Source organism: Cygnus atratus, chromosome 4 (assembly GCF_013377495.2).
Source record: "Cygnus atratus isolate AKBS03 ecotype Queensland, Australia chromosome 4, CAtr_DNAZoo_HiC_assembly, whole genome shotgun sequence".
NCBI classification, from domain to species: Eukaryota; Metazoa; Chordata; class Aves; order Anseriformes; family Anatidae; genus Cygnus; species Cygnus atratus.
Window position 1 is genome coordinate 25,182,006 of NC_066365.1, and position 131,930 is coordinate 25,313,935.

At 40.9% G+C, this 131,930-nt stretch overlaps 4 protein-coding genes and 1 long non-coding RNA gene across 17 annotated transcripts; 2 read left to right on the top strand and 3 right to left on the bottom strand.

Annotated features, from left to right (window-relative positions):
• Positions 1-14,939: 14,939 nt before the first annotated feature.
• Positions 14,940-16,752, top strand: SCRG1 (stimulator of chondrogenesis 1). The gene is made up of 2 exons (XM_035557949.1): positions 14,940-15,175; positions 16,698-16,752. The coding sequence occupies exons 1-2, from the start codon at positions 14,940-14,942 to the stop codon at positions 16,750-16,752; spliced, it is 291 nt and encodes a 96-aa protein (XP_035413842.1).
• Positions 16,753-20,186: 3,434 nt separating this feature from the next.
• On the bottom strand, positions 20,187-26,690 carry SAP30 (Sin3A associated protein 30). The gene is made up of 4 exons (XM_035557941.2): positions 26,158-26,690; positions 25,162-25,284; positions 22,574-22,672; positions 20,187-20,522 (listed from the first exon to the last, which is right to left on the bottom strand). The coding sequence occupies exons 1-4, from the start codon at positions 26,503-26,505 to the stop codon at positions 20,400-20,402; spliced, it is 693 nt and encodes a 230-aa protein (XP_035413834.1). The 5' UTR covers positions 26,506-26,690; the 3' UTR covers positions 20,187-20,399.
• A 761-nt stretch (positions 26,691-27,451) lies between these two features.
• On the bottom strand, positions 27,452-39,080 carry LOC118253517 (uncharacterized). 8 transcript variants are annotated; one of them, XR_004780453.2, is made up of 7 exons: positions 38,829-39,080; positions 37,488-37,581; positions 35,834-35,900; positions 33,673-33,805; positions 33,534-33,572; positions 32,125-32,301; positions 27,452-27,736 (listed from the first exon to the last, which is right to left on the bottom strand). It is a non-coding gene; the product is annotated as an uncharacterized LOC118253517 (long non-coding RNA). The 8 variants fall into 8 exon arrangements; XR_004780452.2 differs by lacking the exon at positions 27,452-27,736 and adding an exon at positions 30,675-31,720; XR_007708245.1 differs by lacking the exon at positions 27,452-27,736 and having other exon boundaries at positions 30,675-32,301; positions 33,677-33,805.
• A 350-nt stretch (positions 39,081-39,430) lies between these two features.
• Positions 39,431-41,727, top strand: HMGB2 (high mobility group box 2). 2 transcript variants are annotated; one of them, XM_035557942.2, is made up of 5 exons: positions 39,431-39,587; positions 40,012-40,182; positions 40,302-40,447; positions 40,541-40,715; positions 41,188-41,727. In XM_035557942.2, exons 2-5 carry the CDS (start codon positions 40,033-40,035, stop codon positions 41,338-41,340), a joined length of 624 nt encoding a protein of 207 aa, XP_035413835.1. In that variant the 5' UTR covers positions 39,431-39,587; positions 40,012-40,032; the 3' UTR covers positions 41,341-41,727. The 2 variants fall into 2 exon arrangements, with proteins under 2 accessions (XP_035413835.1, XP_035413836.1); XM_035557943.2 differs by having other exon boundaries at positions 39,465-39,622.
• Positions 41,728-48,750: 7,023 nt separating this feature from the next.
• GALNT7 (polypeptide N-acetylgalactosaminyltransferase 7) lies at positions 48,751-120,824 on the bottom strand. Of its 5 annotated transcripts, none has more exons than XM_035557895.1 (12): positions 120,664-120,824; positions 89,017-89,474; positions 72,683-72,849; positions 66,248-66,378; positions 65,981-66,060; positions 64,047-64,229; positions 61,212-61,329; positions 59,258-59,380; positions 57,456-57,674; positions 55,083-55,181; positions 53,653-53,781; positions 48,751-51,128 (listed from the first exon to the last, which is right to left on the bottom strand). In XM_035557895.1, exons 1-12 carry the CDS (start codon positions 120,781-120,783, stop codon positions 50,991-50,993), a joined length of 1,965 nt encoding a protein of 654 aa, XP_035413788.1. In that variant the 5' UTR covers positions 120,784-120,824; the 3' UTR covers positions 48,751-50,990. The 5 variants fall into 5 exon arrangements, with proteins under 5 accessions (XP_035413788.1, XP_035413787.1, XP_050566357.1 ...); XM_035557894.1 differs by lacking the exon at positions 64,047-64,229 and adding an exon at positions 64,394-64,576; XM_050710400.1 differs by lacking the exons at positions 55,083-55,181; positions 64,047-64,229 and adding an exon at positions 64,394-64,576 and having other exon boundaries at positions 120,664-120,800.
• Between the last annotated feature and the right edge of the window lie 11,106 nt (positions 120,825-131,930).

Here is a 131,930-nt window from a genome sequence, read left to right on the forward strand (position 1 = left end):
CAGCTTCAGTAAATTATAACTTTCAGTTTTTCTTCTGTGGCAGTTGTGTCATCCTCCTCTGACTGGTAATACCTAAAGCAAGTCATGGTTAGGTAATATTTTTAATTTTCACACACACAAAAAAAATAAAAATAAAAGTTTAAAGGTTACTTTTAAAATAATTTTCTTAAGAATCTCCTTTTTATTTGCCCCAAAAAAGACGAATTTAAATCAACAAGTGCTTCTTATGTGAGTAAAAATCTGCAAGATAGGGCCCCAGTTCAATTATACGGGAAACTGGGAAGCAGATGCCTCCAGTGAAAGGTCAAGGGCTTATTCCCACAAAGCATTTCTCATTTAAGCAAGTCACATAAAACACTCTTCGCAGAGAGTTACTCACATGAACGAGGTGACACGACCAAGTTCTTGCGTGCTCTGTAACCACTGATACTCTCAGGTTATAGGAAAACTCCTATCACAATGATAGCGTTTGTCTGCTAGGATTAAAGTTGATTTAAAAAATACTTTATATATGTAGAATTTTGTCAGAACTTCTCATTTTTCATTTTAACCTAAAACCCTACTTTTCAAAAGACACGATTGCTTAGGGATGCATTGTTCAATGTATGCATTAAACTAACAGACTGGACACCTAAAAAATCCATGCTTTTGTGCACCATTACATCAGTGGAATTTAAACAGCAAATTTCAGTGGTAATGGGCCAGAATTAAAAAAGGGCTTAACTTCTTTAATTTAAAACTGAAATCCAAATCTCTCCTTATCTGAAGCCCTCAAAATGCTTCAGTTTTCATCACTGAAGCTTCCCAGGCACCCAAAAGTGGAAGATCAGCAGTGCCTGCATAGGGGCAGCCAAATGTCTAATTCCCTTTGGGACTATGGGAAACATCCCGCCAAATGCTCACCCCATGGGTCCAGTCTGGTCAGTGCCCTCCATAGAGCCAACAAAGCACAGGCAGTGGCAGTGGGAATGCCACATTTCATGCAATATATCATCTGTGATAACTGCAAAGATCAACCTGGGTGAAATTAATCATGCTTCAGTTTAACCATCAAGGACTCGCAAGTCCAATCTGTAATCGCCAGCTCATTTTACCTGTAATGGAGACAATTTATTCTCTCCTCTTTTCCTTCCATGAACATAAAAGTAATTACACAAAATAAAACAGCTGCCAATTACTCTAAATAAACTATAGCCTACTACCTAGAGCACTGTCTTAAATTGCAGAGAGAAGGAATTACCTCCCTTATCTTGGTAAAGCTGACTGACTACCCAACTACTGCATGGTTCCCTTCCTCCCTCAGAAAAGATAAGAGCAGATTCCTGCTTTGTTTCCAAGGGAGAGAATTTAGGCATCTGCCTCCCAGAAAAATGTGGGGCTATGAGGGCTTTTAAAACCCTCAGACTGTTTAACCCATAGGATCACATGTGACTGGTACAGCCACGGACTTTAGGAAATTTTCCTTAATCGCACAGTCCTTCTCCGCTAATTTTCTTTCTCTACCATCTCGTACAGGAGAGCCTTCTCCATCCAGCTGGCAACAACACTGCCTTTTATTGGTCAATCTTTCTGCACAGGAAATTTGTGTTAAAAATCTTATTCCTTCGGGAAAGTCATCAAGGAAAGAAGCGCCTCACCGTTCCTGCTTTCCCCTCCCAAACACATCTTGCATACTTTTAATGATGATAATAGTCCAAGGGGAGATTTTCCTGGAATCTGGTGCTGGGAACCTTTATCCTCCTCCTCCATTAGCCACCCAGAACAAGACCAAGCCTTGGGGTTTAAATTTGAAAAGTACTCCCAGGCACCAAACAGCCAGTGCCAAAACAACCTGTGAATGACATGTACCCTCTTCAAGGCACAAACTGGGAAAATAAAAGCCTAAAACAATATGTGATGCCTACAAAAGTGACCTTTTTTTTTTTTAATAAGAAAAATTGTTACCTACTTAATGATTAAATTTGACCAATCAGGGATATATTGTGGTCATCACAGGACATATTTATTTCACTTCTCATTCCACCTTCAGGAAGCCGCTATTGTGTGTTGTCAACAGCACTCATAGTTTTGTAACCTGAATGCATTCTTTTTAGGTGGATGCCTGAGCTTTATGTGTGGTATGACACGGTGATAGAAATGGAAGAGAAAAGAAAAAAGAAAAAGGAGCAAGTCAGCTACACTTAGGTTTATTTTTCACATTAAATTAGGCTCATCATCAAGTAATATTAGAGCAGGAATGAATCCTTAGCCCAAAGAACTTACCGAGCCATTAATTATGTAAGCTGTACGATGGAGAAGGCAAGCAAAGAAAATGGCATTACAGTAAACACTGCAGGAGTATTCGAAACAACAGAATCTTCACACTTTTCAGCAAATCCAACTTTAGAGTATACAATTAACAATGAATTGCATTCCTATTGGATAACTAAAAGCCCTCGAAACTTGGCAGAATGAGGACTAGGATTTAAGTAAGCCTTCCTATGTTTATTCAGTTGGTGAGAAAGCAAACCCATGATATTTAATGCAAACAGCTTTCAAGCATGAACTCTTCGTGATGAATTTGTAAATGGTGAATACTCACCATCTAGAAGTCAATGCGCTGCTTTGCGTGCCATTTACTTTCAAGCACAGATTTGTCAAATTGAACAAATCCTTCCAGTGACAGTGCTCAGGCAGCTTACCATGTTCCAGGGTGTAATAACGGTGGCTGAACTGTGCACGCTAATACACTGGTATTGACAAAAGGAAGCTGGGAAAATTGACTCAGAATTAATGAAGCAGTTCAACAGCAAGGAACAGTATTGGCAAGAGGAGTTAAACACAATTACAACTTAAATAATGATGATTACTTGAGTTGTGAATCCCAGGGAGACAATCCCATTATAGAACAACAGAACAGAGAGAAGCAGGTAGGAAGCAGGAACGTGGTTAACCTTTTGGACTGGTTAACCAGCTCTTTCCTTAAAGAGCATGCCCCAAGAAACGTGAAAGTTCTTGCAGTTATCTGCTGGAATTTTGTCATCACCCTACCAGACAGAAAAGTTTGTCTGCAATTGCTTCTGAACTACTTAAAAAAAAAAAAAAAAAAAAAAAAAAGAAAAGAAACCATAAACCAAAACCCCACAAAATATTAATCATTTAGTGAGAACTCTGCTGCAAATATATGTCATACGGGCAATTAAACTTTTATGCTGTGATATATAAACAAAAGACCAGATGGAAGGGTTTCTGCAGTTTATTCCCATAGAGCTGAGTATCTTGCAAATATGGTGATGAATTTTTTTTAAGGAGAAATACAGGTCCTGATTAATGTGGTGGTGACAGGCTTAGGACAATGTATAGAAAATATTAAATTTTATATAAACATTTACGTAAACATATAAAAATAATTTGACCTGGGAATGCTGTGTATTTTCCATGTGTTGGGTATATCTTAAGCTTAATGTGTGCCAAGGCTGCTGAAGACAGCAGTAAATTGCTTCATAGTTTTCGCTTTATGCAAAATTGTCCTTTTTCTTGGGCTACTTACTGTCAAAACACGTTGAACTCTACTAGATCCAAACTGAAGAGCTGCATAATGTTTACCTAACACTCAACTGTCAGCTCTTACTAATACAATCAAGGGCCTGTGCAAAGATTATAAAGTAATAATTCAGTTCTGGTTACTGTGAGCGTGAAGCTTTTAGTCTCAGTTAAAGCAGCAGCAGTCTGGAAAGACTTGTTGGCTATTCTTTGGATGAATTTCTCAGTCATTCCAGTGAGCCAGGGAAGATTTGATAGGCTCTCAAAAAGGTGAGGACCCCCATATGCATATGTACATATACATTACACAGTATATTTTACAAGATATGTATATCCTTAGCAAGCCTTGGAAATCAGAGATACACAGCAAGAACTGACCTATTCTGTTTAATTTTAAAGGTAAAAACTCTGGAAACTGTTTACTGCAATGGCAGTAAACATGCAACAGTGCAGTGGTTACCTAAGTTTCTTTGAAGGAATGGCTGAAACAGCTCCTCAAGGAAAGCAGAAGCACTCTTTATTGACATAAGGGTCACCAAAAGGCATTAATATATGTTTCTGGTTTCATGTTTTTTCAGATGAACTGGAAACTACAGACATTGAGAAAATGAACTAGCATCAGAAAATTAACTCTTTTGATCAGAGTGACCTGCTAGAGCAATATGAAAGGTACTTATTCTAAATTGTGCATAAGAATATTTATTGTTCCTGCTCAGCTTCTATTCAGCAATGAAGATTGATAAGCTGGATTTCATATTTCCACAAACAACATTCCTTTGTGGATTTTCCTGGGTTACAATGATAGTAAACTACAACAGTAAACAGTTGTCTTTTGTAGTTAAAGCTGATTAAAAATGAGCTGCATTGACATATGTTACAGATGAGACCAAATTATTTGTCTCTGGTAAGTGTCTGGTATAATATTCTTCAAAAAAAGGTTTCAGCTATGATTTGTAGTTTTGCTACCCCAAAGTCTAGGGAGTAGTCCTTCTACATGTCAGTTATATGACTACGATCTATAGCCTGTATGCATAAGACACTGATGTTTTGACTTCAAATATAATTCAGGACTCAAAAATTATTTTAGTAAAATTCCTCTTTATTTCCAACAGTAAAGAAGCTCAGACAACATTTTGCTCAGGGCCCCAACATACAGGACAGCCCTTTCAGCAGGGAAGCATGCTGTTTTGCTTTACACATAGAAGTCTCCAAGTGGAAATGTGGAGATGTTCCCCTCTCCATCTCCCGTCATCTGATAAAATTATGTCTGCCCTTAGAGGCAAGGACCTGTCATGATAAAATGCTTTTCAGAGGGGTCTCAATTTTTTTTTTTCCACTAGTAATCAATATACAACTTAAGGTCATATATCCTAACCTTTCTGTACTCAGGGGAGCCAGAAGAATTGCTTCAAACTGAAATGTCTACAACTCTTACTAAAAGTCAAACAAAAGCCAAAATAAAACATCAGCAGGACCAGAGAGTATGGCAGTAGTCAAATATGACACTGCAAATATGACATCTGGTGTGTAGCATGTTACATAAACAGAGACTATACAAATACAATAGAAGATGAGGATGGCAAAAGATATGACAAATTTCATGAAGGGCTCCCAAGGGGACGTGAGAAATTGAGGCCAAGGTGGGAAAAAAAAGAAAAAAGTCAGTATATACACAACATGATTTGTATGAAATGCTGAAAAAGACTCAACAAGATATATATATATATTTTTTTTTTTTTTCCCAGGGAGAACTTACACTTCCAAAATCTAGATGAGCTCTTTGAAGGACTAGATGACTAAGTCGGTAAGGGTGATTCAGCTTCTATCACAGCACTTGAGTCTCCAGAAAGCTTTTGGCAAAAATCCCTTGTCAGAGGCTCTTAAGGAAGGTGAGTTGTCTATTCATACTTTAAGTACAGAAACAAACAGTAGCACACATGGTCACATGCCACAATGCAGGGAGGTTGCTGTTCTCACAGGGAATCTGTGCTGTGACTTGAGAAAGCACAAGATTAACCAATAAGGGGTACACAAACAGAAATTTGCTTTGCCAAACCACAAATTACATGAGCTCATTCAAGATGGTGCTCTCAATACAGACAAATACAGTTCTGCAGCATGTGCTGAAATACAAACTCACTTTTGTTAGAACATGGTGGTGAAATCACAGAATGGCTGAAGCTGGAAGGCAGCTCTGGAAACCACCTAGCCCACCCTGTTGCTCAGGCAGACTCAGCTATAGCAGGTTGCTCAGGATTGCATTCAGATGGGTTTTTAATGTCTCCAAGGATGGAGACTCAACAGCATCTGTTGGCTACCTGTGCCAGTGCTTGACCTGCCTCCCAGGAAAGCTCCTTCAGATGTTGAAATGGAAATTCCCATCTCCCAGCCAGTGTTCATTGCCTCTGCTCCTGTCACCGGGTGCTGCTGAGAAGAGCCTGGCTACATGTTCTTTCCCCTCCCCCATGCATTTACCCACATTGATAAGATAACCCCCTAGTTACAGTATATATAATATACATATCATGCTGAACAGTCCAAGATCTCTCAGCCTCTCCTCGTACAACAGACGCTTCAGTATCTTTGTGGCCCATTACTGCACTCACATCTGTCTTACGCTAGGTCACCTGGACATGGATCCAGCACTCACCAGCGCTGAGTAAAGGGGTAGGGTTACCTCCCCTGACCTGCTATCAATACTCCTCCTAACGCAGCCCACGATCTCATTAGCCTTCTTTGCTGCCAGGAACTGCTGCTGGCTCATGTTCAACTCAGCACCCAACAGGACCACACGTGTCCTTCCCACAAAAGCTGCTTTCTGGCCAGTCGGTCCCCAGCCTGTCCTACTGCGCGGGGTTTTCCTCCCCAGGTACAGCGCTTTGCACTGACTTCTGCTGAGCTTTATGGTGTTCCTGCCAGCTTATTTCTGAGTAGCAGAGTAACCATCAGGCATACGGCCTCCTCCCTCCAGTCTTGCTTTATTTACAAGCTTCATGAGACAGCCACCACTTCCTCACTCAGCTGTGTGGTGCCATCTCCATCTTGTTATTCCTTGCTTATAGCCCTCCTCACCAAGCTGGCCAGCCTGTTAACAAAGGAGCTTTTGTCCCATGCGGTCACTCTTCACACTTTCCCGCTCTCTCCTGGCTGCATGGCTGGTGACCACAATGAAGAGCAGCAGGGGTAGAGGTCTGAGGGCTGGACAAGCCTTCACGGTCTCTCTGCAGCACCCCAGACCTGAGCCCCCAGCAAGCAGCCTTGCTCAAAGCTATTCTGCAACACGCAAAAGGCAGGGGGATGGTCAAAGGCTTCAAAAGCCAGTGTGGTGATCTATAATATCTTTAGTAGTGATTAAGGAAAATTAGGTCAGATCTTATAAGTAAATTCTTCTGTGTGTGAGTTTTTTTTTTTCCTTTAACTACAGAAATATTAGCATAGGTGATAGAGGCAAAGGTATCTCTCCCTGTTTTCTTTCAGACTCCTGGCACCAGCCCACTCCAGCAGCTGCAGAATGCTCCACACCCTCAAGGCCAGGCACCTTGAAGTATCAACAACTAATTCCTAGCGAAGCAGTAAGAAACCAACAACACCACCACACACAGCAACATTTCGAATCAGCAAAGAATCAGACCAGGCATGTACTTCTGTGTATCAGACAACCAGTGCATCTGTGATAGCTGTTTACTGGGAATACTTTCCCAATTTACAGTAATTTAGAGAATATAATATATTCAGATTCATTTGCCTCTCTGAAACACCAAGCCGTAGACACACACACATCCAATATTAACTTACTTGGCATGTCTGGAATCGACAGTTCATATCATCAGCAGATTCTGACTGTATTGCATCCTCTCTGCATTAATAGAAAAGCAGCAACAGCCTGAGCATGTCAATAGAGAATTGATCTGAGGAAATACACTAAAAGATGCCTTTGATTAGACCAGTGCTTTGTCTCATATTTTAACCAAGCACAGATTGCAGCCTGCAGAAGAAGTTGAGAAAACCAATAGCAATAACAGGAAGTCAAAAATTACTGAGAGAGAAAACAGAGAGGCTCTGGGACTTCACAGAGAACAGCCACTGGAAATAAAGCGACATCTGATGATAAAGGCAAGAGACAAAACAATCGCATGATCAACAACTATTGTGCCCTGATTTCTTCGGAACAAGCAACAAACTGTTGTCTAGAAAACTCAAAGGCTAATGCAGGTACCAGGTATAAAGTAAATTGCCAGATGTGGGAATTGTGAAGGCAATAGTAGAATATCTAATAGCACAGATGTTTTCTGAACACAATCAACAACAGAACAAAGGATAAAAAAAGCATCCTTGGTTAAAGCTACACTAAGCAAAAGCTTTGTAAAGTTACACTAAGTAAAAGCACAGAAAATGCATTTGCAAATACTGTTTGTTTGACATTATAGATGCTGAGACATGGGAAGGGTGACACGAAAGGCACAACGCAAGTTATGATGTTTGTGTTACGTGTATTTGTGAAATGAGCATGTAAGACTTATTGTTGCTTAAAAATCCAGCACGCTGAAAACTGACTATAAGGCACCCTACCTACTGTCATTCTGTAGCAAATGATGACAGCACTTAATGTCTTAGTTGTACTGGCACTGTCTTTACCACCAGCATGAAGTCTCCAAGGTCTTTATACATCCCCACAACATCTACAGTCATTTACAATCCTCAGGTATAGGCTTTAGATTGCATCATCCAGCAAAATCAGGCTCAGAGGTTCCTCATATGAACTGTATGTATTAAATGACCTGTCTGACTCATAGCTTAAGTGGCAACTTTTAAGAGGATTTAATGTAAGAGGAGAAACATTGGTATTCTTCTCTGTCAGACTGCAAAAAGCTGGATGTTGACATCGAGAATGCAACAAAATGCAAATTGATTTTTGTTCACAGAAAAAAAGTTAAACCTGTGTGGCTTGCATTAAAAATGCAAAGCACATATAAAATGCTGAGTACTTAAATTCAAAAAGCAAAGATTATTTTTCCAGGGCACATTACGTAAGTTTATTCTAGAGTGATGCTGTATACTGGAGGCAGTCACCCTTTTGCAGCTGAATTTCATTGCTACCTTTTCTGTCTCCTCATGCTGCCAGGGGCCTTTCTCCCTTAAGAACTACTTCTTCCCTATGGATTATTGTTATGACCTTGTCACTGCCCCCTCTGAACAGTTCTATTTTGCACCTTACTTTGACATACATCTTTGGACAGGAGCAGGGATGATGTAGGCATCTGAAAAAAGGCTCTCTAGACAAATTGAACATAATTGATAATTACCATGTCCATTGTGTGCACGCACACAGATCAAGGAGGGTGAAAAAGCAGGATTTCCTAACAGTGCTCTTGCATCTTGAGAAAGAATTTAGATTTGGTAACATTGCTTTGCACTTTGCTCTCTCCCAAGCCAACAGCATCACAGGCTGCCCTACCCTTCAATGCATTGTCCTGTAACATACCCTACTTCTCATACCTCAGAGAGCTGCTCCTACAGCAGCCAATGTAGTCTTTGGTTGCACCTCACCCCGCAGATTCCCTAAAACCTTTGCTCCCTCCCAATCTCAATTTACTTCCCAGTTTCTGTGCTGAAGGAACATCAGGAGAGAGAAAGTTTCCTCCTTCCACAGAGGCATTAGGATAATTTCATTTAGAGCACGGGCTGCCAGGGCAAAGATCCATGCTGGAAAGGAATTACTGCAAAGAAGCGGAGCCAGCACGAGGAGTTTTGTCACCCTGATGTCCTGTACAGGTACAAGCATATGTCCTGCTCCCTGCTGACCCAGCTGCCCTTCTCCAGCAAAAAGAGGGAATGCCCTGCTGGCTGTGACCACCACCAGAAGGCACATGCAGGTTTAAGCGGTTTTCAACACAAGCACCAAGACCTCAATTTGTATATTGAAGCTGCTGAGCAGAGGTATGTTTCTGTACTTGTAACAAACCTCTGTATTAAAAGCAGCCCAACAGAGAAAAACTCTAGCTACAAGAGAATAAAAATAATGCAGACTAGAAGCGTAAAAAATTGCTAGTTGACATCTAAGGTGTAACCTTACTTGTCTATTCATATGACAAAACAGAGCCAGCATGACCACAACAAAAGGAGGGCCTAAATTGCAACAGAAATGTAAGGACACTGACAACACCCCAGACTTCATCCCCGAGACTTTTTCTCATTAATACATAATACTTCAGCTCCATTCAAGGACTTCAAGTTGTGTTCTTGTGATAGCCAATGATTTGATTTGCATTTTTAGTCTGAAATATCTTCCTCTGAAATACTGTTCACTTTACCTCTTAATTAAAAGTTTGGCCAGTATTGAACTCAATGCACAGTGTCACATAGTGTGCTGTACAAAAAGCCTGGTTAAAATAATTACAGTTCTTGATTATTTCATTTTCGAAAAACAGATTCCTGAAGTCAGGAATTGCATAAGACTGCTGGCTAGGTGCACGGGTCTTGCTCAATGCAAACAGCACATCAGCTCCGTGCCCTACTCTACTCCCCCCACCAGCCCCACGCCTGTTCTGGCTGCACAGCAGGACGCACGTATTCTGCAGGGCGTTTTCCCTCTCCCTGTGCTGGATGTTATGCTTTGCTCTCTGAGGAGACACCTTGCCATCAGGTCCTGGATGAACTAATAGTTTCCTGCTGGAAAGGATACATTCGCTTTTTTTTTTTCTTGTCTAGGTTGGCAGTGACTGAATGAGGCAGTTCTTGAAGCCCATCCTCTGGCCCCTCGCTGGAGAAGGGAGTGTGTCACTCACAGGCAGAAGTCAGGACAGACAAAGGGCTGTTTGTCCCACATCTCCCGTCAGCCCTCCCTCTTCTCACCCCTGCTAGCTCTAGCTCTCTGTGTCTATCTGAAAAGACACAGCTGCCAAGAAAGTGAAAGAGTGAAGCAGAAGAAAAAGGTATGTCGTGCTCCTGAAATTATCCTTGTGCACTTGTTCTTCTGGTGCTAGTTACAGACTACAGAATTAGAAATATATATGGGAACATGCAGAAGATTTGGGAAAAATCAGATACGTTGTAGGCAAAAGATGTTATTCAAGAGAGATGTATCGATATGATCCAGCTAAAGATAACTCTTTCCCTATCTTGCTCTTTAAAGCTGGATGTTATATATTAACATCTGAAATCATTAAACATACTATATTGCCTGCCTGTACTCAATATTGTTGCAAAGTTGGTGAATGTGGAGAGAGGTGTGTTCACAATGAATTGCTGTCTTTAAGAAAACTAAATGGGTTTTAATGAGAACTCAATTTCTTGAAAGAATCATAGTATTGATGGGAATTACAAAGCAGTAATTCACTGAATTCATCCTTAGTGGAATAGCTGCTGTCCTCACAATGCGCCAACTGTTCAAGCAAAACAGATTTGAAGACTTCTTTAATGGAAGAAAGTTCTTAATATCAGTTATGAAGTTCTTGTGTAATGATTTCTTATGAATGCATTAATAAACCTAACTATAATGCACTAACACCTAAATATTAAATGTTAAGTTTGGCTCTTTACAGGTGTTTCTGACTTAGAAACCTGACAAATGAAAAAAAAAGATAAAAGACATTTTATTCTGAATAAGTACTTTTAGCTCTTGACCTCAATGCACATCGAGACTGCAACGTATAAGTTATATGTCAAAAAATAAAAAGCTTCACCTTTTAAAGCACAATTTGCCAACTTGTTAACCCAGCACCTGCCACTGGACTGACTGAAACAGATCACACACCAAGACAGTACCAGTTAGATTAGAGTATTTGCTGTTTTCAGAATTAGGCAACTGGAGAGCCATAGACAAGAATATCAACTCTGAAAGGTATATATAATAGCTGACAGACAAAAGTGTAAATATTTATCTTTTTGCAAACTGGAAGGATCTCTAGATGTGCTGAAATATGCATCTCTGTGCCATTTCTCAGTGTTCCCTATGTCTGTCTCTATTGCTAGCACCTGAGCTCCTACTAATATCATGGGGCATTGAAAGTGCATCTCTATTCTCATGAAATACTACCCTGTAGTTCTCAGCCATGGATGCTGAAACCTGGGTTATTCTGTTTGGTCTTCTTGTGACTACCTCTGCTCCTTGCAGATCCATAAGCTAGATGGTGCCAAATCACTTGGCAGGACAATTCAAACACTCTCGCGTGAACGAACAGGGATAGTGGTGGTTCCTGACTCACAGCTCTCAGTCCCAAACAAAACATTTTCTTCTACATAAAATTCTAATTTTTTTCAAAGCACTTGTTTTCACAGCTGAACTTCTCTGAACTTCACTTACACCATGTCAAAGCAATCAGAGAAGTAATTTCTTAAAACAGACCTTAGCAAATGCACGGAGATCATTTTAAATATTTGTAGATGGTTTTACTTCTCCGTTAGAATTTGAAAAGATATAATCTGGATAGAGAACCTGGTCAGGCTGAGCATAACTGGCATTACTACTTTTTCAGAAGGTTTTACATAAATGTAAGACTGTTTGCTGGCAGTGATTTTTGAGTCCCTTTTGCAGTTGGATTTATTCAAATTTCCCAGATTTATTTTATGAGAAAAAACTGCTTCTATAGTATGCAAAAGCAGATAAGGTCTTTGACATGCATTTTCAAATGAATATGTACTTACTAGCTCTGCTATTTAACTAAGCAATCAGTAACATTCAATCATTTGTGAAACCATAGTCAGAAAAAGAGGTTGCAGCAGTTTGTCAGGGGAAAAAACAATTCTGCTTCTGAAAGATCTGCTGAGTTCATCGCCACTGATCCTGTGCAGGGAATTGATGAAATACTCCAGTTCCTTGGCAATCTTTCATCTGCGAATAGGCACCATTCTCTCACTGTAAAGGAATAACCTTTTGAAGAAAGGTCTTTTGACTGAAAGTTTCCTTTCACTTACTAACTGGAAAAAAAAAGTAAATATTTAAGAAAAGATTTTTCTGAAAAACAGCAATGCTGAGCAGATAAGATGCATAACTGACCTGTTAGTGAAGTTGTCTGTCCATAGCTCAATGGCACATGACTCTGCTAATACCAATTTTGACAGCTATCCATATCAGCCGTCTCAACAATGCACCATAGCACTATCTTGTTATACTCCAAAGTGGGTACTGAGGTATCCTAAATTGTAGATCATGATTTCTGAATCCAGTAATTTGACAGTCTACAGAAAATCTGTCCATTTTCAGGACAGAATATGTTCCTATGAATTTTGAGCTGATCAGCAGCTGGCAACAGAATCAAATGAGCATTCCAGCTAAACTCCATGTAGAGAAAGCTCATCCAAATTATTAAGAACAAAAAATGTGCACAAGAGCAAGATATAAATGCTTCATCCTCAGGGGAAGAACTGATAGAATAATCCAATCACAGAAAACAGGCACAGAAACCTCTGCTTCCTGAATTTATCTTTCATGGAACATTTCTTCCATTAAATACTTTCATAATGAAGTTCAATTACTTGAACAGAAAAATGTTAAATTGTATTCCTGACGTCGGCATTTATCAAGGTATAGTACAAACAAACTTCCTCTGAGTATTAGACGTCCCTTAGTAGAACCCTCAAACTGCAGTGTTTGTAATCCTACAAAATAAAACCATTATTATAATGATTCTTTACCTGATTCTGAAAAAAAACATAAAGCAAAGTTAGAGCAATGTTTACTTTGAGAAGTAGTTTTGAGGCCTAAAACTACTAAAGACAGTACGTTATTTAATACCGCACTCCAAGGCAATTTAAAAATAGATCCCTACGGCTCCATTACTAGTAGTTTATGGAGTCTTCTCCTCAAAAGTTCACATACGAGTTCACAGGAAGTAAAAGGAATCATTGAATGAATTTTGTTTCTATGACAGAAGTTAAAAAATACACAAGAGCTTAGTCATATTCCTTAATACTTTGGCCACTTATTAATAAATTTGAATTCCCATATTTTCTTAACTATCTCTAACATATCATGTAAAGTCAGCAAGAAATCTAAAGTAGTTATGTAACTATGCAGGAAAAAAGATAAATACCACCAATACAGTAAATTTACTATGTTTAAAAGCTTATTGTTTGTTTTTCAAGGGTTACCTCAACCATTCTACAAAATATCACAAGCAGGACTCAATTATCTTAGCGACCTCTGTACGTGACACTTTTATCTAGATAAAAGCTCTGCCACCTTAACCTGAGACTTGAAAGTCTTTGCTCAGATGTTGTTTTATTCCTGGTTTTGGATTAGTTTAGAGTGCTCTGTTCTGCAGCCACACAAGACAGACCTGAACTAGCCCATAGTGTTGTAGCAAAGGGCAACCAACTCTGAAGTGCCAATGCGATGAAACAAAATCTTTTTTGCTGCTACCACAAATAGAGTTAGGAACGCTCACAGGGAGAGCTAGCTACACAGACCTGACCATTGTTTTAGGTGAGGTTTCAGAGCAAAATTCATTTTTAAATTCAGAGATATCAGGTCTCTTTAATTCAAGCATGAGGCAAAAGCAGTAAAAAAAGTCAAGCCAACCAACCTCTCAATCCTAATACCAGTAAAAGGACTTAGAAAAGCAAATGCAAGTTCAAGGGTCTTACCCAAAGCTTTGTGACACAGCCTCTGTGCAAAGCAGCCCAGAAAAGCACAGCTGACATTAAGTAAGCTCACACAGATGATGGGAAACCTCATCACCAACAGCAGATCTGCAAGGAATAGTTTATCCTATCATTTAAAAAGCAATGTCAATTAAACTATAATGACCTCTTGTAGCAAGACTCAGCTAAGTAGTTTTCAGTACCAAGATAGATTAAAAAAAACTTCTCAGTAATGCTGCACCCCACCAGAGCCTGCAGTGCAGTCCTTGCCAAGGGTGCAGCACCTGACAGCCCTGCAGGGCTCTGGCTGCCTGGGCCATATAGCACTTCAGTTTCTCAGGCAGTCTGGGACAGCAGTCTGGCTCAGACAGTTTTTCCACAACTTTTGTGGGGGAAAGATAGTATTAATTTCATGCGAATTACTCATTTCAACAGTCTCAAACAGCTGAAATCACCAGGAAGGCAATGATAGCCACGAACATTTCCCCCGCGCTGGTAGCCACCAATACATGCATTTACACTGCTGAGAGAACACGAACAGCTCAAAGCAATTTTCTCAAGGTGAGAGGCCAAAGCAACAACAAAATTGCCAGCAACAGAAGCCTCAATTCCCAGAGAAAGGATTCCCACAGTTGTATAGAAAGTAATGAATATCAATTCCATGGCAATATTATTTACATCCTAGGAGAAAGAGGCTCAAACCTCCAGAAGTTCACAGGAAAGACAGAAAAATGTGAGCCAGAAAACAGACTGGGGAAAAGACCTGTTCAACACCTATACCTGTGTCACGTACCTCATTTCTCTTTAGCACTCCTGCCGTGGGAAGATTTGCAAAAATGAAAATGCTCTGGGCTCTGCTCCTGCTGAGCACTCTCCTGGGTGCCCACACGGCCCCCTCCCGGCGTCCCTCCTGTTACAAAAGGGCTCTGAAGGACCACAACTGCCACAGCATCCCCAAAGGCATGGAGAACCTTCGACAAATCGGTGGAAGCCTGCAGGATCACTTTTGGGAAGGGAAGGGCTGTGAGACTGTCTGTTACTGCAACTTCAAGGAACTGCTCTGCTGTCCAAAGTAAGGTTACGCTCAGTTCATAGAAACTTGCCGAGTTCTGTACAGCCACCCATTATATTTCCACCGCTTTACAGTGTCCACTGGAGGAACAAGCTGCCGTGTTAAAGAAACACATCACTTGAGGTGGTTTGAAACTATATCAAGATATAGCCAATTACCTAGCACACTGGCAGTTTTCAATTCTTGTTTTTCAGGGCCTCACCTGGGACATGCTTAGCATACTTTGTAAGCCTGCAAATGCCATTGGGAAGGGATTTAGCATTGCAATCACCCAGCTTTTGACTCTTCTGCCAATAACTGTTTAAACTAACAACATGAACTACAAATCCTTATTCACAGCAGTTTGCAATGAAGATGTTTTCAGGACCATAAACAAAGCCATTTGATTTCTGTTAGCCAATAAAGAGTTATGCTACTATTCCAAGGCATGTGCATATATGTCGGCTGAATAAATGATTCTGTAAAGACAGCTGTTTAAAGTAGGAAAGCAAACAGGGGGAGAATAGGTTTGCAAATGCCTGCAAGGGTGGAAAAAGATTTGGAGATTTAGCCAACGCTTTGCACGCTGGCTGACAGTGTTGACAAAGCAAAACAGAAAATCTCATGGAATGTGTTTTCGTTGTTGTTGTTTTACAGAAAGAATGTGCATCTCAATAAAATTAATATTTAGTCAATAAACACCACCAGCCTGTACTAGTTTGAAGACATAAAATATATTAAGAGATTATTTCCATTCAGCTTTCCAGCAATGTCTTTTCTTCAAGAAATTTAGATTAAAACATCAACGCTTCACAACTTCTTAATACTCCAGGGACATTATAATGTGATGGCTTTATATAGGCAAGCAAAAATAACTTTTTATACGAGCTCCTCTTGTCACCCAAGTTTCTCAAGTCCCTTAAGTCCAATAAAAGATAACTTGTCCATACTCCTGTAGCGGACTAGATTTGAAATGAGTGAGAATGACTCCTAAAGCTAGAAATCTAAACATTTAAACTAAGAGCACGGTTTAAGTAAATTTTTCATATTTCACTCTACATAAAACCAGATATAGTGCCCTCACCCTGAAGCACACTTCGGGTTTCCAGCTTTAACCTGAGCTTTGAAAGCCTCTTACTTTGATACAAATACACAAGGAGGTCTTCCTTCATCCATCTTAAGGTACAGAAGACCTACTTTGTGGGTCCGCTCTCAGGACACATTGCACTAAGCAGAATACACGCACGTGCCAAAGTTCTTTATAATATATAATATTTTGTAAGTTTAACTTCGCAAATCTAAAATACCATGCTAGGGTCCTGGCACACTGGTCAACCAAGGGAGTTTTTGCCATCACTTCTGAATCAGGCCAGCAGAGGTAGAAACAGTGTCTTCATACAGACCCACAGCTGCATTTGCATAGCTGGAAGGGCATCCCATATACACAGTAATCACACATACAACCCATCAAAAGCTAACAAACATAGAAATGCATGTCACGGTAAAGCTCTAACAATTATTAAAATATCTAAATCTCTTTCAGGGAGATTTTCTTTGGACCAAAGGTATCTTTTGTGATCCCCTGCAACAGTGAGTGATCAACATCAAGTCTGCCAGTGAGGACAACAGACATCATTCTGCAATCGCATAACAACACTTTCAAGGGGAAAAATAAAGCCGATGTCAAGCAAAAATAAATAATTTTTTTAAAAAAAACACCTCTCTCTCTAAACACATTGCAGCACCTCTTTTTACACTGGAGAAAAATTTCCTTTCTTTACCTTTTTGGAATATGTAAGAAGTTCTTCTTTTGAATTTGGTAGCTGTTAATTAGCTCCATATATCATGTGAAAGACTGTACAAGTGCATAATAGTCTTAATATTCAGGTCCCAGCAAAAAGCCTACCTTTTTAATAAGCGCAACATTCTCAAATAGTTTTTATGAAGGAGCTTCAAAATTAAGCCTTCACATGGTTAAGAACAACTCTTGCAGGAATCTACTGCATTGCAGCTTCCTATCGCTTTATTGCTGCTATGCAGTTAATGTTGGTTTAAGCTGACACTATTCAGTACCTAGCACTTCCATATGTAGGTTCCCACCTTCTCCCTGGCCATCTTGGAAAAAAAATAAAAACATAACTCACAAACTCACACCATTCATCTTTGAAAATTCCACCGAAAAAAAGTTAAAATTCATATGTAGTAAAGTACATGTAGAGGATGATTATGTCTAATTTTTCAGCTGCATATGAAATCTTAAATTAGGATGAACATTGAACTCTTAGAATACTAAAACAGCAGTGATAGCACGTATATATACACACACATATATTCAGAAAGAAAGTCAGACTGACACAGGGTCAGTTAAGGCAACGTAAAAATACTCACTTAAGCAGCTTTTGGATCAAGCCTCATTTGAAATACAGTACCTGGGAATTAAAGTTAAAAACCCAGCTTTTTATTTTTAGGATAACTCTGTAGGGAAACAGTTGGGTAAATGAAAACAGAGGTAGCTACAAATATTGGAAGTAATCATCTTAATTTAAGAGTTATTGTGATCTAGCCTATAGATATACAGTTACTTCTCAATACCTGCTGGCACTGTTTACAGTATCAGAGAAAAGTAGCCAATAATTTATGGCCGCTTATAAGTTTAACAGTGGCCATCTGAACAAGCCAGGCTTAGAGGCAGTAAACTATCTTACTGCCTTACAAATGGTAACTCTTTAGCTATCAAGTCAGCCACATGAAAAGCATGTAGTACTGAGGTCACTATTTTTACCCCCTCAAATCAGTATATTGTTAACCTAATAATTTTACATTACACTGAAAACTGCTAGCATCAGAGTACCAAACTTATTTCACATACCATATGAAACATCAATGCCTTTTTCTGTTAGTAAACAAGGGTTGGATAGGGGTAGCAGTGGCTTGATTATACATAGCTAATAATAAATGTCTCAAGTAAATCTGCATGTACCATTTGCCAAGTAATTTTTAGGCTACTGGGTGTTAAACAAACAGTTTGTTTCACTAGGCTTTTTAAGCCTGGTTTGTGTAATTATTCCTGAGTCATTTGGGCTTCCTACCAAATAATCAATTAAGGAAAAAATAATCTGGCAACTCACAGTTGAAATATCCAAAGTCAGCGTTTTGCTAAGAAAACATATCGTATCCACTCTTGTGCAAAGTCCTCTATAAACTTCTAGTAGTAGTAAGTGCAAGCAGCTCCTGCTGGTCATGCCGTCTAGTTCCTGTGTAAATCATGTTGCATATGCCTATCATCCATAGCTTTCCAGAGCAGGAGCAACAAGAACTGAGGCAGATACACAGCTAGGTTGTAAAGTCAGTAAGTGGTTTTCAGTTACTTCCCCTTCCACCACTACTGACTTGGAAAAATCCACAATCTGCTGGAAAAAAAAAGTTTTGCCACTTTCCACATGCAGCAGGATAGGGTCACTTAGGCTACTACTTTAAGACAAATTCCCTATAGAAAATTGCTTTTGTTTCTCCCTGCTCTCCTTCCCTCCTGAAAAAGCTTCTACAGGTCCTGCCAGACCTACGTGCAAACATTCATCCCTGTCCTCCATACAGTAAGCTGTAAGAGAGAAAAAGCCTTTATCCTTCAGGTGTCCAATTCATGGCCAGATTTCCTGGCTGCTTCTCCAACTAACAGTTCAAAGATGACAAATTCAACTTGTGCAAAGAACATTTAGTAAACAATTTTGCAGACACTACTGTGAAAAGGGTACTGAAACATCTCCCAAGAAATACCAACTTTAGCCACAACTAGTTAGATATCACTAACCAGTTTGAACTTAGGCCATCACTGCACAACTTCAACATGGAAAGATCTAAGACACTGCAAGTGAAAGAAATTAGGCCACTTATAGCTCTTGGGAAGGCAGCCAGTTTGAGTTTAGGGTTTATCATCATTCAGTTAAGCAACAGAGTGCCACAGGTCAAAATAGCAGAACGGAGCATCTTGGTTGCAGTGATGCCAAGAAAGTAGTTTTCCCAAAAAAACTCACAAGATTAACATCCATCAGTTTAGACCAGAGATATACTCTCTCATTTTTCCCTAATTAAGAAATAGCCTTTAAACATCTGATAAGGTTAAAAGTTGCAACAAATGCTAACTGAACAAACTGAAGCCATGTCCTCCTCTGCTTTAAGCTTCTCCTTCTGCCTTTTCTTCAACCCACGCACTCAGTTTAACACAGAAAGAAATATTTCATGTACCGCACATTTAGAGTAGCACAATAACTAGCAATGAAATCGAAGAAGTCATACATAATCCTGTCTTCAACATCACAGACTTTACTAAGATAGCCAATTATATATATTTCTCATGGTACCTTATGTTTCAGTGTGTTATTCGTTTTTGTTTTTAAACAGGCCTGAGTTAATGCATGTAATGAACAAGAAACAGCATGCCTATTAGAAGATACCGTATGAACCCAGCATAAACTCAGTCTGCAGTTCTCCAATTAAGTTCTCAGCAGCAGTCTACATAGATGAATGGGAAAAAAATGTCAGCAGATACAGGATTTTTTTCCCAAGTGGAAGATTTCTCAGCACAGTAAGCTGCAGCAGTCTTTTCATCCATACTTATGGCTTTGAAATTCAAGAACCGCATTTTTTTTTTCCTTTTTAATATCGGAGCAGGAAGGCCTGAGTGCTTGGAAGCACATATCTGAGCAATGACAAGATGAATGAACAAATCAGAAAAGCTGCATCAATTCTTGTTTCCAAAGAGGAAAATGAAAATGTTATTCAGCAATTTCTGCCCTGCTAACAACTGGAACTGTCATTTAAACCCTTTTACTTTAGGAAAAAGAACCTATTGCCAAGTCTGCCACTTTTTTTTTTTTTTTTTTAAAAGACAGCATTGCATTATGAGAACTTGAAGTACATTCATAAATGTATTCTTGGTAGATTTTAATTGAAAAAAAATTTCAATCATTACATAAGGAATTAAAGCTTAATTATTAAGAATAAGTAACTCACCAAATAAGTTAGACACATCCACTTGAGCAACAGTATCAGTGATATTTATTTAAAATAGTTTGCTGAGGAAGTTTGTTTCATAAGAGATGGTTTTCAAACAAATCAGCAAGGTTATGAAAAATAAAACAGAGAAACTCTCTGGGGAGGAAAAAGTTACAAAGAAAGCTTTTGCATATCAACAAAAACCCTCAGTCTTTTGATTTGCAGCGTGAGTCTCAGTCCCAACCTTTTCTGCCTAGTGAACACCACTATCCATCTTTAGATCTGGTTTGTTCTTGTCATTCTTCACTGAGTAGATGAAATATGTTAAGGTGTCCTTTTCATTCACTGGAATTGTCCTAAAATGGCAGCCAATTATCTACAAAGGAAGAATGCAAGGAAATTAAATAACCACTTTTATATGCAGAAACGGAAGATTTAGATTTAAATAGACTACATTAAAGAAAGTTTAAGAGCTTGATCAAACAGCTTAAAATTAATAAAGGAAACCCCACCTCCCTTCAAAAGTCTTTACTAGTCATACAAAAGTTAGGATAGGAACCATTTTATTGAGAACTCTGAAACAAATACAGCAGATTGTACCCTAATTTCCAAAGTAAAATGCACAGAAAATTGTCAGAAAAAAATAATCAATTCTCACAACAAGCAAAGGAGTATCATTACATCTATGTAGTCAGTGCTTGAATCCTATAGAATGTGTAATGACTATTGAATATCAACAAAACTACAGCACAGAAATTAGGCTACTACTCATTACTCAGGCTGAAGGGGAGCCTGTATCATATAGAAAAATGCAAGATCCGATAAAAGAATTTTCAAGACTGATTATTGAACATTCAACTCTTCAAAACAGAGCTGTCAGTGATAAAAATTCACCATGGTATACATACAAAAATGTCAACTTCTACAGTTCGAGTCACTTCTGTAATTCCAGAAGTTTTTTTTTTCTCTTCATCAAAATGGACTGTCAGCTTTATAAGTACTCAAATTGACTGACTGCTCCAGTCTGTTCTCTGGCTTTTTGCAGAACACTTTTTTGGACTAAAATTAGCAAGAGGAAGGGAGGAGAATGGGACTGCTCTTTGAACTACCACAAGGTACAAGCGTTTAAAACAATTAGCAAGTTAGAAAGCTTTTCAAACCCCGCTTGAAAAAAAAAAGTCAGTTTGACAAAGCCCTTTAACATGGAGTTTTAAGTAACAGCATAACAGCTAGCAGATTGACCATTGTACATTAGGGTAGGTTACAAGAAATCATATGGACTATAAAGTAAGGAAGCTCTGTGGCTATATCTCACAAAGACCAGTAGGTCAGTCAAAGCACGTGACAGAAGCTTTGCCTATTCACATGAAGCAGCACAAGAAGAATACGCTATTGCAAACATCTCATGAGATGTACCTAAAGCAGACCCTTAGGAATGCCAGATTTACGGGGAAAAAAAAAATCACTTGTGCTTTTTCAAATCAGTCCTGCTAAATCAAGAACTAGCTGTACATCAAGAAAACACCAAACTGGTTTTAAATTCTTACTCATAGAAGCAGCAGCAGCATTGTTCTTTTACAGCTTGGCCTTGAGATCTCTCATACATTTAAGAACCTTGGCTTTAATCCACACTGCTTTGTAAAGAGATCAACAAAATGTCTGCACTGAAGTACAATTGAGCATTACTGCATAAAACTGAAAAGGTGGCAGCTGTACTTCCCTCCTGAGAGGGTCACCAGTGCTTCCACGTATTTATATCAGCAGTCTGTAACTGCATCTTAGCAGTGCAGAAGAGTTCCTTTAAAACTGCACTCCCATACAGTAAAGATACACATGGCTGTGGTCACTGCTTCATCACTTTTAGAAATATTAATGATAAAAAAATTCATAAAGTTCCATTCTGTGACAAAAGAATCCAGTTTTTAATTAATAGAAATTAATGATCAATAGAAGTCTGTTTTTCAGGTTTCTGTACTTTCTACATAGAAACGTATGTAGATATTAACTAGGGTTTTAAAGCTAAGCTTGAACCTTACTAGTATTTCATTGCTACCTCTCAGTTTCCAACTATTGTCAGCAGGACTCTTAAGCTGAAGGTGTGACTGATGCACAGGCTATAAATCCACGATTCTATGATATTCAGAGAGATGCAGATCACCTTACTGTTCAACTCAGCACTTTGTGTTTTTAAGCAGCATACATTCCTTCCTAAAGTTAACAGTCCCTCCTCTGGAAAGAACTTTTACTTTTGATTTACTTGGCTCAGGAGCCACAGCCAATGAAGGAAGCTAGATAAGCTGCTCCGTTTTGTTCTCATAAAATCCAGATTACACATGCACTTTATGCAAGGATCATATTGTAGAGAGAAGAAACACACATGCCATAGCAAGTTGCATTCTCTATTATGGAACAAACACTCATACGTACTTCAACAAGCTGTGCTTTGTTAAGTCCTGGTCTGGTCTGTAGCTTGAAGTGTCTTTTGTACCTTCGAAGTGTGTTTACTTGTAACTGATATAAATCAACCTAGAAGAAAATGAGGAAAGGGGAAGAAAGCAATCTAACGTTACTGATAAGGTTTCACTTATTAATAGCTTGCCTCTCAACATTTTAGGATCTCACGCATACAAAAGCATAGACTGTCAGCTCTGAAGATCTCATTTTGACAAAAAAAAAACACAGAACTCCACCCCACACCTTCGAGCAAAAAGAAAAAACACTCCAGTTCAGTTTAAGAGCAGTTTATTGTTACTGAACATGGCTCTTCCTCCCGTTATCAGCAGACAGTGTTTGTAACTCACTACTGTACTTTAATATTTTCTTTTTTTTTCCTGTTTGTTCCCAGTTTTGAGCATGATAGCACAAAGCCCAGTAACAAATTTTACATAACATCTGATTCAAAGAATGCCTCTGTACTGAGATTTCAGCCATCAAATTTTACACAGGTTACATGCAAGATATAGCACAGCTGTACCATGAGACAGCATGCATTATAACCGAGAAAAAGTCTAGAGTGCAAAGTTCTCTGGCTTGAGGTGAGAGAAGAAAACAGCTGCTCCTGGTCTCCAGACATATCCCTGCTACATAAGCACAACACAGGAGGTACGTGCACAGGCATCGTTGCGCAAAACTATTTTTCAGTGTGAGTTGACAGTTGAGAGAATTGCACAAGCTCCTTTCAGGGATATAAATACACAACCGCAACCCAGTACTCCCTTAGTTTTAAATCCCACAAACTCTGAACAACAGTCACTTCTCCCACCAACAGCTTACCCTCCTAGACAATGCAAAAGAAAGTGAAATCAAAAGACTGAGGAGGAAAGTAAGCTGACAAAACAGGCTGAATGAGAAGTTCTGTTAGGTCAGTTGCTATTGCAGCAGCATTCTCCAAACTTCCTGCATTAAAGATCGGTTAAGGCATTCACTTCTACTTTAAAGCCACTTAGCAGTCTCAACTATGGAATATTTCAGGCAACAACAGTGCTAGTGCCTACTTGGTAACCTTGCTAGATGTGACACAATGCTGCCTTACATGCAGGAGGATGGGCATCCTTTGGTACTCAAGCCAGCCGTACTGTGGAAACCTCTTCCTCCTGGTAGGAATCACTAACATCTAGTGATGGCCAAAACTCAGGCGGAAATTGGAAGGCCATGCAGGTGCTCAGAATATTTTTTCCCTTAGTAAACTGGATAGCAATTGAAAATAAAAGTGGTCAAGAGCCAACAAGCATGAAAGGTGTATAGTGACCACATGGGAAGTGCATACTACTGTTGCCCAAATGGCTAGCTGAAATGCCTCAAAAATACTACCCTGACAGCTTTCTTTCCTGCAGTAGTACTATTAAAAATACACTTGCTTTTTTGTTCTAGAGATATCCATCAGTTGCATCATACTTTATTATTCTTGTCTGGGAAAACAAAACAGGCTCGCTGAAGAGCTGCAATTACCACTCTGCCAGACAGCTACCTAAAGCCACACAGAATATTAGGTTTAAAGAGGACTTTCATAGAAGCGATCCAACACGTTTACCGACAAAAGACACAGTCCAGCATTGAACTACTTTCAATCCCCTAAAATCCTCTTAGTCAGAGCCTTCAAACTGGAGCCATGTGCCTTCAGGCAGGGATTCTTGTACTAAGTTTCATCACTTATATTGCTGATGTCTGCAGATGCTGACCATAAGGATGCCATTAAATTAACACTTACGGAGCAATTTCAAAAGAACGCTTTAAAAATCCCTCTTGGAGGAGACCAGGTAGGCTCTGCTCAAAATTAACACACAGGTCGTAGCAGAAATAATCCAGAGCACATGTAGGAAGAAGAGAGTCCTAGGTGCATTCTCTCCCGTTATATTATTGGAAAACATTTGAGAGCTATGGATCACTTTTGTAACGGGTGATGTTTCACTGGTCTGCAGCACAGAAAGCAAGCAGGAAAAGTGCCATCCTTCTCAGCTCATTTCAGGTACAGCTCCCTGAACATCACTTCCCCCAGCAAGGGCTAAACACAAAGAGCTACTATTACCAAACTTTCAGTTAGACTAAGGTAACAGGGTAACTGCAAGAACCATCTGCAACACATTTTGTATGACAGGCAAGGATTGGAGGGATGGGGCAGTGAAACATTTATATCCCAAGTATCATGTGCAATTCCCTTCAACCCCTGCAAAGACAGGTTTTGCTAATACGTAGCAAAGCACAACTTTTAGTAGGACTGTGGAGACAAATCACTTCAGAAGGAGGAAGCTGGAAACAGCAGTTACCTGAGAGAACTAGCACACACTTAAAAACATTCTAGAAAGTCTTGTTCATTCTGTTCTGCACAACTAACACAGAGAATACACTGCAAAACTCAGTCAGCTTTGGTTGTATTAGAAACGGAGTGAACCAGGAGTCAGCCCTTTCCCCGCTCCCCAAACTAAAGCTGTAAGAGTGGGAAAGCAGATCTGCGCAGACTCAGCAGTAGGTAAGAGCAAGCTTCGCGTAACTATTAGAAAGAGCAACTGTTTAACTACCTCTGGAGTGTCGATGTCTTGCACTGGTGAGTCACCATCATCATCACTGCCTTTCCTCTTTCTTCTATTCCTCACGCTCTGAATTAAGTTTTTGTGGAAGTCACAGATATAAAGATGTCTCGCCTAAAAGAGCAACACCGCAGCTTTCAATCAAATCCGCGTAAACACCTCCTGGGCGTCCGACAGAAACGCGCACACGGCGATATGCTCTCGGCAAGCCCCTTAACAGGGCTCAGGGAGCTTTTCCACCCGACCCCGCCGAGGGAAGGAGTTGCTGTGCTGCAGAGCCCTGCCGCCGGCTGGGCCGGGGAGCGGCGAGGCGCTGCAATGGGCTGGCTCGGTGCGAGGAGCGCAGCACAGACACGTACAGCCCGCCCTCCGGCTCGGGGATCGCGAAGCAAACAAGCAAAAAAAAAAAAAAAAAAAACAAAAAAAAAAAGGAGAGAGAGAGAAGCCAGCAGGAAAAGCCGCCTCACGCTGTTTGGAAGACAAAAATCCGGCTCTCGCCCCGCATATCCCCCCCCCGGGCTCCCACCGCCTCCAAGGTCAAGCAGCACGCAGCTTTACCCCCAGCTCCCCTCTGTAGGGCCGCGCTGGTTCCGCCGGGGCTCCCCACGTGTGGGGCCGGGGCCGGGGCCGCTGCCCAGCCCCGTGCCGAGCCGTGCCGCGCCCGATGGCTGCCAGGCGGCGGTGCCCGGAGGGAGCCGTGCGGGCGGCGGGACGAGGCGGGGCGGCCGCAGCCCCGAGCTAACGGGGCTGGGGCAGCACCGGGGACCCCGGCAAACTCCGGCACGAGGAAATAAGAAAAAAAAAAAAAAAGGAAAAAAAAAAAAGAGGAGGGTGAGACGAGGCTGCCACGCCGCTGGAGGAAAGAGAGAGAAAAAAAAGGAAAGAAAATCACTAATAAAAAAGGCAGAACTTTAAGGAGGGAAGCGAGCTGTTGGGGAGAGGCGAGAGGGGCCGGGCTCGCCCCGGTGCCGCCGGCCCGTGACTCACGCTCTTGTCCAGCTCGATCTTGACCTTCTTCTGCGAGATGCTCTTCTGGATCCGCTTGCTGAAGCTGGCGTTGCCGGCGGCGCGGCCGCAGCGCTCGCCCTCCTCCCGCAGGCAGCACAGCTGCCCGGCCCCGGGGCCGCCGGCACCGGCGGCGCCCGCCGAGCCCGCGGCGGCACCGGCACCAGCACCAGCACCGGCACCGGCGGCCGAGCCCGGAGCCAGCCCCGGCGGCGCTGGCGGCGGTGGCGGCGGAGGTACCTCGGCGGCGGATCCCGCGCTGCCCAGCGGGGCGGCGGCGGCGGGGTCGGCCCCCCGCGGGGTCACCTCCTCGGGGGCGAAGCCGTTCATGCCCGGCGCCAGCCCCGCGGCGGGGCGCTCCCGTTCCCCCGCTCCCGTTCCCGGCCGGTGCCGCCCGAGCGCCGAAGCCCCCCGCGGCTACCGGAGTGTCGGCGTCGCCCCGCGGGTCGCCCCACTTCCTCCTTCCCCCTCCGTCATGTGGGGACTCTTCAGCTGTTTCCTATGTAACAACAGCAACCTGCCCGCCGCCGCGCACCGCCCTCGGCCGCGCGGGGCGCCACGGGAAACGCAGTCCCGCCGCCCGCCGCCCCCGCCGCGTGGAGACGCCGGGGAAACTACAACTCCCGGCGTGCCCCGCGGCGGGATGGGGGCCGGCCATTTTGCGGAGGCGCCGAGCGCGCTGGCCGCGGCCCTCCCTCCCTCCGGGCGGCCCCCCCCCCCTCTGCCCGCCGCCGGGAGGCCGGGCCCGCCGTGCTGGGGCGGCGGCGGCGGCGGCGGCTCGGCCCCGCTCTTAAAAGGCCGCTCTCCCTTCCCCCGCTGCTGCGGGTCGCTCCTCCCCGGCCGTGCGGCCGTTGGGATTTGAAATGCGGGCGGCGGTTGCAGGCCGCGGGGGGCCAGAGGCGGGAAGGCGGGGGCTGAGGGATGAGGGATGAGGGATGGCGGCGCCTCCCGGCGCTTCTCCCGGCTCGGTTTCTCTCCCCCGGAGGCTCGCGTTGGGCCCCCGGGCAGCGCGGAGGCCTTTGTTAGGGCTGCCTTGGGGCACGCGCGGTCCCGGGGCTGCCTCCCGCAGCACGGGTCTGTGAGGACAAAGGCAGCGCGCGGGGCAAGTCTCGAGCCTGGGCGTTTAAGAGGTCCCTGTGTTAATAAAGGCGACTTGAACTACAAAAAGTCCAATAAAGGTGGCTCTGACAACCAAAAACACCTCAGATTTCTCTAGCGCTTTCACTAACTATGAACTAAGACCTCGCCGTGCACAACAGTAGCTAAACACTGAAGACATGACAAAAGTATTTTTATTTTCCAGACTTCACCAAACTGATCAAGGGACGCTGACGTGAGGCCATTTAACAGTTCAGCTGGCGGCAGCGCGGTGACAGAGGCAGCAAACTTTGACCTGTTTCCATTCAAAGCGCACGCACCGACCAGCGAGGCTCCGCTTCGCTTTCAAACCGTGGTGAATATTCCCTGAGATCCCCGAAGCGGCATCCGAGCTGGCTGTACGCGGAGCGTGGTGATTTAATCGTGGAAATATTCGGCCGTATCAATTACGGCGTGTTTTCAGCTTGCAGAAAGAAGCAGAAGAGTAGCGGGGAGGTCAGTGAATGATTTGAGAAGACACAGATCCGGTGTAAGCCAAAGTTCTGCGTGAGCCAGGGAACATGATTATACCGCAGTTTCAGTTTGTGCTGCAGATGGCTTTTTAATCTGATTACATAACCCGGTATTAGAGAGTAAGGGCAGGTCCCGCTGATGCTCCCAACAGTTGTAATTGAATGAAGGATACAGTAACTGAAGTTAGGCTGAGCTTAAAGTAACAGGCAACAGTTACACAAAAGGCATGTTTCAGTGATTATGGGGAGGAATTGGATAAGGGTTGGAAAAAATATCAAACCCTCTTTTGTTATCAACCAGGCTGAAGACTAAACGAAGCATCTGGGTTTAATTCCACATTCTGCCACTGTATAATCTCAGAGAACAGACGTTTAACTCACTTGTAAGGTTTCTCGTGATTTGACCATTTCAAACACCGTAATGATGTTAACATTAAAACAAAACAAAGGAAAAAAAAAACAGTGGGAGGACGTACCTAAAGAAGGACATAGGAAGCACATGCTGGGAAAACTGGGCCAAGGGTGAGTTCCAGGAATTTTTCAGAGGAAATCTGGGTCACGAATAGCAATTTCTAGAATCTGACACTGTGTCTTTTGAGATTCATTTAATTTCTTCAGATGGTTTTGACCTTACAGTAAGCATAAAATACATCAATCTACATATGCTATGATTTGATAAAACAGAAGGATCACACGCACATTTGTCTGATCCTGCTTGTACAGTTTGTGAGCGACTAAAAGCCTGATTGTTACTCAGCCATGCTCACCAATATGTTAATTTATAAGCTGAATTTCAGTAGAGTAGTATCATAGTTTCATGATTAGATCAAGATAAGACTGTAGTGGGGCTGAGAAACACAGTTCTGTTTCTGCTGTAAGCTGCTCATTTTCACACCTGTGCCCTGTCCTTCTTTGTGCCTGTAAAAGCATTTAGAAGGCTCCGCGGCAAACTAGATTGGGTTACAGCTAGACCAGCAAAAGAAAATCAGTTAAGTTTAACCCTGATCTGCTTTACTGCTCAGTTGCGTGATCGTGTCCCAGCACAGAGGAAGATCCAATGGAGGGGCAGGACTGTGTGACTGATGCTGGAACAGGGAAGGACCTTCTCCTTCCATATGAATGTCTGCTTAGAGGAATCACATCCCTTTTAATCTTGTATCATATGTGGGATCAAAAAATGCAAAAAGCTTGGGCATTGTTAAATAATAATAATCAATAAAGTTGTTGCAGAAGGATTCTGCTAGATTGTATATTGTCCAAAGTTATGATTTCTGAACATTAAGCTCTAGTAGTGTTTAGTAGAAGTATTCAGACATAACTAGAGCACATGTAGTGAGAGATTTTAAATAAATATCAAGACATGCAGTATTGCAACAATATACTGATTAGAGTAAAACCTCAAAAATTAAAACAGTTAAAAGAAAGTGGCAGTTCCAAAGCTGTAACTCTTGGTATGAGATTGAGATTCTACTAACATTTATGGGCTGAATCACATGGAGGGCCACAGTGATCTATGCCTGTCATGGATGCCAAAAGCAAAATACGGCTGACACGTAAGCAGTACAGAGAAGGAACAGGAGCTGCTGCATCTTGAGAAGGGTGCCCAAATTCATAGCTCACAGGCTCTGAACTCAGCAGGACTCAGGGACCGGTCCTGGCTCCGAGGAGGTCCAGGCGCAGGTGGGAGCTGAGCAGCTTATGCCTGTTTGAGATGCCACATGTCCCAGCTCCTGCCAGCTTCTGACTGATGTGTTTTGTAATTCGAGAGGGAAGAACGATAATTGGCCACATGACCTTGGATATATTACAAGCACACTGTAAACTTATTATTAGTAATCTTGGAAAGGAAATGTGTTTTGTAACTGTATATACACCTTCGCATGATAAGGTTCACTGGGGATGACTACTCCCTTCCCCATTAGGTACCATTCACCTCAAGTCTCAGTGTACTTTAGTACACTTGTGTGCTGCACCTCAAATTATCCTGATAGCAAATAGAGTAATAGGGAAAGTGATTAGTGTAAGTTTTTCACATCACGTATACGTTTTGTTGTGGACTGTTAACTGCTTCAATTCAAAATAGGTCCTTGTAAAGTGCTTTAAATATTCTGCAAATTCCACCACATCCCCCAATGATTTTAATGAAAGAGCAACCAACTCAACAGGAATTCACTGGCTGTACATCAGAGATCGTGGAAATAGTTGTAAGTTTGTATTTTAACCGTTTTATTAGAAATTAAATTCTATTTATTGCTGTAAATTTGGTATAGAACAGCAAGTAAATCTCTCATTCCTTAGCAGAAATGAGTTGCATCCTTTTTGTTGTGCTCTTCTTTCTCAGATTTTTCATTTTCTGATTTTTCCTCTCCCACTCCAGCACCCACTAACTGTGCTACTGCCTGTCACTCTGCCTCCCATTCATTGTTCAACTCCATTTAAGCACAGAGCCTAAAACACAGGAACACTGGATTTATCTACAAACTATTTCTTCACTTCATGTTTTACACTAGTTATGCTGTAACTTTGTTTGGATACTTAATTGTATAACAAAATCTGTATTAGCACACAGAGCTTATCGTATGAGAAACAAGTGAGATGGTAAGAGAGAAAATCATAGCTTTAGCCAAGAGAGCTAAATTGGTGCAAAACTGGTATTTCCAGGTCTTTGAATAATCCAGTTGATGCCAATGTTCCTTTTTAAGCGTTCTACTTTGTAAAATGGAAATTAAGGGTGTATAAGAGTTTATGTAACGTGTGCTTCTATTAGACTTAAAGTAGTAAATAGGGTCCAAAAATAAATGTTGTATTTTAAGAATAATCTAGGTGTTACGGGATTAAAACTGATAAGCCCATGTACTGTAAAAGCTTTAAAGATTTGTAATACATGCCCCTTAACTGTTTGTACCAACTCACATTTGCAATAGACATTAGTTAGGCGTCAAAGGACCTTCTATTAAAAGGCTTCGTTTTCACGTGCAAAAATACGTATAAATGCCAGCACAGAAAAATAAGATGTTCTTTGTTGAATATACATGCCAGGAATTATTTGCTGGGGGACTGAAATAATGAAGTATATCACATACTTGTTGTTTGTAAAGCATATGTAAATGCAGCTTAAGGAAGATACTTCAGAGGCACACAAGCAAACACAGAGCCTACCTTCAGCTTTGTGCTGAGGTATGTATTAGGTTTCAACAATCTTTCTTCTCACAAGCCCCCATTCAGTCAACTTAAAAGTGCACATTCATCTGCGTCAAACTCACAGTGTCACTGATCAGTTATCCATCCAGGCTACTTTGATTAACATTTTGTTTCATATTATGACTGTCAGTGATCACACAGTCAGAAACAAAAGCCCAACGAAAACAGCATTAGTGCTTTTCTGAAATGTAATGCAGCAATCAGGAATGTATAACAAAAAAAGTATCACCCCTAGAGATTTTGTCTAGTAATGCAACAAAAAATTCAGCTATGAATAATAGATCAACACTTGTGTATTGTAAGAGTTATTTTTAATCCCTTGAAAAGAAACTAAAAGCTGAGTCAGCTCTCTTGATACTACAAAAAAAGAGCACTGTGTACTCTTTGCTACCATCTTACATTCTGTGAAACAATTTCTCGGTTACATAAACTCAGATTGGACATGGTCTTCAATCGCGTTTTGTTTTGATTAACTCACATTACACGATTTTTGCAGTTTTGTCATAGGGTTCTAGAAACTACAATGCTCCTTTACACCATCACGTCCTCTTCTGATATGGGCTCTTTTTACAGAAAGGAAAATGGGAAACTTCCATGGCCCTGTAGCTTGGTGCAGTATCCTCCTCTCCGCAGTACAATTATAAGCATCTTTAGGTCTGACTTCACTCTTGCTGAAGTTAACAGCAACCGCAAAGTGCCCCTGGAGAGCAGGTGAACACTTCATCCACCTAAATCTACAATGCATGGTTTAGAAATTCTTTAGAGGATAATTATTTGGTCTCAAGTCAGTAAAAACTAGTCTGGTGCTAGTAATAGATACTTTTATGAAAATAAAATGAGCAAAATTACATGTGGCTTTGGGGTTTAATTGTTTCCCTGACTTCCTGCAGAGCTCACTCTGTGTCAGAGATACAGGCTGACACTCCAACAAACTGAAGTACAATGACTGTTTTGAACGAGACTTGTTTTTAGCTAACGTTGCTTGAAAACAAATCCTTAACTGGGAAATATTATGAGGAAAAGATCTGATGCAATGTTTTACAGAATTTTTCACAAAACACGACCAATGAGCAGAATTTATTATTGCAGTTGCAAAGTACACAGGGCACCACGTTTCCCACATTTCTATAGTACTTACTGTCATCGATCGTTCGACATATAGCAGTTGATCAAAAGCATCACTTCTTCCTTAGAAATCACCAGATTGTGCTTTTCCTGCTTCATCTTTAATGCTCTCCAAATCTCAGCTCTCTTGGAAGATAATGTTAGAGTCTCAGCTTCTCAGCTTTCGTACTGATAAAGCTTCCAGCCTTTACTGTTGTAAAGATAAGTTTGTAATCAGGTCAAGGACATATTCTAAAGCAAAGAACGCAAAGAAAAATAGACTCCCACCCGTTAGTTTCAACATTATCATGCTTAAACAGATATTATCGCTTTTTATCTAAATGTTTGGTTGTTAATGTTTATTAACATTATAAACACAAATGATGAGACCTGATTCTGCTATTACAGCTATCCACAGGCACTATAAGATCCTTACCTCTCTCCACAAGTGAGTGGGGCAGAATTTTAGATGTTCTCATCATAATTTATGTCAGAATTAGGAAAATAATAATACAGCTCTTTTACCTCTGAAACAACTTTAACTTCTTCATTCCATGATTATCTATATTTCTAGTTATAGCATGAAAGTCTATTCTAAAATGAGTTATAACTTTACAAAGTACTTTTTTTTTTTTTTTTTTTTTTACTGCTGGAAGAAGTGAATGGGGATTGTATGCTTTTAATATTTGTACACATTGCAATAATTTAAAAACATAAATGCTAATTATTAATATAAAACACAGCAACAAAAATTGCACAAAACAATCAAGCCAATGAACTGGAGCGTGTTTGATCCAGCAGTAATAAGTCTTGCATCAAAATAGATTATCTCAAACTCAACTTTGGTGTAAACCTTTACAGATTTTAAGGATTTTTTCTTTAATTAAAAAAAAAAAAAGGCATGGTTCGAGCTGCAATTTAGTTTCTCAATGGCCCTGAATAAGCTGTTCTTTGACATAGAACAACTTCATTTGAAATTTCCTTGTTTATTTTTTTCAAATGCACAACTGCCCTCTTCCCTCTTTCTTTTTTGTTTGTAGTAGGGGTTTAGTCCTGCCAGTAATTACAGAGGGCTTCTAATTAACCTCACACACTAAATAATGAGGATTAATCACAGAACCAAGGATATATTACTGAACATCCTTAACACTTTTTCCCCAGGAGCTGGTCTGTTGAGTAGAAGCTTTAGGTTTTGACTGGTATTCTAGGCAGATGCATTTTCTAGTAGCACAAAAGCTCTGAAATATCCTTTCCTGTTACTGTAAAACACTTAACATAATGGTACAGTGTAGGGTATGCAAAGGGGTCTTCTAGAGAAACGGTAATTTTATATCATCAGTTGATGGGAAATCACACACAATCCATGACTAAAAATGAGACTAATCATTGAATCAACAATTTCAAAATTTCCTAGGTATTTTATTTCTTTTTTCAACAAATTACCTGTGTATCCTGTGATCACTTCCATGACCCATGACAGCACTATTTGCCAGCGATAACAGAGAAGAGAAAATTATTTTACCATGGCAACGTCTACATTAGCAACAGCACAGTAAGAATATATCTGGAGAGTAAAACTCACATACACTTGGGAGGCTTTACTTCAGACTACTTTATTCCCCCAAGCCAGATGTCAACGACGTGTGTTCCTGCAACACATCTTTCACTGTGGTTTCATCCAAAAGTTATCTCCATTTGCATGTGCTCATACTGCTCTGAAATACGAAGGAAAAACATGGTAAGTAAAATCCCATTGGGAGACTCCCTTTAACAGAGTATTCTTGTCCTGAGCTAATAAATTAATTCATGGAGATGGACTCACAGCTGCACTCCCTGGGTCAAAAATGAAGCCTAGTGTGACTTTCATACCAGCACGTACTTTGTGTGACCAAAATGTGAGACACATTTAAGTTCATCTACTACATGGACACAACATCCATGCATATGAGTATTACAGTTCTTAGGAATCAAGCTGTTTCCAGCCAAATCCGCTTCACTTTTGGCCACGGGAGACATAAGGATACAGATTCCCCCTTTCTCTTGTGGCCTGTGGTACACAGCCCTGTCAACTTACCTTTTTCTTTCCTAAAAGATTTAAGAATAGCAGTTACATAGGAAATAGCATTTGCTGTCAGCTTCAGTTTGCTTTCAAGTTTCTAGCCCTCATGACTGCAGAAGAAAATAGTCCCCCAGAATGGAAAAGGTATAAACAAAACATTCTGATTCATTCTGTAGGATTTTCAACAATTGCAAATCATCATCAGTTGCCACACGTTTCATTTTGGCAGCAACAAGCACCAGTGGCTAGCCTCACACAAGTACTTAGAGTATTCAAGAGCTGGACTGTGATTACAGATTCTTTGAAACTGTTTCCCGGATGTCTCACCTTCAGGGCCAGGCACAATTCAACTCGTTGTCTTACTGTATAGAAGGAAAAATACCCTGGAACTATGTCCTCCAGTTTCTAAATGATGTAACATTTGCATTAGTAATTACATTTTACTTATTAAGAGTAAGTATCATATACGTTTCAGATAAAGTACCAATGTTTATGAAGGCTGGAAGAGTTTTGAGGGTGGAGGCAGAGGGAACTTTTTTTTCTTCAATTTTACCCATTTAAGCCAATTCAGTAGTGTAAGTTGCAACTAATCACATTTTAAAGTCCCTCTGCACTGCCTGTGAAACCATCTAATGGATGAACAAGGGCAAATTGCTATTTTCTTCTCATATCTGTAACAAGGGATTAACAATATAGCGAAACATAAGAAGGTCTATTACGATCTACAGGAGAAAAGTGTCATATGAGTATTAATTTGTAAATAAGAAAGTAAATGAGATTTAGAATAAAATTACAACTTAAAAAGTTCAGTTAAGTATAACAATTATTGTGACCAGGAACAGCTGGTGTTCCTAATATTATCTGCATTAGTACCAAGAGAGATTTGTTGTGTTTATTTCCTATCATATGACCACTTCAGTTTCACTCTCTGCTCTGCAGCTGTCCCTGGTAGTGTCTAATGTAGGCTGTCTTTGTTTTAAATATTTGGTACACAGCACAAAGTCAAAACAAGTTACTGAACTCAGACTAAAACAGCCTGGTGTAACAAGGCCTCTGTTTGCCTACTAGCTGCTTAACTGGTTATGCAGGCTGTACAATAGCATGTACAATAAAACTAATGTTTAGACAGTAAATAATTTCATTTTTATAAAATAGATATCATGTCCATGTTATACAACTTAAAAAAAAAAAAAAGAGAAAAGTTCTAACATATTACTTTAAAAATAAGTCTTTAAGATATGGACAGAAACTCCAGTTCTGAGAACTTTTGGGCAGCTGCACTGCTACATATGTTTTTGCCAAAGTACAAAGAAAGTAACTGCTGATAAGTGGAACACTACAGCAAGCTGAGCTTTCTTTTGAACTTAAGTAAGCAGTAGTTTAGGTAGTTCTAGATATTACTTTTAATCCTACAGCTGTTACCATCTATTTAGTATAAGAGACCCTCATACTGAATAGGCCCCAAACCAGAGCTGCTCTCTGTAGACTTTGTAACTCACGTTAAAAAGGGAGTTTTAAAGCAGTGGCCTATTTAAATGCTTTTCATGTCCTGGATTTAAACTTTTTTTTTTCCTATAGCAAAAAATGGTGATACTCTAAAGCTAAATACACTTTTTCTTTCAATATCTTTCATTGCTATTAGTGAAGTTAGGTGACATTAAAACCGAGAGTGGCTATAACTCACTTTCATTATTCATCCGGTAAACAGTGATTTCTCGAGTCCATAAGATGGGGACCATTTCAGCTGCAGACTGCAATTAATCAGGTACGATTACTTTTCAATTTCACTGCCATTAATGCTACATTATCGTATATTCAATACAGGCATTCAGGTAATAGCAGAGTCTCTGGGGAGCCACTTTATCCAACTGAACGAATTAAAACTAACTGATGTTGTCACCATATAATAGACTTGGATCAGAATAAAAGTTTGGTCTGAGTTAAGGTCCTGCAACTGGAGTTTGCAGCTCCCCCATCTGAATCATACCTGTTCCAAATGCAACGGATCTGTTGATTGAGGTTTTAATTAAGATTCAAATAGGAGGTCTTCGTTACTTTATTCACAATAAAAACCATATTCAGACAAGCTTTGCTGGCCACAGAAAACAAGAGATATGGTATGCTGTAAAGCATTAACACTAATTGCTCATTTTTGTTGTCCATAACACACTTTTCTTTAAACCAGTTTCTCAGCTCTGTAACCTGTTTCCAGTCACTACATTGCTTATCTTTCCTCACACACAGTTTACTGAAGATTAAGTGAAATCAACAATAGCACCCAAAATTGCAATTGTGGAGCAGATTAGAAACACAAAATGGCTTGAAACCAGGGAGCTATAAAACTTAAGTCATTTCATGAGCTGAATTATTCAACTAGAAGTAAGCCTGAAGTCCTGGAGTTTGTGCTTCTTCCCCACAACTGTCATCCACATGTGGTTAATAAATTAACCACACGGACTGACCAAAGTCAATACGGCATAGATCACTGCTTTAGAAAAGCAACAGTGACTGAATCTCTTGAGACAGAATTTGTGGTTTTGTCTGAAAAGGAACAGTGTGGTATAATGAAAAAAGAGTGACAGCTTATTGTGGAGCTAGACACACAGAGAAATACTTTTCCGAGTATGAGGATTCTGGTAGAAAGACACAGTTTTGGAACTGACAAGTTTTTTAAAATCAGCTTTCTTGTGTGTGGCTTTCGGCATCAGCACTGCTGTAGAAAGCTTCCAGTATCATATTCAAGCATGAAAAATTCTCAATACTGCCTTCCTTGTTGGAGGACAGACAGATGTTAAAGACTACAACTGTTTGGTTTCTTATGCTGCCCTATGCTGCATGACACAGCATGATGTAACCCTCCAAGTTTATATTTAGTTGTACAAAAGCTTTCTTTTTCAGAGAAGAGAACCTAGCAAAAGGCTGTTTTAAAAGAATGAAGAACGTAATTTTGAACAACTTCCTTAAAACATATGATTAAATCATTTGGAAGGCAGGCAGGTCTCATTTTTTCCCCCATAACAGTAATTACGCTTTCTTACTCTATCTGCTTTTCCACAATCGTTTTCTTAGGGTAGGTAAGACAAAAAGATGCAGTAGAGGAAATCTCCCTGCATTTATATCCCATAATTTCCAACGACTGCTCCAAAGTAATGTTTTTCCATGAACTTGCTACACTGACGTTAATAGAAAGAGTAATTTAAAAAAATATAGATTTTTTGCTTGAGAACTGAGATAGAACACCCAATTTAGAAGGGTAAAATTCACAATATTCTCCTCTGGTTTCAACCATTAAAAATCATTTCTAGTGCCTGTAACCATCGTGATTACTTTTTACTTACAAGCTCCCAGAGATCGTGACACACTATTTTAGAAGCACCGCTATTGAGAGACCTGCTTCCTGAAAGCTGGTGCAGCACTTTGTTTTTCTTTCACCTGCATTAGTGAGGAAACAAAAGTAAAACTGATTTTGATGGAGTTAATCTACATTTTTCTGTGGCTGTAAAATATGCAGGAGGTAGTACGACTGTTCTTATTTGAATGGTGTGATATAGAAAAGTCTGGTGGACAAAAATGTTTTTAAAATCTGACATGCTAATGGCTGTATTATGATTCATTCTGCACACATTAGCATTCTAAGATTCTACTATGTAACAAAAATGCTTTATTAACCAGAAAACACTCTGCAAGAAACTGTCACATACAGGTGGTTCACCACAAAGTAAATGAGTAACCATCTGGCAGCTTAATTCACTAAAAAAAAATAATAGCACTTTCCAAGTAATACACGAAGTAAAAACATTTCTAAAGCTACATAAAGAATTAAAAGCACTCCTTGTGAAGTGACTCGGCCTCCACAGAGTTCGGTACTACAGAACTGAGAACGTTAATTCACTACTGAGAGGTAGTGAGCTGGTTTACAGGAATAAAGAGCTGACGCTGGAACACAGAATATCCCCTGCATACATGTTTATTTTAGAAGATAAGTGTAAGTTTTGTTTGTAGGTAAAACACTATCAAAAGGAATAGCCACAGAAGTTAGCTGATATAAGAATTCTGATAACTGACTTCTGACAGGCTTTGACATCTGCAAAGGAAATACATACCTCTGCACAGCTCTGCCAACTCACCTCCCAACCTCCCTTTCTTTAAAGAAGATTTTAAGCAATTTTTTCCAGTTTACACTCTGCCTCTCAGGGCTGCAGTTTAAGCAAGCACATAAAGCTTAACGTGGAAAGGGGATGAAGGAGGCGTTTGTTACCACATTAACAAGCTGCTCTGTGCGAACATGCCTTTGTCAGAAGGAAGAAAAATGAGCTCGGAGGGCCGGGCCCGATAAATGCCTCTCATTCAATGAGATCTGAGCAGATCTGCAACGGAAGAGACTTTGGAGATCAAGTCAGATCCACTGAGCGATCCTATGCCTGCGACGAGTCCTCAGAGAGCTTAGGGCTTCTTGCCGCTCTCCCGTCGAGGCTATGAGCGCTGCCGCTGAACTAGGTTAACGCGATTAAAGCTCCACCGAGGACGTAACATCCTCGGCGAGCAAAGGCACAACCCGTGCTGTGGCTGCGCTTGAAGAGGCAGGGCCGTTAGAAACGGCGTGCGTGGGGTGTGTCTAAAGGGACGTTAAGGGGGGAACTGGGGGAGGACAGAGGAACATCACCGTCAGGAAAACCCACACAGTGCGTGTAGTCCTGGACCAAACCGCCGTACGGGCTCTGAGGCTTCACCCCCCGGCGCCCCTCCTGGCACCACGCACCGGGCGACGCCTTCTCTCGGCGGCCTGCGCGCTCCCGGCCGAACAGCGGGGCCGAGGCCCGAAGCCCGGCTCCCCATGGCCGGGCCGGGCCGGGCCGGGCCTAGCGAGGCGGGGAGGCCCCAGCCCAGCCCAGCCCAGCCCAGCCCGACCCGCGCGGTACCGCGCCCCGGCTCGCAGTGCGCCCCACCGCCGCCTTTGTATTTTTAAACCACGCTGCCGCATCCCGCTCCGCCCAATCACGAGGCGCGCAGCGCCCGGCGGCCAATGGCGGACGCCCCCGCGGTTTTTTAAACCGTCCATCTCGTCCAATCGCCGCCCGGCGCGCCTAGCCCCGCCCCCCCGCCGCTCTCCTCACCCCAACCGGTTCCAGCGAGTATGCGGGCCGCCGACCCCCTCGCGCGCCACCTACCCCGGCAGCCGCTCGGCCGCTGACGCCGGCGGCGCGGCGAGCCAATGGGGAGCGCGGCCGGCCCGAGTGGGCGGGGCCACAGGCAGTTTGAACCGGCGCGACGACCAATGGGCGGCGACGGGGGGCGGGCCCGGAGGGGCGGCGGGTCAAGTTGCTGTGGCGGGTAGGGCTGCGGAAAACAAGAGGCTCTAAGTGCGCCGCCGGGCAGGCAGTCCGCAGCGAGCCGCGCAGCCAGCAGCGCCCCGCAGCCGCCCCGCCCCGCCCAGCCAGGCAAGGCCCGAGCGGCCTCCGCCCGCGGAGCCTCCGTGAGGGCTGCGGGGAAGCAGGGAGGGAGGCGGGGAGGAAGGAAGGGAGGGACGAGGGCAGGAGGGAGCGGGCTCCTGCGGGCGGGCGGCCGCCGGGCGGGCGGCGGGGGCCGGCCCCGCGCGGAGGGCGGCGGGAGGCCGCGGGGGGAAGCGGGCGGCGGCGCGGGCCCGGCCGCCGCGCGGGGAGCCGAGGGCTGGCGGGAGGGCGGCTGACGGGCGGCGGGTGGTGCTGCGCATGCGCGGCCGCCGCGGGCGTGCTTGGGCGGGAAGGCGGCGGCGGCGCGCGAGGGGCGGAGGCGTGGCCACCACCATAACCACGCCCCCGCTTGGCCACGCCCCCGACCACGCCCCTCACTTCTCCCCCCTCCCCTTCCCCACCCCCCCCGCAGGGACCCGCCGCCGACCTCGCCATGGGCAAAGGCGACCCCAACAAGCCGCGGGGCAAGATGTCCTCGTACGCCTACTTCGTGCAGACGTGCCGCGAGGAGCACAAGAAGAAGCACCCGGACTCGTCCGTCAACTTCGCTGAGTTCTCGCGCAAGTGCTCCGAGCGGTGGAAGGTGAGCGCGGCCCCCGCGGCTGCTGCCTCTCCGGGCGGTACGGGGGCAGCGGGTGCCGGATCTGAGCCGGGTTCTCTCCCCTCTTCCCCCCACCCCCCCCCCACCCCGTGTGTCTGCAGACGATGTCCAGCAAGGAAAAAGGGAAGTTCGAGGAAATGGCCAAGGGAGACAAAGCTCGTTACGACAGGGAGATGAAGAACTACGTCCCTCCCAAAGGAGAGAAGAAGGGGAAGAAGAAGGACCCCAACGCTCCGAAGAGACCACCGTGAGTGCTTCTGTGCCAAAAAAACCCCACACAACCCTATACATTCCAATTGTCTCATAGTTACTTAACCCTTATTGCTGTCTCTCTTTTCAGATCTGCATTCTTCCTCTTCTGTTCTGAACACCGTCCAAAAATCAAAAATGAGCATCCCGGCTTGTCTATTGGAGATACAGCAAAGAAGTTAGGTGAAATGTGGTCTGAACAGTCGGCCAAAGATAAACAACCATACGAACAGAAGGCTGCAAAACTAAAGGAGAAATATGAAAAGGTACAGTGAGGATAATAAAGTAGTGGCTAAAATCATATAGGTCACTGTAAATGTGACACTTAAGTTTTGCACCTAAACAGTGTATGGTTTGTAATTCTAAGTGTTTATATGAAACTCTGTCAGGCTTCAGAATGCATGGAAAGGGTGTGGCATGGGAGATTTCTGGAATGCTTGCAGTGAGCCTAAATGTGATTTTTACATATCTAGAGATTTTAGCAATAAGGTGCGTTACTTCCAGAAAAACAGGTCACCTACTTGGGAAAGCATGCAGTCATCTTCCCAAGCACTGTAAATATAAAATTCTTAAAACTGCCTGTATGAATCTATGTTCTCTGGCCAAAAGGTGAAAGAATGAAAGTTCCAAGGTGGAAATCCCACTTTTCCACATACACGGTAGTATTAAATTATTGTAGCAGCGCATGATTGTCCTCAGAGTTACATTACCAGCAACTAACCAGCGTCTTTCTTGCAGGATATTGCAGCATATCGTGCCAAGAGCAAGAGTGATGCAGGAAAAAAGGGGCCAGGTAGGCCTGCAGGATCTAAGAAGAAAGCAGAGCCCGAAGAGGAGGAGGAGGAGGAAGAAGATGAGGAAGAGGAGGAGGAAGAGGAGGATGAGGAGTAAATGAATGTCCTGCTGTAAAGATTTACGCTCAAAATCCAATATTTTGCTAAGAATGTGAACTCAAGTGCAGCTCATTGTTAGCTTCAGTATAAAAATCTGTACAGAATTGTGTATAGGTAATGTGGTTCTTTGTAGGGAGACCTCTATTTTTAATGTAAGTAGTACGCCGAGGGGCTGCTACAGTTCGGTTAAAAAAAAGAAGAAAAAATTGTGGAATGTTTCTGCATATTTAATGGTTTTGTTGAAATTCAGTGACTGATAGCCAGGTGTTTCTTTTTTTTAGCTAAGTAAAATAAAGGAGGTAGCTTAATAGCTGATCTTATATTTTGTAGTATATTGCATTGTATTACTTTTTTTAACAATTTTGTAATAAAATGTTGTACATGACTATTGTTGTATTCTTAATGTTTGAGAGGCTGCCTTTTCCCAGAGTTCTTAAGCCCTGTGCCGGTATTGCAGTGTGCTTGGGCTATTACTGCTGCTGTTACCACAAAATTGACAAGACTCTTAAAGTCATAGCTCTTTGAAATTCTTCACTCTGAGGGTAGTGAGGCACTGGAACAGGTTGCCCAGAGTAGCTGTGGATGTCCCATCCCTGGAAGCGTTGAAGGCCAGGTTGGATGGGGCTTTGAGCAACCTGGTCTGGTGGAAGGGTTCGGAACCACATCCCTTAATGGTCCTTTCCAACCCCAACCATTCTAGGATTCTAAGAACTTGCACAGGATTCAAAATTTTCTTTTGCCTTTTAACCAGGGTTTTCTCTCCCATATACACTACCTTGAGTTGCAATTAAGTTTTTCCTTATGCTAGTATTTGCTTATATCATCTTCAGAGTGAATAATCTAGTTTTAATACTGAAGTTGATATTTATTTCTGGATTTTTTCCCCCCACTAACTACCAAAGCAGAGGTTTCAAAGTTTTGTCTTGCTTTATTAGCTGATAATAAATCAGGTACTTTCTAGAGCTCGGGTTCAGGGGCCTTTTCTGCTGTCCATGTAGGATAGGAAAGTTGACCGTAAGAGACATGGTTAGAGGCATATCTTCCCTGATGTCCCCCTACTCTCTCCCTTTCACCCTGGCCCTGGTATTGGTGACTTCTCATACAATACTTTCAGCGTGCAGAATAGCCTGAGAAAGTCTGGAATGTTACCACATACCAAAGAGGAAGGAAGCATTTTTAAAGAGCACCTTCTCCTGGTATGTTACTGTTTGTGATGGTAACAGTAACACCAGTTGCACTGTTTCATAGTGTTGTTTTTTGTTTTTTCTTTAATCCAAAAGTTGGTATAAAGATTTAAAAGTCTAGATCTAGACATCTAGCAGGATTTGCACATGGAAAAATGAAAGATTCCACAGCTAACCTAATACCTTCACTTTAATTTGTTGAGATAGATAAATAACTTACTAGCCTTTGAAAGCCCTGTGCTGAAAGTCATTTAATGCCTAGAGATTAAGTGCTATAAAGGGCATGCTTCCAACCTTTTTCTTCTTTTCTTTTTTTATTTTTTTTTTATTTTAAGTCTCTGTTGCCCATCAAGGTCTGAAATAAATTTGAGAAAAGTCATTTATATACAAGATAAAAAGAGATCTCAGCTGAATCACCACAGTAAATGTCACTTTGTTGTAGGTTAAAGATAATGTAGCACTCACTTTCTAAAAGAATCCAGTTCTGACAAAACCATTTAGTATATTTGCAAAAGCATGGGAATAAGGTAACTAAAGGCAATTCAAAACTATTTTATAATGAAGTAGGGTAACCTAACCAACCTTTGAAGACCTTCAAAACCCCAAGGCTGGTTTCCCCCCCAGGAAACGTAAAGTAGTGTCAGAAGGGCTAACTTCTGTCTTCCATGTTGGACCTACTGGAGATAATCTATATTTGAAGGGTCAATATCTCCATTTTACTACCTCAGATTTTGGGAAGCCACAGGTGTAAACTGGAAGTGAGAGTTCTGTGCACTATCCTCTAATACAGAATTTGCAGTTCTAGAGAACCTTTGTCCTTGTCTCCAAAATTCTTCCCTGTAGAGACAATTCCCTTTCAGAGTATGTAGCTGAGACTGCACTGCTCTCACTTTCATCCTGTTCTGCTCAGGTTTTCCTGTAGAAACGTCCCATCATCTCCCCTGAATTTTCAGACTCCCTTCTAGAGTGAAATGGTGACACTTCGAGAAGTCTTCCTGATTTGGTTTCTATAATCTTTCACAGTGGAACAGTAACATCAGAGTAAATTGACTAGTTTGATGATTTGAAATGTTTTTTAGTTCTGCTCTAGTGCTTTTAAATTGAACAAAATATAACACTTCAAGTGTCCTAAAAAGCTGTATGGGTTACAGAATTTTAAATACTGTGCCTGAGTAAGAGTGTATCTTGAGGTAATTCAGAATAAAGAGGCTCTTCTAATTTTTTCCTCAGTGAGGTAGACTTTTGGACTCAACTTTGTTTAGTATTAGTTGGCTAATTTAGCTTCCAACACAATTTCTGCACAAAACCGCGCAGAACTGTGTAACGTTGCCACTCTTGTCCCATATCCTAATGATGCTGTGTGAAAAGCCACCTGCGTTACTTTTGCTTATGATCTCATTTACAAATACATGCTGACTGATGGAGATCTTTGTTGCAAAAATAGTCTATTGTGCTGCTTTACCAGCCTGACCCACATCATTACCCAGATCATTTTGTGTGCACACGTCAGCATGAGCTGCAGCAACCCACAGCAAAGCTCCACATCACGTTGATCTATCAACTGAAAATGATATAGTGACTAAATACAATTAGTAGTTTTTCAAATAATATTTTGACCTTTTGATAAGAAGGATGTTGAATACAGATTAAAGACAAAAGGAAAAGAGCATGTGGAAATGACTACCTTCAAATTAAGCTTTAAAAAGTACAGTATGTCAGATCAGGAGTTTCAGATAATGCCCACCTGGGAATACTGAAAGAGCTAGTAAGTGATCAAAGTATAAAAGGAACATTCAGAAAAGACAAGGCTGTAGGAGAAAAGCTAAATTAGTTTTTCACATCCGTGTTCAATATGGACAATCATATGAAATTACTCACCAGAAACTTGTACCTGGAGGTGAACTGGGAAGTCTGTCTCAAATCAAAGGGACACCCAAAAAGGTCGTCAGCATCAGGAAGGCTGATAAATTGCATGAGAGGTCCAGCATAAATGCATACCACCCAGTAAAGTAGACCAAGACCACCAAAACCAAGACTGATGTGGATAAAGAGCAGGTGTAAAAGAATAACAAATGTAGGAGACCAATCTTTAAAAAGTGGAACTTACTTCTAAACCAGTAAAAGAGAAGAAAATTGCACCCCAACAGACCTGATACAGCAGTGTGTCGCAGGGAAAAATACCATTGGAACACGTTGAGAAAACACATGATTATTAACTTTCAAACATATCAGAACCAGGAGGCCTACCAAACAGTCCTTTGGGACAACACATGATCAAGATGCAAAAATCAATGATCAGAGAAGATTCAGGAAAAAAAAAACACATTTATTTTATTTTAATTTTTAACCTTGAAGAGGAGCTTCAGAAAGTCCTCATGACAGAACTTGTAATGGAGGAGGCATGGTGGAGCATCTGTCTCAAATCCAGCTATAAAAGGTTTTGAAACAGAATGACAGGACAGATGGTATTCATCCTAGAGTTCTAATGAAACCCAAGGTTGAAATGGCTGAACCATTAACTGTACTTTGTCTTTTTTCACTTAAAACTGCCTAGCACTAGAGGAATGGAAGGTCACAAATATGACACTAATTTTCAGAAAGCATTCCATGGGGATACAGGGCACTTCAGACCAGTCATGTCCATATGGCAAGTAGAGAAATTCTCAGTACAGATGAGAATTTCTGGACAAATGGCTAAATAAGACATGAGAGGAAGTCCTGTTCCATAGACCTGTAAGGATTCTTTGAAAAAAATCAATGAATGTGAAGATAGGGAGATCAGGTAGATTTCTGAAATTCCTGACAGACTCCTCATAAATAAAGCAAGCCGTCATTGAAGGTCTTGTGTTAATAAGTGATGGGATAAAAAATACAGGAACAAAATAGGAATTAATTACCAGTTTCACCAGTTGAGAAGAATCACCTGTGAAAACCCATAGGTTATTTTTGGAGGTCAGGTTAAGGGCTAGTGATGACTATTCTATATATATATATATGTATGTATATATATGTATATGTATATGTGTATATATATATGTGAATGACTTGTAGAAAAGTGGTGAATGGTGCCACAACAAGGATGAGAGCTAACAGTGAAGAACTGCAAATCTAGACTACATCCTGAAGTGAGAGCATAATAAAAATAGTAGGTGAAACACACCGTTTATACAAGATACATTACATGTTAATACATTTTCTCCCAACACAAGCAAAGGGGAAAAAGGAGGCCTACTGTTTATGTCTTTGGTGATGAGGATGAACAATACACTACATTACATGCTAGTCTGGAGGAGATGCTGGAACTGTAATAGATAATTCTGTGAAGATATAAGAGATGTTTGTTAGAAAAGCATATAGCAAGTCAGGCATTATTAGGTAAAGTAATTCAAAAAGTAATTCAAAAAATAAGAACTACTTATGAATGCTTTGCCTTATTCCTAAAGAAATATAAGGTTTAATATGTGATTTATTTATTTATTTATTTGTGGTGTTTTCAAAAGGAAAACCTTGATCAGAACAGCTACAAACCCAGGAGCTGAATGCAGTGTATACAGGCTTTAGAACTTAATCAACAATTACAATAACAATAGCAAAACTGCAAATCGACTTGGACAAAAAATAAAAAAGCATGGAACAGAAGTTTTATCTTTGATTAGCTAATGATCTGTCAAACTGTTTCATAACTGTGTATGACAAACACCTTGTATATAACACTAGTAAATAATCAGCTACTTACTGCTCAGCGATGGATTATTTGCTGTGGTGGTGACTGTCACTAAACCTGCTTCACTTGCATTACCATCCCAGGCATATATTTATCTCTGTTTTCTCATTTTGGTTTGTATTTCTTTCCACATCTTGAAGTACATAAATGTTTTGCCCACAATCCCTGCATTTCTGGAATTGCTGGGCCTCTCATATGAGCTCCATCACAGCCTGGTCTGCTTCTCCATGATTCCTTTTGAATCCAGTGTCAAGAATCCACTAACAGAGCCCAGATGTAGAGCTCATTGCTACATTCTCCAACACACACAGCCCTTGTGGGACTCATAACCCTTACAACTGTGGGATATGCATGACATTTAAATCCACCCAGTAAAAAAGTTGATTGTCTATACAAATTTTTCCTCATCAGTGCAATCAAGAGCTGTCACAGGCCAGCATCAATTAGTGAGTGAACCTGTAGGTAGCTCCAACTAGATATCATGAGATCAACTAGCCTTAGCCTCACTGTTGGAGAGGCTTTTGGATTTTCAGGACTGAATATGCTGTCAGCCACCAGAAAAATGTTTAGCTAGCAATCTGGTGCTACATCTACAAGCTCTATGGCTATTCTCAAAGTTTCTTGACCCGAACTTCTATTGGTAAAGTTGTGCACGTAAATCATTTCTTCAGCAGAGCCGAAGGGATATTTGAATGGACAAGCTTTAACAGCAGAGTCAGGTAGCTTCCAGTAGAAAAGACCACATTCTTCTAAAAAGATCTTTTGAAAAATGTGTTATGACATTATTGTCAGTGCTGCCACCTTAAAGCCCGCTCCTGGCTAGCTGAACCCATCACTGACCTAGCACTAAATCCTCCTTTGGGAATTAAGACCATTAATGAGCCTTCATAATTCTTCTGTATCTCACTGATTTGTCTCAGCAGGGGAACTAGCGGCAGAGCCAATGTGCCCCTTTAGAAACCTTCACACTTTTTGCATAATAAGATGTGATGGATGACCAAAGTCTGCCTAGATTCAAAAAGTGGTCAGACAAATTCTGGAATACTAAATAGAAAAACACTGTTCCTAGCTCAGACATCCCTCGAACTGTAAATTGCCAGAAGTAGGGAGAGTGTTACGGAAGTAACCTCACCCTGTCTTTTCGCTCTGCCTTGTGTTGCTTGACCACAGTGAGCCTTACTGAGGGAAGCAAGGCCACTGTGCTAACTAGACTTTTTGTCTGATCTTGTATGCACTTTTAAAGTTCTGTTAAGCTCAGTTCATGTCCTAAGTCAGAATATTCTTTGCTTTTGTCCAACAGAGACAAAGGATCCTGATATTTCAGAAGCATGGACCACGAACATCACACGGAAGGTAACGGGACACTGCAACAGGCAAAAAAACCAACCAAACAACAAACAAACAAACAAAAAAACACCAGAAGGGGCAGCTCCAGTTTCCAAGTGGGAATGGCTCAGTACAACATTATTTTATCCCTGATAACTTCAATATCACTAGCAACCAGACCCCCACTTGGGGTTACAGAGCTGTTTTCCTCCCATACCACCTTACCTTAGTTCTCAGGCTGCGGGACAGGCTGCTTTCCCTTCAGTCATCATTCCCGGCCTCCAGAGATCCCTCAGCAGCTTCAGGACAGTCAGGACTTCAGGGCATTCCTCAGTGCAATGGAAAACAGTATGACTGGAAGCACTTCCACAGCTGGGTGTACTCTTTGTTCTGGTCATCTCTTCCCAAATGTCTCTTCTTATGAACCCCCAAGAACCCAGCAGAGGCCTCTACCTTCATTCATCGCTACTTTCATTCGTTGTCTATGCTGCCTCACAAATGAAAATATGAAAATTGTAATTGCAGTTGTCTATCGGAGCACCGTGCTGGCCTTAGGGAAGCTGTCCTACAGGCTCAGGCTAGCAAGGCCTCCACTGCCAGGCACGATTTGCTGTACCCTAGGTATACCACAGAAGGACATCGTGCTTCCCCAGGGGGCTTTGGGAAAGGTATCCCTGCCTGTGGGAGCACAGCTTGCTGGGGGCATGTTTTCACCCAACACATGCCACCACCACCACCGGCTCTTTCAAGGAATTAAGAGAGTCTCCATCCACATGATTGTTCAGAACAGCCACAGAACAATGCAATATTGTGAAAAACTACAGGTTGTGTAGATTGCTTCCCCCCTCCCTCTCCCCCCCCTTTACCTGGACCTTTGGTTCTACTTTAGAAATCATTCCCAGGTTCATTTTCTGTGGGCATGGTAAATCTACCTAATTCGATCAGTGCAGGAGGCACAAAAATCCAAATGTGTCCACATGACAACTCACAGTGGGAACTTCATTTTTGACTTTGCTGGATAAAAAACTGAGCTCCCACAGATATGACAAAAGGTACCTAGATAAAAAAGGAAAATAAAACACTTAATATTTTTAAGTTTGTAACATAGAAGTTGTCCGGTTTTAGAGATACGGGGTTCCTATAAAGATAATAATCCATTTTTACTCTATAAAAGTATAGTAAACCCAACAATTCAAATATTTTATTTACTTCACCTAAAAAACAAGCAACCCATAAGATATACATGTTTCCCAGATTTCTCCCTAATACATTTTTTAAAGATTTATACAATTTCTACAGAAACATACAGTGTATCAAAATCTGCATAAATCAAATTTATAAAATATGTAGAAATGCATAGTGATATTATCATCAACTTACAAAGCAAGAATATGGGAATTATTTTTTCCAAGCAGGCTATAGTACGAAAAAGTCATTACAGCAACAGCTTCTTATGATCTCATGTTTTGTAAGGTTTCAGTCTCACATACAGAGATTCATGTTCACACACAGCATCAGCTTTTAATGAATTGCACAAAATACCCATTTAAAATGCACACCCGCACAATTTATGTGCCACCATTCTTTCTCTTATGCATAGTAATATGATTAAATTAATCTACCCAACACATAAAAATGGAGTAAGTTTTCATACACACAAGGAACAAGTACCAACACACACCCTTATTTTCCTTATTCCAGTTTCTCCCTCCTTTATTTTCTATTTTTCATACCTCTGAAAGAATAGGTGAGAAGTTTAAAGAAACTAGGAAAGATCCCAAACTAATATATCAGTGCAGACAGCCCTATAAAAATCAAACTCTGTCACCAAATATGATACATAATCCTTGTTAACATCAATGGAAGCTGCATGCAATGCTATTCTAGATTTCAGGGAAGTATTTAGTCATATTTAATAGTGTGACATGTTATAGACATAACTCTTATTAAGTCAGTACACTGATGTCAACGTTTAACAGTCACGAAATCTTGAATAAGGAAGTGAGGATAAGTCATTTCTCCTCCACCTGTCTGTTCACTCTGAGTAAATATTTATACTCCCAAGGGAGCTCTCACAAACTCCTATTCGGAACATTTTCAGAAACTTTTTCACGTTCTGTTCCGTACATTATAGCACCAAGCAGTTGTATTTTGTGTTCATAATCCCTCAAGAAAAGTTTCCAATAAAAAAATACGGAAAAAATTAACATGAATAAATGTGGTTTCAGGATTTCCATTTCTCTTTTCAAATCTAAGACCGGGCTCCAAACTAGTTGACAGATGTCCTTTCAAAGAAGTAAGCAAATGTGTTAGCAAGCTGGATTTTATTTTTCCTGATTGAAAGTTTTAGTTCACCTCTAGTGATTTTCATTTAAAATAATAATATAAATGAAGCATTAGATTATTATTATTATTTTTTTTTACATAATCACGCAGCTTTATTTTATCTCTCATTTTTCTTAATTCTTTTTTTACGTAAGGCATGGTTTAAACAAGCAGGTTAGTGCTTATAAATTCGTAACTGGAATTGAGAGGGTGCTTACTTCCCTCAGCACGTACCACACTGGTGCTAAACTCTACACTAAGCTCTTCCTTGCCCCACACAAAGCGCCCGATTGCTCCAGCACCGCCAGGCACAGCAGATGCAGGGAGCGGAACATGGGGCAACGACCCAGCATAATATTTTCAGAGCATCCCCAGCAAAGGGGCACGTCGGAGAGCCTGCAGCACGTCTGTGTGCAGCCTCTGCTCCCGCCCACCAACAAGTGGCCAAACTGGTGATAGAAATTGTCTTCAGCAACAGAATAATTACATGGGGTGGTACAGTTGATCCCTACCCGTGGTGACAGCTCAGAAAAATCCATTGTATAATTTCCGACAAATGCTTTTCTTGTGAAAGAGAGAAATGAAAGAGGCACTAAATATGTTGAAATTCACCTTCCAAAAAAGCAGCATGATTGTGAGAGAAGGCCACCCTGGCTAATAACCTGTGGCAGTGCTTAGTAAGATGTAAAATTAAATAAAAATATACAACAGGTTGATAATCACCAAGTTCTATGAAAATCTGGTTACTCCAACCTTTTCAAGTGTGTGTAAAAAAACTGCCTTCAGACCCCTGAGTGTAATCCCAAAGAAGACAACGCTTTTAGCTACGTTCCTATGAAACATAGCTAACAGCACATTAATTTACCAACATCTTAAAACAAAAAGATGTAAACATCTACAGAGTTTAAGGTAAAGCAGTTTTGTAAACATTAACTGCGGATGATAATGTTATTGTAATAATCACAGTTCGTCTATGTCCTTCATCCAAATCAGGAGGCTCGCAGCTGTACAAAGTTAATAATTGCAGCAGTTTTCAGGCTATTTTCAGTCCTGTACAAATTAACGTGTCAGTAGGTAGGTTTTGTTTGTCTACACACTAAGAATGTTGTTCATTTCCCACTTTTGCGTTGCTTTACTGGAGTCACACTCTGAAATGAAAACTTGATGTAGGACTTCTGAACGATCCAAGCACTTCCCTGATGGAATATGAGTAAATCTGTGCAGATTCTGGAAAACAAAACCACCAGGAACATGTTTTTTTGTTTGTCTTAAAACACTTTCTTTACAACTGTAATATAGCTATTTGCTGTTACAAAAATAGGTTTCAGGGGCCCTGAAAAAGATCGGTTCTATACGCATGCTACTTCTTTGTGAAAACTAGATTTTTACATCTTTTATATTATGAAATGTTGATGCACGTAAGTTAGCTTGAAATGCCTTGCATTTCTCTTCGGAAGCAAACTGCTAAGAATATAAGCAAAACCGTATCTAAAATGCTTCCAGCACTTTCATCCGTCCTGTAACTAAAACAGAAGATTAACTTTGGAGGACGGCTTTACGAGAACTGACTTTGCTGGGCAGACCTTCCCTTGGTTAGCCCTCACATACAGCAAATACACAACAGCAACATTAACTCCACTGGGGAAAAAAGCCATAACTGTGCTGCCTGTGTAACTAGTAGAAGGAAGAAAAGAGGGTATGAGAGCAAGCCTGGCCTCCAGAGCAACAGGAGACTGCCTAAGAAACTGCAGACCTATTGTGTGGAGCACAGTCAGGCTGAGACTCGCACTTTTGGCTCCTTCCACACCCCCTTGCTGCAGCGCCCGAATCTCACGCATTTGCAAAGCAGCCCTATGGCTTCTCTCCTGCTTGCTGACCCTGGGCACCAGAGGCAGCCCTGCCTTGCTGACAAGCTGCATTCAAACGACGGAGCAGCAGAAAAACCTGCAGCACCGTGGCTGGGGCTTCACAGCCCTGTCCCCTGCTCCCATGGCCTGTGGAAAACACGCTCTCCCCGGCACGCGGTCACCAAAAAGCTCTCCTGCTCCACGCTGCAGAAGCACAGATGTTATGCTCACCAAACTGCACACAAATGTTCATTCCAGAAACAACCAACCAACCAGATAACATCTCCTGGCAGCTTTCATTTACACCAGGCCACAACATTTTTCAGCAGTTCATAAGCATTTCATTCCTTACACCCTCCTCATTAAGAGAAACGGTCATACCCTCTGTACTGCTCAGCAAAGGGTGCCAAATTTCTAATATCTGCTTGGTTACACACCCTTGGTGGTCCTTTCGCTCTCACCCCCCAACTCTCCTTTTTCCTTTTTTTTTTTTTTTTCCCCCCTGGAAGCCAGTCAGTGTTTTGTTCTACAGCCCAGACTGTGCCTACTGGGCTTCCTTATAACTTGTGGTAATAAGCAAACAATTACATAACTTGGTACCACTGTGGAGGAAATGGATCTTCTTGCATAAAAGAAATGGTTACAGAAGAGCCAAGTAACATGCTGGGGCACACTAGAATGGCTGGAGAGTTAGCAAGTGCTATATATTTTTCTAATGCTACAGCAGAAGTCAGCAGGCACTGAAACACTACTTGTTGATTTTTAAATTTCAGATATAAAGAATTTTGTCTAAATGGCACAAGATAACCGAGTGGAAAGAGTATTAGGTTGCTTGAGATTTCACAGCCCTATGCAATTATCAGAAAGAGTGTGGTGGCTTAAAGGATAGCAAACAGATTTCACTGCAATCAATAGTACCTACATCTTTCAGACAAACACAATCCAGATAACCGGCTAATGAAACATGCAGTACGCTAGAAAGATTGAAGACAAAAAAATCAACACGTGAGATTTTCTTAGACACAGAACCAAGTTATGTGTAGCCATATCCAAGGATAACGTCACCCTTGGACTATTCATTCTCATTTTAAGAGAAACAGAAATATAACCTTAGATGTTTTAAAAAATAGCACTTTCAAAACTAGAATTAATGGAGGACTTGCAGATGTACTTATTAAATAGGCTGTAACAGCCCTCTCATGTATATCAGCCAACATTCCAAGTCTTTATTAAAAATGCATAGATTTTGCAATAGCTTTATAATAGCGCCACACCCTTAATTCACAACAGAGCATGTTCTTACGGAATGGTTAATGAACAGGAAAAATTCTGAAGAAAGCAAAGACAATGCAAAAAGACAAAAGAGTAACACTATGTTTACCTATTCCTCCATAGCCTTCTGTCTTTAAACACTTCAATTTAGCCTTCCCAAAATTAGATGTATTGTTCCTAGCTGCTAAATGCACCTCAGCACTTAAGTCATCTTCTCACAACACCCAATAAAGAGCCTTTCTTGACAGAAAGCACACAAGCAGAGAGCGTGGTGGCATAAAGAGCTTTTAGAAACACTGTCACTGGTAGGCGACATCCTCTTTGCTTCCTCTGAGACAAATGCTAACTCCTAACATACCTGTGGCAGCACATGTCCCCTCAGGAGATTTTATTTAAAGATTTTGCTACAGAAATCAGCGACTGGAAGTGCTAGCAAAACGCCTTTCCCTAGGGGAAGTCTTCCCAGCAAGCATGGATTTCCGAGAATGTGTGATTAACAATTTACTTTATCTGGTTCAGTTAATCTTGTCATAGATCTCTATTTTCCAATACATGTAGAATAATAATAAAAAAGGTGTAATAAAACAAGATGAGAATTATAATTTCTTTTTCCCTAGACATCTCTTGCATACCTTGAAGTATTGCCAATCCTTGTATTCGCTCAGATTACAGTGTGTAATCATAATTTTGGATCCATCCGGTCCTTTAGTTAAGCACTGATCATACTGTATGAGTTGATTCGCTTCATTGATTCGGAAAAGCTAGCAGAAAACAAGATGTCACCTTTTTAACAGCTGTCTTGAAATAACACTTTAGAAACAGTGAAATACCAATGAAATTCCATCATTTAAAATATTCTCTGGTGTTATTACACCTATCTTTACTTTACATGACGTAACACATTTTTACTATCAGGACACTATATTTTGATAGCTTTCCTTTAGAAGGCTAAGAAACTTACCTAGCAGGAGAAAAATGATAACAGTAAAGGGACACCTATTTGGGAGGTTTCTGAAAGTGTTTGTTAAAAGTCTTTGTATGATGTGATGTTTAAACAAGCCATTATCATTCTAAATGTTTGGTAGCAAGTCCTTGGTCTTGGACAATAATTTCAGGTGAAGGCAGTAACATTCTGGTATTTTAGCCATGGAAGAAATCAAACTAATCCATACAAAAGATTATCTTAGCTACTTCTTGTGAAATAATCACTAGAGGTTTTTGGAGGTAGCATAAACAGAAAAAGTAGTTTAGGGAACTTTTGCATTAAATATCAAAGTAAAAGATAAATTTCCAAGGCGTATTAAGAATTAACCAAATATGATTTTTCAAAGAATCTTCCTGCGTGTGATTTCAGGACTGCAGTGACACAACTTGCCTGGTTCAAGTCTACATCAATACAAACACGGGTTTTAAATGCTGCAAAGTTATCCAGCTGAAAAGGGAGATGCAAATATAGAACAGCATGTTTGCCTGATAGTTTGCATAGGTTTGTGAAGACGCAGGTCAAACACAATAGTAGCTTGGATTGCAATCATCTATTAGTAATTATGTTCTGTCACTTAATTTGTACATGAAGCAGAGAAATTTATATTCAGTATTGTATCTCCTGTGGTGGAAGGTGAGTTACTGCACAGAAGTATTTTATGCTTCCATTAGAGCAAAACAACTTTGTGAAATCACTAAGCTAGAGTAAGGGGGGGCTGTTTCCTGAAGGATTAATTATTAAGGGAGGATAAACGATGAATCAGCAGTGATGCTACCAGCTGCAGTTGTTCTATAATGCAGTGATAAGGTTACTTTAAAGCACAGTTCTCGCATCCACATATACCTGCTTCTGTGAAAACAAGATTACGAATTTGCCTTCAATTCTGTGCAGTCTGTGTTTGAAATGATACTTTCAGATTCCTGTATTTAATCAATGTCAGTATGCTTATGAAAAACCTCTAGCTCCCATTTTCATAGCCAGCACATAAGTGACTTTATGTGCAGACTTAAAAGAAAAATGACCTGTTATCACTCACTGAAAGCACTTCTCTTTCAACCTTGCCTCAGAATCACTTACCTGATTTCCTCCCATTCTATGGCACGGCCCCAGTTCGACAACACCACCGTTGGTGTGGCCCATGCTATCGATACAGTAAGAAGTTTCAAAGCCCCTAATCTAGAAAAAAAAGGTTGTGCACTTTCAGTTAGTCTCAAGGAAAAATAAGCGTGAAGGAGTTCAGATGATTCCCACTTCTCTTTCAGACCAGAAACAGATATCTGCCAGATGGATACAAAAGAAGCCTGCATATGAAATTTAAAAAATTTTGTTAACTGTTGGAGATGGAGCTTCTAGCTGCCCAGACTAATCTGTGGGCTCTTACAGGAGTTACACTAATGAAACTAGAGTTGCAAAGCTCAGTTCCAAACTAACGACACTAAAGTGTAGGACTTCCAAGTATTTTAATTTATTCAATCTCCTATCAAAGCACGTTTGGTCTCTCGGATCATCATAAATAAAGGCACAGCTTGATGAAGTTGCTCTCATCCTGTGGTACACGTGAGGAGATAAACCTGATGCCGAGGAGCTGCAGACAGCGGTCATTAACTGCAGGCAGGAGCAGCCCCGTGGCCCGGCTGCTCAGCAGTCCATTCTGCAGCAGCAATTACATGGGGAAAGGAAAGATGACACTGATGAGGGGCAGGCACAGGCAAAAGGATAAAGAACACAAATCCTGCCAGATAGCATGCCTTCCTTTGCTGCTGATTATCCTGTTCTCTTCTCAGAAGGATCAACAAACGGCTTTGAAAAGGCTTTATGGCAAAAAATAACTTTCTTGCCAAACCTATTTTCTTCACTGGAGCCTCTTTCTCCTTTGTGACTTCAGAAGGAAGCCTGAAGGACTAAGCTTAGCCCAGAGACCTGACTTCCAGACAGTGTTAGGGAAGATAAACCCCACGCTTTCATTCCTGACAGTTTGGAAATGCAATTAGTGCAATCTTACAAACATATGGGGAAAAAAAAAATATCTCAGATGTTGTAGGATAACTGTCAGCCAGCGAAGAGTTGAAGACAATTTCACAGAGGTCTCTGAACTTCAGTCTTTGCTGTTTCTGCTCTGGAGCTGTTCGCTTTTATCAGGGATGATTTCCCACAAGGTGACCATTATTATTTTATTCTCTTCAGATATTTTCACCCCAGTGAAGAGCAATACATAACAAGCATTTCTAACCCTTTATGTGAATTCAAAAGCAGGTCTAAAGCTAATGCACTAACCTGATGCTTTGTGTCGGCTTTCAGATAAGAAATAAAGGTGGCATTGTTCACCTGGTCCCCAGATACAAGACTATTTGTACCCTCTTTCCACCATGCACACACTATATATCAATAATTCCTCAGAGAAGTTAGAGATGACACATTCTTGGTCACATGAATATGCATAGATCTCTACTTTCTAATCCTCTTGAAGTTACAAAACCAGGTACATCAGAAAGAAGGTTGTTCAGCTTGGTGGGACACAGGACTCCTCCCCTGCCAGCAAGATGACTTTTTGGTTTTGCCCCTACTATCTTCAAAAGCGAAACTGATAGGAGAGACAGGGCAAGGCTGGACCATCTCAAAAAGGCCAAAAAATCGTTTGAAGCTGGGAAGGAGACCTGCAGTAAGGGCTCCTCTAGGTGTGGGCTTACAGCCAGAAGGAAAGGGCAGGGTTCAACGACATGTCCTTTATCCATCTGGTAACATAACTAAGTGAAATCACCACTTTTGCTGAATTTTCTCTAAGTGAAAATGCCAAGTTTATAACTACACCCTTGATTTAGCAAAGTTGTACTCATATACATTAATGCTGGAAACAACTCTTAAAGAATCACATCAAATTATTACATGCAGGCAAGGGATTTACTGAGGCTGTACCAGTATGAGTACATCTCAGGCTAGCAAACATAGGCAGAATGTACTCTCTCTGTATTTTGCAACCTATTCTCTAAGACTACACCAAAAAAAAAAAGGAGAGAGAGAAAAAAAGATTTTCACCTATTAATTTTTGCCAATACTCTAATACAAACCATTTTTTTTCTTTTAGAAATAAATAAATTCCAATTTTGGAGAAAAGAGCTTTAAACATAACTGAGGCCAGGGATAGATACAAAAATGAATCTTGAAAGAAACGTGGATCTAAAGAAATTAAAAAGTAGCCTTTAAAAAAAGCCTTTTAAAAGCCTTTTTACTTAAAAAGTACCTTTTAAAGTAGCATTCTTTTTTTTTTTCTTTTTTTTTTTTTTCTCTTTGGTTATTTCTCTGTAGCCCTCTGGCCAGTATCACTTACATCGGTATAGCAGGAAACAAAGAGCCTGTTCTCAGATTGATGTCAAGTAACAATCATTTCCTTTTGAATTCTGAACTTTAAAAAGAATGTTCCAAAAATAAACACAGGTTATGTGCTTTACATACCTCTCCCCATTCCACGTTTTTAGGTGGTAAGGGATAATGCGATGTTATATCATATGCTATTTCTTCCATGAACCACTTAAAGCTTTTGCAGTTGTGATCTTCACGGAATTTTTTCAGCTCAGATATATCTCCATAGGGCAGCGCTTTTGTCTCTGGCCGACTGGCATAAAAGTAATCTTTGTATTCATCCCACCACACTTCTACAACTCTGACATAGTTCTGTGAAGAACGACATTGCCATTATTTCAGTGCATGCACAACAGGTCAGACACAATAACGTGTCAATTTCACAGATTTAAAAGATTTCTTCTCTTAAAAACCATAATAGCGTGAAATTATTATATAGCAATAATATTTTGTCATCTTCAGCAGATTATGACACACAGGACTACTATTTTCAAATGAGAGTTTAGGTGTGAAACCAGTATAATAAACTGGCTTAATGAGAGTACAAAGTCTTCTCCTAAGTTTTTTTGTTTGCTTGTTTGTTTTAAATAAGGACTCTTCAGTAACTGGTGCAATAAATGTTGCAATCATTTGCTAAGTACCAGAACTGCAATTTAGAGTTTGCATTCAACTTCTACAATTTAAATATCCAGAATGATATGCTTTAGTCCACTAAGAGTGAAAAAAAAAGTCTTAAACAGGCCAGCTATGAAACACCAAGGAGATTTTATATTCCCATGCACCTCGAGTGAAGTATTTTATTGTTGCTTGTTAGGACAGAAGGGTGCCTGAAGAGGGAGAAAGATATTCCTCTCTACTACCTTGTACATAGAAGCTGCTTACTATGTAAGAACATTCAGCAGTGCTTCGTTTCATCCAGTAAGCAGACGAGCTGACTCATGTAAGGAGTTTGTACACAGATGTTTTTGATCAGATTTTTCAGATTAGTGGAAGGGTTTTATAACTTCATACAAGCTTGCCTGCACTGAAAAATGAGCTATCATTTACAAGCCCCCTTCCCATTGCCCTTTTTCTCTGTCACTATGCCCAGCTACCCTCCATAGTACTGTTCCTACTGTTAGCTTGATCAAAAGGTTAATCAATTGACCTTATTAATAAAGGATATATTTCTTTTGTGCGTGCTATGTTAGTTTTCTCCTGTGAAGCTTTGCTGGGACACTCACTTTTGAACAGAAACAATTGCTAGCTTGATTCAAGCCATAGTCTCTAAACCCGTAAATGTGTAGTTGTCATCACATGTAACTTTTAGGATGATGTCTGGGCGACTGGAATTTACAAAGATCTAGGTCTTTAGGAGTGGGATTTGGAAATACCAAAGCACTGCACAAGAGGAAGCTTAAACTTGGCGATAAGAAACCTTAGCAGGAGGGTCCTCTCCCTTCCTGCTTGTAGGTGTAGGCTTATACAAAAAAATTTTCTCTTGATTCAAGTTCTGTCTTTGGATACAGACAGTCAGCTGACTCTTTCCTAGAGGTGCTGTCTACTTTTAATACCATGGCTTGAACAAAACTTCTGAGCCTATGAGGTGCCTGAGGAGTTACCAATGTTTGCGACCAAGTGCAGAGCACAGCATTTTCCCAGGTGTCATCCTCTGCTTCTTAATTTACAGATGCAGTCACAAAATTCTGAGAGATGCTAGAGCATTCACTAACCCAGAGAGAACCTGGGACACCACCCTTTCAGGCCAGTGGGGGACTGCAAACCCATGATCACCATGTGGATGAACATCTTAGCTTTAGACGCTAAATACCTTTGGATGAAGTGGTCTTTAAATTGCTACTGATAATTTACATAGATTTATTTAAATCTGTTATCTCAAATCAGCAAAATAATACCTTCAGCGTAGGAGAAGACCCAACATAGACAGGGGGTGGATTTCCTTGCCAACCCTGGAGACGATAGATGTGTCCAACACGGGAACAGGGGACAAACAACAGTTTTCCCCCACACTGCCAGATCTACCAGTTCAAGCAAAGATGCAGATATTAATATACACGCACAGGAATTTAAGACAGATAAATACGTAGCAAATTTTGAAAGAGATGTCAGCTACTTCTGTTACTATACCAACATGTGATACATTTAAATATTTTTTTTATGTCAGACATAAGCATAGACATAATATGACTGAAATGAAAGGAAATTAAGACGTACTGAGTACGTCTTCAACTCCAACATGAAATTACTCAACTAAAGTAATTTTTCAAAAAGCTTTTAAAATAGTTTGCCACCTCATTCCATTGCTATTTTAAAAGAACAGTAATGAATGAGTGAACAAAATCTGGATAGGGTAATTTTTAAAATGACAGAATCAATATTTTGATTTTATTGGAGCAATTCACACAGCGTCACTAATACGGGTTTTGGTTAGATGCCCATCACATTTAAGATTTCCTTAATAAAGACCAGTAGGAGATAACAATGCATTTGGTGACCGTGTTCCAATCAAGTACAAACAGATTTTTTTTTCAATGGTAGTAGCTGAAAATAAAACTGGGGAAAGCTAACTACCGTTCTGAAACTCCTTCCCACCCACATGTCCTTAGATAATCCATCTATTTGTGGGAGAAAGAAAACACACCTAAATAATTTGAATTTAATCACTTATAGCTTTGACAAGTTTAAAATGTAGCATCAAATCCAAATTCAAGCTAACTTTGGGGACGTTCCAAAACAGACTGAATTCCAGGTTAAAAATTAGACTTAACATTATTAGGAAAGATGGGCAGAATACTTCCTTCACTGCATATGTTTTATCATCATATTAATTTTCATAAAAGCTTGATTAAAAAAATGATATGCAAAGCAATTTTATTCGCTATCTAGGAGTCAGCATGCAACACTGATAAATGTTATTTAGTTCTGAAGATTGGTTTTGATCTACATGAAACCAATTTGGAGGTCTCTACATAATCAGCAACAACTATCCACTTCAATTACAAAACTACTATATGCAATTTCAATCACGATTTAGATCTAAGCAAGACGGGGAATTAGAAGGATAAAGACCCTGTATATGTAATATCCTCAGTAACTGCCTTTTGCATATGGATTTACAGCTGAGCAAGTGCACTCAGAGCTTTCCTCAAAATCATCAACAGCAAGAGTAGCTGGGGAGCTCTGAATGTACTTTTAGTAAATTTCAGCTACGATTTCACAGATCACTGCTGAGGATATTAGATGTCTCCACTTTCGTTTCTTAATTGGGACAGATTCCTGCTGTCTGCCACTTGTGTCATTACGAATACTGAAGCTACCAGAAGCTAATGATCATCATCTTACATTTCCTGCTAACTGAAGAGCATGCATATGCCTGGGATTTAAAATAAAATCTTCTGCAATGATTATGAATTATGCAGTTAGTGCTTCAATTATGAAGACTTCTCTTGTAGAGAAGTTCTTGAAATTTTGAAAAGTACGTGAGACCATTCTTCATCCAGAAAAATGGCAAGGAGAAAGAAACCAGGACAGATTACTTCTGGTTGCATCCTTGTATACTTTACATGCATCTATGCACAAACCAAGTGCTTCTTTTTCTCTTCTGTTAGAAAAAACATTTTTCTATACACACATACACACCCTGAGAGCACTCGGGTTTCCCCCCTCCTCTATCAAATTTGCCAGTCTGGTTTCAGGCTGGATATTCAAGGGAGCATGTGTGATCCCAAACCATTACTGAAATGTAGATTGCTCAGCACTCGGGTCTCTTCACTAAGCCATCTCTCTGACAGCTCCTGACCGTAAGTCTGCAAGGACGTCAAGAGGAAAGTTTTTAGTATTTAGTGTTACCTTGTAAGAAATTTCAAAATTTTCACCACCCCAGATCTGAAGTCCTGGATCATAGAGACCAAGTTCAAAGAAGAAATCGCGCTCAATGGCAAACAATCCACCGGCCATTGCGGGGGACCTGAAAGAAGAATACAGTGTAATTCCTCCTGCCAAAAGGATTAGATAACATTCAGAGAAAGCACCAATCAAGGAAGCAATTTGCTGTTAACATGTAATAAAGATTAGATTAATGGCAACACACTGAAAAATCTTAAAGCTTTGTCATAAGCTTCCAGTGGTTTCCTGAAATGACGTGTGTATTTTTAGTGAGGTTGCAGATTTTATCTTTTTTTTTTTTTTTTTTTAATTATACAAAATTTTGTTCAGAGTTACCATTCAGCAAGCCACCATGCTTCTATTAGAAAAATGCTAGGAGTCATTGTGGCAAGACATTTCTCACTGAACAGACATTCAAGTTTCTGATACAAGGGATGAGACCATATAACATACTTAAGTTTACATTCTGCAGAGCTGCCACATTGAAACTGATGTTCACTTACTGTTAAACAAGCAACAGAGTTTTCCTGGCTAAATGATGCTTTTTACTTTTTCCCTCTGGCTCTTTTTCTACCCTCCATCACGTGAGACACTTTTCATTACCCTCTGTGAAATTTTTAAGAGGGGCTGGATTAAGGCATACAAGGTTTCCATTTTGGTTTAATTTTTTTTTTAAAAGGCTTTGTAAATCCCTCTACATATGCCAAAGTTCAATTAACAAGTTTTAATGTGTCAAAAAGATGCTGTGACTAGGACTGGAACATTTGTGCAGAGCGGCTCTAACCAAAACTCTCTGGCAGCTTGCTTACATGGAAATAGAGTAGAATACGTTAAGCCATTTCCTGCACACATACCAAACATTTTCCCCCTAAGGATCAATAAATATATGAAAAACCCTAGTGGATAAACCTGCAGGCCCCGCTAGGTTGGGGATTAAAAATGGTGGTAAGGAAAAGGTGACTTGGGATGGCCTGCAGCACGGCAAACTTAGCTGCACTCCAGACCGCCTGATCAGATGCTGAGTGCCTCCTGAATGCCCCCTTCCTTCCTCTCGTCTGCTTATGGGATTTTCCTCCAGCCCTGCTGCTGCCCCAGAGGGACTGGAGGGTCAGGAAGCCAGTAAGCACGGTGAGGAGAAGCACATGGCACCGCACAGCCGTGTGGCTCGCCTGCACTGCTGGCTTTCCTGAGCACTGTAAAGACCTGGCAAGCGCGGAGAGGCCTTGAATGCCAGGGTTTCGGTCTTGGCCTTTAACACACCGTCAAGTTTGTTAAAGAACACAGTAAAATCCACATAAGCTCAGTAGTTTATTTTACAAGATACAAAGGGGTAAGCACAGTATTTTTGAAAGTGGGATTTGGTCCTGGGGCGATTCTCCCCCATTACCAGAAGTAGTTTCTGCGCTTTAAGGTGCTGAGGATTTTTTTCATTATTGTTTTGTTTTCTTTTTAAACTAGGCAATCATGTCTACAATTTAAGCAAAGCCGTTACTTGGTCTTACACGCCTTGTTTTTTCTGCAACAAAACGCCTAGAGCCTGGCCATAACCGATGCAGGGAACATCTCTGTTTAGAAAAGGCACTGTAACTATCAAAGTATTATTAAAAATAAAGTCATCTTTTAAACCATTCTGAGAACATGTGTTGTGTGTTTCTGGGAACAGTTTAAAGGATTTTAAGACCTGTTTGGATGGTAAACACAGAGCACAACAGTGATGTTTGAAATAGTTTATCCTCCTCTGAGCGAGTATTAAAGTTCCAATGTGGACAGCCTTGTCAGAAAATGGTATTATTTAGATTGTACACAAAACAGATCAAAGCTTCATAACTTCCTTGCATGTGTTGCCATTTTAGCAAAGAACAACCATGGGTGAGGAGAGGGAATTACCATCATAAGTTCTTACAGTGCTTAAATCATATATACAAGCAATAGAAGACATTACATTCTGAAGATGTGAAGATTGCTTTCAAATGTAGTAACACGATTAGTTAAGTGTGAAGGGGAAAGTAATAAAAAACAGCAGAACCGCAGCCTCCCAGTCTTGAAAAGCAATCCAGAAATGTAAGCTAGGATTTCTAGCCAGTTTCTGTTTGCAGGGAAGAAAACATATACCCCCCTACAAAGCCAAAGAAAAAGGTGGGACTTGTGTGAAAATCATTGGAGTTTTCCCAGAAAACAAGTTTTGGTTTTCTTCAAGTTATATGTATTAAAGGAAAATCCCCAAGCAAATTCAGACCTTAGAAAATATCTAGCCAAAATTCTTAAATAGTATGCATCTTTGTCAGATGTGATCTGTTATGAAGCAAGTGGGAGAAACATGACAAAAGGCTTTTTTCTGATGGACATGCATAATCCATGAGCTGTATGCATGCATCAAGCCACGACAGCAACCTACAGATTTTATGCATTACCAGCTGTTACAAATACTCACAGCATGCTCATTATTTCAAATCAAATGATTAAATAAGAGCTTTTGTTTCCAACACTACTTTTCAAAAATATCATAGCTAAATAAAGTTTTCCCTGGAAACAAAGTCATACAATGCTTTCTCTCACTAAGCAAAACCATGTTATTCTGATGTACACCCTATTAACCACACAAGAGCAGGAGTGGAGAGGCAGCGGAAGGTAGCAAAGTTATTTTGGTCAAGTAATCAGTTGCAGCAAACAGGTCTGATTAAACAAAGCAGCTGTCGTGGTTAGCAATACAAAGATTTTCAGGCTTAAAAGTACATGCAAGTTTTAGTGGATCAATAGCTACTTAAGAAAAAAGAAACAGGTAAGTGATTTAGTGATTACCGATACGGTTCGGTTTTTGTCTTTCTTTTTTCCTTCTCTTGCTTGGTCAAGGGAACCCTCTTCCATAGCATACTCCAATCCCACGCTCCTCTAGCAAACCCATCTTTGTCACCACCCCCTTGCGGCACAATCTTATAAGTGTTGCCGTCTATGACATCTATCAGTGGCACAGTGCATGTGGTTCTGCGGGGCGGCGGATGGTGGCAGGGAGGATGCGGTTATGTGCAGGGACCCGCGTGGGACGCGTGCGCCAATCGTGGTTCATGGGAGAAGAGGGAGGAGGGAAGAAGGAAAGGCTTTAGACAGTTATTCATTACAATTCACGACACGTAAACAGCTTTCTTTACCGATAAGGCTCAGTTTTATGTTTTCGTTTGGATTTTTCCTTGTGGCTTAACGGAATTCGTTTCCATAGCAAACTCCAGTCCCAGGCCCCTCTGGCAAAACCATCTTCATCCCCACCTTGTTGTGGCTCGATGGAATAATCATTCCCATCTATGTAATCTATTAGAGGTACAGTACATGTAGTTCTGAAACGTTTATAGAAGGGAAAGAAAGAGCAAGATACAATTTAAGAAGAGTAAGAGTAATCTGTCTAATCTGAAATTTACACCATCAATTATTAATCTCATCGAGTATTTTATATGAAAAGTCACTCGTAAACATTATTTGCAAAAGGAGGCCTCATTAGAAAAGAGAGGCTTTTCTTTATGTTGTTTTAAGACATTCTGAAAGCAGAAAAGTTCAGTCCAAAATGCTAATACATCAATTCATTTATAGTTTTTCCTATATGTGTTCTTCTTGACATTGGTCTTCTAAGAAAGCATTGCTGGAGGCAACAGAGGAGCCTTTAGAGGGCTAAGACTCTCACAGTATTATTATTTTCTATAATTTCTATTCATACCAGATCTTAGCTGCCAATAAGTATGATAAACACTTTACTAGTGCAAATATGGACGTTCACTGTTCTGTCCAACAGTGCTGCAAATCCAGCCTTTAAGGATAAAAAATATGTTATTGGTGTTCTTTTAGCAACAGCCTAAAAGAATTTTTCTTTTTAAATTTGCAATGTGCTCCTCATTGTGATCTGTCATATACGGCATTTGACAAGGAAAAGACATCATCTTGTTATTCTCCCCGAATTCTCCCAGTGACCAAACTGTAATCTTATTTACTTCTTACAGCGCTTCCATCTTTTTAAGACAAATCCTGTATGAGATTGGAAAAACACATGGGGGAGGCAACAAGAAGCAATAACGCCATGCTCTTCCCTTGGGTGCTGAGGGACCAGCATGCTGTGCCCAGGGAGAGCGCTTGGATGGAGGCTGCAGAGCTGCCAGCGCCTCCTGCACCCGCATCCTCTGCAGGCAGTGCCGGAGGAGCCTCTGCAGCTGTCTCCTCCTCCCACCTCTATGGCATGTAAAACAGTAATGCACACTCAGTGGAAGCACGTGAGCATTTTTAACTTCTATCTAGTTATAAAACTCTTGAGATCACAGGAGCTTTAAGTCCCTGTTAAATCAGAACTCTTACTCCTCCTCTGACCCAAAATCACAATTTTGTTTAGTTATAATAAACACTTTGCTTAAATCAGGGTCCTTACTCGGCTACAACAGAACACTTTTGTAACTGTCCCTCAGATCACTGCAAAAGACAAGAATTGTTTTATATTTAATCTACAATAAGCACAATATTCAGTATACCTATTGAAATAAACTATCTGGAAATTTACTTGGCTATTTTCCTTCCTCCTTACATAGCTTTTTCGCTAGGAGTTGACAAAACCTTAATTCAGCAAATACTGACGTAGTTTGAAATAGATATATATTGATATAGATATACAACATATGGATTTGAATTTGAAAAGCGTGGATTGTTACTCTGACTTTTCCTTCCTAAGAGGCCAGGCATTGGAAATCATAGTAGAACATTACCTGTCCTTGGATATAGGAGCTATAAGTGGCGCATACCAATTAATTCCCACCTCACAATGGGCATCAAGGTAAACCAAAACCTTCAAAAGAGAAAAACAAGGAAGCAGATGTACAGTCACTTTTATCTCTATACAGGGTATCACAAAGATTTAATTAAGTTTATTTTACACTGCATTACTTTAATATTAGAGACAGAAAAATGAAGTTTAAAAGGAGTAGAATTAAAAATATGTATTATATAAGACTTGTTTGTGAGCTGGTTCCTACCTGTCCAAGTTTAGCCTTCTGGGCTCCAATGCTTCTAGCTTGGATTAAACCTTCTCTCCTCTCATTTCGAAATACCTTCACTAGGCCGTTCCACTGTTTAATGTAGTCATCTAGTCTCTCCTTTAAGTGAGCTACAAAATAACAAAGAAAAAAATATTTGAGTGAAGTTTAGTAATAATCAGTTTTGTATTCTTAGTGTAACTCAAATCCATCTCTATTTAACAATACGTACAGACATAGAGGATTTACATAATCTTTAATTCAACTACTTGTGCTGCTGTTCACAAACACTAAACCTGAAGGGATCAAGCCTTGGAGCTCCCTGGCTTTGTGGCACAAGTTTGTCCTTTTAAGTTACATTTAAAGAAAAATCAGGTGAAGTTGTCCACACCACAGGGGAGCTGGGTGAAAAATTATCAGTCACTTCAATATATCACAGAGTGACTTTCACGTATTCATGTGTATTTCGACCACACAGATCAACAGAGAAGTTTCTACACTTCAGTATATGACCTTTCCTCATCAGATGTCACGTATATAGTAGGAAGCATAACTTTTCAGTTTAACATTTTTCTTCACTAACTCTCTTTTTGACTTACAAAATTGTGTGTCAGTCTATGAAATCTGGAAACCTGAGACAAAAGCCCATCATACTCAAGTCATTCCCCTCCCTCATCTAGATCTGTCTCCACTTGTGGTGGTGGTGGTGGTGGTGCTTTCAATTAAAATAATAAAAGGAATAATTGGAGGGCCAAAACTGCAGTGGATGAGCTGTAGCTCTTCATACTGATGATCACGCTACAAACCTACAGAATGAAAAACGGACAGGAACACTTTAGCCAAAGGGACTTGGTCAGTAAAGGGATGAGTTAACACATAAGAATCAAATTTGGCTACACTTAAATGCTTACAGATCTGGATTTGCACATTGAGCTTTGCCAAACTAATCTGGAAACCACATTCCTACCACACAAATTGAAAAAAGGATGCAAGTGTTGCATAATATTTTTGCACAGCTGATTCTGTTGAGAAAATTCAGAAAGGCAGAAGGGCTGGCAGTCAGGCGCTTGCAGTTTGAGGCTACACTAATTTAACTACTGCTGTTCATTTGAAATCTATTTTTGTACTGAAAGGCTGGAAAGAATGGCCTCCAGCTCCAGGATCTTGCAGAGGGGACCCAAAAGGAGCCACCTAAGCTAGAGCAGAGGCACCCACAGCAGGTCTGTACCAGCTTGGAGGGGCAGGCAGGTGACGTGTCTGGGCTGACCTAAGAGCATGCTGCCATGAAGAATGGCAGGTCTTTCTCCTCCTCTACTGCTCCTGGCTCCTCCAGGAGCCTATTCTACACCCAGCACCAGCACTGAATCTTGGGGCCACACAAGCCATTCGTCTGGCAGAAATCAACCTGAAAAGTATTTTTTTGCTGGGTAAGGTGGCTCTGTTTCCTGTTTGGGCAAACACCAGACATGGGACAAGGTGGCATGGCCAGGAGAAGGGGAATGTATCCATCAAGGTGCTTCAGCTACAGCATTGTCTGCACCCTGAATTGAAATGACTGAAGTCTGGAGTTTGCTGCACCTTACATTTTAGTACATTTTCTATTCTTACCAAAAGTATTCAAAAACTGTCTAGTTTAAACAGAAGCTACATATAAATAATTGAAATGTGAATGTTTATTTCTTAAAAGTGAAGTTTCCAAACTTGAAAATTCAGCAGTTCTACCAAAGACCAGAAAATATTCCAAACCAGTAATCTTTTAATACTGGTATTATACCTCCTCTTCAACTTTATAAAAAAAAAAGTTTTCTCAAGCGAAAGTTTTGTGTAACCTCTTCTCCTTTCCCACACACATTTACAATGTCTTTTGTAAACCCTTGTGCATTAGAAAAACTTCGAGAGTATATAAATATCAAACTAGAGAAAGAAGAATTTTATCACTTACGCTCCATAGAATAACATGCCATGTATTATATATAGAATATGTGATATGATAGCTGTTATATACATTTTTAAAGGCTAAATTCAAGAGAGTTATGAGGTCATCCTGAAATGGTACTACGAGAATCTCTATATCACATCACACCATCATTTATTCTGCAAATTCCAAATACATGCTACAGAAGGACTGTCAGGAATGTTTCAGAGTTTTTAAACCCTGAAGTTATTTCCAGCTCTCCTGCCCGTGAAGCCAAATGTTTTAGTTATCAAATGTTCAACTATGTAAGGTTCACAGGGAGCTGTAAAAACCTGTAATATTGATTGTGTAAAGCTTTTCTACAGCATAAGTCTCAGGACTTTGCAGTCCATTATCTGAAACTGTGCCAGGGCTAGCAGCAAGTGCTATTTCCCACAGGAAAACTGAATTTCCCGCTTTCCCATACTATAAGGACTTGGCTTTGCGAGGCTGCGTGACAGTAGTGTATAAAAACCTGATCCCTTTACAGTTAGAAACACTGTTTGGCCAGTATTAAATGTCGCTCACCTAAAAGGTGTATTTATGATATCTGTCAACAGCCTCAAAGTATTTTATTTTCTGTTTGAAAATGTCTACTTTACCCCCCCCAAAGTACAACCACCACCAATCTGGTCTTCCCTTGTTTGGGTGGTTCTCCCATGTCTCAGTGCATGATTACAGCATGAATCAATGCTTTTAAAAAACACGTCCTTTCTCCAAAAAGCATTAGGCGCTGCAGATTACAACGTGGGGTGGGGAGGAGGAGAGCTCTGTTTTTCTTCCTTGGCTCATGGATGTCATTTCAAGAACTAGAGAAACGGTACCAGAAGCCCTCCCTCAAGCTCCCAGTGCCCTGTGCTCTAACGCTGCTGGTGCAGAGCTCTCAGTTTGAATACGGCTGCTCATTCACGCTTCAGTTCCCCCCCTGCCCCGTGAGCACTATTAAGCAAGCTAATAAAAACGCTGTTACCTGTCTATGCTCATTACTTCCCATTTTTGTTATCATAGGGGATGCTGCATCAGACAGCCATAAAGAAAAAAGCACCTAAATGCAAAACACAGACAAATCCTTTGAACACTACTGTGAACACTGCCATGTTCGTAGTCACTCTTCTTAGATGCATGGGCTACAAAACAGAGATGCACCACTGAGATTTTGACCTGCATTCTTCAGAAAGAAATACTGCTGGTAAGTAAATGTGTAACAACTAGTTGCTGCAGACATACCCACAATTGCACTTGCAGAGAGCTGCAGGAAACCCCACGTTAAGAGCCCTTGGTGCCCTGCCAGACCAGCTGCATTCTTTGCACAGCTAGTGCTTGCAGCAAAATAGTTTTGATCTGTACAAGAAACTCTGAAGCAGAGAATATATGGGCAGCAGTGTGGCCACGCCAACAGCGCGGTAGCTCTGCAACGCTTTTTCGATTCTAGTACACATTAGTGCAGGGTTTTCCACTGAAAATATCGGCACTAGCATAACTCAGTTAGCTTGGCATCATCTCCCTGTTACTGTTCTCTCTGTGTTTGGCAATGAAAAAAAATTCTGGATCTGAATTCAGCACATCTCTCAGTGCAGCTCAACTGTTTGCAGAAGAGATGACGGAAGGAAGGCAGTGTCAAACAGCAAACAGACTGCTCCCAGCTGACTTTATACAAAGAACTCAAACGAAAATAACATTTTCCAAGTGTTGCAACTGTTTCTCCCTGTAAGGTATGTAAGGAAAGGCAGACACAAAGCAAGTGGCCTGAAAGCAGGAGGGGAAGGAGAAAGTCCTGAACTTCAATCGGCACCACCTCTGTTCTGGCCGAAGAAGAAAAAGCCCTGAACAGCTCTGCTATGGGGAAGGGTGTTTGTGTTTCGCAGCTCTCCTAACAACTGGAGATCTCTTTAGGCAGCTTGGCACGCTGCGCAGGCTGTACTAGCTCGTGCTTTTCTCTGGGGAAGAAAGAAGTGGAGCGAGATTTTCCTCCCTCAGCCATTTTTTTCATCTAGAATGCAATTTGAATTATTGAAATTAAGTTAATTATGTTTACCAAGTAATAGCCTAAAGCACTTTAATGAATTTTTATAGGGAAATAGTGCAGTTGCAGCAAGGTGTTCAGAGTCATTCCAGTCCCTGCTTGTTTTCGAGTCACTCGCAGATGAGAACATTTCATCTTGTGCTTGCTTTACTCAATTTTCCAACCTAAAGTTATTTGGGAAAATGAAGTGTGGGAAAAATAAAGACAAGGGTCTGCTGGGTGTTAGTTCTAGGCTAGCTGTATCTGCTAGCCATGCTTATGTGAGCAAAGAGCATAAGTTCTGCGTTCCAAAACAAATTTCTTGAAAAATACTACCTTTATTTAATAATAATCAGGTACTGGAAAACTGTAGCACCAGTTATGCCAAACTCATTCTGTAAATTACATATATATAGCATGGAGTTAGCTATGACTCATGTGCAACCCAAACACTGAGCCCAATCATTAGTAAAAGCCTGGTAAAGTTTCTAGAGACCATCAGCATTGTAGTTACTTTATGCTGCTCACTCGGGCAGCCCTTGAACAGCTCTGAAGGAAAGCTGTGATCCCAGCCGAAAAGGAAACACACAGTACATGTCTGCTGACTGAATTATTAAAATTATATCCCTTAGGAGAGAAGACATGTTTGTTTTATAGAGTGTGTGTATATCTAAGCCAAATTCTCAAAGGCTGTAAAGGATACGGGAGACTATAATGTAACATTCAGTATCTTTATTAGACTAAGCCAGATGTAGTCAAGTTTACAATACAGGTAACTTTTCCTCTCCTGTAAAAACAAACAGGAAATGATACCTACCCACGGGTACGAAGTAAAAATTAGTACGCATTAGTTATCTTTAATAGCAACTTATACTCAAAAAAGTCAGTCCCAACTACATGATGATTTCAGACGTAGGGTTTATAGCGGGCAGAACAGCAGAAAACAAGTCCTGCTGTGAGGCTGGAGCTGGGACAAGCCCAGATCACTTGATAAAAGGGAGAGCCTCAGCACAAAAAGTCATCTGCTTTCCATGCCACTGCCCAATTCAGCTATTGCACAAACACAGAGGAGGGCAAAGGGAGTGTATCCTATGCTCCTGACCAGCTCAAACTTACTCGTACTCCTAAAAGCCTACCCTGCCTCATCACCATCATCTAAAAGAAATTGTCATCGTATACCCTCAAAGTTTTGACAAAATGATGGATTAGTCCTGCCGAGAAACTGCCCTGCAAAATCAGAGCCGTGTAGCATTATATGACATGTAAAGGGCAAAGATTTGAAACCATGATTTTTCACAGTGGTAGAGCTATTGAAGACATTCTCTTTTCATCTCAGATTTTCATTTGCTACAAATTTTTATCCTACCAAAAGTCTATGTATTTTTTTTTTTTTTTGGCTCACCATCATCTTGATCCCTGAATATTTTGCCGGTTTTATGGATTTATTCCCATAAACCTGTGGGCAAGGCAGATGTGCTATTATTGCTATGCTAATATAAGACAAGGGACAAAGAAATCAAATAATTTGTCTGAAAGGAGAAAGTCAGACGCAGTAACTGATGTCTAAACACTCTCAGTTACAAGAATACATGTCTTGTATGTCTAAAATGTTCTTATTTATGCCACTACTCTTTTTCTCTGTCTGCTCCTATTGAAGAACTATGTTAGAATAAAATCTTGCAAAATTTGACTGCATTTTTTTAAACAAATATCAAAATAGTACATTAAGTGTAAAAACAGAGTGATTTTGTCTATAACAATCACGTTATATTTGAATCTCTATCATACTGCTTCCAGTTCTCTGGATTCAGCCTTGACTTGTATTAGCCCTGAAGACACCACCATTAAAGGAAAAACGTCAACGTATGTTTATATTTGTAAGAATCACACAAATACATACTATAAACTAAGACCAGATATACATTGCAAAGGAAGAGAAACATTTCTGGACTTCTGAAAACATTGATATGCAGGTCTCAAATAAAGGGAGAAGTCAACATGCGCTTATAAAGAGGATGTTAAAAAATAAAAAGATAGTGAAAATGAATCAGAATAATTCAATAACCTTAGACACATTTTTATTACAGTTTAAAAAAAAAAAAAAAAAGGAATCTGGATTCCTCTACAGAATAAGGAAATAAATTATTCATAATAAGCTTAACTCAAACTCCTTCAATACACTTAAAACTATTTATTTTCACAAGAGCGGACAGAGGTACCAGTTCTCCCAACTTTCTCCTACATACACCTCCACAGCTGCAGAAGGGAACCTAACACAAAAAGGATCACCACCTTTATGAAAGCAGTTCACTGGAAAAGAGTTTTCCCTTCACTGAAAACTGAAATGACTGTGAAGAATTAACTTATTTTTCCTGCAGAGTCAACTCAGTCCATGTCAGGTAATAAATCAAAAGAAACCTATTTTTAAAGCAACGAATTTTCCTTTTCTGCAAGCAGTGTGTTAATATTGCCAACATACCTTTGTTGCTGAAATCATCAATCAGCACAATTTCTGCCAAGTATTTCCTTGGTGTTCTCTTAATCACACTGTGAACTGTCCTCATGAGCGTGGACCATCCTTCGTTATGGAAGACAATGACAACACTGGAGGTGAGCAGGTTTTCATCGTAATGCCAGAATTTGCATCTGTAAAAGGATTTCCTTGTATTAGCTTTAACATCGTGATTTACAGAACTGCTTGACCATCTTTCCACACATGAAACCTTCACTGAGGGCGATCTTTTAGATGAATCAGGACACAAAACATCATACAGCTCAAGCAGCACATTACAGAGGTACGATGCCCAAATAACAGCCTGCTTCCAGCCAGCGAGCTTTTTTTCCTCCTGAAAAAGGAGGAAAAAAGCCCTTTCTCTACCCTTTCACAACAAAATAGATTTAGACACAGTAGTTTTGTTAGACATACTATAGCAGCCTATGAAATGCTCATGTCAGCTGTTCTGAGTAAAACTATATCCATTTGTAAAAAGTGTCAGAAAAGCCTAATTCCTCATGCAAAAACTGTAATCCCATGGCAGACACAAAGCGATCTTTGCTATTTAAACTTTCAGATATAGCAAATATAGCTAAAAGAAAGGTCACCAAATCCAGGTAGCCCTCCATTCCTCTACTCAAAACTCAGTCACATGTCCTACCTGATGCAGCTTTGGCCAAATTTATGCAACAGTAAGTATTTTTTGAACAGATACAAAAATTGTGCCGAAAACTCAAAGGAGTAAAGTGATAAATTAAGCACTGAAATTAAACACTGTCCACATAACTTTAGATAAAGATCAAGAATTTATGGCTTATTCAAATGTTATGCCTATTTAAAATTTGCTAATACATGCTAGCACAATAATAAAATTCAAATATTGACCAAAATAAACAGTTTCTACCCCCACAAATGCATTGGGTAAACATTCAAGCAATGGGGTCAGTGAAACACATATCTGACTGTATGGTTCTTATTTATTTTCATTTTTCTTATGTCTTGACCAACATCAGAAAAGAGTGACATCAGAAATATGACTGGTTCCTATGTTCATTCCTACTAAGTTTTTCAACTGAAGCATCCGTACCAGTAAATTTCAACTCTGTGCCACAGAAAGCACTTCTGCATCCATTTAAAACATTCTGCATTTCAATTTCACTGTGCTGTCTAACTAAAAGGAAAAAGTGCAACCTGCCCTTGTCCCTCCCTTCAGCAAGATTGCCCATATCCACACAAGACAGCATCAAACTTTCTGACTGTGTATTCCCTAAACAATGTCACTGCCTTTGAATCCTGTTCCTGCTGTTGAAATTATACAGGCAGCAGCCTATATCACAAGAACTGAAGACAATACTCTGGGTAAAGGATATGCAAATGAATGAACATAATGGCATAATCATCCTTTTACTTTTTCCACTCATTACATTTTTCCCTCCACATACTGCAGAGCTTTCCCACACAAAGTGTCTGGAAGAACTCACGTCTTTTTTTCCTGAGGGATTACAGATGATTTAGTGGCAAGCAACACAAGTATTTCAGCCACACTTTTCAACATTCATTAAATCACATTTATCAACAATGCATTTATTTTGCAATTGTCGTGTTTGCTTCCCCAGCTGCAGCCCTAAATGAGACTATTCAGTCTCCCTAATAACAACCAGTCCAGGTATTTCTACACCTTGAAGTTTTCCTACCTGATCACTAGCCCCCTTTTCCAAATACCATATACCTCCTATCACGGAATCCAGAGATGTAGACTCAGATTTCAATGGGCAGAAGACAAGTAAAGCAAGTAAAGTCTCTATCAGAGAGAATCTGACTTTTTCAAAGATACCCATTTATTTATTAAGAAATTATTCTTTACAAATGGAAACTTTGAAACTTATGGATGCACAAACTTCCATAGTTATATTTCTCAATATACATTAAAAAGCTTATTAAATGCAAAGAAACATTCCTGTGTTTGGAAAGAAATTACCTTAATCACCAGAAATCACCAGGTTTTCTGAAACTAAATTAAGTTATACATGGAAAGAACTCATCTAACTGGTCTGTAGATATTTAAACAGCATTTCTTTGGTCAAGAAGGAATTTTTTCACTTATTGCCTGGTAACAGCATTGATGCATAGTCCTCTTCCACCAGAAGAAAGAAAAACTGAAGCTGATGGAAACAGACTATCCATTTTGTTCCTGAGGGAAATGAAAATTACTGAATCAAACCACTCTATAGCTAAGAGCTACCTGATCAGGCCCTTCCTCCCTCAGTCAGGCTTGATGTAAACAATCTCTACAGCAGCATGATCTCTAGAAGTATGGTTTACTGTCTAAAGGCCTCCCTGTCAATTGTTCTTATGCCTGAAGTACATGCAGCTCATCATATTTATAAGGTACCAATACACAGGTGCTAGACTTTTTTTTTTTTTCTTTTTATGGATCAGGCCACTAATGCATTTCTTCCACAAACTCCTCTCAGAGATTTCAGCTGATTACAAGTTGCAATACTTCAATCTCTAGCACAAGCATTTAAGCTGTCGACAACTTATTTAGCTGTTTGTAGAGATAAAACAGAGAGGCTGGCTAGGTGTGTTAAGTCAGCTGTTTGAAGAAAGATTTTCTGTTGTGCGTTTAACAGCAGGTTAATAACAGAACGTTTTGCCTTGAAGAAGAAGGCAGTATCTGGTGCTGCTGACTGGCATCTTTGGAAGTTTCGATTGGAAACTTTTCTGCTTTCCAATTAAAAAGACAGACAGCCACGACGTTTCAGACTGCCTTCAACAAACAAAAGAAACAAAGCAAATGCTGCAACAAACCAAATTCTTGTGTGTGCTTATTTTTCCCACTTCCTGTAGTGTAAGTAAATAATATTTAGGAACAAAATGGTTAAAAGCATAAGAATGAAAGACAGTAAGTAATTTAGCATATTTAAAAAACAAACCTATTACAAAAATTGAATTGAATACCACATCCGTGAGCAATTAAGCTTTTTTGATTTGTATTTAATATATTTTTAAAACATAAAAGCGGAGGTCTAGGGTTTTTTTTTCTAACAACCCAACTTAATCTCCCCAAATCTGTCAGCACATTTTACTTTTCAAACTTAAAAAATCACGTGTTGCTAAATATACCATTGTAAGCCATAAAAACACTACATTTATGCTTCTATACTTATGCTTCTATATATTCTATGCTTCTATACTTTTAGTTTTCTGCAGAGACTTGATTTCACTTACTGGACAGTCAACATACCAACTCATCAGGCCCCTGAATGAAACAGACTCCAGTAATTTGCACGCGCAATCTTGTCTCTTACATTGCTCTGGGAAGTAGAAGTTTGAAACATAGTAGTTGCTTTAGATATAAGCAGTTAACGTATATTTTAATCTGTCTGGCAATTTTCCCAAGATATGTGATTGTTGTTCGATTATTTGAGTGGCAAACCCGAAATCCTCTGCTCCCATTTGTCCAGTCCCACGGGGAAGGGAGCTGGAGAACCTTTTTGTGGAGCAGCAGTGACATCCAGTGGTTGGCAAACCAAACACCAACCAACTATATATGCACTTTCCTTGTGTTTGAAGCTGAGTTTTACAGTATTAGTTTACCTGTGAATTTTAGACACCAGGAAGGGGAAGTAAAAAGCCTACACTTCTGACCTCATACTTCTGTTTTAAAAGATAGGGGCAAGTAGGTACGGGCATCCAGGCAAAAGCTGCAACTTTTAAAATCTGGCACGGGGCAGATTCAAAGTACAAAAAGATCTGTGACAAAGAGGATCTAAGTAGTTTGAGCCCCTAGCTTCCTCCTCTGGGTGCTTTGTCCTGCCCACACACTGCTCGGAGCAGCCCCTGTCCTGCACGGTGCCTGTTCAGATGAGGCCTGCAGGACAACTGTGGCGATAAGCTGTGAACCAGGATAGCAAACATCAGCTCGCCTACAAAAAATATTTTGAATTCTTACTGGTAGAGCTGAGAGGACACCACACTGCAGCAGACATGCAGGAGTGAGACCAGAGCATCCTTAAGCTGGTGTTGCCACTAGACACTTCACACCACTTTGTCTGACCCCTGTGAAGAGCTCTGGCATAGAGCAAGATGAGGCAGAAGCACACACATCCGTGAAGGACTGGGAACACTGTTCCTCAGTAACGTTGCAGGGAGGAGCAGCTCTCTTTGCTTCCTTTCTTGAGGGAGCTCATAGGTGAAAGGAATCAACACCTTCAGACCAGCCCACAAGTCAAAGCTTTCTGTCCCCAGGCAAGCACCAGCAGTACTGAGCAGAACCACGGGCTGACTAATCGCTGGAAGGAGAAGAAACCTTTTGAAAGATACAGCCGTGACCTAATGGAGAAACAGAGTGAGTAATGTTTCTTCTGACTACCAGCCCATATACTTACCATACAAATCATTCCCACTTCCTTCTCCATGGCCGCAGGGGAACAGTACTACCCAGCATCCCTGCCCCTCTACCACAGGTGAGGTGGTGTACCAGCCTCAGCAGAGGAGGACACCTTTTCTGGGGAACTCCTCTGTACAAGAAGCTGGAGATCTGTGCTAGAGCACCCCTTGGCTTGAGGAAATTTAGTGCTTAGTGCTCTGTTTATTGGCTTGCTCTTGCTGATGTCCCTCGGCCCCACGGAAGTGACCACGGGTGGGTGCATGGCCCAAGGACTGGATGAATCCTACAGCCTCCCTGGCAGCAACCACCACAGTCACAGACATAGGCTCAAATTTCCCCAGTCTAAAAAAAAAAAGCCCAGGCTATTTGCTGCTTCTCCTGGAAGAGTACTCCAACCATCAAGCAAAAAATATAAGCAGCAAATGATGACAGCACCCTGACAGCAATTTAAGAGCTAGTCTCAATCAGATAGCTACTTAAAGGATAATTTGAGATCTTGAGCTAACTGAATTTCCTTTTATCCTGAATTCCTCAGTTTCATTCCTAGCACTCAAGCCTCTCAACTCCAGAGAAAAGCAAGCGTGTGGCCACAGCCAGCTCTCCTCCCTGTTACTGTCATGCTCGGGTCAGCTGCTTAAAGTGCACCTGCATTTACCAAAGGCACGCTGGGCCCCGATCTGGCTGTGTCTAATTTCAAAGCACCGTGCCTGTGTGCTCAGCCCAGAAGGCAGCAGCACAGGTTTCTCCAGGGCAGCGCTCCTGTAACTGCCCCAGGAGCCAACTCCTACGACACTCGAGACACTGTTTCTGCTGAGCCCTGAGTGAGTGAAGAGCTGAAGGTCTCAATTTAGTATTTGTATTAACACATCAACCTCAAATTGTGATTAACATTAAAGTTCTAGTCTCTCTCTTGCATGAATATAAAATACAATTTAAAATTATGAACAGCTTTAAGTTGCATTTCATGTTGAAAAATGCGTGCGATTCACAGTGATATCAATTATCACCGACTGCTAATTGTTTGATAATGCATACATTTGTTTCTTTGAGCAGCTCTAGCACTAGCAGAGCCTAAGAGGAAGTCAGGAGCTGTTCCCATTTGCAACTTCCTTTTCTTATAAGCCCCGTTCTTATCTTATAAGGACACAGGCGCTCAGCAGACAGCACGCTGTTTACATAGTTTAATTCTGAATTCGGGGCTGCACACTGTTTTAAATCATCAATTTATTATGACTACTGCAGTAAACTGCATCTACCCCCTAGGAAGATGGATGAGAGCTTCTTTCACAAAGCACCTTCCAACAGTTTACTCATCTATACAGCTGCCAACACCAAGGTCCTCACTGAGCCCTGCTGCTTGAGTGCCTGCAAGTCTGAGGCATCAACGCCTCTGTCTGGCACAGACAGAAGCAGATTACAGAACTCTGCATTTATTTGCTAAGGTATAACTAAGTAAATCTACTGTTAATATTGTATTTATTACCTCTGAATCATTACAGAGTATTTTTATGCATTATCAATATGAATATAAACTTAGATAACTTACAAAACAGGGGTTCTAGGAAAGAAGTGAACAGACACCCCGAGAAGGACAGTTTGCTCAGCTGGGTATTTTTCTTTTTGCCTTCAGCAGGCAGTAGCAAAACCGCTCCTACACGTTATTTAACAGCTTAAACCTATGCCAAAGCAGCATTTCCTATTTTTATAATAGCTACAGGCTTTGTCTGCTTCCATTCCTGAAGCAGCCTGCAAAGCTATATGAGTGAATTTAGTTGCCCATGCCCCTGGAAGCACAAGCTGCACTTCCTATCATACCTCAGAGCACCACGACCCAAATTCAAAACAAGGTTTGTAGAGACCCAACATTACTGCTAACACGAAAGTCTAAAGAATAAACCTTGCCTTTTTTTTTTTTTTTTTTTAAATCACAAGAATCTTGCCCATGGTCTTATTTTCACTGAAAAAGTTTAAGCAATAAACACGCTAGTGCAGGAGAGCCAGAGGCCAGAAACAAATTCCCTTCCCTGGGGGAGGCTGCCTTGCAGACACAGGGAGCCAAATCCTTTCCCCCACAGCTCCTGTTTTGTGTTGTGCCCAAAGCTGTCCTCAGCGTGTTCTTCTTGTGATATGAGACAGATCATTTTCACCTTCCAAGTTAGAGCCGCTGGGTTTTATGGCATTGTAGCTCTGCAGCATCTCCTTGGTTTAAAATAGCACAGCATTTCCCCACGTTTCTCAAGTCCTCTGCAGAACAGTGCACTACCACAGAGAGAAGACAGACAGGGCAAACTGATCACCAGACACCTGAAGACAATGTTTCTGTGGGTAAGTTACACAAAAACTGTTCTTCTGCCCTATACTTTGCTCTCCCCTCTGCAGCAGCTAGCACTGTTTTGTCAGAAAATACTGCAAAGAAGCCACAACTCTCTGTATATGGCAATTCTCATCATTTCTCTGCTTGGGTTTGCACTACTTTAGGAAGTTGCAGCTTGATGCATTTGCCAACGCACGGCTTAAAAGAATGCAGGCTGTGACAGGTGTTTCCTAATATAATAAACTAAATGGCGAGAAGAAGCCTGGGGCTCAGTCCCAAGGAAATACGTTATTTCTGCCACGTCTTGTTCATCAGATATCAAACCCCGATGTTCCTGTCTGGGCTCAGTTGGGCTGAATTATAACTTATATCACGCCCGTTTATTTATATGCTTTAACATGAAATTTTAATTAGCAAGACAGAGCATAAGCAGTTCAAATATTATTTCAGCTTTGCATTCAAATTACAACTCCTTTGACAGAGAGTGCTTCCTCCATTTGCCCCAAAATGTTTATGATCCAAGGCTGCACTTGGATGGTTAGATAAACAGCTGAACAAAACCTCTCATCCTTTTGTCTGCTTCCGACTCCAAACTCAAGGTTTAAGGCAGAATTTGAATATGCACCAGGTATATATGCTGTACACCATATATATATGCCACATATATTTATTTGAATAAGAGGTTCTGTTCAGAGCTCAGTCTTCTCACTTAGATGTACACACACACAGAAGTAACAGACAACACACCTGGTGCTTCTGTCAACTTCTATGTGCTCTTATTTCTCTGCTGAAACCTAAAACTTGAAATGCTAGTAGCTGGCATTGAAGAAACACTGGATCCATTCTTACTCTAGTTTTCACTATTGGGACCTGTTAACAAAACGTTAACAGAAAACGCTTATTTCTGCTTAAGTCCAATGACTGAAATTCATCTTTCCCGACCACAAAGAGATGCTCTGACAATACATCCCGAACTACATTTTAAACACCTTTTTTTTCTCCCCAGGAACCTTACCACGAGTAAGGCAGCTGGTGCCCTGCCATGGACACACCGGCCTTCTTCACTTAGTCTGACCACCGGGGTTCACCTGATTCTCAGCAAGGCACACAAAAGTCTATGTGCATGCTGCAAAACTAGTTTTCTTGGCCACAGAAGAGTTATGGTGGACTATGTAACGCCTGAAGAAAAGATTGTTCCCAAGGTACCATGTGAAATGAGACCAAGTCCCTACTGCTCCATTTCCATTGACATTGATACCAACAGTAATTACTGAAAGCTTATTTCATATAACAGTATCAAATATGTAATTTGCACAGTACTATAATTAAGCTACTAATCACATTCCTGAACAAAGCAGGCTCCACTCCAGAGCTTTCCTATTCAATCTGCTTAGCTATGACAAGATTCACTGGACAGACAGCTAAGCACTTCAATATAAATATTTTAATATATTTATTAATATATTAAATTTATTAATATATTAAAAATAATAATTTTATATAAATATTTAATATAAGCATTTTAATATAAAAGATATTAAATTCATGTTACTCATTCAGAGTAAAAAGGGCATCCATTTCTAACGAGCAGCCAAGATTCATTTGCCCTATCATGTGCCTTGAGTAACTGTTTATAACTAAAGATTTTATTTTTTCAACTCAAGTAAGCACTAAAAACTTGCTATACGATTTGATATTTTTAACAGCACTTGGACCAGCTAAAGTGTCCAAGGCATCATCAAACTAGGATAGGAAACTGTCTTTACTAAGTAAAAGTTTTGTTTTAATAACATCCAGCTTTGTATGTAAGAATTCTTATGTTAACTCAAGGCTTTATTTTTGGAAACCATTCCCTCCTCTGCTTGTACTAAAATTAATAGTAAAAAAATAAATAAATAACATGAACACCTTTCAAAACTACATTTATGATTTTACAAACAAGTCAATTCTTACTTACTTTGTTATGACCATTAAAAAACTTTTATAAAATGTTGGGAGTTGCAAAAACAGTTGTCCAAAAACACATTTCTGTACACACAGAGCATGGTACTTAAGCAAGGAAGAGTTACATTTTTTTCAACAAAAACTTATCACCAGTTCTTTTTGATGTAAAAAGATGATCCAGGACAACAGATCCAATTATTCAAGTATGTGTTTTATGGCCCAGGAGGCATGCCCTGTAACAGCAATAACGTCATTAAAAAGGAAAGTAAAAATCGGATAATCCATGGAATGAAAAAACACTTTAAAATATTTATTTTGCTACGATCAGACTGACAGATGTGTGTGGGTAATGCACTTGAGATTCTGGCTCACAGTGGTGAACAGACAGCAGTTATCTGTTATAATACTGAAATAAAAATTCAGTAAGAGATTAATTTGTCTCATGTCATAAACATTCACAAAGAGTCATAATGCTTTCTCTCCCAGTCAAACTACTCAGGGTAAAATTCCTGTAGCATTTGTCAAAAGAGGCTGTCAAAAAAATCAAGCATAAATAGAATCACAAGACTAAAACCCTCTGGGTCAGTAAGAATAATTTGTAAGCAAGTCTTCTATGGGTAGGATAACAACAGCATATCAAGTCTGAGCAAAGCATGTTGAGCAGGGATCCTTTCTTACAGACAACACGGAAGCATGTTGAGCAGGGATCCTTTCTTACAGACAACACGGTTAATTATGCTGGCATAAAATCTGATCAACAGTAAGAACAACCCTGGCTTTAGGGCTCCAAAGTAACCTAAGTTAGTTAACAGGGAGTTTCACAGAGCATCACTTACAACATAGTTCAAGAGAGTGCTTCTTGACCTAAATCTTAACCCAAAGTGCAATGAGCTTGACCTCAGCCCAGCTGAGCTCTCCATATAACAGCATGGAGGGAGTTATTCTGCTGTGGAAATGAACTTGGTAAAGAAAAACCTGCATTGCTTCTCAGTGTTTCTGAGAGAAAAGAAACTGCAAAGAGAGACTGCTGCAACTAACACATTGTAGACGTATATTTTTTTGTAGAAACACTGAATGCAGGTTCTTTGGAACAACTAACATTGTTTTAGTATCGTATAACCAGGTAAACCTCTTGAAATGAGCCACACACCATACGGCCTCTTCTCAGAGCTCCACATTTCACTCATCAGTAGTTTTGTCCATACGGCAGTTTTCTCTCCTTTTTCGACTCTCTTTCATAGAGAAGCCACTATTTAAACATTTCCTGGCATCTGCCAGAAGAAAATCAGATTTTCAGGTGTTACAACTTTGCCAAAAGGGCCCAGGTCTCTGAGAACAACCTCCTCAAGACACAGGAAACAGCCCATTCCTACACGAATGGCTCAGAAGAAAGCCTGCCTGGCTGGTCCAGGAGCTCCTGATGGAGGTTGGATGCAAAAATCAAGAGCAGGGCCTGGCCACCTAGAAGGAGTACAGAAAAAAAAAACGAACGCTCAAGCACATGCAGAGAGAAAGAAGAAAGGCAAAGCTCTGGTGGAGCTGAAATCAGTGAGACTGTTAAGAGAAATGAGAAGGGCTTATAGACAAGAGGAAAACTAGCAAAAATGCAGGTTTACCACTGAGTGGTGTGTGACTCGTGTCAATAGACATCAAAAATACTGAGGTACTCAGCACCTTATTTCCCTTGTCTTTATTGTCAAGGCCTGCAGCCACACCTCACCAGTCCCTTTGTCTAAAGGCAAAGACTACAGAAGTGAAGGAATATGCACCACAGAGGTAAGCCGACCACTTTGCTGGATATATGACAGCGAACTGCATAAACACAGGGCAAGCCCACGGGACCGGGTGGGCTGCACTAGAGGTGCTGAGGGAGCTCGTAATGTCGTTGTGAGACAATTCATCGCAGAATTCATGCAAGCAAACAGAAATTTGCAGCAACAGGTCTCTTCAGATGGGCTTTTGCCCACAGCTCCAAATGTCACAGCCCCTTTGGCCAGTACTGCGTCTGCTTTGTCCTTCCTATCTGTGGCTATACCACACAATAAAAGAAAAAAGATTTGAAGAAACACAGTAGAAGCCTAGCCCGGGAACTCATTCAGCATCTCATACCTCAGTCATGAGGTATTGGGAGCCCTGTTCTAATCATGGCCACAACATGCTGAAGGTCCAATGCCAAATAAGTGTCCTTGTTAACACCTCCTCTTGAAAAGGGGAGCTATAAAGGAAGGGAGCAGGTTTATTGAAATGCCTTCAGGTAGCATGGAGCTTTTTCAATGACACCATGCTAGAAGCCGAGAATATTTACCACTAATCATAATAAATAAATAAAAGTCTAGGAAGGAACTACAAAAGGTAGCATGAATAAAAATGAGATGCTGCTAGCAGTGAGAATGACATTATTTAAATAGAATGGGTGGTATCCAAAATGAAAACAGAAATGAGCACAAATTCAGGCAAACTGAACGTAAGTAATAAGATAGATGGAGGAAAAAAAAAAAAAAAAAAAACCTTGACAAATAGCTTACTTCAGTATGAAAGCTGCTATTGAAATTTTTTTTTTTTTTCAAACACCACAAGTAGGATGCCTGCCAGAAAGTCTGGTGGTCTGATAAACGATCAAAATGAAAAGAGACCACTTCAGAAGCAGGAAAACTAAATTAAGTATTTCCATTGAACTCTTTAACAGTGACCAACATCAGATACCCATGGAAAAAACAAAAACAAAAACAAACAGGTCAAGTATACAGTGATACTTCCCAGTACGTGTTCCTATCTTCAACTACCTAAAGCTTAAGGACTTTGTAACTTGGAAATAATGGATGATATCTGTAGGATAGCTTTTACTGGATTTTTTTTCTCTGAATAGCCTAATTGCTTTTTTCTTTATTTTTTTGATAAACCCAGTATTTCCAGAAGAATGCAACATAAACTGACTAACTATTATGGTGTATAACTACTGCTGACACCAGCCTTGATTTCAAGCAAACAGAAGTAGGAAAATCTGACACCATTTTTTACAAAAGGGCCCCGGGGATCTATAGAATAGCTGACTACTAAGTCTGACTCCAGTGTTGAATAGAAGCTAATAATAAAGAACCAAATTAGTAAGTCATAGGCACAGCTTTTGTGGAAGAAAGCCATGCTGCAGAAACATATTACAATCTCTTAAAGGAATCAAAAAGTATGTGGACACGAGTGAGTCTGCTAATAGAGTAACAACTTCCAAAGTCTTTGACGAGGTTCTTTGGTTTCTTTTCAAGCAAAGTTCTTCAGCAAAGTATGTCAGGATAAGACAGAAGATCCTTTTAGATTAATAACTGCTTAAGGAGGAGGAATGAACACTGAAGGAAGTTTGCGACTGTAGCAGCCTAAGCATCTGGGCTGGGATCCAAGCTGTCCACCTCCTCTTCCAGGTCATTACTGGGCAATAAAAAAGAAACAAACCTTGGCAGTCTCAATTGAAATGACTATAAAAAGCTGCAGAAGAATTCAAGGACACTACCCAGGCAATTAACTGGCAGGAGAGCCCACTGAAAGTGCAAGTGAGTGCATACCAAGTATAAGAACAGGCACAGTGCAAACAGCACTTGGGGACAGTCTCCAAACTTGTTTTTGCCACTCGAAACCTTGGAGCCAAACACGGACAGCTTTTTGAGCATTTTAGCACACATACTGCTTACTTCAGCCTGGAAAAAGACTTTGTCTCAGTGTGTACTGAATTCTAGGAGTTCAAACACACTTAAAAGACAAGTCAGAGCACAGAAAAAGGTCCACAAAGTATGACGATCCTGCTGCAATTTTTGGCTCAAGACACCCTTGCCCACTGGTTACCAGGAATGGAAGTTACCCCATTATTGCATGCTTTCTCCCAAGCATATGTTGTTAAACAGACCTAGAGAAGACAGATCTTTGGTCAAACCCAGAACATTTGGATTAAATTAAAACAAAAACAAAACAAAACAAACTCTGGACAAGTGGATCTGGGTGCTGGAAACAAAATTCTCTTCAGATTTTTCTTTGAGAGGACCCACCTTGTACCTAACAAAATTTATCCCCAACGTAGGTCCATTTTCTATTTCCCTAGCATGGTGTGTTTATCTTGAATCCAAAATCATCCAGAAACTTTATCATTCTGTTTTTATTCAGCTTTATCTCTGTGCATACTCCTGATCACAAAAATATCCTGGGATTAAATATATTAATTATCTTATTCCCTAAAGCTAAAATTAGTTTAACTAGAGTTCTGCTAGGAAGCAGGACAAAATGTAAAACTGAATATAAAGGCTCTTAAAAGGCCGCACCTATCAGAATTAAAATAAATAAATAAATAAATAATCCAAACTTGGCAAAAATCACTAAATTTTAAGAAAAAGGTGTTCTTCCAGCATTTGCATAGAGGTTTTAGACAGGGCCTGCTAAGCCTGCCCCCGCTTCTTTGCAACCAGAAGTAAAATGGAACACAAGTATTGCTCCATCTAAACCCAGCTTATGGTTCCCCTGGCCCTCCTGCAGAGTGCTGAACGGCTGAAGTGAGATGATGCTGTATTTGAAACTTTATACACAGATATTTCAGTATCCCCATACATTCTTGGTTCCATTTAACCGAACCTGTGACTTTTATGCGAACAGAAGTGTTTGCCTTCAACCTCAAAACAGCCTGGCAGTTTTACAGCAATACACCAGGCAGCAATACAGATGTACTAGCCAAAGGAACATTTTCAGATGTACCTGACAAACCACATTAACACGCCGTCCAATATTATTTCTCTCTACAGGGGGCAGCAAGAGGCTTTTTATGGCAGCCGAGACAGCCCACAGTCACCAGCAAAGTTCCTGCTGAATCAATAACAGCAGCTGGCAAATCACCTTGGCCACACGTATGTGTCTGACTCGAAAGACAAATCTAACTGTAGCAGGACTGAATCCCCCTTCACAGGCACTTCTTCCCTCTTCCCCTTTCAGCAGGGAGAAGCCTCAAGGCTGCATGGCTTTTTAGCTGAGAGAGTCAGTTCTTGCAGTGCTATTTCACTCCTGCCAACACCACCTGGGGAAGCACTTGGCGTACTTCCCTGAACCAACCTGACTGCTGAGGGTAACGCTGAAGAATTTTTATGCCTCAAGGAAAAGGCAGAGGTGAGGCCTACCTGGATTTGAACATCTCTGAACGAATAACTCAGTCTTTGCCTGAAAGATCTACCTCAATTAGTAATGCTGGCAAGCAAAAAAAGGTTGATTATACTGTTCTTCAGTAGGATTATGCTGAATGCTGACCAGCCTTACCAACCAAAATGACTTACTAAAGAGATCAGTAGGATGAAAAGGGGAAGGAAAATAAATGGTAAAATAATTCATCCAACAGGCCATCTGCTACCTTTTGCTGCATTTCTTCCCAGTAGCAGGGGAATGAACAAGAAAGAAAATACAATGATACCTGAAAGCAGCACCAGCCAATCCTACATTGCTTTCCCTCTCTTCTGCCTTTCCCAGGAAACACATTGAAGCGATAAACGTTTAAACTATTCAGAATAATTGCAAGCGTCCTGGGTATTCATTATACAAAATAACTTATATCAAGTTGCCTGAAAGATATGTTTTGTTAACATTTTTTGTGCTGTTTCGTTTGCTCGCATAGGATATTAAACAGTAAAACTTAACTTTGATTTGATCTGCTGGCTTTGACCTCCATGGAAGACTTATCTGCAAGTGAGCTTGGAGGAAACTCTTAAATTTCTGATCTGATCGTGGCTGTCTCTTCTGTTCCTCAAAGCATTTAGGTCTTCTTAGAGAACTTCTATCTTTATTACAGTAGTAAAGATAAACTCTGAGATTCGAGGTGGGGAACTACCTGGCAGATATGTAGTCTCTCTGATGCTTTCCACCTCGGGGAAAAACAGGCAGGAGCTCTGCTGCCAAAGATACTGTCAGTAGCCTGGGCAGAGGCAGCCTGGTCCTACCTTCATCGGACATGTCATCGGACATGCTGCCATTTCTGCTCGGCTGTCTGGGCAGAGCAGAGAGCTTCCACCTCCATCCTCCTACTCTCGTGAGGGAAGGCAGGGCCAAAATGAACTCTGCTAACACGAACTCTTGACTCCGAGCAGCTTCACTCTGCTCAGTTCACCACCGCACCTGGTGGGGAAACCGTTTTTCTTTGCGAGATTCTGTAGTCCTGTTGCCTCTTACAAAAAGGGCCTCAGTGGCTGCCAACCCCACAGCAGAAGCAGCAGTGCTTAGGGAACGGCCACCTGGAAGGAAATGCTGGCCCAAACAGGTTACCTGGAGCATTTCCTCCCCTTCAGAAAATCTCTTCAGCACAGAGGCCCAACTGCTGACTGCAGTGAAGAAATAAAATTAAAGTGAACTTCAAGATAGCAAACCTTTCCCTGCCACTAGCAGCTGACAGACTCGTTTCTCTCCTCCAGCTTCAGGCAGGTGGAAATCTTTAGTAAGTCACCCAGGGAACATGGCACGAAGAAAGAGAGGCGCTGTACTCTATGCACTTCAGTGATTTTAACAAATGCACAGCGGGCAGTAAATTCATGCAGCAGTGCTTGCACAAGCATGAGTCAGACTCACAGCTGGCCAGCTGTCTCCCACCTCATGTTGTGGAAAAACACCCTTTTTATGAAAGGCCATGGCACAGTCCCAGTGAGCAACCAGTGACCAACCAAACAGATCAGCTGCCGCAGCTGGAAGCCTGCAATGCCGAGGTGAGCACCAAACCCCGGGACTGGCAGAGCCCCCCTCTCTGCTGGGGAGGAGAGGAGAGCGAAAACAGGCAGTACTTCATTTCATATACCTTCCTGTCCGATGCAAAAAAGCTAAAAGATACCAGTCAATCAGTGTGCTCACAGAGCTTTCCTTAGCTGATATTTAACAAGGAAAATAATATTAAATGCTGATTAGCCTGAAAGCAAATTTGGTTCCAGCATTTAGCAAAGACAAGAAGAGACTGTTTAAACCTGTTAGTAACCATACACAGAGCAAATACTAATATCTCCCCAGAATCCCCCTCACATCAAAGTAGACGCATCCAAGGCATGAGTTTTTTTTTTTTTTCCCCCCTAAGATTACTTCCTTCTTTATGATAAATGCAGTAAGTAGTGTAGGTAGAAGATTAATCTGCTGTCAGCTCCAAAATCCAAACTCCAGTATGGCAGATCTATACTCCTGTTAATGCAGGTAACTAAGCAGAGTTATTTAAAGGGAACAATATTACTTTGTGTTTTTTTTTTTTTTTAAAGCATTGGCACAAAACCATAACTAAATAAACCGTACTATAAGAACTTATGCATGAAATAATAATTAAAAAAAACCAAAAACATTCTTATAATCCATAACTTAAGATTTGCTTTTAAAGAGAACACACAACAAGGAAGACTGACTGGACGTGGAACATCTAAATATATGCAATTAGACATTAAAATGGATGACTTCAGAGACAAATCAATATAGATTAAGTGTTCGTGAAAGGAATAATTGGAACAGCATTAAGAATAACATATGGAAACATTTGGTACAGTACAGCACATTTGCCTGTCAGGACAAGAAGTCTCAAGTACTTGGCCTAATTAATAATATTATTTTAAGCATCAATTAAGATCTATGGAAAGAAAATAATTAAATCTCATAAAAACAGAACTAAAAGAAAACAAAAAGTTTGCTTACTCTTCTTGACGCAAGTCATTAACACTCCGATCTAGTGAAATCATATCACTTGCCACCATATTAAACCCAAATTCTTTAATGCTGGCTTGAATGGATTCTTTGTAATCTGGTCCTAAAACATATGGCTTTGCTTCCTCTCCAGGGCCACCAACAACTCCGTGAGGCTCAGGCTCTTTGGGTTCAAAATTACCAAGGACTCCAGGTCGTAAAACAGGATCTGGGTATACAAATGTCTGAGGCTTAAATGTGAGATACTGCCTCTGGATGACGTTTTGCTGATTGTTATCACCAACACCATGCTGATTTAGTTCATTTTTGGCCTTATTTTTCCTTCGAATTGATTCCAAGTCCACTTCCACGCCTTCAACATGAGGCCAAGGTACCACAGGTTTGAACTTCTCATTTCCTAGTCCACGTTCTCCTTTGTTTGGTATGGGCCTGTTGGCTTCTTTGTCATCCTATATATACACAGAGAAACAGCAGGAAATCACATAAATGTATTACTTTTATTTTTCTTCCCCCCACCCCCCCTCCCCAAATCCAGTACCTTGGGCACTGAGAGTTGATACTATATGTATGTTAAGCAAGAATGGAGAAATCTCTGTTCATTTAGGGGCTGAATGAACACTTGTCATTAAAGCTAGCAGTTGCTGGAGAGCATCACTGGACAGTGTCCACACTTACCTGAGCAAGTGGTCCTGGAAAAGGCCTAATGTTCTTCACACCCCAAAAATTGTTCAGCAATTTTATAGCACCCTCCCAGAGAAACGTGAAATTCACACAGATTTCGAAACCTTCTTGGCATTTTCAGTGATCAGCAAGGTCTATGGGGTAGGACAAGGGTGATTTTGAAAGAAACTTGGCAGAAAGGTTCTGAGTGGCTGGGTGTGAAGTCTCTGGAGAACAACAGCCCCACCCACGAACACGTTCCAAAAAATAGTCACTGCTTTCCCTAGTACTTCTGTCCAGTGGGACAATGGGGAAACATTGCTGAAAGTCCAGATTTCGTGGTAAAATTATCTATTTGTAAATGGGATAGATGTTCTCTGTGGAATTCAGTGTCACCTAAAAATGCACGCATTTTGGCAAGATCTCACTATCTGTTCACAAATACAGGATCAAAATAATAATAATAATATAGATCAGAAGGGTGTCACCAATTCAAACCTGCTAGAGGCAGGTCTAACTCCAAAGATCAGGCTACTCAAAGACATGTCCAGTCAGACTCTGAAAACATCTAATATCTCTGGACAGCCTCTTCCAATGCTTTACCAGTGTCTCAGTGAAGATACATATTTTTTTTCCTCATACCCAATTAGAAATTTCTTGTTATGGCCTGTGATGATTGCCTCCTGTCCTTTCAGTGTTGACCCCTGAGAGGACTTTATTTCCATTTTCTCTGTAACCTCATTTTTGAGGGTGAAAAGGTGTAACTAAATTTTCCATTAGACTTCTCCAGGCAAAACAATCCCAACTCCTCTGCCCTGTCCATGTGCTGCAGCCCTCTGGCCTCCTCAGCAGGTCTTTGCCAGGCCACTTCCATTTGTGAATTTTTCTCCTACGCTGGGCACTGCAAGAGGAGAAACCAGACACAATGCTCCAGATACAGTCTCGTTAATTTTGTGTTATCAAGAAACAAAACACTTCCCTTAACTTGATGGCTAAGCTCTTGCTACTCATTATGCAGTTTGCCTTTACTGCAGCAAGGGCACATTGCCGACTACATCGCAGTGTTTTCCTCACATACCATGCTGCATAATAAACTTCAGAAAGTAAGAAAAATCCATGATAAAATATGCCTAGAGTAACACAATAACAATGGGAGTCAGACTGGCTCCAATTCAACATAACATTCTACCTCTCTGTTCTAATTTAAACAGGGAAGACGTACAAAATGCAGAAGTGCTACATTATTCTGCTCTTCCATCATTTTCTGAGGATCCCTGAAAAGCCAACACGGGAAAGGGAAGGATAAGAGCACATGAAAAGGCACATTTAGCAAGGAGGTAAAAGGCTAGACATGTATCTAACTGAAGCCTTGAGAGGACTTTTCAGAAGAGCATCATCTCACACTTGCCCTAGAAATCAACATGAACGCTCCGCCACTCAGCTGTCAGAACACTGCTGACCTCTCACAAATTTGTGCCTAATTTCTGATCCAAGTGCACAGACAGCTAAAAAACCAATAAAATAGTGGGCATCATCAAGAAGGATTCTTAAAGAAACTGTAATTTTGACTACATAACATTTTGATGCATTCATATCTTTGGTAATAGTTAGTTCTGGTCTCCACATCTCAAACTTACATGTTGGAGTTAGAGGAGGTACAGAGGAGGGCAACTGGAATGAAGGAGGAGGTGGACAGGTGCCTTGGGACGTATGTGCAGAAGAGCTGTGACTCTGCAGTTTGGTGATGTGATGGCTGAGGGGTATATGACTGAAGTTCACAAAATCATGAGGGTGATGTATACATTGAATGCAAAACCACTGTTTACCCTAAATCCAAGGTCTAGGGGCACTTGAAAAAAATTCATAGAATATTTTTTTTTTTTTAAAGAAAAACAACAAAACCAAAAAAGTTCTTTGCACAGGCAGTGATCTCCTGGGATATGCCACATGGGAGGCTGTGGACAGAGATAGTACCAACAGTGAACAAGGGATGAGGGAAAGTGATGGGTGACTGTTTTATGACCAGACAGTGAAAGGACTAGGGAGGGAGGTAGCTTCTAACAACTCTAATTCAACCTGTGTGGATGCTGGAAGAGTCCAAAGGGAAGGAAGCAGAGCCAGTAGCCAGGCTTGCCTGCACGTCCTGCTGCCATTCTCAGACGCTATCCTGGTCTAGATGGATCACTACTCTCAGTCAGCCAGGCATTTCTTACGCCCTTGGTCTGTACCAAAGCAAATATCTTTTCCCGCCATTTCCACCAACTGTAAAACATTACAAGCTTCGACTTCACCCGTTCTCTGACTGAAGCAAAACACTTCTGAAAGTAGTTTGTTTATTTTGCTGCCATCAGAACTATGGCTTACCTCATACTACACTTAGCCTCATTATAACTGTTACACATAATTTACATTATAATGCACTTATTTGCTGTTCCCTTCAAGACACTAAATATATGTCATTTTTCTAGGGCTGGAAAATACCGCATAGAACGAGCAAATTATACACACACACACACACACTCGCTCACCTCTCCCCTCCAGTTTCTACACACCTATGACAATATGACAGCAGGCGCTCGTTGTGGGGCAGCCCCGGGAGGCAGCTAAGCACCACACTGCCGCTCACTCACTACTCCCTCCGCATGCCTAGTGGGGTGGAAGGAAGAGAAAAGGAAGAACAGAAGTGAGAAAACTCACATGTTGAGACAAAAATAGTTTAAAAGTGAAGGAGAAGTGGAAGATGGAGAGAAAACAAAACAAGTGACGCAAAGGCAATCAATCACTCACAACCTCCCACAAGCAGACTGATGCCCAGGCAGTTCCTGAGCAAAACATGGCTAATCTCCCTAAATCCACTCTTCTCCTTTCTGAGCATGGCATTATATGGTATGGAATGTCTCTTTGATCAGTTTGGGTCACCCGCCTGGCAGTGTCCCCTCCCAGCCCCTTGCTCAATCCTAGCCACCTCCATGGTGGGCAAAGTGAGAAATGGAGAAGGCCTTCGGGCTGTGCAAACACTCCTTGGCCATAACTGTACCACTGGTGTTATAAACGCCGTGTTGCTAGCAAACCTTACAGGCTGCTGTGAAGAAAATTAACTCCACTCCAGACAACATTTTATGGGCATTTTCAAAAAAAAAAAAAAAAAAAAAAGAATTGCTTAAGTGCAGTCCACAGGTCCTGGGGATTACTCATTTATCCACAGATAACAGAGACAAAGGATTTCTAAATACCATCTGGAAGAAAAAGCAAAGTCAAGCCACAATCAAAGAACTATTTTGGCCATTACATAAACCCCAATGCCTCAGTTAGGAACTTCTAGAACTTCTCTTTTATGAGTGATGACTTCCCTTGTATTTTTTTAAATGATTAAATGACTTATCCAGAACTGACTGAAATAGTTTTTAATTAGTGATTAAAAGTTCAGTGCAGCAGAAGAAGAATCAAACTTCTAAAAGATTCATACAACGACAGCCAAGTTGGAAGGCATGCATATGAAAAAATCACAAAAAAAAACCTTTCAAAAACTGGTAAAACAAGAGACTCTTAAAATTATTTGAAAAAACTTTGGAAAAGACCAAATCAGTTACAACAAGGTGAAGGGAGGTCTCAGAAAAAAAGTGAGCACAACACACACCTGAGCATTCCTGGGTTTTCCAGAAATTAGGGAAGAAAGGCAAAAATCTGAGTCATCTCACATCTAAAGACCACCAAAGAAGAGCAACAAGATCTCATGATATCTTTACAAAGGACACGTAGTAAGCTGTTTATATATAATAATATAGATTTCTTTCCCCCAGGAAATAAACCCGTTTTTTTTTTCTATAGGCTAAATCTAAAGATTTCCTGCCAGCTTTTCTAGCTCCAGCTCAAGTGAAGCCTTCTTCGTTGTTTAGATGTTGTTTTCACCCCTTAAAAGGATTATGTATGAGTCACTGCTATGAGTGTTTCGGAAATATTGAGATGATATAAACATAGTCAATTCCTGACTTGTGTAAAAAGGAGATATTTGGTGTGATTTTTTTTTTTTTTTTTGGCAAGTTAGGTTCTTCATTTTTGCAAAGGAGAGGAATGAAACTGAAGTAATGAGGAAAGCAACCATATCCTCTCGGAAACGTATTTCTAAATTATACAAAGCAAAAGAATAAAAAATGGGAGAGGCCTTCATAAGGCTGCAAGATTAGTCAACTGACAGAAGGGCTGGAATTCTGGCTGGCAATAAAACTGAAAATGTCAAAGTTGCATAATCTGCTTTTCTTAAGTAAACCAGTTCAAGACTGGCAACTCCCTAAAATTCTATGAAATCATGTCTGAAGTACAAATTGATGTTAAAAAAAAAAAAAGTGGATTTGTTTAATTTATAAAATTGAAGAATATCATACCAAAAAAAAGTTTGCTAAGTGAAAAGAATGTCTATAAAAGCAACTTGCTCATCTAGAAAAAAATCAGTGATGCCCAAAAAATGAAGAGAAGCATAATTAAGTACAATTCAGTAGTATACTTATTACCCAAGGCTACAAAAGGAAATTAAAAACTCTACGCTCTCAGAATGTGTACTTATACCCAGCTGATTAAAGATGGATACCAAGTATTACAATATTCAGGTGTTCTTGATGAAAAACTACAAAAACTCATTAGGTTTAATATTTTAGTAATCCAGAAGGTCAATCCCTATGTACTTGCATTTTTCTCCAGTCTAACTGTTGCCTTTCTTAATTCCTGGCTACATCTACACCACTGGCACTTACCATGAAATGCAAACACAAGGAAGAGTACAAGGCCTTTTAACTGATGATAAATCAACAGCTCTCACAGCTCCCTTGACTCAAGTTCTTCATGCAGGTGACAAGATTTAAAAGTAAACAAAGGGGGGAAAAAAAGAAGTATTTTGAATAGAGACTGTCACAGGTGCTGTGACAGAGACTACACAACTCTCAGCTTACGTTTGGTACTTCAGCAAGGATTTCAACATATTTAAAGTATTTTGCTTTGTTTGCCTCATCTTAATGCAGTCACATTCCTGGCTTATTGGAGAAAAAAGTCCACTTGAAAGGGGTTCTGATACAAGACACCTGAGCCTACCATTTTAATTAGTTGAGGAAATGGGAGGGGTTGTTTTAATTTGTTCAATTACAAAAGAAGGAAAGAAGAAAAAGGAAAAGGGAAAAAAAGAAATAGAAATAGAAAAAGAAAAAGAGATGACGACAAAAGAAAAAAGACAAAAGAGAAAAAAGAAGAGAAGGGAAAAGACAAAAGAGAAAGAAGAAAAAAAGAAAGACAAAATAGAGGAAAAAGGAAGAGAGAAAAAAGGAAAAAATTGAAAGAAAAAATAAAAAAGGGAGAAAATTAGAAAAAAAAACAGAGAGAAAGAAGAAAAGAGAAAAACCACAATACGGATCCACAAAGATTTCCTTATTGACTAGACTCATGCTGTGGAGAGACTAAAATAGTGCCTGTTCTCAGCCATGCTTCTAGCGTGATTCTGCTCTATATGCTAACAACGTGTGTGGGGAAACCACGCTGTATATATTGGTTTGCTTCTAATCGTTACGTGTAGGTTTTACTCACCAGGCAGAGTAAGCGCAGAACATAGATGGATAAAAATAGCGTCACAACAAATTTCTTTGTTCTACAGCTATTTTTGTGTCGCATGATAGGAAAAAAATAATTCTGATAAGAAATTTGAAGACTTTTCATTGCACAGAACCAAACACAGCCAAAGTGGAGAACCATCTTATCCAACAACATATTTGTGAATAGATCTCACAGTAGATACTCACTAACTTCATAATAAATAAAATAACCCATAATTCCCACAACACAGTTGGCTGGCTGTCAAAGAAACCCTAGGAGATGGTACTGCTTCCAATTACACCCTTCATGGTAACCTCTATCCTAGCAATCAAGATGTAGCTACTGCAGGATCATCTGCGGAAGGGAAAGCAAAACCAAAAGCACAAAGAAATTGAAAAACACAGCTTTGAAAACGAGGAGGAGGAGTTATGGCACAACTGCCATCACTTCAGAAAAAAATAAATTAAAAATTCCTTTGTAATCATTAATTTTTTAAGTGTTCCAGCATAAAGAGGTCTATTTTAAACTCCATATGCAGCACTGCCCACTTGTCAAATTTTGCAAAACCTTCTATCAAGCAATTTCATCACAATGTACTCAAATTAGGGCAGAATTTGGACCTCAATAATTCTTCTGTTGAATATGAGCAGTGGCACTCAAGCCACCTGGCTTGAAATGGGCTTTTGCTATCACAGTATCTGAGCAAAAATGGCTCACTCTTTTGCTTTGGCTTCTCCTCTTGGTGTCATCCTGAGCCACTCCAAAGGTGACGGAGTGCACACTTCTCTGCTCAGTAGCTCCTACAGTAACTTCTAGGGCCTGTGTAACCTTAGAACAGAACGTTCATGAGAACTGCAGAAACAGAGAGAAATATAATTTTACACTAAATTATAGAAAATTTCTGAGGTTTAAAAATACATGCTTGTAAAAATAACAGATTGCTAAATCACTGTAATTGCATGCTTTGTGCAACTCAAGTGAAAAACATGTTAAAGGTATTCACCACCAACGCTTCCAGGAAAATGTCTATAAGTTACGCTCTTATGTCTACAGTTACCCTCAGTTTTGACAGATATCCTGAGAACATCAAAGTCCAATGCCATCTATCTGGATTTTTGCCCTGGTAAATATTCTACGAGAAACAAAAAGTACTTCAACAAGACCCAAATCTAACCTACTAGCATTAAAGCTGCGTTAATACCAACCTGGAATAAGTTTTGGCACACAGAACTGACCTGACTACTGTACCACAAACGTGTTACTGTGATGGCATCTCCAAACAGCAAGTAACCCTACCAGAAGATGACCACATCAGTCTACTTTTCAGAGTGTTCCACACAAGACTTGGTCAGAAGCCACAAAGAAAACTCAGAAAAATTAAACAGAACTTTGAAGCAAGCGTCACTTTATATACATTATATATATAAATATAATTATATATATACACATACATAAGTATTCTATTCATTAAAAACACACAACTTGGAAGTGCAACTGAGGTGCAAGAGCCAAAAGCAGCTTTGGAGAAATGCATGTTCAGCAACAGTTTTTATACTACTATGTATTGTACTTCCACTACATTTAAGAATGTAAAATAAAATGCAATTATTATTATTTTATATGGAGGACAACTTTCCCCTTCACGTACTTCTTAGATTTTATAGTAATGGTCAAGCTGATTGCTACCTGATGCATTACACATTATCCTGCAGCATCTTTTAGTCAGCTTGCTTTTCTTGCCCCCTTCTCTCAGTTCCCAAGGAGCTCCTCAAGAGGGAACTGTTTTGCCAGATACCTACAACAACATTGCTAGTTAGTAGCATTGAGGAAAATTCCTTTCCCCACTCATTCCTTACACTGTATTTGATAAGGCAGTACAGGAGAATCATTAGTATTTCCACTTCCCCTTGGTATTCAGACAGAAATAACTATTAGTTTTCACTAGATACCAGTGGACCACAGTCATTAATATCTACTTAGTCCACTAGGAAAAAAAAAAAAAGTAAAAAAAAGGGTAGTAATACCTTTGTGCCCCAAAATTGCCAGAACTAATTGAGGCAGAACAACTTCAGGGAGTAAGATCAACAATTTCCTTCTATTTTACTGTTGCCATTCCTGATTTTGAGAGCATTGCTTACAGAAAAGCAAGTGGCACATCCATAAGCAAAAACATAGCTTATATAATAAAGGAGAGAAACAGTTTCTCAAAATGTGAAATTGGCAAGTTCTTGATGTTCAAATGAGTTTGACTGAATTTAGTGTTCAAGTTCTGAGCGATCCACATTAATCTGAGTCTCTGTGTCATTGATTACAAGGAAATAGCAAAACCATGTTCATATTACCTAGTAATGAGTCTAAAAACCAACAACATTCACTAACAGCTGAGGTCATCTTGTCTGAACTGCCAGGAAAGACAAGGCTCAGCTTCTCAACATTTTTTTTTTTAAGGTTTCAGTTGCTGTAAGAGCTCTCTGGGCAAAACTATCAACTGGCTCTTCCTGTCTTCTCGGATTTTTCTGAAGATACCATCTACTTTGTCACAGCAGAAGCATTCATCTAGGACAGTGACTCCAGGCTATTGCTTGCATACTGCCCTGGTTTTGCAGCCAGCATTTCACAAAGTCATTGCACACCAAGTTTTACTAAGCTATGGAAGCCCTCAGGTACCAAAACAAATGGAGATTATCTCTTGTCCTTCCATTTTTTGTGGTGTACCTGCAAATATAGTGACTGATATTAATTCCTAGCAATGCAAGAATACTTATTTTCAGTTGAAATAACTTGACGTCCCAAATATTTGCCTAACAGAGGGTAAATCCTGAGTTTTACCCATTTACCTAAGAGTACCTTTTTTAGAGATACACATCTATCTTTAGATGAATCATTAAGATATCCATGTGGATTTAAATGGTTCTCCAGCAATATTATCCTTCACCTGTAAGGAGAACTCCTCTGAGCTAACAATGCTGCTGTCATCCTCTCCGCCCTTGCTGCGCACTTACCACCTCAGCTCCAGCAGAGCAACACCATTCTGCCGCAAAAGCTGAGCTCTGTTTTGGCTTGTACTGCCCTACCCCCTGCCCTTGCTCCTGCACATCTCCTTCCCATGTCCCTCTGCCCCCGTGTCTCGGCTGCAGCGCTCTACGTTCCTCCTCTTGGAGAAGGCTGGATTTTCTATAAACACAAGGGTTACGCTCGTACATATCTGGTCTGGATTGAGCAATTTCCTTTACTTAGCAAAGTTAAGTCAACTTCATAAAATGCAGAGACTGCCAGGAGACTTGGGATTGAGTCCTTTGCACCAGACCTAGTCACTTTTCAGGGATGCCAATGGCCATGCAAAGCTTGCAAACTTCTTTCACTCCCTCTCCCTCCTTCCCACCTTTGGTGGGTTTTCAGAGTACAAAAAGGACAGTGAGGACGTGGCCCAGCCACATCGCATGTGCCAGTCAGGGAGAACTGCAACACTTCTCGAATTCCTGTGTGACATCCACTTTCACAATTAGACTCCTCTGCCTGACCGAAAGCAAGTAAAAATAAAGACAGAGTACTTCAGAACAAATTACTGTCAAAAATAGTAAACTTTTATTGTCTTCATTTTTACTAGCCCCCATTGTTTGGAGATACTGAGCTAACTTAAATTCTCCAGCATGCCTTCCTTTTTGGCTGAGGTTCAGCTCTTACTGGGCTTTTACCCATCTGCATGTCTTCCCATTTCTGGTATGGTCAGAGTTTATCTACAGTTCCATGCTGTCCCTTGCCCCATCTGTTGACAAATGATCATGCCACATTGAAGAAGCCTTGTCAGGGATCCACTTCACCCAATGAAGTTCACTTAACACATTTCCAAGAAAACTATGGAGACAACAACAAGCAATGCTTATCTCCTTGCAGCTCCCGAGAACACCCCATAATCTTAGATAGTAATTAAAAAGATATAAAAGACTCAGATAAATACTTGAATAAACAGATATTATGATAGTCTCTGCTTAAATTCATAGCCTCTTGTCATTAATACAATTGCTCAAGTAGCACAGATATTCATAAACTGAATCATAAATGAGGCTGCTATATTGTCTAAGGTCATGTTATATTGTAGTCTCTTCCATACTCTAGAATGGTATGATGTTGACACTACTAGCTTGTGCAATAAAAAAAAAAAAGCATTTGTAGCTGCTTCTTTAGAATAAGAGAAAAGTTGTCAAAAAACCCTGGATAAAGCAGAAGTACGATCTACAGCTTCCTATATACTTTCCTTATAGACTGCTCCCCAGGGATGACAAAAAGGCTTTTAATCTCAGAAAAGCGAGAATTTATTACAAGTTTATTGCAACTAAAATAATTAACTTTTTCGGTAAAGGAAAAAGTGATCAAGCAGAAACGAACATAAATAAAAGCATAAAAGCAAGCATCTCCCTACCCACTGTCTCTCTTCACACGTGTTTTGCTTCTAGACTAGGTCCCTGTTAATCAGGTGTCCTTTTTCTGTCGCAGTAAAGTGCAGTTTCTCTGGTCCCCAGGACATCTCTTTCCATCAGCTGTAGATCTGCTTCTTGCTCTTCTAAGCCCTCCCTGCTGTGCTGTGAAGCTCACCGCATTCTTTCCTTGTCTGCCCTACCTTGCATCTTAAACACCCGTCTGCTCCAAGGAAGCTCGGTTCCACTGAGCCTGCTCCTCTCTTCCTAATGGAACATGACACAAAGCAAGACGAGCAAACACTGTACATCGTACAAGGTAAGTCATTTTAGGTTAAGTACTTAAGACAGGTCTAATCAACCACCAGCTGACCAACAGACTGTGATTCACCTCCGAGCCTGCCAACAACTGTACTTTTTCAATGCCCAGAACCTTCCTTCCTTTCTCTGCATAACAGACAAATGTCTACATACTGCAGCTTACATTTTGTCATGAGCACGGTATTTCAACTGCAAACTTTTGCTGAGCATCATCCACAGTAATTCGTTCTTGAACAAGGAGTGCAGTGACTCAAATCTCAAAGATCTGTGAAATACCAAACCACCTGTTTGGTATTTCAGTGTGTTTATCCTTGAATGCACAATACAGGTTGCTATACCATAGATGAGACTCAATCAAAAATCAAAAAAATAAAATTTGTATATCATTTGACTCGTTTGCTAAATTTAGCTGCTTTAAATATTTTATTGTAATTTAGCTGTTCAGAAAGCCAAGTCCCCTGGAGAGGCCAAAGAGCAAGGAGAGCATGAAGCCCTGTGGCACAGTCATCATTCTGCTGCAGCAACACAGAAAATAACTGTCTCAGGTAAGCAAAGCCCACCAGACACTGAGCCTTGTTTTGCCAAAATAAAGTCTAGTTTCTTGTCTAATCTTGCCAGTAGTGAATCTGCTAAGGACCCAATTGCTTTCAGTTTTTCCTTCTTTTCCTGAAACAACTCCTCTACTTGATGTCTTAGTAGATGTCAAGTTGCATTTACTCACAGGAAGGAAAGCACTTATTGCCTAGAAAGTTAAGCTGTGTTTTCTTTGAAGAAGCTTTAAGAAAATATTTTTTTCTTCAATGTCTCAACCTGGAGGCAACGCGTGGGGTACCTTGCTGTGTGAGAAGTTCAGCAAGGTGACTGCATCCTTAAGCAAATATTTCAGAAGATGCTGAAAAAAAAAAACAAACCCAACAGGTATCCAGGAGGAGCTGTGAATAAAGTGATGCATTTCTAAACAAGTAACTTCTAGGGGCTCAGCCAACCCCAGAAAATTGTTTAAACAGATGAAAGCTGTGGGAAGTCTCCAAATGCTTAGAATTCTGGCTGGGTCTAATCAATATTATCATCGCTCATTTCTGTAAACATTTGTTATTATGTATTTTGTTCAAATGCAACCTTCTGTTCTCCTCTTATTCTCTCTCAAAGTGGGTAACATTTCCAGTTTTGTTCACAGTGTTTTTGACTGAGATGGTGCCATTGCTTAACCTGCTTTGGGGGTGGGGGTTGTGGGGGGGTGAAGTATAGAGGAAAACTTTTTCCAACTCTTTCTTCTAGAAAAAGCTGAACATAATTTTGAAAATCAGCAAATCCCTTTTGAAAAATGGACAGTAATTATTGCAGAAGGTGCAAGATTCCCTCCCCATCTCCTTCCTCCAACATTTGCACATGGCTATGTGGTTTGGAATGATCCTACACATCTGACCAGATTTTAAAAACAGCGCTGAATGATTCTCATAACATCTAGAAAACAGAAAGGTCTTCCAAAACAGGAAGATATCGGCTCAGTCTTTCAACTTGTATACAAGGGTTTCAGATTGAAGTATTGGATTTTCTCCATCTTCCAAAAAGCTTTTTTTAAGAGAGAGGGTTTGGGACCATAGAATACAGAATATATCACAACCATAATGTTTTCTAATGCAGCTTGATAAATAGAAATCCATTTTTTTCCTTAATAGAAAAATAGACTTTCAAGTTAAGACCAGCAAAACGGAGTGAAGGTAAAGGCATTTATTGATTTAGTTGCAAGTGATGGATAATCAGAAACATACTTGGGATATAATAAATTGCTTCATAATAATTCAAATTACCAACACCTTGCTGGCTTATAAAAATTTTTTAAGGATATAAGGAAGAAGGGGGGCATGTTTGATAGATAGCAAGGGATTCGTATCTCTAAATTGAAATGTCAGCACTGTTGTAAGTTAGGTACTCTTCTGAAACAGCCATTATCCTCACTCCATAAGTAGACAACTGCCCACAATTTTCCTCTCTAGAGCTATTTTATAAATGCTTGACTTGAAGAATTCTGAGTATTAAGAACAAAATGGACAATTGTTTAATACCTCATCTCTATCAGAGTGGACTGTAAGATTCAAAAGGGCCTCCATATATCAGGTCTTTGCCTATGACCCTGGTCCATGGCTTCATTTTTTTCCCCTTTCTTCAGAAAAAAAGAATGCATTGATCTTCATCTGAGCTTTATCCGAGTTCTCTGTCCTGCCAGTTAGAGGCTAGCAGAATGCAGGTCCCGTTTTCTAGTTAAAATTAACTCCCTCCCTTACAGATCTCTAGGACAATTTTTTGTTGTTAAATACGAATAAAGAACAAATGATCCTGAATACCTGGAAATAAAAATAGTGACATTGTATTAATGCCTTGTGAATTTAGTATATGCTGATCCATGTAGTTTAGCTATTTCTGTAGTTGTATTCCACTACTGCCAAAGGCACATGCTTTAAAACACTTGGCAAACAATTTCAATACTTTTTGCAATCAAACAGATGAAAATTGTAGAAAACAACCATAAGAAGGGATTGTTTCACTGTATTATTGCCTTAATCCACAGCTCTATCATTGCTAGCACATACACCTTCTCTCGGGTACGTCCTTATTTCACTCCTGCGCGCTGTGATCTTCAGCAGCACAGATCTTTCATGCCCTCATGCACGGCAGCTGGCCTCAACTGGTCCTGCACCCATACTTGAGGCATTACTACAGTTGCTAAAAACTTCCTTTCACAGCCCTTAATGGTTTAAGCAGTAACGAGCCATCTCTTTGCCATCCCCAAGACCACTTCCATCTTTTATTTCCTGGAAGGTTGTGACCTCCAAGGTCAAAGGCTTAAAACGCAGCATCATTGAAGAGACTCTGTACAAGATTTGTTCTTGTCACTAGGTTTCAAGATTAAAAGAAGCTGGTGACACTTCTAGTTGAGTCATTGCTCCTTCCACATTCTGTCTTGCTCCGGGAATATCCTTTGTTTTACGTGCATGCTTCAGCAAGATCTTAAAGACAGAACTAAATTTTATTCATATGGTCATTAGAGAGTCTTAAGAACTTCTAAGGTGTCCTCTGTCCAGCTTCATTTGCTTCCTCCATTTCACAGGGATTACTCGCCTCCTTTTCCTATGTAGTAGTGTTACCTATGAGGGGGCAAGGCTTTTCATTTCACAGAGACAAAGTCCCTTTTAGGAATGCTCTCTGTAGACTGAAAAAAAGAAACATTAACTGTTTCTTCTGGACTTGAACAATCAACATTTAAATTAGAAAATTTAAGAGACCAAGGAGTTAAAATTTCTAACTCATAGCTTTGCTATTGAAAATAACCAACTACTATTATTTCTCCCTCCAGAGGGAAAAAGCCTCCAAAATAAACAAAAACTGCCATCAATCCTAATGTTTTAAGCAGCCAAGAACAGATTTCCTGGCCCTCCAGGCTATGAACGCTGTACTAGCAAAAGCCAGTAGAGAAGGACTGTGGAACTTCATCCCTATTCCTCAATCATCTGAGACAGAAAGATATTTAAAAATCATACATCTGTTTTATACACCTCGGAGGGTAAATGACATTCACAATACAATAAATCCATTGCTGATGGACATGCTTGATCAGGGGATGCTGGTTTCTGTGCTATATTCTTGTACGTCCAACTTTTCCTTTTAGACTTCCATCAAACTCATTTCATATTTCTTGCTATTAAGAAACAAACTGCATGATTAGATTTTCATTTATCTTGAAATATTGTTACCATTCTCAAGCTTTACAACAGCCTATTTGTCTTAAATTGCATTCTACAATTTGATCAGTCCTACCATTTTGAAAGCTTTCTCAAAGAAACAGCCAAAGCCAAAAGCTGCATTGTATGAAAATTACACATAGCCTAAAACCCATTTCTGAAAATTTCATCTGAACTCCCAATAGATTTCAGAGATTCAGAATATTTACATAATTACCTTGTGTACTGTTTGACAAGTGAGGGGAAATCACTTATGATCAATTGTGTTCTATCTCATCTTTCCATGACCCTTCCTTCCTGCATCTTTTCTGTGTAGGACATTGAAGAGAATCTGTGTGGTACTTGCCAATAAATTACAGTTATATTCTACTGAATTGTTGAGGTAAGGGTTGTTCTTATCTGTCTTAACTACTTTAAAAATAATGCAAGTCAACACAATACATGCATTGGAAGCATAAGGGAAAAAAAGGTCTGCAAGAATACCAAAGTGTTGAGAACCAATTTATTGAACAGAAAAAAACAGTCTTGGTAAATTGACTACTCTTTCTGTGACACATACAGCTAGTGACATTTATTGTTTTGCTGTAAAGTAGACATGATGAATGTCAAAACCTATTTCATAGCTTTGCTTTAGCAGCCACATCACGTGTGAGTACAGCCAGATTCTTGGCATCTTTTAGATAGTCAGCAAGAATTCTATAAGCTAATCCACATACTTTTTCAAACAGTTTTAACAGACTTCGTTGAGTTTGTTCTCTCCTGCCCTCCACTACCTTTCCAGCCTTGCCCTTACCTCTGTGCTCTCCATGCAGTATCTTTTCTTTTGACTAGGGAAGTCACCACAAGATCTAATGGAGGGGCAGATGCTGCTGCTGGACTTCAAGGAACGGACTGCCTCGGCATTTACTTGGCTACTGCTGGTGATCCTTGGTACTACAAACAATCTAAACTTGGAGTTGGCAAGGCTAACAGTTAAATCTTTACTTTCAAAGCTAACTTTGGGAACTGACATCCTACCTTCTTTCTCTCAAGAAGTCACTAAGGTTCAGCCCCCTATCCCTGAACGTCCTTCAAGGCTCTCACATCTGAAGAAGGATCCTGAAGAAAGTATTCACACGAATGTGTTCCCAGCTCAGGTACACTCTGACTGGCATTTCTGACCACATGTCTGGAGAAGATGTGAATAAACACCACCAATTCCTTTGCTTTGAAACAGCTATGCAAGCAGAGAATAAGTGTCACACTCCAATAGCTAGCTGTTCTTTTCCCCTCTCCCTCCAAAGCACTAAACACTGCTAGAAATCACAGACAGCATTGGTTTTTACAGGGTTCATGTGGTCATTTTCAGCTCCCCACAGACATTAGTATAAAGTGCCAGACATGTAGTAATTCACAAGCCTTATACCTTTTAAGTGATTGGAATTTCAATCAGTGTGATAAGCCTTTCATAGATTTTTTTTAAGAGGGCTTTAATATGAAAGTGCCTATTAGTGCCTGCTGCAATCTCTTGCATTTAAATAAGCAGTAGATGACTGTAGCAATCTCCTGTTGAAATTATTTTTGAATACAGGAGACAAAGAAAGATGCATGGGGACCCTTCTTGCTCGCAAGAAATGGAAGTCGGTGTTCTCAGCACGGGGTCTAGCCCCCACTGCTGAAACAGCATAGCAAGAGATATTTGTATGATAAACTGTAAGCTTTTTAACAAACATTGGCTCCTTGTAAACATTTTCGTTATGAACTCGGAAGTCTTGGCAACTCAGACTCTACATAAATAACCAGAACGGAATTTTGCTTAAAAATTGATCCCCAAATGACTGAGAGACTTTTCTCAGGTTGTACTTTCTTTCATAAGGCTGCTTGCAGCTGGAGCGATTTCCATAAGCACTAAGCCTGCATGCTCCTGGTAGGCTTAAAATGGAGGTGCTAATAACTGCATTTAGGAAAACTACAGCCTTCACTTCTTGCATCTAACATAGAAAAGATATTAGTGAGATGTAGTTATGATGTACCCAGTTCATTAGGTAGGTGTTTAAATGGGAACACGATTTGCCAGATCAAGATCTTTACATGCTAGTCTTGCACTTTAACTTCTAACAAAGACAATTTTGTTAAAGCCTGTCAGAAAGCTGATTTCACAAGCCATTTGCAGTTCTTGAGAAAAATATTATTTTTCTCTCTAACGGGGAAAAATCTGTCCAGCAACTAGAGGTAGAAGAGTCGGTGAGGCTGTTTTTACTTACATCTGGCCTGGGGGAGAGGGGGCCTCCCAAGAGGAAGCACTGCAGCAGCAGCAGGATGTCACTGTTTGGATCAGGAGTGTGAAGGGGATGCTGTATGCATAAGCCATCAAACACCAGAGGAGAAACCGACAGCAGTACTTGGACAGGACAGGAAGCGATATAGGCCTGCTTACCGTGCATCCAAATATAATCAGCAAAACAAAGCCAAAAATCAGGAAGGAAGCTACTCTAATCCCAAAATATAAAAAAATAAAAGAGGGGATAAAATCCACTGTGTTTTGCTACCTTTCAATAACCTGCAAAACTACTGTACTGAAAGCAGTAAGGAGAAGCAATACAGGAGAGCCTTTTCTGTCAGAGACAACACATTCAGCAGACATCAACCAAGCCAATATTATTACTGTTATTAAACAATCGCCTTTTGGGAAGACCTGTTTCCTTTTTAAAAGTTCTTGCTCACCACTGACAACAGCACAATATAAAAGGCATAAGCTCTGGTTAAATGTGTCATATTCTAGTTACTCAAATCAACAGTTTCTCAGTGTGTTACATTATCATACAATGTAGACTTGGACAAACCTTCTCAATTAATATAGGAAAAAAAATAGATTAAGTCCTTATTCTACTGAACAATTCTAGTAAACTAAAGAAAAAAAATCAACCACAAAACACATTATTTTTCTTAAATTACAACTAAGGTATTTTACAGTTTTAAGACTCATGGCAAACTAAAACCATCAGGAACAGTCATAAAGAGGTCAACGTGTTCTTCAAAAAACCGATGGAGACATCCAACTGGATATGAGAAAAATTTGCCCCATGAGCAGAGCCAAGCAGTGGGACAAGCTAGGCTGAGAGGTTGTGCAGTCTCCCTCCTCGGTGGTTTTCAAGACCCAAGCAGACAAAGCCCCAGGCAGTCTGTCTGACCCCATGGCTGACCCTGCTTTGAGCAGGAGGTTTGACCTCTCCAAGTCCCTTCCAGCTCAAATTATCCTACGATCTTATGCAAAAGAATTGGAATAATCTTTTTGACTTCATTAAAGCTAGATTTTTTTTCCCTTTGCATTTAATTCAGTCCAATTAAAAATATAAAAAGCTTAAAAATAAGCTACTACTCAGCTTCCATTTCTAGTAATTTCAACAGAACACGAATAGCAGGAACTCTGTGCATCTCTTTAGTAAAGAGCAGTTAAAAGCCACAAGCAATAGAAGTTGCTTCAGACATAATATTTTTCCTGGAAACAGCACACACTCCTTTTTTTTTTTCCAGCATGCCATTTCCAGTTCTATAATTCTGGACAGCGTGACATAACTGTAGGTTTGTAAAGGAAGTCAGACTTCTATTAAATGGGGGGGGTGGAAATCACTTACCTATTCTTCCTATGGAGTAAAGGTACTCATCCGACTTCCCTGCTTTATTTGAAAATCAAAGTTTGGAAGACTTCTGAATGTCAATACTGTGTTGCATTACATTGACATTTATCTTCCCAAGACTGCAGATACACTGATACAGTAAGACCTGAAGGTGATATTTTTCATCTCTGCTGCAAGATGAACTGTGGAATACCAGGAATATGAATTGAAAGATACACCTAGCTCTTGCTGAACAAATAAATGAAAAATACTGATTTTAACTGACATAGAGGAGCTGTCTCTGCATTTTTATTCTCTCTAATTTGTTGTGGATTTAAACCTCTGCCTGATGAATGTTAGATGTTTGGTAATTTTTCTAGCCATTGTTTGAGAGTAAGATGGATACGTTTCCACAACCAATTTACTTCTCCCCTACATTTTTATCCTTTCTGTGTGCCAACAAAAGCACCTCTACACCTGCACAGAGCTGCATCAAGGACTCCCAAGGCAAGCTATGTGGGCAAGCCAAACGAATTTGGCACCTGTATGCAGCAGGGTGAACACCAGTGCTGAGCTAGTTCACAATGGGAACATGAAAAAAGCTGCTGGGGAAGCTGAAAAAGGCAGACGAGAGTGCCCTAGCAGCAAAATGCACAGAACACTAGAGTTATTTCTAGCCATCCTCAAAGCTCTCCTCAGGACCTTCCAAGGGCACACAGAGAAAAAAAATTGCCTCCAGGCTGGCATGAGCGCAGCTACTTGGCTCAATAGAGGGTTTTGTTGTTGCCTTTTTTTGTTTTGTTTTGCTTGTTTCTTTTTCTTATTTATTTTAATTAAAAGGTACAAGAGTGCCTCTCTCTCTAAGCCTTCCTTCTGCCTTGGAGGAGCCCCCTTGCTGTGCTGGGGAATTGGACACAAAAGCAGACACTCCTAGTGCACTAAGAGCACCAGAAACAAATGCAGGCTTGCCCAGTCAGGTGGTTTTCTGAGTTGCCTCCCCGCCCAGACCCTATCTCAGTCATAGAAACCAGAAATAACCCAAGCACTCCTGCGCAGGGAAAGCCCGTAAGAACAAAACACTTTGCTTCAGGTGATCAGAGCCATGCTTGCTGTTCACCTCTCCAAGGCACCCAGGAGTGTTCTTCCAGTGTTTTCGATGGTAAATGGCAATGGCAATGCAGAAATAACAATTATCCTCTAAACACAAATCTCCCTTTTCTCCTAATTCTTCTAAGACAAGATTGCTCTTCAAGGAAGATTTTCATCTTGCTATAGATTGATGGAGAGAGCTGCATGTTCTTAAATTCAGGGAGGCAGGAAGATGCCTACAACCAGCAGTTGCCCCTGCACTGTATGAGGGCACTCTCTCAGGAAAGCTCCAAGTGTCAACAGAGTTCTCATTAAAAAAAAAGTCACTTTTCACAACACTAGATTTGAACATGTTTTTCTAGATCTCCAGTACTATGCTTTTCTTGCAAAATGCACCCAAGTGTCAGGCAGAACTCCCTTCCACATAAGATAAAGAATTAAACAAAATTAGCAAGTATTTTCTCACTCGTATTCGATCTTCTACTCCACTACAGCTGGACAAGAAACGGCATTAAGGAATGTGCCAATCTAATGCTGGCCACATTTTCTCAGTCTAGAGAGGATATAAATCAAAATAACTACAAATAAATAAATAATTAAAAGCAAAACATACATAAACTTGACAAAAAAAAAAAAAGACAACCCAGGTTTCACTTAAAAAAAAAAAAAAAAAAGCTTCCAGCAATTCCACACACATCGAAGTTTTAACAATATAAACACCACCTGAGAAAAACCAATTGTTGCTGTCACGTTGACATGTAATCTCCCAGTCACACATACCAGCCAGTAACACAGGGCTGGTGTTTGTGAAATACATGAAGGGAAAGGAATACTGCAGAGCTTACCATGCGTTGGGATAAAGCCAGCACCGGTTATAAAACACTGGAGCTACCACAACCAGGTCTTTTTTGTACACTTTAAGGTTTCTGAGTTCTACATCCCATGTAGTACAGAAACAGTCAAGCAACAATAATGCCTGACAAAATTAACAAGCGCACGTGGGGGAAAAAATGGACTTCCTAGTAGAAAGTTGTGGGGGTTTGGTGCTAGAACCTAAACAGGACTCTCAAAATATGTACAGCTTTGAAGACTTCCACTTGCAAAGCTACAGTCAACTACATACAACTACAGACATGAATATTTAACTAATTTAGCTGCCAGACACAGATCATGTACTTTAAACCTTAACTTTCTCTTAAGTAAAACTGGGCTTAAAAATGAATGCCCATGCAGTTTAGTAAATATGTAAAAGTATTGTGCTCTGGACTTAGCAAATCTCAGGTTTGAGAATTGAAAAAGGAAGATAAAATAAAATGACTTCATATACTCGAAAGCATTCTCACTGATGAACATTTTAAGGTATCAGAGTCAAGACTGTTAAGTAAAGCTATTAAAACATATTTTAACGCATTGACCTAAAAAGTATAACGAATTCTGTTCAGAACGTTACGCCGTTGGTAATGTTAAAAAGTACACTATGGCTGTTAGATAAACCAAATTAATAGATAAAAGTTCTGTTTCTTAGAAATTAACAGCTGTGAATCATTCCTGAAAATCAGGATTGCTGGGATTAAACTGCAAACAGTATTTTGACAAGTTCTCAATACAGACTAAATTCTTGCAAATATTGTGCAAGATGAAACCTGTTCAAAAACCTGTTCAAGCCATCTCTCTCCTTTCCAGTAACAGCAACTGGCCGAGTCTATCAGTGGGAACTTGGGGCTTAGCATTTAAGGCTGTAAAGGCTTCTGTAATCCTAGACTTGAGTTGTAGAGCTCATAAAGAAACAGTTTTATTCATAAAAGTGTTAGTTTTATATCCTGTTAATAATAATTTTATATACCTGTTAAAAAATCTGTTAGAAGATGGACTGTCCAAGCTACTACAGAGGATAAAAATCAAGAGAACTATTCTAATCATTTATCTTTCTTCTAATTTATCTATTCTTCTAATCATTTATCTTTCCTCTTAACTTGCAGATATTCTTATCACCTTAGTGCAAACCAAGAAAACTCTTAAGTTGCTGAACAGTGTGTCATGAGAGTAAGCCCAATTAACTCCCCAAATCCCCACAAAGAATCAACAAGGAAAATAAAATTGACTAGGGGAAAAAAAAAAAAGTTTAAGCAAGGTACTCATCCATCATCTGAGGATGAGATTGGAATAAGAACCTGGACCAGCAAAGGTCAATGCACCTCATTACACCAACACGAACTTGTGCTGGCTGCAGTCAATCAACAATCAATATCAAGCTTCCTAGTGAGGATCTCATCATACCTTATTCACCCAATGTGATCACACAGGACTGTTTTTAAATAGTTATTTTTTTTAAAAGAAAAAGATATCTTCTCAATTTCTGGAAATATAAGATTACATTAAGATCTGAAAATCAGCACCTCATGCCTTACTGTTACGCTGAGAATAGAGGCTGCTTAGCTGACAGTAGCTAAGTACCTCCGCCCTGCGTGCAGTCTCAATGGGCATTTCCTCACAGACGTATTCAAGTCATCTTCAGTTCATAAATTAGGCACCACAGGGAAATATCACCAAAATAACCACCTCCCAAAGAGGCAGCAAGCATCACTCACAACGCTCAACCACAAGATCTAGGCATATGGGAATCAGAGAAAGGGGACGTAGGACAGATAAAATGTGCTCAAGGACAGCATATTTCAAAGAATCCTCATTATTTTTAAGTAGGCCAACCCCCAGGACATATCCATTTCATCCAGAAAAATTAATCCAGTCTGCTCCCTGCCATCCTCTTTTTCCCAGGGACCCTCAGGCATACACAAAGATTAAAGGCTACATGAACTATCCTGGCAGGCTGTTCCCTTTTATCAGAACAGCTTGACAACTCCCCTGTCATCACTAGTCTTGGTGGAAGATAACAGTGGGAACAAAATTTGGCAACTACCTGAGAGGTGACTTATATAGTAGCCATGGAAAAGGCAAGACTGTTCACTAAGATGATGACGCTGTGTCTTACAGATTCCCCCCTTTGTTTCTCCACATGAAATAATGGCTCTGGTATCACCACTTCGGATTCCTACTCAAGGGTCTCATCGTACATTGCCAAAGCTGGGGCACAGTAACCACCTGCCCCAGGTTTGACAAAGCCTTCTCCCAGTCTGGAATGCAGAGCTGCCCTCCTTCAGGATGTTTTCTCCACTGGTGACCCTGAAGGAGGAGCTCACGGCAGGACCTGCTCAAAGAGGTTCATGGCCTCACTGTCAAGTGAACATTCTTTCTCAGCCCAACTTTTCTGATCCTGTTTGCATTATTGAAACATAAGCAAGTCTTCAAGATGAACGTTTTAGATTGGTATTTGAAAACGGGGAGGGACAGAAGACACAAGGTGACTTCATCTCTTAAACATCTTGGTCACTCAAACGCAGTCTTACTTTAGAGGCCCAGAGGCAGGCTGGAATACCTGCACAGAGGGTGCAGCTCACGATCACTTTACACAGTAAGTAAAAGTCTGGAGTAAAAAAAGATACTGGAGTATCTTACACTGAGAGAAATATCAGCATTTGGAGCTGATGATCTCCAAGAAGAGATGCAAGAGGCAGTGCAAGATTCGTCTGCATCATTAGCATGAGCCAAGGCACAGGAAACCCACACACCATCCGTCCTTTTGCTCCTGAGAACTGCTGGCTAAACACTTTCTGATCAGAGGCAGTGATTGCCTGCACATACACAATTAGAATACACTTACAGACTACCACAAAAAGCTGTTCTTCCCTTAAAACAAGCAAACTAACCCCCCCCCACCACCCTTTTCCACCATGGCAGATCAATGAAATATTGTTCTTTTAAAGCTAATCTCTAGTGAAGGTCTTGGTTCTGCCCAGGAGGGAGATATTTCATACAGGGGAGGAAAATAAAGGTGGAAAGCATGGAAGAGGTGAGGAAAAAGAGCAACATACTTCATAGCTGCAGCTTAAAGCTTCTCAGAAGGCTTTGGCATATTAGAATAACAGTGTGGGAGATGAATTACCAGAAGCAGAGCAGGTGAAACAATCTAAGATGCATGATAAATGCACATTGACACATGCATGGCTTATAAAAGACATATATACAAGTCATGAAGAGCTGACTTCAAGGCCTCATTTAAGTGAAAGTGTAGCAAATCATGTTTCAAGACTGAAGGATGCAGAGAACAATTTATTTTCTCTGGAGAACATATCTCAATATTGTCTTTCTTGTTATTCCTTCATTGACAGGAAGAATAGAAAGCTTATGGCATTTCAATTCCAGACAGTTGTAAGAGGTGGCTTGGTTTCTTTCTTGTTTCTGTTTCGAAATGTCATTAGATGATGCATTTGTTAACAAATTAACTTAATAAAACAATAAATACTTCTTTGTTTGACTTATCAAGAATTCTTATTAACTAGCTCAAAATAAAGACACAGTTTAAATATCTCAAACCCATAAAGGCAGGAATTGAGCAATAAAATGGGAGTCCTGCTGTGTTTCATCCCTATTGAAAAGCTATTCATTGTTTTTTAGTCATCCTTCACAAAAGGAAATCTTTTATGACAGGTTAAAACCAAAGCAAATTTTAATCCTCAAGTTGTGACAAAAATGTTCAACTATGAAAAAACAATATTCAGTTTCATTAAAAATCTTGCAACTTTTTCTAAAGCACATTATTTAACATAATACTTTGTCTTTTTAAATCAACCAACTACATTAACTCAATTCAGAATAGTTCTTGCTAAGCCATTTTCATTGCCAATTTCTTTCTTTTTTTTTTTTTTTTTTTTAAGACAACAAAACAAGAAACTTTGTGGGCAGAGCACCATCTGCTTATGCTTTAATTTCATTAACAGTTATATTTTGAGACCTTCAACTGTAAAGAAATTTTCCAAATGTGAACCAGTATACTGATTTTACTTTACACCTTCTTGCAATCCCCTCCTGCTGCTCAGAGGTGTACCACACATCCGTGCTGGCTGCTGCTATTTGCAACTCAGCATTCCACAAGGAAATCAAAAGAAAATAAGTTGCAGCTTCTGAAAGCCAGAGCAATATTAAAACAAACAAACAAAAAATTACTGGAGTCAGTGATTAGAATGAAGGATTCAAGAAAAGGCAGTAAGAGAGAAACTTGAAAGAAATGCAATTAGTATAACATGGAAAAAAAACAACTCATTTGTTCTGTGAGTTGCAAGAAAGCATGCTTACACATGGAGAAGGAAAAAGCCTTCAAAATGGTAAGAAGTCTACTAGCCTGGGGCAACAGAAATTAAAAAATGAAAGAAATGAAAACGGCAAGCTGGGTAGGAACACTAATATTTTTCTGTCCTTAGTGGTGGTGGGAGTGAAAAGTCTCAGCTCTTCTTTCCTCAGGTATTCCTGCTTAATACAGTCCTTTTTTGAGCATCATCTTCATTTCAAAAAAAGTAGCCATTTTTGTTTTCTACATAAAGTTTATACCTAGCCAGGTAAGAATAGCATTGTTACTCCCACGTGGGAATAAAACGGGAAGTCAGCGGGTTTTCAGACAATAGGAATTCTGTTCTATAAAACGCATCTCTAGAAAAGCACCAGCCTATTCCACAAACAGCTTGCTGCAAGCAAGGAATTTGTTGTCGTTTTTTTTCCCCAAAAAATTCAGACCTACCAATTCAAATGAGCTATCAAATGACTAAGCAAACATTTCAAAACCATTTAACCACATATATGAAGAACACAATAAGGATTACTACTTGAAACCAAAGGTTGAATAAAAATATTCCCCTTCTCCTCTACCTGGTTTACAATTACTAACAAGAAAAGAGCCCTTCTCTACAAAAGCACATACCTTGCCAGCAAGCTCTTTCAAGAAAGAGCCGACAATTAAACCAATAAACCCCAAACCAGAAACCTGCTCTAAAGCACAAGCCCAACTTTTGGGTTAAGTTTTTCAGAAATCTACCCCTTAAAGTTCAGAATGCTCCAAAATCCAAGCCTGAACAGCACCACAGGTCACAGAAATGCACATTGCTGGCTGCTTACTGCTCCCGTTTGTTGGACCATGCTGGCAACATCCTGCTTTCTGCACACAGTAGCTTGGCATTCCTGTTAGTCATAGTGGGAAAATACCTCATTTGCCAACACGGTGCCAAAATCTAGAGCACTGCAGGGCGGAGGTGGACTGTTAAAGGCAGATTCGAGCAAGATAAATTCCCTTTAATTCACAAAAAGATTAAAGAAAACTGATGGAGGAGGCGGCCTTTTAAGCAGCATGTTTCTATTTTTAACCTAATCGTTCACAGCAGACGTTTGTTTTCCATACTTTTGGAGGAAATCTAGTAATTAAATGTAACTGCTACCAGACTTGGAATCCTTCTCTCAGTTTATATGGCCTATTTTCTGTGAAAAGCATCCACCCCCCTCCAAGGTAGAAGTCAAACCTATTAATGTAACAGCTTATCCTGCCCTATTTCCACTTGGCAGTCTCCCGTAATGCTGATTTAATATCTGACAAAAATAGGACAAAGATACTGTCATTTTTCATTAGGGAATGCCAGCTCAGTACAAGCAATTTTAACTCTACTGAGCTCAAGCTGGAGAAGGTTCGTGCTGCTTGGCCGTGTGATGAAAAACCCATGCACACATTTCTGCATGTGGTATGCTGCTCTCCAGGCTGATATCCCGATGAGCCACTGGGCCTTTTCTGATAGCTAAACTTACTCGCAACAGAATTTCCACTGCTTCAGCTTAGCCATCACCTCTCAATTCAATAAATCAGAACAGAGTTAGCGGTTACCTAGATTTTCACACCTTTCAAAGTAAGGACTTTACTGCATGCTATTTTTAATGCCCCATTCTGCAGCCACTAAGCAGCTCCAACTACCACATCTATTGTCACTTGTTTTCCAAAAACGACCCATCAAACCCGTTGTGTAGATTCTTCCTTCCCAACTTTTGTGGTCTTACTCACGGTTTCTTTCTCAGGTACAGCATTAGTGGAATAGCTTTAGTCCGCAGTTCCCTAAGTGAACACAATCACCAAGCTTTTTATTGCATAAACTTACCTAAGAGAACAGAGCCACCTTTTATCCCATGCTGCAGATGCTGCCAAAGGTTTCCTGGATGATCTAGCAATCTTTCTCCAGCAATGGGATTCTTAAAAAGGAAGCATCAGCCTTAACATCTTTAATTTTTCTGCTGTTCAGTTATTTAATTTACATTAATCACAAATGGTAATACTTGGGGCTAGAATAGGACAACGGGAATCTCGTCATATATATATGAAATGGTACTAAACTGCTCCCTGCAGAAGAGTAGGTTTTACATAATTAATAGCCCTGAGATAATGAGTTATTTACTTAACTTATTGCTAGCGATTTTTATGATGGAAAACTTTCAAGAAAGTTTTAATACAATCTATGTATATATACACAAATTGCAGGAATTATGTAAGGCTTTTTTCATTTCTTCGCGTTATTCAGGAAACCACTCTGTGGTCACTTATTCTGTAACATAACTGGAAGCATTTGACAAAAACTTCATTTTTAATAAGACAGGGATTGGGGTTTTTACACTCTCCCAAGGGTGACAGATTTTTACAAGCTTTTTCAAAGCCAGTTTAGATGAAAGCACACATTAGAAACATTAACATTTAATATCTCAAAACATTTTGCCTATTACTGTCACTAGCAACACAAAAGATTACTGTAATAAACCAGGGGGCAGGGAGGGGGGAGTGATGTTTACTTGCTAGAACAGCAACACTGGGGCTACAGCAAGCTCTCTGCCTCCCTGCGTGCAAATTTCAAACAAAAGTTGGTGAATTTCTACAAATTCTACACATTTCCCAATGTATTCACTTCTGCTGAGCATCAGGCAAGAAGCAGCAACTCGCTGGGGCTTTGATCATGAGAGGAGGAAAGCCTAGGTCCGGCCCCGTGCCCCAAGGGAGCTCTGGCACAGAAAGCAACTGACTGCACTGAGCTTTCAGGTATCACAGGAGCGGCAGCGCCAATGCGGTGCTCCTTGCCTCAGGTCTCACCCAACTACAGGAAGGCAAACCAGTAAATAAAAGTGATCACAAGTATAGTTAACCACAGTTAGCAATTGTAGAGAGACTACCTCGCTGCTTGACTGCTTGCTTGCCATGATGCATCGTGTGTTGACCACACTCATTTCTTATCTTAGGCTTGAATCCCTTCACAACACAACACCACTGCTCCCATTGCATCAGATTTATCGTCTTATTCCAGGCTCGGCTCCTGCCTTCCCTCCAGTAATGACATCAACTTCAAATTCCCCAATTCTCCGTTTCTCTTCCAAGCCCATTTGCTTCTACTCCTTAAGGGAAAGCAGCAAATTTCTGCTGGGACCTCCACCGCAAAGAATCTAATTTAAACCACAATAACACTTCAAGTTCAGCCTGCAACTTGTCATTAAGTCCTCAGTGACAATCCAGCCAAGGCGTACAGGATATTAGTGGTCTTTAAAGTGGGGGAAAAGGGGTGTCACGAGAAAAGTCAAAAAGAAATCCATTTGCCTTTTGTTTCTCTCTTCCTAACTCCTCCTCCAAAGCATAAATCCTCCACTTTCCAGTGGCCACGTGAGATCTGTAGCATTTAGCCACCAGGTAGCTGGCTGCGAGCTATTCCCTGAGCCAGAGGATGCGCCAGAACCGCACCTGGACCAGGACCCTTCCCGGACTGGGGGCCCCGCTCCTCCTTTAGGACAGCTGGCAGCAAGGAGAGCTGACTGACCCCTACACGGGTGCCCAGGGGTGGATGACTAGGAGCCCGCCAGCGGCTGGGATGCAGTAGCTATCAGCTAGTGGAGGCTGGGGAACACCGCGAGTATTGTAGTGTCTCGGAAGCACTAGGTTCCCAGATAGGAGGTTACGCAGCACATGCTGAGATTTCATCAGGAACATTTTCCTCACTGCACATGGGAAGTGGTCAGAACATGGCATTTGTTTTATGGTTTTTGCTGTCTCAGCACCACATTTCTGACCTGAGCAAAGTCAGCCGCATACTTCCATCAAATCTTTTATGAGCTTCCTAAGCCACGGATGATAAAACATGCCGGACACTCTCTCTTTCTTACTTTCCTTCATAGGGACAAACAAATAGGGTCATCTCTGTGACCTCCCTGCAGTGGTCCAGCAAAGACTAGAAACCACAGGAACCACTAATTACACTGCATCACATAAACTATGAGCATGCAAAGTTGTGCTCCAAGCTTTGCCTCAAGTAGGCTAAACAGATCTTAAAAAAAAATTAATTACACATTTAATTAAAAGCTTCTGAATAGTAATTCAGTCACTTTAACTCTGTAATTGGTCTGATTTAGAGAGTTAAAGTTGACCTATACTAAGCTTACATAAGGCTCCTTCCAGATAAGCTGCTTTCAACTTCTCAGCCGTGAATCTTTCTTTACCTTTTCAGTCCATTGGCTCTGCCTGCTGTACTCCCACTTCTATTCTCTCCTTGACAAAACCAGATTTTAAGGCTGTACCTCCGAGGCTGATCATTAGCAACATATCTCACTTGAGACCAGCAAGCACCATAGCTGGGATCCCTACAGCAATCTTCTTACAATGAATGGCCTCAATCATCTCCTGCTGGCTACAAAACCACCATCCCTTGATTGAGAAGAGCACAAACTCTCAGAAAACATCCAAAAGACCCCACAACGTGTACATAATAATCTAACCAAAGATTTTGTCTAATCTTTTCTTGCAGCTATAAACAAGGATGCGTGCATCCCTACCTAAGTCTTGGGTACCTTTTTAAATCCTTGTTATCAGATAGCTAATGTCTTTACTTACACAAAACCAGATATTTACTTAACCTCTCCCTCTGGATCCTGCAAACATTTTTTTCTTGAATGCATCTTGCAGAAACAAAGCTCTACAGGTTGATTATCTGGAAAAGTGTATTGTTTCCTCAAGTTCCAAATATGCTTTCAATAGCAGCGAATACATCAATCTGTGATAGTCTTCTACCAGAAGGGAAAAAGAAATGCCTTATCTCCACCTTTCTGTATTACTGTTATTAATCGTGCTCTCTCATTTCCTTCCTAAATAGCCGCTTCTCCACTTTCACTTTTCCTTTGGAAACTCTGCACCTCAAGTCATCTCACTTCTCTAAAAGACCACTGAAATCTTTTAAGATAAACAGAAAAAAACACACACACACAATATGGTATTTGAAGGTAGAATGCACTATTTTGTTTTGTTTTTAAAAAAGGTACATAGTTACAGAACTACTCCAAAATCTTCAGTATTATTGCCTATCCCATCCCCGTCAGCTGCTATAAGCAGGAAAAGATTCACGCTTGTGAAGATAAAAAGAACAAGGCAGCAGAACTCTTCAGCTTTGTTTCTTTAATGCCTGGGTGTTATTAAAGTTATGCTCCAGGCTGTGCCCGGGCTTACAGTGCAGAGAAGGAAAGGTACTGCCCAAGGTTAGCTATAAAAGTTAAATTGTTGGCTAGACCTTTCAGGAGGAGGGTGTTGTATGGAAAGAAGAATTATTCTGTTATCTGCAGCCACCAGCAGAGCAAATACACGTGTTGGCGTGACCGAGCAGAGCGCAGGCCGCATGCCCCACAGCGCTGAGCCCTATTACACCCCAGCCTGCAGAAAGCAGGCACTGTACCGAGGCACAGCCTGTCCCCAGGTGCCACAGGGAGCATCCCCCTGAGTCTTGGGGCAGGCAGCCTTTTCCTACCAAGCAGTGTGCTCGGAGGTGCCCCGGCATTTCCCCAAAATATGCCAAGGCACAGCCACTGCTTACACACTGCTTCTTTGCTAGGATCCGTTACCTGAGAGGCTGCTCAGGAGGCAAGCAGTCCAAAGCAAAACACCAGTTTAGAAATGACACCACCATTTCCTACAAAACGATGATAAAACGTGTTGTTCGCTCTCACATACATCACGGTGATAAGTAAACGGCTGATCTCGCTAATGAACCACACGTTCTGTTTAGATTTCTCTTTGACAGTGTTTACTTAAGAGAATTATATTTGCTCCCAACAAAGGCTGAATTATTTCCTGAGGTGGCTATCACAGATATTTCTTCCTCCAGCCCAGACGTAGGTAATCAAGACAGAGCACTGCTTTATCAGGGACGGGCTGAAAAAACTCTTCCCACTCATTTATCACCACACATGCAAGTGAGAAGGGATTTCCACATTGGGACTGGCATGTCAACGGAGCTTGGTATAAGGTTTCGGCTCAAAAGTATCCTTCAGGCTGGTGGGAAGGGGTAGCCTGAGTCAGTGTAGCACTCATAGAAATCCCTAGGGTGCTGGGAGTGCCATACCTCAACTGGGGCTCCTGGGGCAGCCACCTAAGGGCGGGCACTGCAAGGCCACGCCGCTCATCTTGCTCGCCCTGAGGATGCCTGCTGGCAGGCCTGTTTCTCCTCCCTACGCAGGATGAGTAATTCAACCGCTTTTGATGTGAAATGTTTATTTCTTGACATTTTCTCGGGAGATATGGAAGCAACATTTCTGAAGAATTCTCCGTACGCAGAGAAGCCCGCGTTGCGCCGAGAAGAGCAGATTACGGGAACTCCAACACTTAATAAACTGTGTATCTCAAGAAAAAACCCACTACGGCCTATTATCTCAGCAGTAACTGCCAAGATACAGCAAACTGTGAGAGCTTCAGAAGACAGAGCATCTGCCGAAGGAGCCCAAAGTCATTTTCGCTGTTAAAAAGCGAGAATTATGCCAGCTCGCTCGCCTCGCCGATGAGTCAAAGCAGCCCACCGGAGAGGACCGAGCGTACGAGCAGGGCGCAAGACCTCTCCTCCCCCCATCGCTAGGCGATGCTGTGACTTTTCCAAGCCCCGCCGCCGATCCCGCTTCGCGCGGAGCTCCCCGGGGCCCGGCGCGCCCGGGGGCTCCCAGACACCGGGGCTCGGGGGGAGCCCCCGCCCGGGGCACCGCCGCCGGGAAGGGGCCGCGGCCCCGGGGCCCCGGGCCAGCTCCGGCCGCCCCCGGCGACGCGGGGCCCCCCCGAGCGGTGCCGCGGGGCCCATCCGGAGCGCGGCGCTCCCCGGGCCCCCTCCGCGCCCCCCCCCCCCGGCGGCGTTGGGCCGCGGCGCGGCGCCTCCCGTGCGGATGCGGGGCCGGCCGGGGCTGTCCCCGCCGCTCCCCGTGTCGGGCCTGCAGGCCGCGGCTCCGGCGGCCGCCCCCCGTTATCCCCGGGCTGGCCCCGCGGCGTCCCGCCCGCCGCCCCCATCCCGCCCGGCGCCGCCGCCGCCGCCGCGCACTCACCCGTCCCGGGGGAGCCGGCTCCTCGGCGCGGGGCGACAGCGAGGACCAGAGCAGCAGCAGCCCCAAGAAGCTGCCCGCCAGCAGCACGGCGCGCAGCAGGAAGCCCAGCTTCAGCCGCATCCTCCCGCCCGCCCGCCCTCTGCCTCCCGCCGCCGCGCACCGCCGGCCTTCCGCCCCCCGCCCGGCCCGACACGGCCCGGCACGGCCCCGCCGCCTGCCCGCTCCTCGCCCGCCGCTGCACGTACAAACTTTTTTTTTCCTCCCCCCTTCTTTTTTTTTTTTTTTTTTTTTTAAATCTTTTTTCCCTCCCCCTCGCTTTCCTTTTCCCCTCCTCCCCGTTAGCTGCCTGCCTCCCTCCTTCCCTCCCTCCTCGCCGGGGCGAGGCGAGCAGGAAGGGGCGGCGGCGGCAGCGGGCGCCGCGGTTCCACGTGGCCGCCCCGCACCGAGCCCCGCACCGGCACCGAGCCCCCAGCCCGGGCGGGGTCCCCGCTGCACCTGCCGCAGCCCCGGGCTCCACCGCGCCCCCGCAAAACGAAAGGGGAAGGGGCCCCAGAGCTCCCCGAGCGCTGTGTGGGTGTATACGGGGGGGTCTTTTATCGATTTGTCCCCCCCGCTTCTCTTTTCTCGTGGTGTGCGATGGGGCACTGGCTGGTGAAAATCCGAGCGCAGTGATGGACATACAGCCGGGCGAACACAGGCCCCATTAATTACTGAAGGCAGCCGGGGCAGAACGGCACTGGTGCGCGTTCAGGACAAGCCTGTAAAGTCAACACATTTTTCTTCAGGGTAGCAGATTGTGGAGGAGATTGCAGAGATCTTATCAGCCCGAAGCTTTGCATGTATTTCGTTACTAATTTTCTGCATTAAAAGTTAGGCATCCTATTTCCGCCTTTGAAAGGCTGTCACACGCATGCACGCACACACAGACCTGATTATTTGAGTCCTCCACAAAGCACAGTGATGTAAGGACAAAACTCCCCATGTAACACTTTTGCCTTTTCTATACTCTCAGTAATATCCGCTTGTTTTGACATTTTTCAGCCTCTTTTTTTCCCTGTGTGCATTGTGAGTATATCAGATCCAGCAATCCTGAACATTAACTGTCAATGATAAGCAATGTAGAAATAAAACAGGATATTACACCCTGAACAGGATCACTTTGGAGGAAAAAAAGAAACAGAGTGACCTTTGTAGCTGACACACCTAGACACAGAAATCTTTGTTTATTCGTATAACCCGTGCAAGTGCTATATAGCACCCCGTGATCCTTCCCCACGCTACAAGGTACGAGGCATGGGAAGGCAGCACTTACAGCATGGGCAACAGCTCTAACCCTTACAGCTGTTTGCACGGCCCTCTGACTTTCACAGGGCTGGAGGAGAGGTCCCCAGGGGTGTTTTCCCCAAGCTCCCTCCCCATTTGTGATGGCAGCGACCACACTGACATCTCCACATGAAGGCTCCAGTGCCTGTTTTTGGGATGACAACAGCACCTGCACAAGGCTGGGGGGTGGAAGCCCCCGACTTCAGGAGACCTTAACTGCAGCAAGACGTGGCTTAGCCTCCCTGGGCTTAAGTTTCCATTTTGGGGATCCCTTTCTGTTCTCCTGTGCTGGTGCACACTCACGAAGAAGAAATAAATCGCTGAAAGCGCTGCACAGAGGGTGGCGTACAGCTGGCTGCGGCCCTGGGAAGCCGCTCTGCTGCTGCTTGTCAAAGCTGAGTGACAGGGACAGGGCTGCCTGCGTGCCGGTCAATACTACACGATTTCACATTTGTAAGGTTGCCCACCGATTATTTTTTTTTAAAATGGAGGCTTACATCCTGCCGATACCCATGAATGAAGGGCACATCCAAGACCACACAGTGCTCCCCGCTGGAGGGTGATCCCGCGTGTGGCCGGGCTCTGCTTCCCAGCAGCCCGGCACCCGGCCGTAAGTCAATTCCCCTTCAGCTGCCCTGGGGCAGCAGCTTCCTCAGCCGGCAGCCCTTCCCCACGGAGGAGGAGCAGCCGATGCCCGCTGGGAGGCAGTGCGGGCCCGGGGACGGGGCCCTGGTGCCAGCCCCTGAGCCGGCTCGGCCCCGGCAGGGCTCCCCGGGGGGGCTGCCCCCTTCCCTTTGCTGTCCCCTCGCCTCAGGAGCGCCGGCCGCCCGGCCCGACTCCAGAGAGCCCAGGTTAATGCTGACCTTGGCAGTAATCTTCTGCCCCGCCGAAGGCATTTGTTTTCATTAGGGACGAGTTGAAGTCTCAGGTTCTGCACTCTTCGTTCCTCCCATGGAGTAAAGTCCCCCAAAATACCCGCAGAACGTATTTTTGCTCTTGCCAAACTCATACGGCTGAGATAGAAAATTCAAATTAAAGTTGCCTTTGGATTGTCTCCAGTAACATTCAGAAACACTTTAAAAAGTCTTTTATGACCTGGAAGGGGAGAGAGAAAAAGAGAGAGAGAGGGGGTTAAACATGAAACTTTGCCTCTCTCGTTTGCAAAAGACTGTACAAACCACAGTGCTTTAAGCATCTAGCTCAAACTAAAACAAGAAACAATTCTGACTGTTATTAGGGGCTTAATCAACTTGTGTCAGCCTGATACTCTGTCATTCAAATGTTTCCAGCAGACAGGCACTGTCATAATGTTTGGATCTATATGTGGACGCATCTACTGTTTGCTGCGCCAAAATCATATGTTCCTTTCTGCACATGCCTGCAAATAAATACCCGGCGGTATTTAAGTCACTGCACACTCTCAGCACTCCCAAACCAAGACCTTCGATGACCTGGGGGTGAAGGATCCGATTACCAATCCCCTAAGCCATTCAGTTGCCTTATTGCTGGGGATTTGGGGGATGGTGCCTGCAGCAGGGTCACGGGCAAATGTCAAAACCTTGTGCAGTCACCTGCGCCGGGGAAGTGTCAGTATTTGGGTATGCCTCTTAAGTGTTGTCCTGAATATTTGGCCACAATAAAGGCCTCTCTTGAACATTAATGCAGTCTTTGAAAGGAAATGCCTATAAACTTCAGTACCTATCAAAATGAAAATCATCTAGTGCAAAGTTCCGTAATACAACAAGCTTCTGTAAAGGCTTCAACAACCCCCCCCCCCCCCCATTTTGCTCATCTGCAGATTTTCTTCAAACACAGTCCTCCTTTGTCAAGCCTGCAGCTCCGAGACCAACTTCCCTTTCTGCTGAGTGCAGCAAGCACAGATCACAAGGCTTTTTCACGAGTCTGTAAACAGTGCTTTGAAATTTGCAATGGATTGTAGACCTCAAGCAATTTCACTTTCCTTAGAAGTTTCCAGAATTAACTACCAACACTTCATTTAGTGCGGTATTTCACGATAGAATATACTCCAGGCTTAATATAACAGCAAACTTGGTCATGCTTTGATTAGAGAAGAAATTGAAGAAATTGCTGGAAAATGCCAGCTGATAGGCAGTGGCTTGCGTTCCTAAGCTGAATGCCCTGAATACGAGAGGGCTGGTTTCATTTTAACATGGCTTTTAAAGGGTATTGGCATGTCTATATTTTAAAGGGCAGTGGCATGTCTATATTATGAATTATGTATTACAAAGCATTTGTCAGTATTATGATATATACCTTAGTGCACGATTCATCACAGGATCCCAAACTTCTCTACAATTCATTAATGCAAAAACCTTGTACATGGACAGGATCTGTAGTAGCCTCGTGGGAGGTGAAAGAGTAGATGGAAAGAAAATTTGCCAGGCTGGAGAAGCACAGTACCCAGGAAATGGTCTGGGAAGGAGTGGTGAAAGGCCCTGTGCACCAGTCAGCTGTGTGTCCTTCCATCCGCTGCTGTGTCCTGTTTTGGACAGAAACAAAAGCAGCAGTGACTGTGTTTGCATGGCTGCACATGGTGACACACGAGGACCAAGCAGCCTGTTGGCTGGAGCAATGGTCCCTGAAATGTTTCCTCTGTCTCCTGCCTCTGGTCCAGTGAAAACTCTGGCTGCATTCAATTGCTTTTCCCAGCCCTTCCCAACTTCCCTGCTCCATGGTCAGATTTGTGGAGTTATTTGCATGTAAGCAATCATCTCTGAACAAAGCTGATGAGGTTTGACACATTGCTGCTTTGGGTCTAAGGCAAGCTGGCCATTGGCACTTACAGAAACGGTGTGAAGAGCATTAGCACGGAGCTGTTGGTGTCAGCCCTACACCGAGCTCTGTTAGAGGCTCACCTCCCTGCTGAGGCCGTCCTCAGCACAGGGACGCTCACGCAGACTCTAGGTTAATGAGGCGTTCACCAGCTAGGACAATTCAGAAGGACAGAATTTGGCATACGCTCCCATGGAGATAAAGCTGTACCTTAAATATTTACAGCGTATGTATATTTAACATGGGAGTTGATAAAAAACTGAATTACAGGTTTTAAAATTCTTCTTAATTTCTGCAATTGTTTAAAATGTGCTTTAGTCAAACAAGTGGCTCTCAGTAATACTTAATACACGCTTTTGCAAATTAGACTGAGGTATACTTCATCCTCATTGTTTGGTGTTCGTGATCTCTAATCTTTAGTACAATTTTTCCTATAATTCTCCTTTATCCCCCCCCCTTTTTTTTAAGCTGGAGCTTTAGCACTGCATGCCCTACCAAAAATTATTCTTCAGCATTTCACCATTTGATTTAATGCTTTTGGCACAGCGCAGTTTGCCTCCTTTGCTTTTTCTGTCACTTTTATGAAGAACACATTATGAAGTTCCTGTCATTATATTTAGCCCCCATACTCCTGTCATGCCTACTTAGTCAGTTTTCCTCCCGCAATATCACCTCTAGCTCATCCTATATTTTATCACACAACAACAGTAAGTGAAGCTCATTATTTTGTGTTGGTCTGTATTCTACTCATGTCCTGAAGACTAGGTTGTAAAAAAGGAAAAAAATCTATATATTTTTTTCAGATGCACTTTCTGGTATCGAGCACCAATCAATGTTTATGGCCGATGCTGTACTATTAATATTGCTTTTGTCTACAGAAAGTTAACCTCTTTTGGATTTGCAAGTCCTCAAGAAATCCACGCCGTGATGCCTGTTGACAATCCTTGACAGATTTGGATCTCGTTAAAGCGAGATGGAATGGTCTGGTACGTGGGTGTCTCATTTAAGTTTGAGGAGAACTGGAATGATTCTGAGCATGGCTTAGCCATTTCAAAAGTAAAAGAAAAATACATATTTTAAATGACTTTACTTTAGGAACTCTCACCTGTATTTTGAACCAGATGTAAGAGCAAGTATTTTGGATCCAGAAAATATCCTTTTTCAGGTTGACATATTCCTGAACACTTAGAACAGAAATTAACTGGCATCATTTCCTGAATCTAGGGCAGGAAAAATTGAAATATGTTGCTGCAATTTCTGTTATGCTGAAAAAGTGAACGGTGTAAACACCCACATTTCAGATGCTGATTTACTTTTCCTAAAAACCTTTTAAAATCTAGCAAATTAGAAGAGTTAATTCAATGAAATTCACGATTTGAACAAAATCTGAAGTACCTTTGAGGTACAATATGAAATATTTTACAAACAACTGTAAATAAATTAGATTTCCATATTTCTATGGACAGTTTATTGTTGGGCTGTTGATAGTATAACATAACATTATTATTATATTAAGATTCTTATTCAAGATAGTCTGTTATGTTCAAAATTAAACAAGACATAGTTACTGAAGTTAATAATCGTTAGTAAAGCATTGGGTAAGTTTGGTAAAGTCAGCATGTTAAATCTGAACAAGATAAAGCCCTAGGAGGCTTTGTAGGCAAGTAAGAAGGACAATCAAAGGTTGTTAAATTGAAAAATATGGATGTGCAACAGTTACTAGTCACTAAAACAACTATCTGTTGTTGTTCCTTAGCCACAGGATACACGAGCAGAAAGAGTAGTTTGCCTTGTTTTACATAAATACGTGAAAGGTCAATTAATAATGACTTAATGATTAATAATAAGTCCAGTTCAAGAGACAGGTTTATGCACTAACACTGAAATAATAGCACCAGAATAACGTCATAGAGATAAATCAGACTGGTTTTCCAATTGGGTTCCTTGGGAATGTGGAAGGTGTGTGGCGTAATGCGAGGTGCCTGCAGCTGACAGCAAAGTAGGACTATTACCATTAGTTATGTAAAGTTTGCAGATCCTCACAGCCTCCATCACAAATCCATTACTCAAAGTCAAAAGTCTTGGTAGCAATTAAGCATAAAAGTATCACTAGATAACAACTCCAAGCTTTCTTACTGTTTTGCAGGCTTCACAAACTGTGAGTCTGACATTACAAGTGGATGCGAAGCAATGCTGGGATACTAAGTGGCCTCTGTTCCCACGGAGTTGCTATTTGGAGAGAAATTCTTAAACAATAGATTATTTCTATTATGTATAATCTGACACCAAGTTGTATTGATTAAGTAATTGAGTGAAATGATTCTGTTATAAAAGACATGTTTTGTGGGAATTGCTTGTGAAATTGCAGGCAGTAGCAGCTGTTGGATCATAACACTGCACATATTCAAGTCTTTTACTAAATATAATCGTAAAGGAATAGAATTCACAAGGTTTTTAGTACAACATGCAGATGCATCATTTTTTGGGGGGAAGTTTCTCCCTTTCCTCTGGTCCATAGCTACATAGATATCCTTACTTGATATGAATTAAACAATTTCCAGTGTGGACAGTTTTAGCTCAGGTATCAATATAGACACACATGCACAACTGTAATAAAGTTGTCATCTTGGCAAGCTGAACTCCATTGCTTTTTAGTCACCTGTGAGAAGTAATAGTGACAATGACAGGATCTCATCCACCTTCACATACTGCGGGTTTCCAGCTCTCTCAGTTCACTGTCATTCAACTCCCTTTTCTGATGTACAACTGCAATGACAAACTAGTTGGCTGAATAGTCCAATGAAGCCAAAAACATTCTGAAATTCCAAGGTATGTGCAATTAGCTGGAAGCAGATCTCCAGTTTGCACTTTTATTTTAACACCAGCTCAAGTAAGTCTTTGTTCTGAGTAGTTTGATCCACCTGGGGATATCCTTTAGGAAAAGGGAGTTTAGAAGTTAGTTGCAGTTCACAGAGTAAGTGGTAAAAGACTCATTCCAATAGACATTATTTCAAACTGAACGGAAGAACCAGCAATTCATTCCTATTCCCATTCATTGACTCCTTGAGCAATGGAAGCTGCTCCTCTAAGCCTTAGGTCAAAGTGAAGTTGATTCCATTCCTTGTTTACCATCAACAACCTTGACATATTGGAATATAACTAAAAATGAATGCAGTATCTGTGTAACTAATTATTCTCCCCCACACTCCCCCCAGAACGGTGCTTTAGGACAAAAGCTATAGGAAAACTGCACAGCCTGTTAAAGCATGGTGATCCTCAGCAGAGCTTTGTAAACTCTTGGCTAACTGCTTGAAAAAGCTGGTTGACTTCTTATTAACCTACAAGATTCACAAAGATAAAACTTGTTTTCAATACGTTTTTAGATTTGAATGAGCAGGATTATAATATGAACAAAAACTAATTTAACAATTTGCCTCTTTCAGGCTTTTATGCAACATCTCTCTTCAAACTTGCCCTGCTAAGCCTTTGGTGTCAGAGTTGATTAACATAAAGGAGGAGATAGAGGCACTGTTCCTTGCAACATTTAGGTCAGCGCTGATACTCTCCAGCATGTATCTAGGCCACGTCTAATTAATCCCAGAATATTCCATCGCTGCCAGTTTACCTCTGCCAGCTTCTCCCATGGAAACCTGGCAGCAAAGATTTTTACCTTAGGTGAGGAATTTCCCTTTTCTGAAGGCAAATGGGAGATTTTTTTTTTCCATAGTCTAATTATGTAATGTTTATGCAATAACTTATAGAGCCCTTAGGATATGAAATATTTAGTAGGGTTGAATACCTCTACTTGAAATTAGGGGAGTATTGCCGTCAACTTAATTAGAGCTAGGACTTCAACCCCAGTTGTGTTGGGGATAAAGCTGACCAACTAGGGCCTTCTCGTTTCTAAATTTGATACTGCTAGTCAGAAGAATCACTTCTTTTTCCCCCGTGTATGCACGGTTAATCAAATTAAGACCAGAAAATAGAGGAGATCAGCAAAATAAGAATGTCACAGAAAAGCCTACTGCAGATGAAAAGTTGAGGGGCTGAACTGTACTGTGCACTTTAAACTGTCATCTACAGACTTCTATGGTCATTACTAGGAATTACACAAGTGGTTTGCAAATATACCCACAAGCTCAGGGAAGTGCTTGAATCGAGACAAACTGCCCCTGTGAAGCAGCGGTGTCAAATAAATAAGCCAGCACGCTTACCGAACAAAGGATACCCTTTTTCCATGTTTTGTGCATCACACTGGTGATGCACAGAATCACATGTATCACAACGCTAAAACCAGAGCATTAATTAGAATACTCCATTGATATACAATTATGCAGGGTGCTGAGTGTCAGAAGCAGCACAAGGGCTGCAGCCTGAGGGCAGAGTTAGTGACTTTTTAAATCAGTGCTCCATAAATGTGCTCATCTTGTATGCACAAAGTCAGGTGATTTTTTGTACCTGATGATGAAGCGCTAAAAGACAAGACAAATTATTACTTGCAGAACAAGAAATGCCTGTTATTGTGCATCTATTGATATGCTCTTAAAATACAGACCAAGAAAAGCACAGACATTTTTGTAATGGATGAGGTATGTTTTTGACCCCACCCTCAGTTTTTCGAATTATGTCCTTACAATCTCCTTTATTTAAACATGAAAAAAAAATATTGCATTTGATACAGCACTGTTATCAAAATCCTCATTTAAATGCTTCTGATACCTTCAGAATTATGTAATATTTCAAATGTAAATAAGATGCAGATCTTTTTCACATACTTGTTTTCCTCTCTTAAGTGGGTTGATTACTAAAACAGGAAATGTTATTCATAAATGCTTGATACTGGCATATTTAAAAAAAAAGGTAATAATAATAAAGATGTTTTTCAACATGATTTTTTTAAAGGAAATAGCCAAATCAGCATTCACCACCAGTTTCATGTGCATTAAGATTTACCTGCCCTTCAAATGTGTGGTGGTGAGCCAGCTGATGCCTACATTACCATGCCTCACATCTGCACACAGAATTTTAGAAGTCATCTCATGTTTTAGCTTGTAATAAAACTATGAAAGCAGATTTTCTGAGATGTAGGATGCAAGTACTTCAGCAAAGTGCCTATGGATGTATCACGTTCCCTAAAGCTGTGAAAGTACCAAGTCCCACTGTCTTGCATTTAATGATGACCCCACAGATAGGTGATAAAATGATGTCATTTAGGTAAAGATGCACACAGCCTGGTGATGTGATATTAATGATATTCCACGTTTGTGCAACCAGTCATGATTCACGGTGCTCTTTCACCAAAGCCTCCTACTGTGGTATTGGACTTGAGTGTGGGAGAGGGACTCCCATCTTCTTCATCTTGGCCATGCCTCTGGCTGTATCTCAGAGCCCTGTAGATGCGTGTAGTGGTGTGCATGGCTGCATGACAGCAGCACTATGGACAGAGGTAGATGGGCACTGAAGATAGGAGTTATTTGAGCAGATTAGACTGGGTCTAAGCTTAGTGTTATTACCTTGTCCACTGCAGAACAACAAACTCATTATTCAAAAAGAGTATTAGTCAAAGGTAACTTAAAAATTCCCTACATTCATGAGTCTGGATTTTGGACTCTGCTAGGCATAATTTTCATTGCAATACTTACAGAAGTTAATTAAACATGTAGTTATTATTTTGCAATCCAAACAGAAATGTACTATTAACATAGGTGGGAGAGATCAATAACTTGGTCTCTCTGAAGAAGTGCATATAGCATGCAATTGTAATAAAAAGAACTCCTATGTTGTTACGAGTGACTGCACAATTTGGACTGCTGTTGAAAAATTAAAATACTTCATTGTAAGCCTCCCAGAACTTGCTTCATCTGATAACAATGTCCTCTCTGATCATTCAGAGCTTCTACCAAAGCCTTTCTTTACTGCTACTACCCTTTTGTTAGTCTGTAATTCCTCTTTTTCTCTCAATAAAAATGATTGTTTTATACAAGTTCCTCATCAGACTCCAACCTTGATACCAGAATTTTCAGTTTTCCACTCAATTATCTGTGTACAGTTAAACGATACCCTCCTTTCAAGTATCCACAATAATCTCTATTATCAAGTGTTTTCCTACCCTATAAGTGCATGAAGAGGAACAGCAATAGCATCAGTGTCTATGCTGACCTTATAAACAAAGTTCACAGAGTAAAACCCTTATTGTTCTGAGGAGTTTTGTATCGAGGCAAAAAAAGATACTGCTCTTTAGTTGGTTTTAACATAAAATTCTGGGGTTCCTTGCTGGTTATCCCAGGTCTGCAGCACTGTCCTATCCTACTTTTACAATAAAGTTGCATAGGTCAAGAATAGCATAATTTAAATTGATCTGGCCAGAAATGCTTAGCAGATGCATCTGGTTTTCTTCATTCTCCTGTGATGTCATGTTTCAAATCCAATACATTATTTTATGTATCCTGCTGTCAATGTTTATTCTTATGACCGTGAAACTCTCAGTGCTTCTCTATTCTTCCTCGATGCTGACAGTGCTCTGAACATGGCACTGGCGCACTGAAGCAATGCAAATAAAATAAGAGTAATCTTATAAATTAGCCTGCTTAACTTCAGGACATAGATTCCCTTGCCCTCTTGTTTGAGATTTCAGTATGCAAAATGCAAAAAGATCCTAGGAGCTTTGCAGCACAGCCAGGGAGTACAATGTTTGGATACTGCCATGCTGACCAATTTCAGCTCATTATTTATCTTTCTCTGCTGCCTTTTTGCTCTGTCTGTTGTGTACCTTTACCCTGTGTTTGCTCAGTGCAAGCACAGACTCATCAAGCCTGTTCCAAGAGCACCTGTAGGACGTTACACATGTCCTAATCCTGGAAGTAATTGAGATCTCAAGCACACGCACACATATGCACACACACACCCTCCTCACCTGGGAGTGCCAATATATTTTCTGTGGATACAGAAACCGACAGGAGTTTCAAAAGGTGTATCTACGCTAATTAGAGTAAATATCTTTTCGATGCCAGAGCTTTCCAGATCAGCTCCCAAAGCTTGAACATTTATATTATACTGTTTCTTTGAGGATGCATTTGAAAGAGAGTTTCAGACTCACAGCCCACCTCTAAAGCAATAATGATACTGTGAAAAAATTTGTTTTCAATAAGCCA

What these genes read in the sequence shown, in the direction of transcription:
- SCRG1 (XM_035557949.1), top strand. Translation starts at nt 14,940, where the DNA reads ATGAAAATGCTCTGGGCTCTGCTCCTGCTGAGCACTCTCCTGGGTGCC. An exon ending in GAACTGCTCTGCTGTCCAAA is followed by an intron (nt 15,176 to 16,697) that starts GTAAGGTTACGC and finishes AATCTCTTTCAG; the next exon opens with GGAGATTTTCTTTGGACCAA.
- SAP30 (XM_035557941.2), bottom strand. Translation starts at nt 26,505, where the DNA reads ATGAACGGCTTCGCCCCCGAGGAGGTGACCCCGCGGGGGGCCGACCCC. An exon ending in AAGACATCGACACTCCAGAG is followed by an intron (nt 22,673 to 25,161) that starts GTAGTTAAACAG and finishes ATTTTCTTCTAG; the next exon opens with GTTGATTTATATCAGTTACA. An exon ending in ACAAAGCACAGCTTGTTGAA is followed by an intron (nt 20,523 to 22,573) that starts GTACGTATGAGT and finishes CTTCCTTTGTAG; the next exon opens with ATAATTGGCTGCCATTTTAG.
- HMGB2 (XM_035557942.2), top strand. Translation starts at nt 40,033, where the DNA reads ATGGGCAAAGGCGACCCCAACAAGCCGCGGGGCAAGATGTCCTCGTAC. An exon ending in AACGCTCCGAAGAGACCACC is followed by an intron (nt 40,448 to 40,540) that starts GTGAGTGCTTCT and finishes CTCTCTTTTCAG; the next exon opens with ATCTGCATTCTTCCTCTTCT. An exon ending in TAAAGGAGAAATATGAAAAG is followed by an intron (nt 40,716 to 41,187) that starts GTACAGTGAGGA and finishes TCTTTCTTGCAG; the next exon opens with GATATTGCAGCATATCGTGC.
- GALNT7 (XM_035557895.1), bottom strand. Translation starts at nt 120,783, where the DNA reads ATGCGGCTGAAGCTGGGCTTCCTGCTGCGCGCCGTGCTGCTGGCGGGC. An exon ending in GCTCCTATATCCAAGGACAG is followed by an intron (nt 64,230 to 65,980) that starts GTAATGTTCTAC and finishes GCCGCCCCGCAG; the next exon opens with AACCACATGCACTGTGCCAC. An exon ending in ACAAAAACCGAACCGTATCG is followed by an intron (nt 61,330 to 64,046) that starts GTAATCACTAAA and finishes TTCTTCTTTCAG; the next exon opens with GTCCCCCGCAATGGCCGGTG.